The following is a 107,561-nucleotide window of genomic DNA, read 5'->3' as shown; positions in this document are numbered from 1 at the left end:
TATTCACAAGTCTATGACATCTGTTTGTGCACACGCGAGTGACTTCTGTCTGAGCAAGGGTCTACGGAATATTTTTGAGCACGGGTCTACGGATTATTTTTGTGCAAATGGGTATGGAATCTTTTTGAGCATAAGGGTTTTAAATCTGTTTGAGCATAGGGGTATTGAAAATGTTTGTGCATAACTCTATGGAATCTGATGTGCACATGTCTATAACATCTCTTTTTGCGCGAGTCTACGATATTTCTTTGTGCACAAGCCTGTGATTTCCATTTGTACGAAATATTTTTATGCGTAGGTGTACGGAATATTTTTATGCACAATTGTACGGAATATTTTTGTGCACAGGTGTACGAACTGTTTATGTTCACAGGTGTACGAACTGTTTATGTTCACAGGTGTACGAACTGTTTATGTTCACAGGTGTACGAACTGTTTATGTTCACAGGTGTACGGAATATTATAGGTGAAAATGGATTTGGAATATATTTGTGCACAGGTGTACGAACTGTTTTTGCTCACAGGTGTACGGAATATTATAGGTGAAAATGGATTTGGAATATTTTTGTGCACAGGTGTACGAACTGTTTTTGTTCACAGGTGTACGGAATATTATGGTGAAAATGGATTTGGAATATTTTTGTTCACAGGTGTACGGAATATTTTTGTGAAAATGGATACCAAATATTTTTGTGCACAGGTGAACGTGATATTTTTGTGCAAATGGGTAAGGAAAATTTTTGAGCATAGGGCTATGGAATGTTTTTGTGCAGAGGTCAATGGAATATTTTTGTGTACAGGTATATGGAATGTTTTTGTGCAGAAGTCCGTGAAATATTTTTTGTGGACAGGTATATGTCTCATGTTTGTGCACAAATCTATAGAATGTTTTGTACACCGGTCTAGGACATATGATTCTGCACTAGTCTATGGCATCAGTTTGTGCAAAAGTCTGTGGGATGTGTTTTTGCACAAATATTTGACATCTATTTTTGCACAAGTCTATGGTATTTGTGTGTGTACAGGTCTACAAAATATGTTTGTGCACAAGTCTGAAGAATCTTCATGTGCACAAGTCTACGGAATCTCTTGTGCAAATGTCGATGACATCTCTTTTTGAGCAAGTCTATGAAATCAGTTTTTACACAAGCATATGACATCTGTTTGTGCACAAGTTTAAAACATCTGTTTGTGCACAAGTCTAAATCATCTGTTTGTGCACAAGTCTAAATCATCTGTTTGTGAACAAGTCTATAACACCTGTTTGTGATCAATTCTATAACACCTGTGTGTGAACAAGTCTATAACATCTCTTCGTGCACAAGTCTATAACATCTGTTTATTCACAAGTCTATGACATCTGTTTGTGCACAAGTCTCTAACGTCTGTTTATTCACAAGTCTATGACATCTGTTTGTGCACACGCGAGTGACTTCTGTCTGAGCAAGGGTCTACGGAATATTTTTGAGCACGGGTCTACGGATTATTTTTGTGCAAATGGGTATGGAATCTTTTTGAGCATAAGGGTTTTAAATCTGTTTGAGCATAGGGGTATTGAAAATGTTTGTGCATAACTCTATGGAATCTGATGTGCACATGTCTATAACATCTCTTTTTGCGCGAGTCTACGATATTTCTTTGTGCACAAGCCTGTGATTTCCATTTGTACGAAATATTTTTATGCGTAGGTGTACGGAATATTTTTATGCACAATTGTACGGAATATTTTTGTGCACAGGTGTACGAACTGTTTATGTTCACAGGTGTACGAACTGTTTATGTTCACAGGTGTACGGAATATTATAGGTGAAAATGGATTTGGAATATTTTTGTGCACAGGTGTACGAACTGTTTTTGTTCACAGGTGTACGGAATATTATGGTGAAAATGGATTTGGAATATTTTTGTTCACAGGTGTACGGAATATTTTTGTGAAAATGGATACCAAATATTTTTGTGCACAGGTGAACGTGATATTTTTGTGCAAATGGGTAAGGAAAATGTTTGAGCATAGGGCTATGGAATGTTTTTGTGCAGAGGTCAATGGAATGTTTTTGTGCAGAGGTGAAAATGGATTTGGAATATATTTGTGCACAGGTGTACGAACTGTTTTTGCTCACAGGTGTACGGAATATTATAGGTGAAAATGGATTTGGAATATTTTTGTGCACAGGTGTACGAACTGTTTTTGTTCACAGGTGTACGGAATATTATGGTGAAAATGGATTTGGAATATTTTTGTTCACAGGTGTACGGAATATTTTTGTGAAAATGGATACCAAATATTTTTGTGCACAGGTGAACGTGATATTTTTGTGCAAATGGGTAAGGAAAATGTTTAAGCATAGGGCTATGGAATGTTTTTGTGCAGAGGTCAATGGAATGTTTTTGTGCAGAGGTCAATGGAATATTTTTGTGTACAGGTATATGGAATGTTTTTGTGCAGAAGTCCGTGAAATATTTTTTGTGGACAGGTATATGTCTCATGTTTGTGCACAAATCTATAGAATGTTTTGTACACCGGTCTAGGACATATGATTCTGCACTAGTCAATGGCATCAGTTTGTGCAAAAGTCTGTGGGATGTGTTTTTGCACAAATATCTGACATCTATTTTTGCACAAGTCTATGGTATTTGTGTGTGTACAGGTCTACAAAATATGTTTGTGCACAAGTCTGAAGAATCTTCATGTGCACAAGTCTACGGAATCTCTTGTGCAAATGTCGATGACATCTCTTTTTGAGCAAGTCTATGAAATCAGTTTTTACACAAGCATATGACATCTGTTTGTGCACAAGTCTATAACATCGGATTGTGCAAAATCGTGTAACTTCTGTTTGTGTACAAGTCTGTGGAATCTATTTGTGCACGAGTCTACGTAATATATTTGTGCGCAAATCTATGGAATCTGTTTATGCGCTAGTGTACGGCATCTGTTTGTGCACGGGTCTACGGAAAATGTTTGTGCAAATGGTTGTGGAATATTTTTGAGCATATAGGGGTATTGAATGTTTCTGAACAGGTCCAAGGCATGTTTTTGTGCACAGGTCCATGGAATATTTTTGTACACAGGTCTATGTCTCATGTTTATACAAAAGCCAATATAATATTTTGTGCATAGGTCAGTGGAATCTTTTTGTGCACAGTTTTATGAAATATTTTTGTGCGCAGGTCTAGGGAATATTTCTGTGCAAATGGTTATGGAATAGTTTTGTGCTATGGGTATGAAATCTTTATGTACACAGGTCTAAGGAATCTTTATGTGCACAAGCCTATATAATGTTTTGTGCACAGTTCCATGAAATATTTTATGCACATCTCCATGAGATTTTTTGTGGACAGGTCTATGGAAACTTGATGTGCACAAGTCTATAGAATGTTTTTTGTGCACAGGTCTATGACTTATGTTTGTGCACAAAACTATGGAATCTGGTTTGAACATGTCTATGACATCTGTTGTGCACAAGCCTGTGACTTCCACTTGTGTACAAGTCTACGGAATTTGTTTGTGCACATGGCTACGGAATCTGTGCACAAATGTGTATGGAATCGTTTTGTGCAAATGGGTATGGAATTGTTTTGTGCAAATGGGTATGGAATTGTTTTGTGCAAATGGGTATGGAATTGTTTTGTGCAAATGGGTATGGAATTGTTTTGTGCAAATGGGTATGGAATCTATTTGTAAACAGGTCTATGGAATCTTTATGTAAACCAGTCTATGGAATCTTTATGTAAACAGGTCTATGACTTCTGTTTGTAAACAAGTCTAAGACTTCTGTTTGTAAACAAGTCTAAGACTTCTGTTTGTAAACAAGTCTAAGACTTCTGTTTGTAAACAAGTCTAAGACTTCTGTTTGTAAACAAGTCTAAGACTTCTGTTTGTAAACAAGTCTAAGACTTCTGTTTGTAAACAAGTCTAAGACTTCTGTTTGTAAACAAGTCTAAGACTTCTGTTTGTAAACAAGTCTAAGACTTCTGTTTGTAAACAAGTCTAAGACTTCTGTTTGTAAACAAGTCTAAGACTTCTGTTTGTAAACAAGTCTAAGACTTCTGTTTGTAAACAAGTCTAAGACTTCTGTTTGTAAACAAGTCTAAGACTTCTGTTTGTAAACAAGTCTAAGACTTCTGTTTTTGCACTAGTCCATGGAATCTGATGTGCTCATATCCATGACATCTTTTTTTGCGCAAGTCTATGACATCTCTTTGTGCACATCCCTGTGACTTCCGTTTGTGTACAAGTCTCCGGAATCTGTTTGTGCACATGTCTACGGTATCTGTTTGTGCACAGGTCTACGGAATATTTTTGTGCTTAGGTCTACGAAATATTTTTGTGCACAGGCCTACTGAATCGGTTTGTGCAGGGGCCTAAGGAATCTGTTTTGCAAAGGTCACTGCATCTGTTTGTGCACAGGTCTAAAGAACATTTTTCTGCAAATGGATACGGGATATTTTTGTGCAAATGGATATGCAGTATTTTTGTGCACTGAAGTACGAGATATTCTTGAGCATATTTTCGAGCATAGGGGTATGGAATGTTTTTGTGCAGAGGTCCATGGAATCTTTTTGTGTACAGGTATATAATATCTCTTTTTGCACAAGTTTATGGCATCTGTTTGTGCGCAAGTCTATGACATCAGTTTGTGCGCAAGTCTATGACATCAGTTTGTGCGCAAGTCTATGACATCAGTTTGTGCGCAAGTCTATGACATCAGTTTGTGCGCAAGTCTATGACATCAGTTTGTGCGCAAGTCTATGACATCAGTTTGTGCTCAATTCTAAGGGATCTGTTTGTGCACAAGTCTACGGGCTCTGTTTGTACACAATTATATGACATGTGTTCTCACAAGTCTATGGTATCTGTATGTGTACAGCTCTACGAAATATGTTTGTGCACAGGCAGGGTGACCACAACAAAGCCTTGTAATAGTTATAGGAAAATAGGAAATTTACAATTGATTTACAGGAAATTATAGGAGACTAGCTGTTTCCCGCGGCATCGCTTGAGTGTAGTAGGAACTTCCATCAAGTATGGGTACATTTTACTGATTCGACTAATATTTTTGTAGCATCCTAGGAGCGAAGGCACTCAGCGTCGCCCATCAGCTCGTCGGGACATTTTTTTATTATTTACACGCAGACATTCTATAAAGAAGTTTTTTTTTAATATCTGGCCGCCATTTAAAATGATGGCAACAAATCGATCCCGAAAGACCATTCAGCCCGTCTATAGGTTAAAGGAATCCAGTGTACTAAATATTTGTGAAATCGGTTGAAACGCGCGGACTTTCTTACAAAGAGAAGATTTGCTACATTTCTGGGCGCCATTTATTAAGATGGTGGCGGATTGGAAAAATCTTTCTTAGTACGCGCCTACTACTTACGAGTATCGTTACTCCAAATTTTCAGCCTTCTAGGGCCAGCGGTTTGGGCTCGGCGATGATTATCAGTCAGTCTGTCAGTCAGGACTTTGATTTGTATCATGAGTGAATCATATACTAGCTCCCTATAAGTTACTCAGCCACACTGGCCTAATGTGTCCAGCGTTTTCTTCCCGCCAAAAAAGTGTACCTATATGCGACCTACTGTGAGAGAAAATAACACTTCTCCCGGCGCTTACGTATTTCCGGTAAAAAACCGGAAAAGGAGATCAACCAATGAAACTTTGAACTGAAAGGTAGTTAGTATAAGCATACGACGTTTTAGAAATGTTGTGATTGTTTGCGGACGGTTTAGAGTCGTATTTTATCTTTGAAATTATTTTAATGGGTTAGGGTTGGCGCAATAGGAAGTTTTATTTTTTTCGCATTAAAATGGCAGAATTTTGGATATTTTTTGACAAAGCCCAAATGATAGAAACTCATTTAAACTCAGACTTCAGAGCGTTGCCTACGGAATAAAAAATTTTATTCCGTAGGCAACATTCAGAGGCAGGAACTATTTATGGTGAGAGAACCAAACTTTATCAAAAAATAAGAGCTAAACAACAACTTAATAGTCATCTCGAAAACCTTACTAAACTTTTTAATAATGCGTCTAAAGAACTAATAGAAAAACTTAAAGAAAGGCCCAACCCATTTTTAACGAAGCCTGTTGTGAAACCAAAATTATTTTTCAATAAGCAAAAGAATGAATGTGACGCAAAGAAGTCAAACCTCCAAAACCGTTAATACCATTTGGAACTATCGTCACTTTCAAGTTCTCGATATATTAATTTCAAAGCCCTAAGAGAGGGCGCCGTCTACTATAACTTTCACCCGCCTTCCCTCATCTCGACTACTATTGGGAAGAAATTGCTGGATACATTAGGCCAGTGTGACTGAGTAACTTATAGAATGCTAGTATATGATTCACTCATGTTTATATAGATAAACATAAACTTAAAACACGATCGGAATATTTGAATCACAGAAGCGTTAGCCTGTATTGTAAATTCACGGTGGCTGATTGCTAGTAGCTAGTGGAAATCGGCAGGCGCGTAGGAACGTTTCGAATTTATGGGGGTACAGTCTATATGTGGATTTGAGCGCCCCCCCCCCCTCAAGAAAAGAAAAATGTCGAAAAATACAAATGTGAAATGGTCAGGGTTGGCAAGTTTTTGCCAGGGGTGGAAAAAACGCGGTTTTAACCTGGTTAAAACCGGGTGGCAAAAACTAATTTTCCGCGGTTTAAACCAGGTTAAAACCGGTGGCAAAAACTATTTTTTCTGCCGTTTTTTCCACTTTTTAAGGTTTTTTCCTGAATTCTATGCAAAGTATTTGACTAATTATTCGTTAAAAATTCGCGAACAACTTGAAGCTAAATTAATATAAATAAATTCATACCAGTTATCATTATGCCTTTAATTTACTAGTATTGGGTACAAGTGCCACTACTCTATAGCGTTAGAAAAGGTCTGTTTCCACACGCTTCTTACTGGCCATGTAACCAACCAAATATAGTGACATGTTATAGCTCAGCCTCGATAGAATGTTTTCTACTCTCTTTCATTAATGGAAAACTTTGAAATAGGTTAAAGAATGAAACCGCTTCTACTTTTGTTTTCCTGACAAATGTTCATAGAAAAACGCCTGGCAAATTTGAATACTAAAAATTTAATACAGCAATAACCAACTCAAATTTAAAAATTAAAAATACTATTGATATTTTTCTAACATAACATTAATAAACATCACGAAAATGCACTTAAAACTCGCTAGTTTACCACTTTGTAACCATGAATTTAGTTTTTGCTGGTTTTTTCCGGATTTTTCCACGTGTCCCGGCAAAACTAGTTTTGTCCGGGTTTTTGTTAACCCTGGAAATGGTAAATTATTATGATTTTCCAGAAACTGGTGGCCGATAGTTGTTGCTTGTGGATAATTTTCGGCACAAGAATTTTTTATCAATCCTCTCTGGATATGTTTAGATAATCACTAAATGATTTATTCTTATTGAGTAATTTTTTCCCGTATGTCAGGGCACCAACTCTTTTAGAGAATTTTTCAATTGGAAAAAAAGGATTCCCTTCTCAAAATATCGGATTTTATAGGACCAGATTCATAAAACTAAAGGATTATATAGGACTCTTAAATGATAAGACCCATAGTGCGGATAATTTTATTTAGTGAGAATGTAAGATTCCTTTAAGTGCGTTATATCACATCTTGATCTAATCAAATACTCAAGGGCTCACATAGAAGACACATTCAGATTTACTTTTAAAAGTGACTAATGATTAAAAAAAACAATAAGCAAAAAGAGACTTAAAAGTGACTGAAAATTACCAAATAAAGCTATTAAAAGGGTCAGGTAGGAAAAGATAATTTCCAGAGAAACCTAATTTTCAAAATTCTTTTTATAATTAACGATAATTTAAAAGTCGGTGCTCTAATTGAGCTTAATCTGTGAACTTAGACATTTTAGATGAAAGGTCTTAGGCAAAGTTCAATTGGAACGCAGCTCAGAATGCAAAGTAATTGATATACTTTAAATATTATTTAAATTCAATTATGGAAACATTGAAGGGAAAAATGTGACCAAATGAGATCTCGCTAATTCTACGTTTAAAACGTCATGCAACTGGGATTATAAATAAATACTTCGAAATCCCAAAAATATAGGACTTTAAAGGACGATTTGTGAAATTGTAGGATACTTTCTAAAATATAGGATTTTATTGGAATTATAGGATCTCTGGGTGCTGAAGCGTAAGTGGCAGGCACTACAAGAAGCAGACGATTAAGATGCAAAAGACTAGGTTTCGTCCTACATACTTTCTTGCTGCCATTGCCTTTTAAAAAAGGTTTCTCCGTGTCCGCTTTATTTTCACAATAGATCATTTCGGTATTCATCTCTGCGCAGGCACGAACGGTCTTCAGCGCCCCAAATTTGCGAAGCTGTCTTTGATAAGCTGAATAAGCTCTCTACCTTTTTATGCCTTACCGAAGACGGGCTTGGCTTCTACGACGGAAAACGGCGCTGCGCCTAATACCGAAATGGTTTATTCGCCTCTTTTTACTTCAGTATTATTTTGGCGCCCTTTTATTATAAATTTGGCGCCCTTTCTGATCCATTTAGGCGCCCTAGTAAAATTTTAGGGGGGTACAATGTACCCTTGTACCCCCCGTTCCTACGCCACTGGAAATCGGCATACTTTCTGTCAAATTTCTGTTTTGAGTGATATATAACAAAACCAAAAGTGAGAGCGCGCAAAATATCTACAATTTCAAAAAATAGGAAATTATAGGAAAATTATCGAAATTATAGGAACTAATAGGAAGACATCCGAAAATAGGAAAAATTATAAAATTTAGGAAATGTGGTCACCCAGCACAGGTCTATGGAATATGTTTGTGCACAGGTGTATAGATTGTTTTTGTACACAGGTCTGCGTAATAATTTTTTAGCCTTAGTCTTCGGAATCTATTTGTATTATTGCATCCACTGTGCTTTGCACGTGAAAACGACGGGAAGGCAATTTGAGTTGGACTGGGCGTTGAAGCAATCAAGATTAATACTTCGATAATAGATGGTTAGGGCCTTGTTAGTTCAAACGCGGTAACTAATAAACGAGCAACACCACAAAACTTAAATGGAGCGCCTGCTTTTCAGTATAAGTTTTAAAATACTAGTTTATAAACAGTTTTAATTCATATTAAGACTGAAGTGACAGATATTAATAAAAAATGTCTTTGTACACAAAGACGCGAAAAAGTAAGAGAAAAGTGTAGAAAATTAATTGTTTGAAGTAACAGATATTCAAATTTTCATTTTTGAAGACGTGATTATAAAACACCAATTATTTGAAAAACTTTCTTATCTTAGATTTTTTCACAAATTTTTCAGAGAAACTACCTTGATACTACTGTTTATTTTCTAGAAACATTTGCTTCAAGGAAGTTCCAATACTCGGATGTCTGAAAAATAGAGCTAGAAGAATTTATTTTTATATTTTAAAATTGAAAATATTGCGAACCGAAAATGACATTCGCCCTTTGACTGTGATGTAGTTATTTGAGTCAAAAGGATATGTAGCTTGATCGTGATCATTTGAGAGAGATACAATACGTCAATTTTTGAAAACTCGAAAACTTCAAAATTAACGAACACGTTTAGTTAAGTTTTCATGCTTATTTTATTTTGTCTGCTATGAACGATTTTCTCTCCATTTTATTCTCCTTATAGGCCCGAATACTCAAACTATCTCCAAATTTTGAAAAGAAAATAAAATGCATACGTTTTCTATTTTTAAAATGATGCACATGTTTAAGGATAAAATATATTACTTGAGGAATTTTGGTGAAAAAAACTAAGATAAGAAATTTTTTAAAATAATTGATGTTTTATAATCACGTCTTCAAAAATGAAAATTTGAATATCTGTTACTTCAAACAATTAATTTTTTACACTTATCTCTTACTTTTTCGCGTCTTTGTGTACAAAGACATTTTTTATTATAATTGCCATGGAGCTACCAGCTCGACTAAGCCAAATCATCATTCTCATTCTCGCAAAGAACTTGGAAGGAATTCAGCTTCAAACTATCCTCAGCTTCAACTTGCAGGTAAGAAAAACTTTAAACTTTTAACTCTACGCTCTTCAACTTTGTTGAAAAAACTTTTAAATTTGCGAACTAGATTTTAAACTACTAGAATTTGTTTTTTAAATTTTCATTACAAAACGAACTCTTTGGTTTTTTAATAAATTGTTTTATAAAATTATTTGGGAAAAACATTGGAGGTTTAAATTTCTAAAAGAAGCTAAAAACCTAGTTATAATTTGAGAGGAAATTCAAAATGCATTTAGGGATATTTAAATATTCCGTAGTTTCATCGCATTGGCGAATATTGCGGAATAGATTTTTAAAACTAATTCCTTAAATATAATTATAATTAAAGGGAATAACACCGCGTGTCATTTAAATTGATCATTACTTTCTTCAAATTAATTTTGATCTATCTTTTCCTGAACTGAAAAGAAAACTATGTCTCGTGAAATCCTCATTTGTTTCTTATTGGCTTGTTGCGTCATCATATCGATGGCCCAGCAGGGAAGAAGTAAGTTGCCATACAGAGTTTTTTACTTTCAGTTTTCGCAGAAAAAAAAGCAAAGGTTTTTATTTAAAATTTTAAAATTACTACTTTTCCTGAAGAATGTAGGAAGAAAGGTCTGCATTGTGACTGCCGACCTGGATATAGTGACATAAAGGGATTTTGCCAGTCTGATTTAACATGCAACTGCGAAATAAGTAATAAAATTACTACAAATTAGAAAGTTATCTGTTTTTCGTGTTACTCATGATAATACTCTCCCACAATATTATTGATACTCTACCGGTCCATAACACCTTTATTTTATAGACTGCAGCGATGATAATAAAAGAGAAACAAGTTGGGAAAACCAAAATATTACATCTCCGTGTCGAGAAGATTATATAACCTTAAGTATCCAATGAAAACGTCTACCTTTTTGCCCTCATCCTTTCCCGCGCTTTGCGCTTCCGCATTTCATCCTTACTCTCAACATTATCTTCCTCCATTTTACATACAAAAATCAAATACTCACAAAAAGAAGTGGCAAAAACCTGCTGGCTCTTTACAACCACTTAATTTGACTTAATATCCAATTTCCAACAACAATAATAATATACTGGTAGTTTAATTGACAACCTATTAGCATCGAAATTCTCATTAAGAATGGCTCCCGCGGATAAAAAAGGGCAATTTTCAACTAGGTGGGCGATATCTCAATAGATTTGAAAAATATCATTTGTCTTTTTTACCAATGCCTAACCGTTTGGATTTTTTTAAAGCAATCTTAGCACAAAAAAAAATTTTTTGATACAAAATAAATGTCTTATATTCTTATTAAGAATAAAACAAGAGGATAAAAAAGGTCTGTTCTCTCGTAATTTTTTAAGCTTTTATCATGATTACTCTATACAACAGTAACAAGGAGTATAAACCCATTAGTGGAAGCAGTATTTTTTTTCCGAAACAATCACGCTTATGTTTATCCTCTCTAGACTTAGCTAAAAACGTATTACTCCTACGTAAAATATTAATAGACAGGCAAGGATTCATACCATTAAAGAAGGAGCGCAATATTATCCATATTTTCATTTCATATACAGAGAAAAGAAATTATTATGTTTCTGAGAGGAGCTGCTCATTTTTGTTGTTGTTTTGAAAAATATATCGCAATGCACGGGCCTTGATAGATATAGGAGGGAATGAATGAAATATATCACAATGCACGGGCCTTGATAGATATAGGAGGCAATGAATGAAATATATCACAATGCACGGGGCTTGATAGATATAGGAAGCAATGAAGGAAATATATCGCATGCACGGGCCTTGGTAGATGTAGGAGGCATTGATAATCTCTCTCTTTGCACGAGAGGTTTATCTTTAATATTTAAATAAATATAATTATTTTTAATTATTTTAATCTTTAATAATTAACATCAAAAGGAGATGATCCAAAGGACATAGCTTTCCAGCCTAGGAATGAGGGTAATGTGTGTCAGGTTTTCTCTAACGAACGTCTCATCTCGAGTGTTCCTAAAACGTGATATCCCAAGGCTAGGCCGAATGTATTTACTGTAGAGTAAATGGTAGTTGAACACCCAAAGTTTTTCTCTACTAACATTTTTTCTCGGCGCAAACTAACATCAGCCGCGGAAAGCTGGGTCTCCCTAAAAAAATTCCACCCCCCTTAAAAAATGTACGAAACTTCAATTTTTCGATGGGAGGTTGGGTCCGCTTGTGATGAGCTTTTCAGCCAATAGAGAGACGTAGATCCGCTCGCGTAGATCTAAGGCGATCGGAGTTTACGTTATGGCGGAGCAAGTTAGGTGTAAATGTATTAATTTAGAAATGGATAAAAGGCTCTCAAAATAAACTCAGAGTATTTCCGCGCCAGAAAAATATAATTCCGTCGGCTTTCTCCCACACGCCATAAAAAACGCAAACACATTGCACTTGGATGAACCCTCCATGCTTGAACTTACTCGATAAAAAAATTAACCCCGCCTGTTTTACTTCACTCTCCACCGCTGTGGAGCGCTGCTTCAAAAGCTCGTTTTCGGTCGTGGCCGATATTTTAGAAATTTTATCTCTTCATTCACGCGAGCTCCGTTGGAAACTTTAAAAAGCTTAACGTCAGAACTTTCAGACACAGAGGCTACGGCAAAAAATCTTACATAGGAACTTGGTGTAAGATTATTCTACTTGTGTTAACATTAATAATAGTTAAATCGTTTAAAATAAAGTTATACTTATTACCATCTCAAACTTTGCTAATATTGACGTTTAAAGTGAAGGGTACCCCTCTTGCCCGCTTTCTTCAAATTTTGGGGTATATATACGATTCGTTTCCATTATAATAGTAAGGAAAAAGCGCAATTGTGAAAACCTTTGGTGGCCGATCCCACCTTAGGGGGGCTAGACGTTTCTCGTAACCCTAGCTGATCGCCGCGTATATCCTAAAACCAAACGATGATAATGGAGTAGAAGCCAATGATACAGATTGGTGTCTATGTGGAATAGACGGAAGACCAGTGGATGGTGGTGTTAGAAGCCATTGTAAGTGCAGACTGGTGTCAATGTGGGATTGACAAAGAACAGCAGATGGTGGTGTTGGAAGCCAGAAAAGTACCAGACTGGTGTTCATGTGGGATGGACGAAGACCAAACATGGTGGTGTGAGAATTCAAGTATAGAGTAGCCAACGTAGAGAAATACAATTTTCCAAATTTCTGTGAACTGTCAATGCGGTCCGAAAATTGGGAACACGTTTTCTCCGATACGCAAACTGCGAACGCGGTCTCGTGGGTGTAACAACAGACAGACACACAGACAGACAGACAGACACGGCCGTTACAGAACCTCTCCTGGACTACGTCACACGGAGAGGTAAATGTGCCAATGGAAAATACGGTGCGTGCACCAAAGATAACGTATGCTCCTTTTGTGGTTAACGTAGTTAAAACGTTAATGTTTACGTGTAATATTTTCAAGAATAAAGATTAAGTTTGTTGATCTCAATAATTACGTTCAATCAATCTACGTTTGCTTATCACTAATGTTCATTTAACTTGGCCTCATCTTTTCAAAACGACCCCTAAACAAAGTACAGTATCCATAAACATTCGCGTTTTAGGCTTAAAAGTTAGGCCTAATATTATAGCAAAAGAAAATAGAGATTCGAAAAATTAAAGCTCGGGACGTTTCACCTACACATATTTCCTCCCGATTGAGACGCTGGAGTTTCATATGAGAAATACTTTCCAAATTTCCGCTTTAAGCGGGCTTGAGTTTTCCGTCTAAATGTTACTAAATTTTTCCCTTAACACAATAAGACGTAGCTAAAATTAAACTACAGTCGTAAATTCGAAAAAATACGTTTTATTCAGGAACCAAAAAGCACGTCCTTGGTAACATTTTAAGGACCCAAGACGGACTACCCTCTGTCGTCATCCAACTCTCCTTTCTTACCCCGGTGGTCCCCTTCCCAAGATAGTCCGGTCTGGTACACGCTTCTTTATTAACTTTTCTTTTTTTTAAAGAAGTCTCATTCACACGATACACCGGTACGTCGACTAAACTTCGGATAAAACGTAAGGTTTTTTTCCCCTATTCCAGGCTAATGCAAAGACACCTTGTCAAATACCGTAGAAAGTACATTCGAAACCCCGTTTAAGTAGACCAGAAAGCGCGCGCAAAACAAACCCCCGCGTTTTGTTAGGAGTGCATATCATGAATTTACTCGTATAAGAGCATGAATTCAGAATAACAAAACCTCGTCCCAGTCTCTCACTAAAGACTACGCTATATTTCTATATAATATTTGAATCAAAGTTGGATGTACATATTCATGGGTGATTTTGAATGAATTTGTAATAAAGAAGATAGATGACGAGGATTTCAAAATTTTGAACGTTCTCGTTTTTTTTCATATTGTCTTATTGTTTTGAATTTGCGTGCACATTTAATACATATATTCATCAACTGTAATTGCTTCGTCAGCAAAACAGTGAATAAAAGACCATGTTTCTTTTGTCAAATCATCATAAACTCTCCCGGAGAACTCGAAAGTCAGCTCCAAACTCTACGCTCTTCAACTTTGGTAAGAAAACTTTGAATTTTTAACTTTTAAAATTTTTCATTCGACAACGAGCACTTCTTCATAATTTGTTTTTTAAAAATTATTCTTAAAATTATTTGCAATTGGGGACAATATTGGACACTTTAACAAAGTTAAATTAGTCTTTCCTTTATCTAATTTTATGCTTAAAGAAAACCATGTCTCGAGGAAACCTTGTTTGTTTCTTATTGGCTTGTTGCGTCGTCATTTCAATGGCCGAGCATGGAGATAGTAAGTTCTGTTAAAGAGTTTCTGACTTCCAGTTTTAACAGAAAAAAAGCAAATTATTTTCATTTCGATTTTGAAATCACCTCATTTTGTTAAAGAATGCGACAAGAAAGATGATGATTGTTACTGTCGTGATGGTGGATACGCTTCTACTATAATGGGAACTTGCGAACCGGATGGAACATGCAACTGCGAAAACGGTAATTCAATTACTGCAAATTCTGTATTTATAGACAATTCCCTCTTCTTCGCCGAAAATGAGTCACCCAAACTTATCTATTATCCATGGTATTTTCGAAGCCCCTCTCTTAATTAACATTTTTGTTATTTAATATACTGTCTTAACCCTTAAATATCTCAGCAGATGACACTGAGCCACGCCACCTTTTCCTTAAAGTGTTACCTTTATTTTACAGACTGCAAAAAAACTGATAATAGTAATCTCAGTATGCCATATTCTTGTAAATGTCCCGATGGAGCACTTGCTCATTGCTCCCAATCTGGCAGATGCTTATGTTGATTAAAGTGTTTATCTTGATGTTTAATATGTTCAAGAATAAAGATTAAGATTGTTAATCTCAATAATTACGTTCAATCAATCAATCGCTGTATGCTTAAAATAGTCTCTTATCCCTAAAGTTCACTTAACTTCGCCTCGTCTTTTGAAAACTACCCCTAAACAAGAGTACAGTATACATTTACTTTTGCTTTTTAGGCTTAAATGTTAGGCCTAATATTATAGCAAAAAGAAATAGAGGTTTGGGAATTTTCGCCTAAACTTATTACGCAGTTTCCTCCCGGATCGGGGCGCTGGAGTTTCATATGAGATTAACGTTCCACCGTTCCCCTTTTCCAGTCCAATGCAAAGACACCTTGTCAAATACCGTAGAAAAACTATTCGGAACCCCCGTTTAAGTAGACCAGAAAGCGCGCGCAAAAACAAAAGAGCTAGCTCGTTCTACTTCACGAGAGCGCGAACATTCAACAAGTGCCAGATGTTACCGCCATACGTCCCCGGCTTAAACACGCTAACAAGTTAGGTTGACTTTATCAAATCATAGACCTCGTTAATATCAAGTTAAGTTTGGAGCGGGGTAGGAACGGAGGTTTCCTTGTTGAATAGCTTAAAACGCTGGTATGACTGAGTGAGGTTCCTTAGGCCTTGAGAGAGGTTATCCGAGATGGAATCCGATCGATAGTGCCCGTGATTGGCCTATTTAGGTCAATATTACAAGTCTATTTACTAATCTTCCAATCAGATTAGGGAATTCCGTAATATTCGATACCGGATTGAGCAAGGGGGATAAAAGTTGTTAAGCCTAATTTGAAAACTTCATGTCCACAAACTGATTTCATCCTTTGTGCCACAAGGAGATTCCTAAGCCTAACTTGAAAACTTCATGTCCACAAACTGATTTCATCCATTGTGCCACAACGAGATTCCTAAGCCTAACTTGAAAACTTATTTTTAACCATTCATGTCTACAACTGATATCCATCCATTGTGCTTTAAGGAAGGAGATTGCTACTTAAGCCTATTTTGAAAACTTATCTTTAAACGTTCATGTCTCCAACAGATTTAATTTATTGTAGCTTAAAGTGTTAGAGTCACCAAAAATCGCTATTTTTAAAACTAAAAGGTTTTATTCCCATCTGAAAGATCAAATCTTTCTGATTCAGAATATCTATTTATAAAATGTATTATAATTTTTCAAATATTATTAAAACCCCAGCTTTCGGAACCTACTCGCAGAATTTTTCCAAACTATTTTGACAGTTAAATTTCGCGGTACTCCATATACCCCTGGTGACGTCACGATTCGAGCACGCGTGAGCACGCGGCACGCGCGACTCCGCAAGTCCTATTTTTTATTGATAGGTGGCGCTTTCAAAGTGATCGAATTTGACGCGCGCGCGATGTTTAAAACTAGGCTTAGCTCTCCTAATGAAACCTGTCTCGCGCTGGTCAACCTCTTATGACGTCACCAGGGGTATATTTTTAATTCTATGAGAGCGGTAGCTCTCTTAGATAAGACTTCATACTGCTTTTAATGTATAAGGAGGGTTTTTTGTTTGGATGTAATTTTTTTGGTATTGTATTAACTGTTTTGAAAAAATTCCACAGAACTACAATTCGTGCCCTAAATATATGTTTAAAATTTCAAAAAGATCCATCAATTAGTTTATTTTATAAAAAATAAAGTTGCTAAGGGTGGTTTTCATTTCCATAAAATTAATCACAGATTTTGACGAAAAACTGGAAATTTCCCATAGAAATAACATGGGAAATTTTCCAAAGTTACAAATTTTGTCCATACCCTTACAAAAATAACTATACGTCAGATAGATTGGAAAACGGTCTTAATTGAAAGCCCCATAACCATAGTTGGCGCCTATTTTTTTTCATTAAGAAAAAATAAGTTTAAGTACTGTTTTTCATAGTTTTAATTACATGCTCCGACTTACGTGGTTTACCCTGAAACTATGGAACCTGCGACTTTTTAGCATGAGTTATGTAGTGTATGAAGCGAGTTAGGTCGTTTTACCGCGGTTATAGTCAAATTCTTAGAACAAAAATCTAGCTTAATGGACATTTTATCTTTTCTCTGCTTAGGTTAAAGCTATTTAAACTTGATTACCTTGTGGGTGCTTGTAGGTACTTGTGGGTGCTTGTCGGTACTTGTAGGTGCTTGTTGGTGCTTGTGGGTACTTTTAGGTGCTTATGGGTACTTGTGGGTGCTTGTGGGTACTTGTAGGTGCTTGTGGGTGCTTGTAGGTACTTGTGGGTACTTGTGGGTACTTGTGGGTGCTTGTAGGTACTTGTAGGTACTTGTGGGTACTTGTGGGTACTTGTGGGTGCTTGTAGGTACTTGTAGGTACTTGTGGGTACTTGTGGGTTCTTGTGGGTACTTGTGGGTGCTTGTAGGTACTTGTGGGTGCTTGTAGGTACTTGTGGGTGCTTGTAGGTACTTGTGGGTGCTTGTAGGTACTTGTGGGTACTTGTGGGTGCTTGTAGGTACTTGTGGGTGCTTGGCCCGGGTACTTGTGGGTGCTTGCCCCGGGTACTTGTGGGTGCTTGCCCCGAGTACTTGTAGGTACTTGTGGGTGTTTGTTGGTGCTTGTGGGTGTTTGTAGGTAATTTTGGGTGCTTGTAGGTAATTGTGGGTGCTTGTAGGTACTTGTGGGTGCTTGTAGGTACTTGTGGGTGCTTGTAGGTACTTGTGGTTGTTTGTAGGTACTTGTGGGTGTTTTTAAGTACTTGTAGGTACTTGTGGGTACTTGTAGGTACTTGTGGGTACTTGTGAGTGCTTGTAGGTACTTGTGGGTGCTTGCCCCGGGTACTTGTGGGTGCTCGCCCCGGGTACTTGTGGGTGCTTGTAGGTACTTGTGGTTGTTTGTAGGTACTTGTGGTTGTTTGTAGGTACTTGTGGTTGTTTGTAGGTACTTGTAGGTACTTGTAGGTACTTGTGGGTGTTTTTAAGTACTTGTAGGTACTTGTGGGTACTTGTGAGTGCTTGTAGGTACTTGTGGGTGCTTGTAGGTACTTGTGGGTGCTTGCCCCGGGTACTTGTGGGTGCTTGCCCCGGGTACTTGTGGGGGCTTGGCCCGGGTACTTGTGGGTTCTTGCCCCGGGTACTTGTGGGTGCTTGCCCCGGGTACTTGTGGGGGTTTGGCCCGGGTACTTGTGGGTTCTTGCCCCGGGTACTTGTGGGTTCTTGCCCCGGGTACTTGTGGGTGCTTGCCCTGGGTACTTGTGGGGGCTTGGCCCAGGTACTTGTGGGGGCTTGTCCCGGGTACTTGTGGGGGCTTGCCCCGGGTACTTGTGGGTGCTTGCCCCCAGTACTTGTAGGTATACTTGTGGGTGCTTGTAGGTACTTCTGGGTGCTTGTGGGTATTTTGGGTATTTGTAGGTACTTGTGGGTGCTTGTAGTACTTGTGGGTGCTTGTAGGTACTTGTGGGTGCTTGTAGATACTTGTGGGTGCTTGTAGGTACTTGTGGGTACTAGTAGGTACTTGTGGGTGCTTGTGGGTGCTTGTGGGTACTTGTGGGTACTAGTAGGTACTTGTGGGTGCTTGTGGGTGCTTGTGGGTACTTGTGGGTGCTTGTAGGTACTTGTGGGTACTTTTGGGTAGGTGCATTGCCCGGGTGCTTGTAGGTGCTTGTGGGTAGGTGCTTTGCCCGGGTGCGTGTAGGTGCTTGTGGGTACTTGTAGGTGCTTGTGGGTGCTTGTTGGTTCTTGTGGGTACTTGTAGGTGCTTGTGGGTACTTGTGGGTGCTTGTAGGTACTTGTGGGTTCTTGTGGGTGCTTGTGGGTGTTTTTAGGTACTTGTGGGTGCTTGTAGGTACTTGTGGGTGCTTGTAGGTACTTGTGGGTGCTTGTGGGTACTTGTGGGTGCTTGTGGGTGTTTAAAGGTACTTGTGGGTGCTTGTAGGTACTTGTACGTACTAGCCCCGGGTACTTGTAGATACTTTGCCTCCTCCGAAGGATTAACATTACACTAAATTTTGCAAGCTCGTAACTCCGATTATATTAGAGATACGGGGATATCCTTTGACTATGTAATAGTCCAATCGCTCCTTCCCTCCTTCGTTAACATTTGTTCCATAGGATACCCCATATACGGGAAAAACCTGGAAAACTCAGGGAAGTATATGGGGAAAAGCCTGGAAATCTGAGGGAAATTTGTTTTCCAAAAGTTGTATGAACCTTGTTATGGAACATATCATATAAACTTATGGTTTTAGTTATATAAAGCTTTACCAAGAAGCGATATCTAGTTTACTAGGGAGAAGGTATAAGATGCCTAAGTATTCGCGCGCCATAGTCCCAGTCCCACTTTCAAAATACAAGGGGGGACGTAAAAAAAAAGGCTAAGCTATTTCGCCTCTCCTCAGTCGGAAAATACGTAGTTTTTGTCATTCGCGTCGCGTTTACGTGAGTTTTCTGGACCGTGACCAAATAAGGATTTTTTAAACTGGAGATTAGGCCAGCGATTTTCCTGACTTGGAATAAATAAACTGGTCCATGACCATTGACCAGAGCACGTCGTCTGCTAAACTAAAGAAGTGGAGAATTAAAATATTAGAATTTTAATGTGTGGGGTCTGGTTACCCTTGAACTTTGTTAGTAGTCTCGTGGACCACTGACCCCCTCTCCGATTTAATTTTGAACTGGACCAGACAATTTTTAAACTGGTCATTTGCCCTGTGTCACGGCCTTATTTCCCACGCTGGCGCGAGTTGCTTTGCGTTGTCGAGTGCGTGATGGAGTCGGCTATGCCTGGAGTCCCAACCTTGAAGGAGAGAGGAATGGAGTGGAAACCCCCATACCTATAGCGTTGCCTGTGTACCCCCACCTACGGCACCATAGTCCTCCCAGCATCCTCAGCGTACTGGACGAAATTGTAAAGGGCTCTCCCTCTATCTTAAAAATAGAAGCTAGTTCTCATACAAATAAAATGGGGCTACACGGCAGCACTTAGCAATCGCCTACCGAAGAGTAGGGGCGTGCGCGAGGTACATTGGGAGAGATACGGTGCCGCAGGTCGCCCATCATCATTTCCAATCCATCTCAACTCCCTTATCCCTGTCCCAACCCCCGCGACTTCCAACCACTAGCATAGCCCACTCGATCACGCTCTCTTTTCCCCGGCTACATATTTTGAAGATGGCACTTTTTAGGCGCATTAACAATCTTGGATCATCTTTGTGAACTTTTAGGGTAGCCCTGACTATATTTTGTTTAAGATTTTAAGCTTAAAATCAAAAAGACGCTAGTTTATGCTACAAAAAAGTTTGAAATTGACAATCTCGGATCGTCTTTGTGAAGTTTTAAGGATATCCGAATTTCATTTTAGACTTATGACAATTTTGAGCTAAATGTTAAACGGACATAAATCAGCATTTTTAAAAATTTTCTAAAATTGTCAATTTGGTCCTATTTCTGAAATTTTTTAAGGGGGCGCCTCGCGTTTCAATAAATGATTGCAAAAAATGTATTATTCTAATAACAATAAGAATACAAACTTTTAATGATATACGTTTTATTTTTGAAGTATCATTATAAATAAATATCTGATTGAGCTAAAGTTATGGTCCCCTTTATATATGTTTCTGCTTAGTGCAGAATTTGAAAACGTAAAACCGTTTCTTAACATTCTTAATTAAAATGAAGACTGAAGGAACAGATATTAATCAAAAATGTCTTGATTAGAATCAAGACCTAAAAAGTATCGATAAGACTGAGGTTATCACTTGTCTGAATGATCAGATATTAATTTTTCTTTTTAATTGAAACTTAAATGCATGCTTAAGAAAAAACAACGTTCCATTACCGTTTTCCGTTGAAATAAATTATTTTTCTGGTAATCAATTTCAAAAATTTACTTATCTCGGCTTTTCGACCACAATTCCATTCCCCGAAAACATTTTATCATTACATTAATTAGTTTTGAGAGATAACGTGCCAAAATTGTCTATTAAAGAATAAAAAACTGTAATAGCGGTCTGTTAGCCATGATAACAACCTTTTAAAAGTTGCAAGCACTATATAACCCTTTCGAGACTAACTTGACCTGAGCAAACTATAGCTTAACCTGCGACTAGTACGACCAGATAGAATTGATGTAATCTGGAGTTGAAATTTCATCATGTGCGACCTGCGGCCCTGAAACTCTCCCATAGTCCCAATGTGTGTAGAACATAATTTTTTCGCTGTTATCTGCCAAAATCAATCTTTCTAGGTAGTGCCGCCTCCTCACTTGAATTTTTCATGATATAATAAGGTTTGAATGAACAAAATTCAAGATTACTATTTTCACTACTATGTCCCTCTGCTAACTTGAAGCAACCTTTCCACCCTTTCTGCTGCTCATTACCGGTGCCATTCCCTTGACTTTCTGTTCGTCATAACTACTATCATGAGTTTATTTATTTCAAACCAAAATATAAAAAAATGGATTCTTTTTCCTTTTGTGCTACTCAGAATTTTAAAATGTATGTAATGTTGTGCCGTGCCATATCAAATAGTCTCTAACCATTGTTAGAAACTAGAGAGAGAAATTGGGCAGTAACACTGATCATGCCCTGAGCTATGAGAAAGAACAATGCGACGGTTTACTAAAGTACACTTGATATTACATCATTTTGCAAAACCGCGAGTAAAAATCTTACTGTCCCTATTGGATTTGGCGCCATTGGTTTAAGAATAATTAAAATGTTCCACTGCGAAGCGTGCCAGTCACGAATGGGGATGTAACGTCTTTAGGAACCTTTTAAAACGCAAACCCATACACGTACTCTCCCAAATGTAATTAATGTAATGATAAAATGTTTTCGGGGAATGGAATTGTGGTCGAAAAGCCGAGATAAGTAAATTTTTGAAATTGATTACCAGTAAAATAATTTATTTCAACGGAAATGGTAATGGAACGTTGCTTTTTCTTAAGCATGCATTTAAGTTTCAATTAAAAAGAAAAATTAATATCTGATCATTCAGACAAGTGATAACCTCAGTCTTATCGATACTTTTTGGTCTTGATTCTAATCAAGACATTTTTGATTAATTTATTCCGTCTTAATGAGGTATGTGAAATATCAATTTTCTTTTTCATATTACAAAATGAATAAATTTCTATGAGACTTTTTACTTTGGAGCTACTGTTATTATAACCCAATTGATGTTTTAAAACGAAAATTAGCCACTTCAAAAAACGTGGCACTAACACTTTAAGAAGAAGATTGTTAAGCCTAATTCAAACTTTCTAGTAACCTAATTGCTTGTAGCTGGGAGCATCACGTGATTGTAAGGGCGGGAAATTACCTTTTGTGTTTTTGTATTTGGACGGAGTTGTCCGTAACATTGACCGCTACCTACAGAGAAAACGTTCAATTTAATTTGTGGAGACCACAGGGTACTGGTAACATTTGTTTGTTAATTAGTACTAGTTTAGGATGTAATTTGTTTTGCTATAGATCAATACCTAGACTTTCTTATACCTAAAAATAGAAAGATTGTCCTTACAACTCTGTGACGTCTTGTTTGCTTTGTTTTGTATTGTATTTACTATAGATAATTTATGATTATCTTAAATATTTATTTTGATGCTAATTTTAATTCAAGGCGAACTCATATTCAATGTCATTTTATACAAATTCCCAATATCGGTTGACACTATTGATAAAGGTCAAACTCTACCTGTTATTTCACGACTTTTAATGCCAGGAAATAATTTTTAATTGTCATTTCAATAATATATCTTTTTTCTATGTATATAAAGCTCAAATAACTAAATGGAAAATTTAGATTTTGATCTGCATTTTTGGTAGACGGTTCGATTAAGCAGAAATATATCAACTTAAATATGATTGCAGTTAAATTAATATTAATTAATGTTTTAATTGTAATAGTGTCTTCGCAGATTAATCGTGAACTCGTTAATTATCCAATAAGTAAGTAAAATACTTGGTTTTATTAATTAAGAAATATTTTCCGTTGGAACTTAATCTGAACTAACTTATTTATTTACCCATTTATTTCTATTTATTTATTTATTTATTTATTTATTTCTATTTATTTATTTATTTATTTATTTATTTATTTATTTATTTATTTATTTATTTATTTATTTATTTATTTATTTATTTATTTATTTATTTATATTTATTTATTTACCCATTTATTTCTATTTATTTATTTACCCATTTATTTCTATTTATTTATTTATTTATTTATTTATTTACCCATTTATTTCTATTTATTTATTTATTTACCCATTTATTTCTATTTATATATTTATTTACCAATTCATTTCTATTTATATATTTATTTACCCACTTATTTATTTAAATACTAATTAATTTACCCATTTATTTATTTTAGCATGTGATACAAGCCTCCCAATAGATGACCAATGCGTCCCTACTTTCCCTGCATGTGGCGATGGAATGGTCACCTGCACTTCGGCCAATCCAGGGACTTGTTACCCTGAATTGGACACTTGCGGTACATGTCAATGCTCACCTAATACCAATATCGGTTGGAACATGAAATGAACTTTAGAACCGAGTACATTATAACCCTTTACTTTGTTTTCTCTTATAAATAAACAAACAAATAAATAAATAAATACATAAATACAACAGATATCCCTAGCGTTTCAATAAAATTAAATACTATAATAAAAGTCCCTAATAATAATAATAAATTTATTTTAATTTTTATCATAGTAAATATATCGAAATAATACAGATTTTAATAAGAATATTTTCAAATTAAATCTGCATCATTATTTGAACTAGAGGTACAATACTATATTGTACAGGTGATACCAAGCTCTCCTTTCTACCGCTCACAACTACCCTCAGTGTACGCATGCGCCAACCCTAGTAAAACTAGCGCGCTCTCTCAGCTTTGAACAACTGGTAGAAAGATCGGGCTAACAGCAAAAACCTAGTAACTCTAAACCAAAAAGTTAATCTACTTTTGTCCCAAATAAAATGAATTAAGCCTGAAGTATTCTGATTCAATTCAGTCCCAAACCTAATAACAAATGATTGGCAACCCTGAAGCGCGGCTAAACTTAAGAAACGGGGGGAGGATTTCTCTAGCCCCTTTAGAACGCATCTTTCTATATTAAATGAAAATATTTTCAAGAAAAAAATCGTAAAATTGAGGTTTAAATTCCAAAATTTCATTATTGAACATTAAAACTTCACGAGATTTAATATAAAGATAAAAGTTTTCAATATTAACTTTGATTTTTGAAAACTAAAATTTAAATGTGCCGTGCATTTTCGCAATTTTAACCTTAGTTCAATATTAACCTCAAGAACCGATTATTTCATGCCATTTACTGCAAAACTTTTCTGAAATTGAGAATTTTAAAATTGGTTTCGGTTAGGCCTACCATAGCAACTTTATTACTTCTTATAATAAATTCTCCAAATGTATTTTTTTTTATTATAATTTTTTTTTTCAAGAAATATTTTTTACTAAATTAAAGGGACACTTATGGGGTGGGGGTCTAGAAGTTTTTTTTTCCTTTTTTAATTGAAAAAGCGTATAAAATAATAAATATTATCAGAAGTATATAATCCCCTTCTGATATTATCAATTGGAATCATGTTTCTATCTACATTATTAAAGAAGTTACGAGCAATTAAGATGGACACCACGACTTAGGGTTCTCCGTGAAGCACTGACTCTGGAGTACCTCTATTGGATGCGTCGCCTAGGACCACCTGATGTTTTCGTCCAATAGAGATACTCCCCAGTCAGTGCCTCGCGGGAAAGCCTAACGCGTAGTGCCATCCATTACGGATTTAACTTAATTGCTCGTAACTTCTTTAATATTGTAGATAAAAACATGCTTCCAATTACTAATATCAAAAGTAATATAAGAACCTCCCTACGGGAGGAAAGTGTACAAAGGCGAACTTTTGCCGATACATCCTCGTACCGCGAATGTCCCCGCGCACTTATACGGTCGTAAACAAAGTTACAAAAAATGGGGCCGCGGCGCGTAGAGCGTAGGAATACATTCTCTGATCTCGCGATTGCGTCGGCTGCTTAAGTTAGTGAATCTCACAGACTCATTGCAATTTTAAGCATTTCCAAATAAGTAATTCATGCTGCATTTTTAGATTTTGATGATAATCAATCTTTAATATTCAGGGAGTGACTAGATTATAGGATTTTCATAGGTCTTTGCATAAAATTTGAATTAAACCCTTACCTTGCCAAGGTATATGCCTAACACTGTGCATAGATATATCTTCCTTGATTCTTGGCCATTTGTTCCAATTCTTCCATCGCAACCTCCGCTTGCAACCCTTTGAGCTTGAACCCGATGTGATTTATTTTATTTTAACCTAAAGTTTGTTTTCTTAAAGAATTTATACCTGCAAAACTGCTTTTGACACCAGAAAGAGCTTATGCAGTCTTTTGGGATCATCTTCGTTTAATGGGTTAAACTTTAATAATATGGGTTAATTAAAAACAACAATTTATATTCTAATTAGGTATACTTACATTAATTAGTTTTTTGTAGAAACTTTCGGCTAAATCATCATTTATGTCCTGAAGATTGCATTTGTCAATTTCGTTCCAATCAATAGGCGCCATGTGAACAGCACAAGTGCAAAGTTATTGTAGCTAAATAGGGACTTGGCAGTACTACGTCATGTAACGTCAGGCTACCTTCCACTAGTGCTAAAAAACATACCAGGAGGAGGGGCTTATATAGATTTCATTCTGTTAAAAAAACATACCATAATGGCGCTGGGGGCGGAGTTAAGCCTGAATTGCCAAGTCCCTATTTAATATTTTACACGAGAGAATTCGATTGTATTAAGCTCTATGGGGAAATAACATGGGGTGCCACTAGTCTATATTGCGTGTGTTTCTGTTATTTATTTTTAGGTAGTCATGGTCTTCTATTCACAAATTTGTTATTTACCATGTGTACCAATAATAATAGAGGTTATTAAAATACGAACACAATGGAATCCATGTCTCACACAACCACAGGGTTCCACTTCACATTTTGAAATTGGAGTTGAAAAATCCAAGTTGACTTAACACAGGCTCGGACACAAAAAAGGGACTACGAATCGTCGAAGTAACTAGGGGGGCTTCCCCGGATATTGCTGGTGAAATGCTCTTATAGAATTATAAACATACTAAAAACGGAGTGGTCACGTCATCACCTAAATGAACTTAGTCCATTTTATTATATCTTATCTTTTGATTATTGTCTCAACGATTCAATTAGCCTGTTTCAATAGACCTTGGTAAAAGCTGTCTGCTTAGCCACTTCAATGTCGTCGCTCGTCGGTCTGCTACAAACATTTTTGTTTGTTATGTTTCCATAGCAACGAAAGTAACAAAGAGCTGGACATAAGAAATATTACAGCAGTTCTATTGGAGTCTGCTATTTGAATCTGAAATCGCTTGCGTTTTCTTTATTTCGTCATGATCGAACTTCTCAGTTAGATCTTGAAGAGAAATACGCATAATTTCCGGACCGGTTTTAACATTGGTTTTATTCCCGCCAAAGTGTTTATGCTGATTTTGATTTACCAAGCGATCCGTATTCCGTACTGACATACTGATCTATCTTTTAATAGAAATCGGTTCCGAATTTCCGACTCGAGTAAGTCGAGTTCGCATTTCGCAAGCGAACTATGGAAGATGTGATCATGTGATTTGTGAATCCGAGTATAGCCCACTCGATCACGCGTTAAACTGATCGAGTGGGCTATGATCCGAGTTAGAGGTGATCTCGACTTACCTATGAAACAAAAAAAAAAACTTTTCAGGGTACTCCGAGAGCGCGAATCAGTTCCATGGAATTCGCTATTAACGATCTAAAATTAATTGGACGAAAATTTTAAAAAGAAAGTTATACAAATATTTGATTTTTCATTTTTGGGCTGATTTTTTAATCCTTTTGGTTTTTTTTTTTTTTTTGAGTGGCTAAACGACACAGAAATACGCGTGTCGGTGTTCCATTTATAGATCTAGAATAGCTCTTACACATAGACATTATCATTGAGTTCTAATATATTTATTTCTAGAGTTTTTGTTGATTAAATATTGCTCCGATTTACTTTTATATGGAGAAATATTCGTAAAATGTAATCACTCTTTCAGTATTGCCCTAAAAGAAAAAGTCGTCGGAACTTTCTGGGGCAACTTGAAACTCAAGGATGAGGTCAATACTCGAATGTAATGTATTTAACTCGAAGAAATTAAAATTAAATAAAATACGCATTTGAAAACTATGAGCCGTTTTGTTTTCAATAATTAAGGATAATAACTTATTTGGGATACGCTATCAAAAATTTCATAAAAAAAGTATAACGTTGACTATTATTTGAGAAATGTTTTAATTATCTAATTAATGTAAAACAATTAGACTACATCATTTAACTGAATTTAAAAACAAGAATGGGGTTTCGTTTTCGGCTGCGGTGTTAAATAAATTAAGGGAATGTTTGTTCTTTGGGCGATTTTGAGTCGAAAATGTTCCATGACATTTTTCCGTCCGGGCCAAATATTTTTGAAACGTCGTAAGTTGCGTTTCAATTAATATTTTATAAGAAAATTAGAAGTAATTTTACAAAAATTTTAAAACTCCACTATTATGAAATGAATTGTTAGGCTAATAGGTGACAATGGGAAATTCATTCTTAAGATTATCTGAAATTCATATTACATCTAAAATGCCGTATTGTCTAAAATATTTTATCACCTTTTGTGTCGATGAAAAAAAACAACAAGAAAATAAGACTATATTACGTGACATAATGGAGAACAATTGACATGTTAGTAGTCATTAGCTTCAGACGCAGTTTGCTATATACTGACTGAAGTTACCAAACAACTCAACCATTCACCTCTACAGCAAACTCCGACTGTATGTGAAGTTTCAAAAGAGTAATAATCGATTCACGTAAAGTTAAATTTTCAAAAATATTCACGAATATCAACGATAGTAGGCGAGATAAATTTTTCAAAGTTACAACTTCCGATTATTCTACTTCTGTCACAATAATATACACACTCTAACGTAAAACATGGAAATAGTTTATAATTTTTTGGAAAGTTACGAAATTGCGTTTCAATTTGTTTATTTGTGCTTGAAGTTATGGATTGCCGGTAGTTAAAATTTGAAATATAAATTTGTATTTATTTCATTTTTATAGCACTATTGTAAATATATATTTTATCAAGTTTTATGTCGACGAAAAAACATTACCACCTATAAGACAATATTGCGTATTAATTGATCGAGAACAATTTGTACGGCGCATTATTTAGTCATTAGGCGGTCATTATTATCCACAGATAGCTCCGGAAATAAACCACGCATCGTTTCCGGAGTTCCTTTAATCTCAGTTTTTTTCGACAAAACGACAATACAATCATTTAGCCAGTGATCCCTCTTTCTCTACTGATCGCTTGAACGAATATCCGTGTAAGAGCATAGAGATACAAGAGGAACAGTTGAGAGTCATTTTTGTGACGGTTTTAAGGCATTCGCCCCTTCGCATGTGTGATGGGGTGAAAGACTGGTGGCGCCCCCCAGCGACGAGCGAAGGAGTTATTAATAAGGAGTAGTGGCACTCTATGTTAACTCCCTATAGGGCATAATAAGTCAAACGCTCGGAGATGCCATTACTCCATTTTATACGGAAAAAAATTTTCCGCGATTCGCGGAGACGAGCTAAGAGCGGAAAAACGTATTTTATAAATTTTACACCTGTAAAATCTTTTAAAAAACACTTTTAACTTGTATTTCTACTTACTTTCGAGGAAATACCACCGTTTTCTGAAGGTAAGAGTCTTTTTTTTATACATTTATTAGTAATAAAAATATTTAAGGCGAGCTAAGCCTTGGTCATGGCCATAATGTAGAAGTAGATTTGGAAATGGAGTAATGGCATCTCCGAGGGTTTGACTTATTATGCCATATAGGGAGTTAACATAGAGTGCCACTACTCCTTATTAATAACTCCTTCGCTCGTCGATAGGGGGCGCCACCAGTCATTCACCCTATCACACATGCGAAGGAGGAGAAGCGAAAAATCCCTCACAAAAACGTTCAAGGACCGCTTTCCCCAATAGTTTGTCTAGGCCTTAATAGTGTTATAATGTCCATTGAGTTCAGAACATATATCCTTCTAGAGTTCTATTTGGATATCCGCTTTTCGCGCTCGCGCGACCATCGTTTTTGAAATTATGGGACGGACGGATAACTTTATCATTAGGTGGTGGCGCCATCTATTTCACTTAAAAATACATATTTGTTACTATGGCGTCTGCTATAATTTCTTAATATAGATAGGAAATGTTTAGAAACCGCTATGATAATGGAAGTAAATTGCTAGATTCGAGTAAAAACAGAGAAGGAACTGCATTAACCGATAGTATATGTATTTTTGAGCTTTCGTGATAGTCAACTTGACAAAAATTATCAACGCAAATGTTTTTTTTTGGAGTCCATTCAATTCCATTAATGGCCTGACACCATTGTTTTGGTAATTCCGAATTTTTTGTAGGGAATCTTAATGGTACAGTTCAAAAAGGGTTGAACTATCTAAATATTTATTAATTTTCTATACGCGCCGAGGATTGAGAGGTTAACTAACACGCAGCGCCTCTAGCGGACTGAATTGAAAACTCTTGGCGGGAAGTTCGCGAATGGTAGATTGGCAGTTTAAAAATGGCAAGCACTAAAATTATAAAATACGTCGGATTGTTAGCATTAGAAGGTTTCCAAAATTATTTTAGGGATTCTACTAGTCGAAAAGTCTAAAATCAAATTATACAAAAACGTCTTTGTTTGGACCAAGACCGAAAAAACCAACGATATGAGTGAGGTTTATCAATTGACTGAAGTTCAGATATTGAATTTTTTCTTTAAGTATTTTTAGTAGTTTAATCCTTAATCACTATTTAATTCAATCAACTGATCTTGCTGTTAATCGATCTATTCCCTCTAAATTTATTCAAAAAATGCATATCTCCGCTTTTTCAAGAACAATTCCATTTTCCGAAAACATTTTATCATGAAATTAATTATTTTGAAGGGAGTACGTTTAGAGGGATCAATAATTAATATTTGAAATATTCTACTGAATTTCTAAGAAGAGCACCCATACACTGCAAGCACGGATGACTGCAAAATTTTATATCATAACTCGTTTAGAGTGAAGTGATTTATGTATTAATTCCGCTGAGAAATTTTTCTTTTTATGGAATCTTTACACTAACCTTTGGTTATTTTTATGCTTATAAAATATTTTTCCCGTCCATGAAAGGAGAGTTACCTACTAAATGGTACCACATGGGACAAAATTTGTTCCTTTTCCTTTGATAAACAACATTATTTTATTAGTCCGAGCAAAATAAACTACTCTTAATCATATTTTATCGAATATCAGTCTTCTCAACAAATTGTAACAGTTGAAAAAACATTTTGTGGTGCAAACTTGAAAATTTCTCAAGCCACTAACATTTAAAACAATGTCCGTCAAGGTGCTTACAAGTTAAGGAACATCGATACGAAATCCCTTCAAAATAATTAATTTCATGATAAAATGTTTTCGGAAAATGGAATTGTTTTTGAAAAAGCGGAGATATGCATTTTTTGAATAAATTTAGAGGGAATAGATCGATTAACAGCAAGATCAGTTGATTGAATTAAATAGTGATTAAGGATTAAACTACTAAAAATACTTAAAGAAAAAATTCAATATCTGAACTTCAGTCAATTGATAAACCTCACTCATATCGTTGGTTTTTTCGGTCTTGGTCCAAACAAAGACGTTTTTGTATAATATCTGTACCTTCAGTCTTAAGGCAGTAGTCAACTCTTAACAGGCTGTCTTAACTGCCAAGCGAAAACACTTTTTGTCATCTTTTTTTTTTTTTTCCACCTACTAACACTAGTGCTTAGCCGTTAGGCCTTGAGCACCAGGAAGAATTGAGCGGGAGACCCTACGCGGCCCAGCAACAGAGGTCCAAGAATTGAACCCTGTGGAACCCCAGAGAGGACCGGGCGACACTGACTAAATTCGCCACGGTAGATGACACGCTGAGAGCGGTTAGCCAGAAAATCTTGAAGCCAGCAAAGAACCACACCAGATACCCCAGCCTTCTGCAGCTTGAAAATCAATCTCTTGTGGCACACTGAATCGAAAGCTTTTGACCAGTCAAAAGACACAACGTGTATGTCTGGTGGGTTACGTTCATCCAACGTGGAGGCCCAGTTGTGAAAGGATTGCAAAAGTTGTTGCGTGCAAGATCGTCCCTGCCTGAATCCAAACTGGGAAGCAGGAATTAAATTGTTCTCTTCAAGAAAACTGCTCAGTTTCTCCGCTATTATTGCCTCCAAGATCTTCCCAATTACCGATGTAAGAGATATTGGACGATAGTTCGAAATATTATTTCGTTTTCCTGATCCTTTAAAAACCGGAACAACGTTCGCTAGCTTCCAACCCGAAGGAAGAGCCGATAATGAAAGAGATTTATTGTAAAATTGCACCAAGGGGTCGATTATAGCCGGCGCCATCGCCTGGAGAAGTCTAGGAGTGATGCCATCAGGTCCACAAGCAGAACCAGTCTTTAAACGCGCCAAGGCACGAGTGACGTCTAATGAATCAATGGATTCCAAAGTGAAGCATCTGCCAGTAGAGGGCAAAGTTGGTAGCGTCAAATTTTGGTCCGGCGCAATGAAACTTTGGTAAAATGAATGAATTAACGCGCTTAGAGAGAAAAAGTAAGTTTTTAGACTTTATCTTATCTAATCCCAACACCCAAATTAAATGTACAAAACTCCTACAAGATGTATATAAGTACAGTTAACCTCACTTGCAAGTTAATTTAATTAAATTACAATATGAACATATTTAATTAATTTGAACACTTAAATAGATGGTAATATCAAAAACTTGCTTAGTTACAGAAGTTTCCCTGTTACACTATCCAGAGACTACGGTATTAACTTAGTTTGGTTTACAAATACCTCTTATTTTAAAAATGTAAATACCTAATGTGTTTAGTTTTTATTCTACAGGGCCGGTAGGCCCTTGTAGATATGACTTGATACCCGTTTGTAATGCTAAACGAAAAAATCACCTTTTTAGGGTTAGCGTCCCATAGAAAAAGCATTACATTTTACCCGGTTTTTTAGGGAAATTGTCATAGGCGATACGGAAAAACTACAGCGAAGTTAGTTTTCGGAATACTTTCAAATTAACAAGCATTTACTAAATGAGAAACTTACCTGTTTAGTTTTTAAATAAATGAAGTCTAATTTTTGTAATTTAACTAATTAATTATGCCTCGGATTCCCTATTTCATAGCAGACGACAGTAAGAAAGTTTATTTCATAGCAGACGACAGTAAGGCAACGGTAATTAATTTTTTGATATTTCATCGGAGCTTTAACACCTTTATTTGGATTTTCTAATGAACTTTAACGCCCTTAAAAACCAAAATTGTTTTTATCAGGTCCAATTTTCGTCTAAAAAAGTAATTCAGGTAAATAATTACAGTTAATAGAGGTTGTAATATCGTTTGAAGTAATTTTTCGACGTTCGTTTTGGCCAAGGCTTAAGTTGAATTTGGGTAAGTCTGTGTAATATTATACTCTTTATCGCGTCTTTCGTCCTTTAATATTATAAAAAAAGCTGATTTCCAGCTCTGTTTTGGCATTTGATATAGTCTGCTTCGTTTCATGCTAGAAACATATCCTATGTTCATAACCCTAGGTTTTACACTTTAAAATACTTCTGGAAAGATGACAAAAAGCCGGGAGTGTGGCGCACTCCTGTAAGCCAAGCTTCTGGGCGGCAAAGTTTGAGGGAATACGACACATGTCGGCGATCTTACCCTATAGGTGCCGACTGTCCCGTGTCCGCCGGAGGTGACTTACCCCAATTCCACCTTCCGTCACCTCCCAAGTAAACCTCATTTCCTTCCCTGCTTATACACATACGACCTAGCGGCCCCCGTCAGTGCTGGGCCGCGTAGGGTCTCCCGCTCAATTCTTCCTGGTGCTCAAGGCCTAACGGCTAAGCACTAGTGTTAGTAGGTGGAAAAAAAAAAAAAAAAAAAAAAGATGACAAAAAGTGTTTTCGCTTGGCAGTTAAGACAGCCTGTTAAGAGTTGACTACTGCCTTAAGACTGAAGTTACAGATATTATACAAAAACGTCTTTGTTTGGACCAAGACCGAAAAAACCAACGATATGAGTGAGGTTTATCAATTGACTGAAGTTCAGATATTGAATTTTTTCTTTAAGTATTTTTAGTAGTTTAATCCTTAATCACTATTTAATTCAATCAACTGATCTTGCTGTTAATCGATCTATTCCCTCTAAATTTATTCAAAAAATGCATATCTCCGCTTTTTCAAGAACAATTCCATTTTCCGAAAACATTTTATCATGAAATTAATTATTTTGAAGGGATTTCGTATCGATGTTCCTTAACTTGTAAGCACCTTGACGGACATTGTTTTAAATGTTAGTGGCTTGAGAAATTTTCAAGTTTGCACCACAAAATGTTATTTCAACTGTTACAATTTGTTGAGAAGACTGATATTCGATAAAATATGATTAAGAGTAGTTTATTTTGCTCGGACTAATAAAATAATGTTGTTTATCAAAGGAAAAGGAACAAATTTTGTCCCATGTGGTACCATTTAGTAGGTAACTCTCCTTTCATGGACGGGAAAAATATTTTATAAGCATAAAAATAACCAAAGGTTAGTGTAAAGATTCCATAAAAAGAAAAATTTCTCAGCGGAATTAATACATAAATCACTTCACTCTAAACGAGTTATGATATAAAATTTTGCAGTCATCCGTGCTTGCAGTGTATGGGTGCTCTTCTTAGAAATTCAGTAGAATATTTCAAATATTAATTATTGATCCCTCTAAACGTACTCCCTTCAAAATAATTAATTTCATGATAAAATGTTTTCGGAAAATGGAATTGTTCTTGAAAAAGCGGAGATATGCATTTTTTGAATAAATTTAGAGGGAATAGATCGATTAACAGCAAGATCAGTTGATTGAATTAAATAGTGATTAAGGATTAAACTACTAAAAATACTTAAAGAAAAAATTCAATATCTGAACTTCAGTCAATTGATAAACCTCACTCATATCGTTGGTTTTTTCGGTCTTGGTCCAAACAAAGACGTTTTTGTATAATTTGATTTTAGACTTTTCGACGAGTAGAATCCCTAAAATAATTTTGGAAACCTTCTAATGCTAACAATCCGACGTATTTTATAATTTTAGTGCTTGCCATTTTTAAACTGCCAATCTACCATTCGCGAACTTCCCGCCAAGAGTTTTCAATTCAGTCCGCTAGAGGCGCTGCGTGTTAGTTAACCTCTCAATCCTCGGCGCGTATAGAAAATTAATAAATATTTAGATAGTTCAACCCTTTTTGAACTGTACCATTAAGATTCCCTACAAAAAATTCGGAATTACCAAAACAATGGTGTCAGGCCATTAATGGAATTGAATGGACTCCAAAAAAAAACATTTGCGTTGATAATTTTTGTCAAGTTGACTATCACGAAAGCTCAAAAATACATATACTATCGGTTAATGCAGTTCCTTCTCTGTTTTTACTCGAATCTAGCAATTTACTTCCATTATCATAGCGGTTTCTAAACATTTCCTATCTATATTAAGAAATTATAGCAGACGCCATAGTAACAAATATGTATTTTTAAGTGAAATAGATGGCGCCACCACCTAATGATAAAGTTATCCGTCCGTCCCATAATTTCAAAAACGATGGTCGCGCGAGCGCGAAAAGCGGATATCCAAATAGAACTCTAGAAGGATATATGTTCTGAACTCAATGGACATTATAACACTATTAAGGCCTAGACAAACTATTGGGGAAAGCGGTCCTTGAACGTTTTTGTGAGGGATTTTTCGCTTCTCCTCCTTCGCATGTGTGATAGGGTGAATGACTGGTGGCGCCCCCTATCGACGAGCGAAGGAGTTATTAATAAGGAGTAGTGGCACTCTATGTTAACTCCCTATATGGCATAATAAGTCAAACCCTCGGAGATGCCATTACTCCATTTCCAAATCTACTTCTACATTATGGCCATGACCAAGGCTTAGCTCGCCTTAAATATTTTTATTACTAATAAATGTATAAAAAAAGACTCTTACCTTCAGAAAACGGTGGTATTTCCTCGAAAGTAAGTAGAAATACAAGTTAAAAGTGTTTTTTAAAAGATTTTACAGGTGTAAAATTTATAAAATACGTTTTTCCGCTCTTAGCTCGTCTCCGCGAATCGCGGAAAATTTTTTTCCGTATAAAATGGAGTAATGACATCTCCGAGGGTTTGACTTATTATGCCCTATAGGGAGTTAACATAGAGTGCCACTACTCCTTATTAATAACTCCTTCGCTCGTCGCTGGGGGGCGCCATCAGTCTTTCACCCCATCACACATGCGAAGGGGCGAATGCCTTAAAACCGTCACAAAAATGACTCTCAACTGTTCCTCTTGTATCTCTATGCTCTTACACGGATATTCGTTCAAGCGATCAGTAGAGAAAGAGGGATCACTGGCTAAATGATTGTATTGTCGTTTTGTCGAAAAAAACTGAGATTAAAGGAACTCCGGAAACGATGCGTGGTTTATTTCCGGAGCTATCTGTGGATAATAATGACCGCCTAATGACTAAATAATGCGCCGTACTAATTGTTCTCGATCAATTAATACGCAATATTGTCTTATAGGTGGTAATGTTTTTTCGTCGACATAAAACTTGATAAAATATATATTTACAATAGTGCTATAAAAATGAAATAAATACAAATTTATATTTCAAATTTTAACTACCGGCAATCCATAATTTCAAGCACAAATAAACAAATTGAAACGCAATTTCGTAACTTTTCCAAAAAATTATAAACTATTTCCATGTTTTACGTTAGAGTGTGTATATTATTGTGACAGAAGTAGAATAATCAGAAGTTGTAACTGTAGTTAATCATCCTCGCTCTTTGAAAAATTTATCTCGCCTACGATCGTTGATATTCGTGAATATTTTTGAAAATTTAACTTTACGTGAATCGATTATTACTCTTTTGAAACTTCACATACAGTCGGAGTTTGCTGTAGAGGTGAATGGTTGAGTTGTTTGGTAACTTCAGTCAGTATATAGCAAACTGCGTCTGAAGCTAATGACTACTAACATGTCAATTGTTCTCCATTATGTCACGTAATATAGTCTTATTTTCTTGTTGTTTTTTTTCATCGACACAAAAGGTGATAAAATATTTTAGACAATACGGCATTTTGGATGTAATATGAATTTCAGATAATCTTAAGAATGAATTTCCCATTGTCACCTATTAGCCTAACAATTCATTTCATAATAGTGGAGTTTTAAATTTTTTGTAAAATTACTTCTAATTTTCTTATAAAATATTAATTGAAACGCAACTTACGACGTTTCAAAAATATTTGGCCCGGACGGAAAAATGTCATGGAACATTTTCGACTCAAAATCGCCCAAAGAACAAACATTCCCTTAATTTATTTAACACCGCAGCCGAAAACGAAACCCCATTCTTGTTTTTAAATTCAGTTAAATGATGTAGTCTAATTGTTTTACATTAATTAGATAATTAAAACATTTCTCAAATAATAGTCAACGTTATACTTTTTTTATGAAATTTTTGATAGCGTATCCCAAATAAGTTATTATCCTTAATTATTGAAAACAAAACGGCTCATAGTTTTCAAATGCGTATTTTATTTAATTTTAATTTCTTCGAGTTAAATACATTACATTCGAGTATTGACCTCATCCTTGAGTTTCAAGTTGCCCCAGAAAGTTCCGACGACTTTTTCTTTTAGGGCAATACTGAAAGAGTGATTACATTTTACGAATATTTCTCCATATAAAAGTAAATCGGAGCAATATTTAATTACCTCATTCAAGTCTTTGATTACATAGTCTTTATCTTGTTTACCCTGGCCTTTTTCTGGTAGTTGGCGCATTGCTTCGGCAACACAACATGTTAATGGATCGTACTTTTTCACCCCTGCCTATTTACGTGAAAAGTCCACGAAGAAGAAATTCGCGCTATTCATTATTAGTCAACTACAATATGTTTTTGTTGAGTGCTCCAATATTTTAAATAATATTCAACTTGCCTCCGTGATTACAGCGTAATTTGCGCAAAGGCCATGGTAATAGTTAACCACATCCGCATTTCCAAGGCAATTATTTTCTATGTCCTTTTCCACCCATTTCTTTTGAAAAAAATGAATATTTGTAAATGATCATCATATTTGGTTTAATGATACGTAACTGAAACCCAAATCAAGGATCTTATAAGCACTCTAGAGATTAGGATTGTACATCAATGTCATTTGAAATGTCAAAGCACTTTTTAATTACGAAGTTAATGGCTACCGCTCCCTTAGATAAGACTACATAATGGCTTTAATGGATAAGAATGGTTTTTTTGATTGAATGGTAAACTCTGGCCTTGTGGAAGCCAAGAGGTGGGAATCCATAATACGTAGTATTTATACATATCCATGATTTTAGACAGCCCTACTCCACGGCTAACATTACTTACTTCGGTATACACTTTCAATTCCTCAAGGCAGTGGTCTATTATTAAATAGAATGAGAAATAATTAAAAATAATTAATAAGCAATTATCGCCCTTTTGATGGAAGAGACGGGTCAATTTATCCTCGAATGATCCCCCTTATTCCCAAACCCATTTTCTTCGTTTATTTTCCCTTGATGAAACTAATTTAATTTGAAAGTGATTTAAAATCATTTCTAAAATATTGAATAGTAATGGACTTGACACAGAAATTTATCAGTTTTTGCCTAAGGTCTCTTGCTAGCTGCTAACTATAGTTGATCTGAGTATGTTAGTTTTAACTTACTGCCGTATTCGCAAAATAATTCGTACAAGTCCGAGGCTACTTTCATTTCTTCAGTGGAATACGGAGTTCCGTTCGCTGGTTTGCACGGCTGCACTTCTGATTTACTTTGGTGAGTCTCCTCTACCACAGTAAGCACGATGATGGCGAAGAACGTGGCGTAAGTTTTGAAGTTCATGGTGCGCGATCGGCTTGCAGTGCATGAACTAAAGATCTCCATGGGATACAATTGCTTTTAAAGGGGGTTTCAAAAAGTCCAATTTTCATAATGGCCTTATTGTTCATGACGGAATCAAATTACTTTCGATATTAAGTGTAATCTCTTTTCTCTATCCATTTTAAAGGTGATAAAATATTTTAGACAATACCTCGATATAATAAATTTGAATTTTCCCTCATTGAGAATTCTCAATTGCCCATTGCCATTGCGACTCTCCTCATAACGATCACTTTATAATAAAATCGATAGCATCGGTTATAATTGCGGAAATGTTTAAGTTTCTCTAGGATTTGAAAGATTAATTGCGTGTACTAAGAAAACAATACTATATTACTGACGAGTGACAAATTCGCTGATAAATCCTACATATCGTACATCGAGGTGGGAATGTTAATCTCTCAAGTTTCATATCCTATTTGTTAATTGAACCGATATTTGCAATGAATATCGTTACGTTAAAAATTATCTTTAGCGTGAAAATGTTAATAAATACTATCATCATGATCATAATGCGTGGAAATATGGTCATGGTATACACGGAAAAACGGGGGAGGGGGTTCATCTATAATTTTGCGTCTACACAATTTGATTATCTAATAGCTGCAAATCAACTTTGGAAAACATTCGTTAAGATTGGCCTATAGCCACGGTAACACGAGTGATACGAAGCCAATAATGATTTCAAGTAAATCAAACTGATCTATCTTAATCATTTCTGCAATTATCGGGGATGATATCGATTTTATTATAAAATGATCGTTATGAGGCGAGTAACTATGACAATGGGCTATTGAGAATTCTCAATGATGGAAAATTCAAATTGCTTTTATCGAGGTATTGTCTAAAATATTTTATCACCTTTAAAATGGATATACACATTACACTTAATATCGAAAGTAGTTTGATAAAGTAATTTTATTCCGCCAAGAACAATAAGGCTTGCACTTTATGAAATATCGTCAGCGTTAAAACCCCCTTTAAAAAAGCAATTGTATCCCATGGAGATCTTTAGTTCATGCACTGCAAGCCGATCGCGCACCATGAACTTCAAAACTTACGCCACGTTTTTCGCCAATAAATAAAACGCGAATCGTATCTAATGGAGAAAACCTATTATCGGACAGCTTTCAAACACGTTTTAAAGACAAATATTTAACGTAGGCTTACAATAAGAGAGGGATTGTAAATATTTAATGCTTAAAGCGGTTAGTGATGTTCAGAATGGGTCCAGAAGTGTCAGAGAAGTAACAATTTTCACGGGTCTTTTATTGTTAAAAAAATTGGTGTCCCAATTGAGGAACCATTGTCCGATGCAGATCCCAATGTCCGATAACGAAGACCCACTGTCCGATTCTGGGATCCCAGTGTCCGATAGCGAAGACCCACTGTCCGATTCTGAGATCCCAGTGTCTGATAACGAAGACCCACTGTCCGATTCTGAGATCCCAGTGTCCGAGTTGGATGTATAGGCGTCCGATAAATGGAACATGGGTGTCCGAATCAACATCCAAATAGCCGATAATAGGGTACTGTACAATACTTGCCGAATAAAATCCATGATTGGGACAATATTAGATCGTTCTTTTGGAATTATTTCTATACCATTAGGTGCAGAAACGTTCAAAATATATATTTCATAAACTTTTCAAAGGTTTTCTGCGATTTCCTTACATTTAACCATAATTTTTTAAAATGTGTCCGATAATAGGGGGACTAACCTAGTAACATCATCATATTTGGAATTAAACATACCTTGTATCGTAGTAAGTATTTCATTTTCTCCAGACTATTCAGTTCGAGGCTCAACAACTCTTTTTTGACAGCTTCATTTTCTTTTCTTAGATCACTTTCTGATGCAGCGGAAACTTCAAGTCTCCTCGATAAAAAATTTACTCTACAAACAAGCTGTGAATCTTTCAACGCAGCTTCAGCCAAGGCTTTTTTCATTTCATCTTCATCTTTTTCAAGTGTTAATATAAGATTCTGTCAATTGTAATTCAGATAAGAATATTAGGGGACCTTTAATTGCCCTCATAAAGAACTTAGTTCATACTGAAACAATTTTCAAAATTTCAATTAATCGAACTATGCCGAAACAATATTCAATTAATCGAACTATGCCGAAACAATATTCAATTAATCGAACTATACCGAAAAAATATTCAATTAATCGAACTATACCGAAACAATTCTCAATTAATCGAACTATACCGAAACAATTCTCAATTAATCGAACTATACCGAAACAATTCTCAATTAATCGAACTATGCCGAAACAATATTCAATTAATCGAACTATGCCGAAACAATATTCAATTAATCGAACTATACCGAAACAATATTCACTTAATCGAACTATACTGAAAAACTGTTTGCTTGATCAAAAATTATAATGAAAATCTGCTTAATTAATTAAACCGTATTGAAATATGATTTGATTAACCGTATGTGGGCAACCCAATGAGTAAAGCTTATCTTTCCCACTAGAGCAAACAGAACTTGAAATGTTTAAAAGAGTATTAAAAACGCTATTTCCATACCTCAAAGGCCTCCAATCTCGTTTTCAAAGTATCGCGGACTTGCATTTCTCTCTCACATTCTTCAGTCCAAGTTCGCTTTTCACTGTGAAATTTCTCCCATTCAGACAGGATGTTTTTATAAAGTAATGGCACACTAGCAGTGTTGTGCGACTGGTGAGTTGGGCTTGTCATTACTTCACCTTCACTCATGTCTACATCAGATCTGTTGCTTATTTCCTGCAATAAATACACTGTTCACAATGTGTTAATTAAGCAACTAATTTGCTTGTAAACTGTGGCCCGAACAGCCAAATGTCATAGAACATTTTTGACTCAAAATGGCCCATAGAACTCACTGTACTTTGGTCCTACCACCCTATTTAAAACACTTGTAAAAGTAAAAAACAACTTCTTACCGATTCAGATCTAATTGGAGAAGATGGCAATCTATCACTAGCTTTGGAAACACTAATTTTATCAGATTTCACGTCAGCCTGAATTTCAGATGCATCAGATAATCTACTGTTGGTTGGACTAAACGGGCTATTACCCATTGTTCGTAACTGTAAAATTAAAATAGCTTTAATAGAATTAAACCACCTTTAAAGGGAATGCGAATTCACAATTTCATATTATATTTGACCACGAAAGTGGTATTATGTTACACTTTCAAGTCTCTACTTTCAAAATACCAAGTTTTTAATATAATTGAATCAAAGTTTCTATTTTTAAAATCCATTGAAAAATCAAGAAGACTCAGTTTCGATATATCAATAATTTTGTCTTGTCGAGCTTGTTCGCCCTTTTGATGACATCACTATGACGTGAGGTAAAAAAGCGCGGGAATTCTATAGGCGTCTCTCAAGCTTCTCGCCAGTCTAAACTCTAGGTCTGATAGCGGAGAGTGGCACCATCTCGCGTGAAAAATATATCTGTGACGTCAGCCTACGGGAATCGTTTTAGCCTTTCATAAAAAGTGGATTTCAAATAATATCATATGAAGCATTTTCAAATGCATATTGGCAAATAACCAGAAATCGGAGAATTAAAAGCTTGATATTTTTGAATTCACAGAAATTAATCCTATCTTTTGTTCAGAGGTTTTTAAAACGAAGCTTCTCATTCCCTTTAAATAGTTAAAATTCCGCCCTCTGCCTAACTTGACCATCGAGTAGCTTTTTTAGTACTCACCTTGTCTTCGGCCTTATTTAGCTTATTCATTGAACTAATGGCTTGTTGCCGAATAATTTTCAGTTCACCACGTAAGGCCTCATTCTGACCTTGAAGTTGGTCAACCTGACATTTTAAGATCCAAATTGGATCGTAACAACCCGCGATTTCCCTAACTTCAATCGCGGCAACCAGCTGCTCGAGGGTTGGACATTTTAATACGACATCAGCTTTGCCTAATTGGGTTGAAAGTCACCGACTTGAAAGACTTAAAAACAACAGAAAAATCAAAGTTAATTACCATCTTCTTCCTTCAAGGCCTCTAAAATTTTTTTCATGCCCATGAAAAGGCTTTTATTTTCTCTTTCGAAATTTATAAGTTGGATTCTCAGATCTCCATTTTCTAGACGAACTTTCTCGATGGTTTCTAAAATACTGTCAAGTTCATCCCTCTAACAATATTGAATAAAAAGAATATAAGTTTCACAATTGTTCCCAAGGAGGAGTAGAAAAGGAGACATATTGTGGGAGCCCTCCATTACTAAAATATTGAATGATAAATATTTGATGAATTCTAAGTGATTGTTGCCAAGTACACGTCGTTATTAGGTGAAACCATGAATTTATTTATTAACATGAATATATATGTGTATCATTAGCCTTTCTATATATAATATATATAATAAAAAGGCTTTTATTGGATCAACCTTTAAGAAAAATTCTTATTTACAAAGGAGTCCGTGGAGTATATTTTAGTTTAAATTAATTTAAAATGTTTTTAATAGCAGTTTTAAACAGTTTTGTAGGTTCAATTGACTTTATAGAGGCGTCCAGGTCGTTCCAGGCCTTGATACCTCTGTATTTAGTGCTCTTTGGACGGAATTTTGAGTTGAAAGATTCGACATAGAAGTTATTTCTATAGTTCCTGGTAGAGCTAGATTGCCTAGGATCAGGGAACCAATCAAGCATATATTGTGGGACATTTCTGTTTTTGATGTTATGCATCAAGACTAAGAGGTTATAGTTGTAATTTGTTTTGAGCGAAGTTATTTGCGCTAGTTCTAAGGCCTTAGTGGCAGAGGAATACTTTGTCATGTTATTCAGGGATGGGAGGGGCCTTTCTATTACATACGCGTTTAACGTCATCGCGGTAGCCAATCAAAATCGAGACACCTGGAAGTTCGAACAGCAGACGACCAGTTTAACAAAATTGTATGAAGGATACAATTTTCGGTTAGGTTCACCAAACTGCGTCAACTGAATATTAAAAATGATCGCCGATACGTGAATAAATATCTCAACACGATGTCCGAAAGTGATATTGATCTTTTAAAGGAAATTATAAAAAGTGCCTGCAATGTTTTTCCTAATCTGAAACTGAAAACTGTTGGTAAAGTGCTAAGCCTTGGCCATTATGAAAATGAATGTAACGGTTGAAAGTAAACTACTAACATTTTAAATCGTGAATTCTCACGATTTAAAATGTTGATGCTGGTTTTTCCCTGCTGTTGGAGTTAAATTAATGCGGTGGTTGATCAATTTACAAGCATAATTAACCTTCCGCGTGACAAGAGCTTTAGCTTTAAAAACAAACCGCCGGAAATTCTCTGACGTCACTCAAACTAAGCCCCTCCCATCCCTGAATATGTAGTTTAACTAGTCAATGCAGATATATATTCATGTTAATAAATAAATTCATGGTGAAACCACGTGTCAATGATTATCACGTGTATTTGAGAGGTATTTCATTTGTGAATATCGGCTCTCTAAAGTGTCACGTTATATAGAGAGCTTTCAGTTGGAGGAGGAGCTGAGTCTTGTGACATAATTTACGCTGCCATATTGGTGGCTTTAAAGCAGGAATGAAGCTGAGACCACCCAATATGGCTACCCGAACAGCCGTAAGACTTGGAAGGGTGTAACGTACTACTATCCCATCTGAAAGCTCTCTATTGCTTTTCCTACTTCGTGGGAGAAACTAGCATCACTAATATAAATGGCACCCCATGTTATTTCCCCATAGAGCTTAATACAGTCTTAAGGCAGAAGGCTGCCATTACCCTATATGCCTATGGATATGTGGTACGTGATGAAATGAGTGTTCCTGATAGCAATATTAGGTGAATCACGTCAGGGACCAGTCTATACTATTTTTAATAGCTCAGTAGTAACGCAAAAACTGCTATGCACGTGTGTTGGTTTGTTTACAGCAAATTTTGGCTCTTGTGGCGTCCTTAACATCCTGGCTAACCTTCTATACACCAATTTCGCCTTGCCAAAGGCAGGAACCAATCAAAATTCGTCCACAAGGGCAGAGCTAAAACTAGTCTTTGCTCAGCTTAAACTACAACCCTCTACTATGGGACAGTGGTATTTGTTTAAACTAAACCACTGCCGAAACTAATTGCTTTACCCACTGGCCTTATGGCCAAGCCAGTAACAGAGATTCTTAATCAAATCATAATTGTTGTAAAGTTAACATGGAAAAATACGGTATATTGGCCGCCTAGGCATTAGGCTGTTCAAGATTTTTACACGACCTATATATGCAGCATAATACAATTTTAATTAAACTAATTTTAAAGCATAGCGCGGCTCCAGTGGTTCCCCTACAAGGGGACTTTCCTCCTAAACTCTGGGTATTACTTGGCATAGGCTAGTGGGCGGGACTTATACATGCACGTATAAATCCCGCCCACAAATACCTCTAGCTTTGCCAAGCCAAAACTGGAGTTCGTAAGGAAAGTCAACCGTAGGGGAGCCTCATACGTATTGATTATAAATATTCTCACAAGGGGGCAGTTCAAAGTGCACGTTCGCCATGTGATAACTTCTACCCTAGTCCTTCCCTCATTTCTCCCGTTGTGGATGTAAGAATTACTGTTGCCACTCTGAGGAGTGCGTACAACATGTCCCCCTTTATCCCTCCCAGATAGATTGCAAATAAACAGTTAAAATAAAAAGCTTTTCAAGGAGTCAATAAATTAATTTTGAAACGAAAATAGACCAAGTTTTTCTATACTAAAATACAATAATAGCAACAAAATGCATATAATGCTTGATAATTAAATTTAGCGAAATAAGCCAAACTTACATCATAAGAAGCTTCAATTTCATTGTTATTATCGGACACTTCTTGACTCTTAGATTTTTTAGTTTTGTTGGTATCTTCAGATACAGTTAAACTTCTATTTAATAAATTAATATCAAAATATAATTAAAAATTTGAAAACAAAACGTCCCATAAACGAAGAAATGAAATTAGTAAATCACCTTTTGGCTGAATTGCGCTTCATTTTGTGAAGTTCGGTTCGAAGATCAACATTCTCTCCTTCCAGAGCGTCAACCTTAACAAAAAAAGAAGCTAATGTTATTTGACACTAGATAAACTACACGGTGTTGCCCGAGTGGTTAAAGGGAGCGGAAATTGGGAAGAGTTTTCCGTCTATTTAGACTCTAAAGATCCCTATATGTTTCAATACAACAATTAATGCTTAGTTAGGAATTATTCATGAACCGCTAAAATGATACGGGTGTAGAATAGGACCTTCATAACTAGGCTAGGCGTTTAGGACCCAAACTTAAGGAACTTTATCAAACCTAATCTAAGTATTAGTTTTTCATCAGGTAAATTACCAATTCAAATTTTGCAGAGGATAAAATTACAATTCTGTTGGTAATTTATTTTTTATTTTCACGTGTATATAGTCTATTAAACCACGTTGAATTGTGATCACTTTATGACTAGTTTAGGTGCTTTAAACAGCGCTATCTAGTGGGAAATTGAGGGAAAACTATAAAAATAGGGAGTTTTAATAATATCTGGCAGTTTAGCACACTTAGTTTTACCAGTGATAGATTTAATTTTAGAAGCAGGAATGGAGAACATTTAGTTTTTGCTTCAGTCCGACTCATAGCCCAGTATACCGTAACACGTAACGAAAAGTTTAAATTATCTTATTGGCTGACTTAAACTACGTTTTGATGACGTTGCTGACGGGAATACGTAATTTTTTTTACCTCTGTCGCTATGACCCGCCTCTTATTTCATACCCCTCCGTCCCGTGGAAGGGGGTCCGGGACTTTAACGCGCGCCCAGATTACTCTGTTCTCCATTCCTACTTCGAAAATTAAATCTATCACTGGTTTTACTCGGAAGGGTTTTGAGTCTGGGCACCAACATTTGGAAATTTTTTGTTAAATTACCATTGTATATGGTATGACGTAAATCGGTAATTTACGGCGTTATTTGGTAAAGTACCAGTTAATTGCAGCTTCTGATAAAAATTTACCTTTTCCTGCAGTGTCTGAGCAACTGTTTGTATTTTCTGAGAACCGGACTTCCTAAAACTCTTCGAGTCATATTTTCTCGGACTGATATTTAATTTTTCTCTCAAGTGAACATTTTCTTCGACTACTTCACCCAACTTGAAATCCGAATCATTAATTTGTTGAGTCAGTTCTTCAATCTGTCTGCAAAATTAGTTACAAAAGATTTAAGTCAATACAACGTATGATAAAACCATAACCATAACTAAATATGCTACAAGGCGACACCACCATCATGACGTCATCACCCTGTCAAACAGTAGGATGTGCGCTTATTTCATTTTCCATTTTCAAAAACTATTTTCTATTTTGAAATAAAAAACTAACAGATGGCGTTGCAAGTGAGTTCAAAAATATATCAATAAAATGAATAGGGCGAAATAAATCCCACATATGTGATTCGTCCATTGCGCATGCGCATTTAAAGAGAAAACTAATATCATAACATGCGTATAAGCAAAAACGTATTAACGTAATAAGAGACTTGGATCGTAGCTTTAGGCTCTGGTACCATCATCGCATACTTCATAGAGAAAATTTGTGTGTTTATATTTTGGCTCCACCCACAGACTTTGTATATGGCGACTTCTAATGGTCAAAAATGTCATTATCTTCATTTTGTTGGTTAAAAATTCGTTCAGAAATTGCGCCAGTGGCAAAAAAAACAAAGCGGACAACAATGTGATACAACTCCCGATTTAGTGGATTTAAGTTTTAAAGTTAATAATATATTAAATTGTAGTTTCTAGCTTTGTACTAAAATTATTACTTTAGTACAATTATAACTTATTATTATTTATTTGCCATAGAGTATCCATCTTTAAAGCCCAAAATATAAGAGAATAAGGCCGATAGATGGCGAGCGCGAGTTTTGAAATTATAATCAAAACATTCGAAGTAGTCGGGAATTTGCTAGAGTCAAAAGTTCTTACTACATTAATCGGTTTTTGGTATAAGTGATATTTATTTAAGTGGCTTCTTTTGCGTCAAAATTGGCTTTGAAAAACTGGCTCTTTCAATAGTGTTTTTCAAGTTATTCAACAGGAATTTAACAAAATTTCATACTTATTTCTTATTCTGATCTGATTTTTGCACTCCTTAATTTCCATAACTGCTTCCGACAAACCGTATTCCCCCTATAAAGTGTTATAACATAATCAAAGCAATTATCAGTTTCAACTATCAAAATTGTTAACCTAAGATACAGTGTGCCCCAAAAAGGGTGGTAGGACTGAAGTACAGTGTCGTGTATCATAAGTTCATAAGATATGTTCCATAAGTATGACACTTCCTATACTTCGTAATGGTACAGACTTACAGTGAGATAGTTCGAGAACGACAAGCGAGAATTGACTACACTCGGTTAATTTTGCAGAAATTGCAGTCCATCTTCCCATTTAGTCTGCACCAATTAAGCCTTTGACAGCGCCTCAACAGGCGAGAATCTATGACGTACGTCACTTCATGACAAGCTCTTAGTAACCAGTGACAAACTTATTGAACATATCTTATATGGATGATTTGGGTCAAAAAAGTTGGATGACATTTTGCCACAAGTCATGATTAGAATGTCTTAAAGATAAACCCTTAAATTTAAGTGTGAAAATGAAAGAATGCTACTTTAATGCAATTGCTAAGTTTTGAATTGTAAACGTTGGCCCTTAAGCCAAAAATCCCAAAATGTCACCCAACATTTTTGACCCAAAATCGCCCATAGAATCCACTGTACTTCGGTCCTACCACAGTTCTTGTAACACCCTGTATAAACGGTTGACTGTACCATTTCGTATAGTCTCATCCTGCCTAAGGTATCACTGAGATCTTGATCCTTCCTTTTCCATTCCTCTTCAACAACTTTGAGTTTATTCCTTAATTTCTCCAATGCCACATTTTTCTCCCGAATTTCATTTTGACTCTCGATCATGGCACCGAGTCGGCTTCCGGGACTAAGCGGAGCCGATTCTTCATTCTTGTTAAGCCTTAACTCTTCCAGGAGTTTGCTATTTTCTTCCAGATCTCGCGTAGCCAATTGCAATTGCTCTTTCAAAACTTCTATCTGCGCCTCACGATCTTCGACAACCTGATGACACGTTTTGAGCCAATGAAGGATTAATTTTAAATGCATACGTCACGCGGGAATAGAAACGTACCTTTTTCAATGCCTGTGATTCTGAAACATTCATACCACTGAGATTGAATTCCGACTGAAGTTTGGAAATTAACTGTTGCTGCCTTAAAATTTCTTCTTCTTTGTTCATTAGTACACTCTGCAAAACAATGAAGGATAAGAATGCTTAAATGTGCTAACAGTCTTGAACGAAACTGTGCCCAGCAACATTTTTTTTTAACATCAGCTGATTTGCTAATAAGCTTTCATGACAAATTATTTCCATGAGAACCATTTCAGTAATACGGTGTTCAGAATGGCACATCCAAGAAAATTGATTGTACCTAAGACCATTAAACGTAGATGGACTGGAATGGAGATGCGGCGCGTGATTTTTTTAGGGGAGCGCCACGCCGCGACCAATATTGGAACTTTTTCGACTCAAACCATAGCCATAACATGATCTGAGTCGAAAGGTTTCGGGAATCTCCCGCTAGGGGCGACGACAGACGAAGCCATTGGAAGAACAGGGGGTTTAGCTAATAATTTCCGCCCATCATGGTCTTAAATTGTACCTTCATTCCTTTTCAATAAGACCCCCCCCCCCTTTCCCTGATAGGCCCTTCCGAAAAGGTTTCTAGGCTCGGGGCAACTTGCTTGGAAGGTCCCGTCACGCGCATACTAAGTTGATAAACGCGAGGTTATTGGTGTGATATTCTGCGCTAACGACTTTGGTAGGGTCGGCTACAGCAAAGAATTGCATTGCAGAGACTTGAGGAAAACTGCCATTGGATCTTTTTAATATACCCAGGATTGCTTTAGGTTTTTACTTTGAACAAAGGTCTATACAGCTAAAAAACTAATTGTTTTGAATTCCATAACAGTTATTTGCGTTGTGTCTCGTGCATTATGTATAGGAGGTGTTCTCAGTCATTAACTGGCTAAATAAGTGACGTAAAAATTAACGTTCAACGGCACTAAACATGAGAAGTAGAGCACGTGAAGTTACTAACCAAGGAAGCTAGAAGCCGTACAGGATCTACTATACCCCATAGACGTCGCGCCATCGCGCACACTCAATTCCATCCCATTTTACTAAGCACCTCGAAGCAGCCAATTCCCGATACATTTTCCCGTCTATTCTGGAAGCATCATTAAATATTACCAGGGATAAATTTAATTTTAGAAGTAGGAATGGAGAACGGTTTGTATTTACTTCAGTCCGACTCATAGCCCAGTATAGAGCCCCTCCCTTCAACAAGCAATTTTAAATTATCTTATTGGCTCACTTAAACTACGTTTTGATGACGTTGTTGACGGCGGCGGCGAAATACACGTAATTCCTTTTTACCTCTGTCGCTATGACACGCCTCTTCTTTCATACCCCCCTCCATCCCGTGGAAGGGGGTCCGGGACTTTGACGCGCGCCCACATTGTCATTACTCTGTTCTCGCCATTCCTACTTCTAAAATTAAATCTATCCCTGATATTACATAAATTTAGTTTACCTTCCATTCTTCGATTACGATCTTGAAGGTAATAAAGATGGTGCTTGCATCAGGGTCGTAAGCCTAAATTTTGAAAAACGCCATAATCCGCTATTGGTGTATAAATGAAAAAAAAAACATCGATAATGCCGCCACAGTTGCAGTTCAGCAATATGAGTTGCGCGTTTATAGGCATTTTTCATGCTTTACAATGATTTCAAATAATTAAAGGGAGTGTGAAAAGTTAAATCAGGTTGTTCTACCAGAAGTAGGATATGGGACTAGAAGTATCGTGGTAACTAAATTCTTCAGTTGGCGAAAGTGAATATTCTTGATAACACACCCAACAGTTTCTGGGTAGCGGTTTCTGAATTTTCTCCTCGAAAACGTGAGACGCTCGTGGCGGTAGACGGCCGAACTAGATTCAAGCACCCGCGTCCGTGTTCCGCGGCTTTAGTTTGAGGGGAAGGGGGTAGGAAATTGTTTTGGAACTCGACCATTTTTTTCTCTCTAGTTGTGGCCCGATGGAAGCGGCATAAAATCCTCAAATTTGTTCGCTAGTGCTAGCACTTCACTTCTAGTCCCTTATCTTACTTCCGGTTCTATTGCTTATAATACCCTAAAATAATTTTGAGATTTAATAGATAATTTGAAATTAGCACCTCCGACCAATACCCTGCCTTCTTGATAACAAAATTTACCTGACACACTCTATAACTCGCGCATGATTGTCACATCGAAGGCAATTTTATCAAATCTCGTGCTAACAATTCTAAAATCATTCGGGGATATTTTCTGGATGTTGCACTATGCAGATAGGTCTTATAGTTAGTAGAAGAATCGATTAAAACACTTGATTTTCCTTTTCCCCCTCCCTTTAAAGGAAAAATAAAGGGCTGCAAAATGGTGGGGTCGCATGCATAACGTCAGATGAAATAACGTTATAAGAAATAATACGGACAATTTTAGCGACAAAAAACTCAATGCAAACTTCTCTAACCGCTTGAAATCACCATTAATGAAACAATTACAAAAGGTTAGTTTCTTTACCTGATCTCGCAGTGTTTTGTTCGACTTCTCAAGTGATTCCACTTCATGTTCTTTCTCTTTCAGCTTACTTTTGAAACGCTCAGTAGTTTGTTGCCACTTTTTACTCTCTTCCCAACGAATAAGTTCTTCCCTTGACTACAAAACAAGAATGATGAATTTGCTACACTGCTTATTTGGATTTATGGGAAGACACTGTTGATGGGGTACAGAGGTACTGTAATAGTTATGCATTACAGTACTTATGCATGGGGTCGAAAACCGTGGACTGGCCCACTTCAAACCTTGTGTAAGTCTCCTTGACTACAGAACAAGAATGATGGATTTTCTACACTGCATATTTGGATTGATAATAGGATATCTTTGTTGGGGTACAGAGGCAACTGTTCTATAATAGTTACGCATTACAGTACGCATGCAGTCAGGGCCGTCGAGAGAAGGGGGCAATTCGGTCCATTTTCCCGGGGCCCGTACCTTTCGGGGGCCCGGCCGGTCCTCGATCTTTGCTAATTCTAGTGGATAATGGTTGTGAAAATTTAAATATAATACTTCAATGTTATCTTCAACTAGAGCCTAAACAGCAAAAGACAAAAAAGAGATAGAAGAGTGGTAGTTTCATAACTTGAGCCTTCTCTTAAAATGCTCTCAGTCCCTAATTCTCCCCTTTTCTTACTAAGTATGAATCCCTGAAAGTAAATTATAAACGAAGGTAAAAGTTTTATTTCTCACGGTAATCACCCTATAGGTTACGGAAAAGCTACACCTTTTTACAGCTCTCTGTGAATAATCGGGTAGGCATAAATTTTAATAAATAGATCATAAGCCAGCAAGTTAAATGTCAAAGCTTTCTAATTTCAAAGCTGATGGTTATGGGTTTAGGCAAAGTAGTCTAATAATTTAACAACACAACAAGTATTACAGACAGCGTCTTGCAGTTCCTCATAAATGGGTTGCTTAGTTGTAACTTGATATTCTTTGAGTAAAATTAGAGAAGGCTAAAGAGTATCATAATAATAAGTTCTTCTAAACTAATTATCCGTACTAAAACAATAACATGTAAGAATATGACCAGCTTCGCTTTGCATCAGCTACACCGTAAAATGTTCTAAGATCCCATTATAGCCAAGTTTTATATACAATTTGACTGTGTAACTATATGTTTTATATTAAGTGCATAAATTAAAAATATTTATATGAAACTTGGCTGTCCATGGGATGTCAGAACTTACACGGTGAAGCATTTTCAAAACGAACCTTTGCGTTTTTTTGCACGTCGGTGTTTTTGTTAGGATCTCTCTTCTTTTTAAAGGTAGTTTTTAAAGTGAGATATAAAAAACCATTTGAAGAAATTTCGGTATTTTTAAATTTTTCCTTACTTTATATATTAAATACTTAATAAATCCCAAATTTTAGGTTTCTTACTCTTCTCGAATTGCCTTAGATTTTTCATGATCGATCAGTGAAGGAAATAATGAAAATTTGACTTTAGGTATTTTTTAAAGTATATTAGGTACAAACTTGTTATTTGGCGATAGAGGTAGGAACAGTAAGTACTATCAGTTTATGAAATTTCAGACTTTTACCTTTAACCAAAACGAACATACCGGCGCTTTAAAAAGCATAAGTTGCTACGAGAAGAGAGTGTTTGGAGTGCTTTTGGCAAGAGCACGGAGTGCTTTATTTGGCAGACGCACCACTGCACACACAGATATTTACCCTCCCAATGCGTTGGTGCGGAGCCTCCGAGATATCTAGGCCCGTGCCTATCGCGAAGCGAGAATAATTTTTTATCTAATCTAGTTCGCCGAGTTTTCTCACTTGGGGGCGCTTTAAGTATCGTAATAAGTTCAACCTCGTGACCCCGTCGACTGCTACAATATTAGGGCAAGGCATAGGTCGCAGATAGTAAAAAAAACGTTTTAGAAAATTTCCGAAGACCTTTATTAAACAATCATGCCAAAGAAGTAAAGGATAAAAAAGCTTAGGTTAAAAAAATGAAAGGTTACGAAGGAGTAAAAAAATCCTCTTATGGTATAATAAAACTGTGAATTAGCAACTTGAAGAAGTTTTGTTTTACTAAAAAAAAAACAATGTTAAAATCGCATAATTAATTTTGTTGTCCACACAATCTAACCAAAAGATTCAATAAAAAATAAATAGCCCCTAAAACAATTACGTTAATTTAAGAGTGAAACCTTTCTCTTTCATAAAATTTTTATAATTGGCCCCTAAAATATCAACGACAATTTATTGAAGGCCCCTTCGCAACTGCAATAAAAGCGCCATCTAGTACACATATAGGGTGAAAATATTTCCTCTATGAAACCGGATATTTCCCCACTAAAAAATGAACACGCACGGGCCTAGATATCTCTGAGGCTCCAGTTGGTGATTTTTTCTATCCCCCCCCCCATAACCTTTCCCGGGGCCCGCAAAGTCTCTCGACGGTCCTGCATGCAGTGGAACTGACCCACTTCAAATCCTGGGCAAGTCTACTACGCAAGTATTAACAAATATACTAATTACTTTTTGCGCTTTCTCATCCTCAACATAAGGCTTTTCCGGTGGTTCATGACGACGTATTAGTTCCTCTAAAAATCGAATCTGTTCCTTCAGCTCCGAAACTTCTTCAACACCATTCTCTTCAACCGGAGCCTAAAATGCGTGTATTTCTTAACACTATCAACAACTAATGACCTCAGGAGTGAATCAAGCATTTAACGTCAATGATACTACAAAATTTACCCCTCTAATGGGCTGTTCACTCCTGATGCCAACTGATTTATAAGAACGCAGTTTCAACGTACATTTGAAGTCGGTGGTCGAGCTCTTTCCAGTCGCCTTTTCATATCTTCATTTTCTTTAAGGGTTTTCTCCAAAAAGTCGTCATTTTGATCTAAAAGAAACACAATTTGCATTTCTTTATAAGTCACTGACACATTTTAAAGCAATTGCTGGCTCCTGTAGCGCCCCTAACATCCCGGCTAATCTATATCTATATAAATCAAAGTCCTGACAGACTGACTGATAATCAACGCCCAGCCCAAACCGCTTGCCCTAGAAGGCTGAAAATTTGCGGGAACGTTACTCATAAGTAGTAGGCGCGTACTAAGAAAGATTTTTCCAATCCGCCGCCATCTTAATAAATGGCGCCCAGAAATGTAAAAATATTTCTCTATGCAACAAAGTCCGCGCGTTTCAACCGATTTCGCAAATATTTAGTACACTGGGTTCCCTTTAACCTATAGACGGACTGAATGGTCTTTCGGGTTCAATTTGTTGCCATCTTTTTAAATGGCGGCCAAAAACTTAAAACCCTTCTTTATAGAATAATGTCCGCGTGAAAAGTAATAAAAAATGTCCCGACGGGCTGACGGGCAACGCCGAGTGCCTTCGCTCCTAGGGTGCTACAAAAATATTAGTCCTCAGTAAAATCTACCCATTCTTTATATCATTTTGGTGGAAGTTCTTATTACACGCGAGCGACGCCGCGGCTAACAGCTAGTCTTTAATAAACCAAATTTATCCTGCCAAAAGCAGTAACCAATAGGGACTTGGCATTACTACGTCATGAAACGTCAGGCTACCTTCCACTAGTGCTAAAAATCATACCAGGAGGAGGGGCTTATATAGCTTTCATTCTGTAAAAAAAATATCATAATGGCGCTGGGGGCGGAGTTAAGCCCTAATTGCCAAGTCCATATTAGTATGAACCTAAAATTAACCTTTGCCAGGCTTAGCGGGCCTGTCAACTAGCAAAGGGCTTTGACACTGCCGGGACTATTTTCAATCGCGTATTCGCCGTTGAACTTCGTCGATTAAAAATATTACTAACCCGAGTTCATCCGTAATGCATCCAGTTCAACAGCAAGTTCACTTATCCTTTCATCCCTTGAATTTATCTGCTTTTTCAAATTTTCTCGCACTTTTTCCAAATTGTGGATTTTATCCTGAAGTTAAAAGTGATCATTATAGCCACTCCGTAAGTTTATGAGATATGTTCCATAAGTATGACACTTCCTATACAGCCCTAATTCAGCTAGTTCTAGAACGACTTGATGATTGACTACACGCGGTGTGTTTTGTAGTCCATCTAATCCTATTTAGTCCCTACTAAGCCTTTGACAGCGTCTTACCAGGCGCTGCTTTATGAGAATCTATGTCGTTTCACCTACGACAAGCTCTCAGCAACCAGTGTCAAACTTAAGTTACAACGAGTACACTTATATTTAATAAATTTAACTTTAACCTGATACTCTTTATATTTTAAATCAGTTGAAGTTTGAGTTTCTTTATCTTTTGTCTCAATTTTAGCGACAGTTTCCGGCTTGTCAAATTGCACTTGATTGATAGATTGTATTGATCTATCAGGCTGACTTGGAGATTCGTGAGTATCCGCCTGTTTAATTGATGTCCTTCTCATATACTGCATTTCAGATCTCAATTTCCCAATTGCGTTGATTAGTTCCTGGGATATGAAACAAAATCAAAAGCACTTTTGTATTTATGATTTTGATTTAACTATCGTCTTGATATACGTGACACTTTGAAATCCGTCACTCGAATTAACCTTCGAGGGATTGATCATTCTGAGCAGAGCCTACATAGCGCAGGCATGGATTAACTAACGCTAGGGATTGTTCACTAACTGGGTTTCCCATGTAATTCTATCGCCAACTACATGTTCCGAATTATTCCTTGATTCCCCTCTTCATTCCCCCAATTCATTGGACCAAAACGGATGTTAATATAGCGCCATCTCTAGGCAACATAAATCATTTTTGCGGATTTTAAAGATGGCGGCGCCCAATTTTAGGCAACATTTTAATTTTGACGTCATAGGACACGTGATATTTGGTCCAATTTTCTTGTAACTTCCGGTTAGGGATAGTAGCTGCTGTTAGGGGGCGTTTGGAACATGTATACTTTATCATTTAGGGGGAACGAACAATCTCTAGCGTTAGTTAATCCATAGCGTAGGCTCCGTTCTGTACAATTGCTGTACACGTTGCTTGAATATTGAATTACCTTACGGTAATCTCACCCTATTCTCGTCGTAATCTCGGAATAATCGCGCCACAATCTTGGCGTTATCTCGAAATAATCGCGCCATAATCTCGCCTTATTCCCAACGTAATCTCGCCAATGAGATAGAAGGTATGTTTAAAACCTTGAGTCACAACATGGGATCTCGAGATCGACGTTTCGCGATACACTTTTTGTCGAGCATGAATTTTTATCAAATACGGGTGGCGCCACCTTTTAATCACTCGAAGAACCTTATTATTACCGTCTGCTGCTATAATCTGTGTAACAAGCTGAAATAAAAATCATAACGATGTTCCTGATTGCAAATAAGCAACTAGTAAAAGTTGTAATTAGTTCCGCTAGAGGCTCACAGGTGGCGCTGTCGTGTTTTGATAAACGTGATTGATAAAAGCAATGTGTTTCGCGGTTAGCCGATTTGAATTGTAACTCTAGATTTAATACATATATTCTATCTCATTGAATCTCGCCTTATTCTCGGCGTACTCTGGACATAATCATGCCTTAATCTTGGCGTTATATCGCTTTTATTCCCAAATTAAGTAGTCGGTGTACAGCGGCCACCATTTCAAGTCTGGAAAGTCATAGAGACCGACCTCATAAAGGTCACCTTTCATTAAGAGTACAAACCCAAGTCGTTTAAATGAAGTGTATGACTACTGTACATTATAAAACCAAATATTAAAAGCACTAGCTTACATTCAATTGTTTTTCCTTGCCATAAATCTGATTTTTAAGGTCTTTCAGTATGAGTTTCAGTTGAATAACTTGAGCAGGCTGATTGCCGATTTGTTCCTCGAAATTTCGATTCAGAACTTGTACCATCTGTTGGTGCCTCTTTACTTCTTCCACACCTTGCAGCCTTAAATACAGCTCTTGCTTAGTTCTAAAATGCATAAAGAGTGCATATAAGATTCTGAAAGAATATTAAAATCAAGACATACCTCTCCTGTTCTTCTTCAAGTTTTTCCGTTAAATTGTTAGCTTTGATTTTCCACTCAACTGTTTCTTGTTGAGCTACGTTTAATTGTTTCATGAGACCCCATAGTTTTGTCTGATTGATATCCATTGATTCCTCAAGCTCTGTTACTTTCGAAAGCTAAATAAGATAGAAGATGGAACGGATCTCATTAATTTATGCTAGTGTCATATACAGGGTTCATACAACTTTTGGAAAACAAATGTCCCTGAGATTTCCTGGTTTTTCCCCACATACTTCCCTGAATGTTCCAGGTTTTTCCCCACATACTTCCCTGAATGTTCCAGGTTTTTCCCCACATACTTCCCTGAATGTTCCAGGTTTTTCCCCACATACTTCCCTGAATGTTCCAGGTTTTTCCCCACATACTTCCCTGAATGTTCCAGGTTTTTCCCCACATACTTCCCTGAATGTTCCAGTTTTTTCCTGTATATGGAATATCCTATTGAGCAAATATTAACGAAGGAGGGGAGGGCAAATAGGACTATTACATAATCAAAGGACATCCCCGTATCTCATATATAACCAGAGTTATGAGCCTCCAAAGTATAGAGAGCTTTCAAATGAGATAGTAGTACGTCAAACCCTCCCAAGCCTTACCATTCTGTTCTGGTAGCCATATTGGGTGGTCTCAACTTCATTCCTGCTTTAAACCCACCAATATGGCAGCGTAAATTATGTCACGAGACTCAGCTCCTCCAACTGTAATGTTGTAGTGTAATGTTAATCCTATGGAGAGTATGTTTATGAACATTTTGCTTAATTACTCGGCCCCTGTTTGACGAAAGCCCAAGTTTATAGTATTGTTGGAGGGGGGCAGATAAGACTATAACATTCTCGAAGGACATCCCCTTATCTCTAGTAGAACTAGAGTTATGAGCCTCCAAAGTTTTGTGTAATGTTAATCCTATGGATGGTATGTTTATGTACATTTTGCTTAATTACTCGGCCCCTGTTTGACGCAAAGTTCCCTGATTTCCCTGAATTTTACTAAAAATTCGAATTTTCCCTAAGGTTTTTGTCAACTATTTATTTCCCTGATTTTTCCAGGTTTTCCCGGTTTTCCAAGTTTGTATGAACCCTGATCATATTGCGTAAAAAAACGCAAGAAAATTAATCACTAGACTAGAGTTTAGTTCCTGCATCAGCAACTTTTTATCATCAGCATCCGAGGCACTTTTGGTTTTGGAAAGAACGTAATCTCTCTGCGCACTTTGAAGTTTACTCTGCAGTTCCAACAATTCTCGTTCATAATGCAGCTTTTGCGATACCGTATCATCTTTCAGTTTATTGAGAAGTTCTTGATAACGCGTAATACTTTCCTCTTTTTGGTTCAAGCGAGCCTGTAAACAATCTATGGTAGTTTGGGCGACACTCAGATTCTGTTTCGCTTCGAAATAGTCCACCAGTTGAACTTCGGGGCTCTGCGATGTTTGCAATGAAGGCGCTGTGTTCAGACTAGTTGGCATTCGGGCTATTAAGTCATTTAAGGCTTCTTCCCTCGATTTCAATGCATCTTCGGCTTCTTTAAGACGTCTTTCTAGATTAGATACAGTCTGCGCAAACAAACAGACAATTAGAAATTACACATAAAAAAGAGAAATAAGATTAAAGGCAAGTTCAGGTAACATAACATTATACCTTTTTTAAAGATAAAAGAAAAATAAAACCAAATAATCTCTTATTACAAAATAAATAGCATTTAATTAGTCTTAAAAACTGCGCCCGGTCTGCCGCCATTGGATTAGTCGCGTCTGCTAAATCGAACCACTTACACCAGAAGTGAGATGAGACCATAGAGAAAGAAAGGTGTTACTGGAGTGGCCGATACAATGCCTACAACAGGCGTATGTTGTCCGATGTGTAGCACAGAATCCACCAGAGGCGCTACATGTTAGGGTTGGTGCGTACGACTATAGCGTCTTCTATGGCGAAAATAATTTAAAAATATTCAAAGAAACTTTGAAATATTTTAGTACAAATTTTAGTACACAGATGGCAGCACTATATTACGCACCAACCCAAACTTAGGCTACTCATGGAGCGTCCACTCGGCCACTCCAGTAACACCTTTCTTTCTCTATGATGAGACTAGATGTACTGAGCTAACCGAATTCTTCACTTGGCGAAAGTGAATATTCTTGATAACACGCCAACGGTTGGCCCTCTGGTAGCAGTTTCTGAATTTCCCCTCCAAAACGTGAGACGCTCGAGGCGGTAGACGGCCGAACTAGATTCAAGCACCAGCGTCCGTGTTCCGCGGCTTTAGGTTGAGGGGAAGGGGGTTGGAAATATTTTTGGAACTCGACCAATTTTTTTCTCTCTAGTGTAGGCGCGTGGGAAGCGGCATAAAATCCTCAAATTTGTTTACTAGTGCCAGGATCTATTACCAATGCTAAAGGTCTTTACTTCTAGTCCCCTTATCTTACTTCTGATTCAACCAATCCCGTAGTGGTAAGGGGTTCTGGCTAGCAGAAAGCACTAAAACAATGGCGGCATGCGCAGTAGTCCTCGTTTTAAGACTAATTAAATTCCAATTATTTTGTAATAAGACATCATTTCTTCTTTTTAATCCTTTTCCTTTAATATTTAGAAAAAGGCCGTTCTTTTAAGTTTCGATTTAGCAGACGCCACTAAACCAATGGCGGCATGCGCAGTAGTCCTCGTTTTTAAGTCGACTAGTTAAATGCTAATTATTTATAATAAGGGATCATTTATTTTTTCAGGGGTGTGAGGGTACCCGACTCCCGAGTCCCAATTTTAAGCCTTTGCCAATACCCGCCGAGTCTGACAAAATCCCCACGGGTCAGCTCATGACGTTACCGAGCATGTTTCAATACTTCTGCCTTTTATGATTAAATGATTTAATTAATAACAAGTTATTAATTAATATTGTGGAATGAATTACACTATAATTATATAATGGCTCAGCTTTGAAATCTAGCTTTTAATTGGACTGTAAGGAAAAAAACGAACCCGAAAGCAAATGTTTTGGGGAGACAAATACGGAAATTCCATACTCATAAAACCAACTACTAGGGGCAAGCGCCAGCGGGATAAAAATTTCACAGCAGATGACGCTAACAACTAATAATAAAAATAATCTAATAAGTAATTAAAGTACAAAAACAAATATTGAGCCCCGAAACGGTCAAATATCAAATATATAAAAAAATAATCAAAAACTTAATTAAAATATGATATATGGCTATGAATAGATGGCGCTGCCTGTTATCAAAAGTTGTTTCCATCCATTTTGTCGTCTGCTACACCTGGTTTATGGCTGGAGCCTTGTGCTTGTTATTTAAATCAATTATTTAAGTCAACTTTTACGGTCCTCACTCTCCTCAGTTATGAATTTAAACGCGTCTGTTAATGGCGGTCTGATATTTCCAATCTCGGGATATCAAAAAAATATTGCGGATGTCCCCCTAAATACGAAACACGAAATTAAAGACTTTTACAAATCTAAGTCAAAAACGTATCAACACTACAATAGAAGTTACAAATTTCTAATAGAAGAGTATGTATTGTCAGATACGCTAATGAGCAAATCAGAAAAGTAAGTAAAATACTTGTTTGAACTTTTGTTCATCGTAATAATTAAAAAAAACTTTTTAGGGACCACGACAGAGTATTTGTAAAGGCCTCTTGTTTCAAAAGTCAAAAAAAGAATGAAAATCCTTACACAATTTGTGCTGCGCTTAAAATATCTAGCCCTGTAATTTTAGATGTTTATTGTGGATGCCCAGCTGGAGTTTTGGGAACTTGCAATCATGGTATAGCGCTATTGAGACTACTTGCACAGTTGCGTAGTAAAAATATAGATAATCCGCCCAAAGAATTGTCATGCACTGACAAGCCCCAACAGTGGAATCGCCCTAGGGGTAAAAAAATATCACCGTTGTCTGTGATAGACATAAATTTTCAAGCTCCCAGAGAAGATGGACACAATAAACCACTTCTTTCAAAAATGTACAATGCTACATCAACTAGTCTTGATCAAAATGAAGTGTCATCGGCTTCTAGAGAGTTGATTAGTAATCTTAATGCTGGTGGGGTTGATGATGGCTGGGCGAGAATTTTACCTCAACCAGAAGAATTTGTTTGGGTAAAAACCAGGATGGGATATGCTCCGGAAGGTTCTCCTTTAAGCTTACAGCTATCGCTTATTGAAGATGGATTCGAAGTAATTCACAATCTCGACAGCTTTCAAAGCCCGATGTTAGTTGCTTTTGAACATGTTCCAAGAGATAGATTTGAAATCCCCACGCATTCAAATTCTATTGGTTGTACTCCTTGGAATTTCAAGAATTCGTCCAAAAAGTTTACTTCTACAGAGTCAGTTTTATTGAAGGTATAGAACTTTTTTAATTTTTCTTTTCTTTTTAGTTAAATTTTTCCATTTCATTTTTTAGCGTAACCAAGTTACTATTCAGGGAGCTAAGGAGCTTGAAATAAAAACAAGAGATCAATCTGATTCCCAAGAATGGAAGGAGGCACGATCTAGCAGATTGAATTCTTCAAATTTTGGATCTATTTGCAAAAGGAAAAACCAAGTTTGGACCAAAGTTGGCGTCAAAAATATTATAAAACCAAAAGATATTGGGCATCTCAACGCAATAAAATATGGAAAACGATGCGAAATTGTGGCCAAAAAAAGTATCAAGAAACAATGCATAGATTGGGACACGATGTCACGGTCCACTCTTCGGGGTATATTGTAAACCCTGGTAAACCATGGCTGGGAACGTCTCCCGATGGTCTTGTTGAAGACCCTGCAGAAGTGGAGCCTTACGGGCTCATTGAAATTAAATGCCCCTGGTCAATTAGGGATAAAAACCCCACTGAAGTTTTAAGTGGCGATTTTAGGATTAAAACGATTAATGGAAAACTTGTGTTGAAAGACGATCATTTTCATCAGATTATGGGGCAGATGGCGTTATCGGGATTACCATGGTGCGACTACGTAACATATTTTCCTACAGGATTGATAATTGTAAGAGTACGTTTCGACCAAGAAAAATGGAAAAAGATGGAACCGATCTTGAAGAATTTTTATTTTGCTCACGCGCTGCCAACCTTATCAAAGGAATAAGTATTTAAGTGATAAAAATGGGTTAAATGCCTAGCTAAAGTTCCTAAATATCTGTGATATTTTAGTTCCTAAATATCTGTGATATTTTAGTTCCTAAATATCTGTGATATTTTAGTTCCTAAATATCTGTGATATTTTAGTTCCTAAATATCTGTGATATTTTAGTTCCCTAGAAAAAAACAAAAACAAAAAAAAATAGGAAAACTATTCAAAATAAAATTGATTGTTGAAACATACACCATTAAATTTCGATACTTATACGTACATTTTTAAAATTTTTACAGCTAGTATTCTCTTAAATATATAAATCCATATTTTCAAGATCATTATCATCTGAATTAAAATCGTTCCCGTATGGTTAGTCATTTACAACGGACATATTTTCTGGTTCGAAAAATTCTTCACAATCATCCGGCTCATCGTCAGTAGTACGGCTTGCATTACCCGGCTCCAAAATTTCTTCGTCAAATTCCTCCAGCTCATCATCAATAGTAGCGCTTGAATTACCCGGCTCCAAAATTTCTTCATAAAATTCATCATTTTCCAAGGAGCTGTTGTTTAAATTTTGTTCATTTTCTATATTGACAATGAGAGGGCTTTGGAAGTTAGATATAATCGCTATAATAGTCCACAGCTGATTAATGACAGGCGCAAGAGTTAATGGAATTGGACGATCAAAGATATGGAACCCTCTAATCCTAGCAATTCGCCGCTCAACATGGATGCGAAGGGCTGCAATCTTTTGGGACTTTTCGAGTTCCTCCTTCGAAAACTGGCCTTTTTCACCAAGGAATGGTGGTATATTTAATTTAATGCCTTTTGGGTCTAGCAACTTTTGAATCAAAAAACCTTTATCCGCCATCACACTGTCATTTTGGTTGAAGTTCAGTTTTAAAAAACCACTTCGCCGGGTTATTTCTTGGTCGGAGATGCTGCCTGTGAACAAATGAGAGACGAAGGTGACGTAGCCATTAGGGCTTATTCCAAGAAGTCCTTTGTAAGTTGTGGTGGATTTGTAGTTTGAATATGAAGCAGACTGCAATACCAAAGACTTTGAGGCTTGGCATTTAAGTTCTGTAGCATCAATTATGACGCGAGTGCTAGGATAATCTCTTTTGAAACTTTCTGGCATAGTTGCATCAACTTGTTCTCTTGTAGGCCATAGATTTATTTGTCCTAAGCGAAAGTACATGAAATTTATCCAAGTAACGCAATAATTGGACGCTGTGCTTGGTGAAATACCGAAGCGGTCTGCTAAATCTTTTAAAAAAAGGCCGAGTCGCAGACGCATCAAAACTAGAAGAAACTGATCTTTCACATTCAATTTCTTGTTTCGACCTACAGGTGACATTTTTGGTTTAACCCTCCCACCATTCCAAAAGTTGATGTTTTCTGCATTGGGGCCTGGATTAAGCCGATTATATAAGGCCATAAGTTTATCATAACAAGGCAGGCCAGTGTAAAATAATATATCCTTGTTGTTATCCTTTATTCTGTCTATACTAGGTTTAAGCTCATTATAGCTCTGCTCAGCAATTTTGGCCCTATGCTTTGCATCAAGTGAATCCTTTTCTACTTTTTTGAGTTGATAATTTTTGATAGATACTTTCAAGTTCAGTTCAGCGATGCACGCTTCTAATTCTTTCTCTTTTGCTTCCAACTCTTTCGCTCTCGCTTCCATCTCTATCACTTGCGCTTCCAACTCTTTCACTTTCTTCGAACATTCACAATTACAATAAATGGCTACGGATGACATGTACTCCTCTGTTGAAGTGACAACCGTGATCATATCTGATACCATATCTTTAACAACAGATTCATGATCTTCAGTATTATTTAAACTTTCAGCCACCGTGTCTGTAGAGTCAACTATTTTGGTACCAGTGGTAAAATCCCACGTAAATACCGAAGGAACCGTCCCTTTCTTCAGTATATTCTTGCCATTTCCACGTCCAGGGTCATAATCAGACCTTTTAAAATGTTTTGAACACACATAAATGTACTTTATTGGTTTATAAATGAAGTCTCGGCGGCGGATTTTCTTAAGCCAAAGCAATCTCAAGGATTTGTTTTCTAACGAAGGTAAACTATGGTAGGAAATCTGAAATAAAATTGACAATTATTGGGAGTAATTTAAACTCACTTAACTATACTTACAGATTTAGAATTTCCTTTTTGGGTACAGTTCAAAACAGAACAAATCTTGCCTGGGGGGCAGCTGGGACTCATTTTGGCTAAGGCTTAGCACTCCAGCAATGAAAATGCTTTATTTACAATGATTTAAACTATATTTTTATGATTATCAAGTAGCATACGTTACTAATATTTAAAATTAATGATAATTATTTCATTAAAATAACAGATCTTTTAACTAAATGACTAAAAATACCTCAACCATCAAAATTTTGGAGCCATATTTCATTTTTTAACTTTTTTTTAAACTACGGTAGCGCCGCCTTTTAAGAGATCCGCGCATAACGATCTTATCCCCGCCCCTGGAAGTTCGTCTTCATTTCCGAATTTGTCTATGGTGGAAACTGGTCAAGTGGTTCTAGCTGACTTTGAGGAATTAATTAACCAAAAAACCCAAACTTTATTTAGAATGTTTAAAAGATTTGAGCTATAAACTGTCTATAGACCATTAAATATCAAACTTCATTTAAAGAAAAAAGTAATTATCTAGAAAAATTTAGTGAGCAGATAAACACTTACTCATCAGAAATTACAAACTAAAATGAAGAGTACACAAGATTTTCAAGTTTTTATTTGACATTTAGTTTGGAATCCCGTACAAATTTTGTTTGTAGTAATTTGAAAGTGCTGCTAAATTTGTATTACAAATAAATTATGATATTTGAGACTAGGCTACTAGTTTAGTAACGGACGGAGTTGACACACGTGCAGGTGTCTTGACACACCAAGTCAGATGACTAGACTATAGATGCCATCATAAGTTTATAAGATATGTTCCATAAGCATGACACTACCTATACTTCGTAGTATTAGAGACTTACTAGGAGCTAGTTAGAGTCTGCATTACTAAGCCTTTGACAGCGCCTCACCAGGCGTCGCTTTACGAGAATCTATGACGTTTCATCTACGTCACTTCATGACAAGCTCTCAGTAAACAGTGACAAACTTATGGAAAATATTTTAATAACTTAAGATACAGTTGATATTTTGGCAATATGAAAATGAAAATAGTTTTTCGAGAGAATTATCTGACTGACTAGTCAAGTAGGAGATCAGGTATCTTCTTTTAATTCGTTTATTCTTATTTGCACTCTCATTTCAGCATTTTCTCTTAATAGTGTCTCGTATATTGTGTCTCTTTCTTTAGTCTAAAAAAGATAAATATTTAAGTTACAATAATATTAACTATGACGTAAATTAGAAAGTTTGCACAGATGCCCATGGCCTAGTGGGGCGAAGTATCAAATTACTTTCATTTAAGAGCAGCTTAAAGTCTGGGCTGTGGTTTAATTTAAACTAGGGATGAACCAGCACAGATACTGGGGTTTCCCGATAGTATCGGATCGGTTGGTTTAATATGATATTAAACCGATATTCGTTTAAAATGCGCGTTAGATGGCGCTACATGACATTTTTAGGTCTTTCAGTAATGTATTGACGGGGTCATACATTTTTATGAATGTCAATAAGCCGTGATATTATTTTGAAAGTACCTCTAAACATTGTACTTGGTAGTATAATTCATGAAACTACTATATAATTATTTTCTAGTATTTTTATTGCATATGTAAATATAAAAATATCGGTATCGGTTGAAGTATCGGGTTTTGGATCATAGTGAGTAAATATCGGTATCGGTTCATGTCAGCACCGGTATCGATCGATATCGGGTTAAGCCTGGTATCGGGCATCTCTAATTTAAACAAATGGCACTATATGCTCCTATAATCAAGTGGTAGAGTTGACGCCCACTAAGCTTAGCAAAGGCTAGTTATAACTCCGCCCTCCCAGACGAGTTCTGATTGGTTCCAGACTTTGGAAAGGTAAAATTGGTGTATAGAGCACGGCACTTCCTTTAAACGGCGCCACCGGACTAAGAGAGCATCTAGTGGCAAACTAAATCACAACCTTAAAGTTATGGTTGCATTTACCGCATTGGGCGATAGGATATGTTTACAAAAGTCGACCAAAGCAGGAAACCAATCAGAATTCATCTACAAGAGCGAAACTAACACTAGCCTTATTTGCTAAGCTCAGCGGACTAGTCAACTTCCCCTAGACTATGGGAGCATCTAGTGGCAAATTAACCACACCATAAAGTTATGCTTGCATTTACAATGTTGGCCGGGCCATTGGATATTTTAACAAAACTCGACGAAAATCCTAGAACCCTATTGGTCAAATGATTTAATGAATACCTTTATCAATTCCGGTTCATGATGTAAAAGCCTTCCAAGAAGTTCTTGATTTTCATTTTCCAATTCCACATTTTTTTCTTTTAGGGCTTTAATGGCGTCTTCAGGATCCACCATTGAAAATTTTTCAAGAGATTCAATCTTAACGAAAAATATTGCACATTGCAGTTAAAGACTATGAATTCCAGGGGGATGCTAAATTTCACACAAGGCGCAAGCGTGGCGCTAAAGAGTTTGTAATTTGAACATGTGATAAAACCAAACCACTATCTACATGTTTGTGTATATGCTAAAATAAAATGTAGAACCCACTTAGCTTATGGAAAATGAAATCAAAAAGACGAAACCTGGAACAAATTAGGGAAAAAAAATGTGTATTTTTGTAGGATGATAGTGTAGAACTAGTTAAACCAAATCCCAAACTCTCCATCTTTCCGAGTGCCGCTTGCCCTTTAACGCAAATGTTGGGAAAATCGACTTAATGCTGTAATTCCGGAATGAGATGAGATATATAAGAGTCAATAAGCATTCCAATCAAATGTTATGATGAGCTATATTTTATTACATTACGTGGAATCTGTAGCTAGATAACGGAAATGTTTTGGTACGTTATATTAATGATTTTGATGATATTTTATCAATGTAAATTGATTCAGCTTTTTCATAATTTTTTCAAAGTTCAATCCTATTTCCTTGGGCTAGTACTTGGCCATTTAAGCCTTTCTGAACACTAAACTGTAAAATGGAGTCTGGTGTTAGACCACCTTGTCTTCTTGGGGTGAAGGGGGGGGTCAAACTCTTGGTTAGCATATTGCTTACCCGCCCACCGCGACGGTGGCGCCATTTCTTATGGCCAAAGAGCTGGGTGTTTTCCCCTGAACTAAGGGCGGACTTCACCCCAACAGCGCCGGTTAGCCCCTTTAAGATGGAACATCTGGTACCGAGCGGGTTTTACTGAACCACTACATTCCTAAACATGGGATGGCATTTATAGTCATTCTCAAGTTTCACGGTGGTAGTAGCAATTTTTTTAAACATGTATGTATTAATCGAGCCAGCTCGGCTCGGCTCGATCATTTTCGAGCCGAGCTGAGCTAGAGCCGAGCCAAGACCCAGCTCGGCTGGAGTCGAGCCGAGCCGCCGTTTTTTTGACTCGAGCCGAGCCGAGCTTTTAAAAAGCTCGCTCAGCTCGGCTCATGAACAGTCCTACTTCTTTATTTCACGATTTCATCAAAGATTTCGAAATTTCATCTTTGATTTCGTAATTTCGTGATTTTGTCTGAAAGATTTCGCGATTTTGCGAGAAGCGTACGGGATTTCGTGTAAATGTCGGACCCCACGGGTTTTCTTCTTTCTTTTTTTTTTTTTTCAATTATAAATCCAGGTTGAATTCCGTACCATCCCTGAAAATCAATGCGATTAATTGTCAGGATTGAAGTGGTTCAGATGAGAGAAATTCACTCGAAACGACTCGCTGAAAGATATTCCAGTCAAAGTGATACTTTAAAAGAGCTTGTGAATCGATTGGAAGCAAAAATCGTTCGATTGGAAGAACGAAACCTGAGACTTGAGTCTCAACTTAGAGAGCAAGAATTGGAAATTGATGCTAGGAACTTGGACTTTTTAGGAGGGCTCTCTTCAAATAGGCTTCAAAGTGTTTCTACTCGAAGTGAAGCTAGAGAACCTCAAGAAGAATTAGTTCAAATTGAAGAAAGCCTCAATGGAGATTCAATTCACGAGCAAGAAGCTTTGAATGATCTGCCTTTAGAAGAAGACTCTGTTTTAAGTGAAGCGTTAGAATCGTCAGTCTCTGCGAGTGAAGTTCGAGCACTTAGAGCGGTATGCTTATTTAAGCAACTAAGCCTTGGCTGTGGTTTAGTTCAAACAAATGCCACTAGGTGCTCTCCCATTGTCGAGGGGTGGAGTTTACTATCCTGTTAAGTTTTTGATTGGTTCCTACCTTAAGCAAGGTTAAATTATTGTTAGGGGCGCCACAGGAGCTTTCATTTATAAAGGAAAAGCTCAGGTAACATAACATTGTAACCGATTTGCTTAAAAAGCTAGGTTACAGAGTGAAACAATGAGCTCAAAACCAATAAAAGTATATGTTTGAACTCTTTTATTCAGGTTCAATGGGGTTAGTAATTGTTACAATAATATAATTAAAGGAAGAAATAAATAAATGATAATGGCTAATTACAATGCATGTGATAGGATGGGAAGTGAGAGCGCCAGACTAGGGGTGTGCCTTTCGGAGGTAGCTAATTAAAGCAACACTTACTAGGGTTGAAGTAGAGTCATTTGTGTCCCATAGTAGGTCTATATACTGAAGTTATGGCACGAACCGAGAGAGTTAACGCGCGAAGACTAGTCATTACGGACTTAATCACTAGATTGCCTCGTAGAAGGTACCCTACAACTAAACAGGTCTTAGCTTAGAAGGTGAATACGGCCTAGGGCCTACCGCACTAGCTAACTAACTCTCAACTAACACCAACAACTATCCATGATAAACTGCCACTCTATCAGGATACTATCATGATGACTAATGGGACAGACTGCTTAACAGACTGCAACAAGATGAAACTGTACACTGACTCTAATACACAGCTGACCTGACTTTATATAGCCCTAGCAATAGGCCTGGCTCAATATTGGGGGCGCTCACCAAAGGTGCAATATGAGACGCCACCTATCCCACTCATGTTCAACTAATCTATTATAAGGTTAAAAAAGTCTAAATATAAAAAACTTAAGATTAGAGAGCAAAGGGAGCCGGACATAAGCTTAGCTATGTGTGATAATGAAGGCTCAGTGGCGCATCCGCTACAACACTATCCCTTAAAGAACTGAATTTTGGCTAAATATAAAAGGGAACATATTAAAAAAAATCAGGACTGTGCGGGTCCAGATTTTTGAGTGTCGGGTAAACTTCGGGTAATAGGAAATTTTACCCGCGGGTTTCGGGTCCAATTTCCAATTACCCGGCGGGTCCTCCAAAATCCCCAAAATTTACTTTCGGGTCCAATTCGGGTCTCTGTTTTTCCTTACAGTCCAATTAAAAGCTAGATTTCAAAGCTGAGCCATTATATAATTATAGTGTAATTCATTAAACAATATTAATCAATAACTTGTTACTAATTAAATTATTTAATTATGAAAGGCAGAAGTATTGAAACATGCTCAGTATTAACGTCATAAAGTGGACACGTGGGGATTTTGACAGATTCGGCGGGTATTGGCAAAGGCTTAAAATTGGGACTCTGGTACCCGCACACCCCTGAAAAAATAAATGATCCCTTATTATAAAATAATTAGCATTTGATTTGTCTTAAAACGAGGACTACTGCGCATGCCGCCATTGGTTTAGTGGTGTCTGCTAGCCAGAACCCCTTACCACTACGGGGGGAATGCATTGGTAGTAGATCCTGGCACTAGTGAACAAATTTGAGGATTTTATGCCGCTTCCATCGCTCCTACACTAGAGAGAAAAAAATTGGTCAAGTTCCAAAAAATTTCTTATCCCCTTCCCCTCAACCTAAAGCCGCGGAACACGGACGCGGGTGCTTGAATCTAGTTCGGCCGTCTAACACCGCGAGCGTCTCACGTTTTGGATGGGTAATTCTGAAACCGCCACCAGAGGGCCAACCGTTGGTGTGTTATCAAGAATATTCACTTGGGTCAAGTGAAGAATTTGGTTAGCTCAATACTTCTAGTCCACTTATCTTACTTCTTGTTGAATTCACATAGGCTGAGAGGGGTAAGTGGTTCGCTTTAGCAGACGCGACTAATCCAATGGCGGCAGACCGGGCGCAGTTTTTAAGACTAATTAAATGCTATTTATTTTGTAATAAGAGATTATTTGGTTTTATTTTTCCCTTATCTTTAGAAAAAGGCCCATCTTTTAAAGGGAGGGTGAAGTGGAAAATCAAGTGATTTTTTTATCGCGAGATTTGATAAAATTTGCGCGCGATGTGACAATCGTGGCGCGAGACACGAGAATTTTATTAATAAAAAGGCAGGACGTTACGCGATTGGTCGGAGGGGGATACTTCAAATTATTCTTAAAATCGGAACCTAATTTGAATTTTAAAATCATTCGGAGGTTTTTTCTGAATGTTTCACTATGCAAACTGGTCTTATAATTAGAAGAAGAATCGATAAAAAATCACTTAATTTTCCTTTATGTTACCTGAACTTGCCTTTAATCTTATTTCTCTTTTTTATGTGTAATTTCTAATTGTCTGTTTGTTTGCGCAGACTGTATCTAATCTAGAAAGACGTCTTAAAGAAGCCGAAGATGCATTGAAATCGAGGGAAGAAGCCTTAAATGACTTAATAGCCCGAATGCCAACTAGTCTGAACACAGCGCCTTCATTGCAAACATCGCAGAGCCCCGAAGTTCAACTGGTGGACTATTTCGAAGCGAAACAGAATCTGAGTGTCGCCCAAACTACCATAGATTGTTTACAGGCTCGCTTGAACCAAAAAGAGGAAAGTATTACGCGTTATCAAGAACTTCTCAATAAACTGAAAGATGATACGGTATCGCAAAAGCTGCATTATGAACGAGAATTGTTGGAACTGCAGAGTAAACTTCAAAGTGCGCAGAGAGATTACGTTCTTTCCAAAACCAAAAGTGCCTCGGATGCTGATGATAAAAAGTTGCTGATGCAGGAACTAAACTCTAGTCTAGTGATTAATTTTCTTGCGTTTTTTTACGCAATATGATCAGGGTTCATACAAACTTGGAAAACCGGGAAAACCTGGAAAAATCAGGGAAATAAATAGTTGACAAAAACCTTAGGGAAAATTCGAATTTTTAGTAAAATTCAGGGAAATCAGGGAACTTTGCGTCAAACAGGGGCCGAGTAATTAAGCAAAATGTACATAAACATACCATCCATAGGATTAACATTACACAAAACTTTGGAGGCTCATAACTCTAGTTCTACTAGAGATAAGGGGATGTCCTTCGAGAATGTTATAGTCTTATCTGCCCCCCTCCAACAATACTATAAACTTGGGCTTTCGTCAAACAGGGGCCGAGTAATTAAGCAAAATGTTCATAAACATACTCTCCATAGGATTAACATTACACTACAACATTACAGTTGGAGGAGCTGAGTCTCGTGACATAATTTACGCTGCCATATTGGTGGGTTTAAAGCAGGAATGAAGTTGAGACCACCCAATATGGCTACCAGAACAGAATGGTAAGGCTTGGGAGGGTTTGACGTACTACTATCTCATTTGAAAGCTCTCTATACTTTGGAGGCTCATAACTCTGGTTATATATGAGATACGGGGATGTCCTTTGATTATGTAATAGTCCTATTTGCCCTCCCCTCCTTCGTTAATATTTGCTCAATAGGATATTCCATATACAGGAAAAAACTGGAACATTCAGGGAAGTATGTGGGGAAAAACCTGGAACATTCAGGGAAGTATGTGGGGAAAAACCTGGAACATTCAGGGAAGTATGTGGGGAAAAACCTGGAACATTCAGGGAAGTATGTGGGGAAAAACCTGGAACATTCAGGGAAGTATGTGGGGAAAAACCTGGAACATTCAGGGAAGTATGTGGGGAAAAACCAGGAAATCTCAGGGACATTTGTTTTCCAAAAGTTGTATGAACCCTGTATATGACACTAGCATAAATTAATGAGATCCGTTCCATCTTCTATCTTATTTAGCTTTCGAAAGTAACAGAGCTTGAGGAATCAATGGATATCAATCAGACAAAACTATGGGGTCTCATGAAACAATTAAACGTAGCTCAACAAGAAACAGTTGAGTGGAAAATCAAAGCTAACAATTTAACGGAAAAACTTGAAGAAGAACAGGAGAGGTATGTCTTGATTTTAATATTCTTTCAGAATCTTATATGCACTCTTTATGCATTTTAGAACTAAGCAAGAGCTGTATTTAAGGCTGCAAGGTGTGGAAGAAGTAAAGAGGCACCAACAGATGGTACAAGTTCTGAATCGAAATTTCGAGGAACAAATCGGCAATCAGCCTGCTCAAGTTATTCAACTGAAACTCATACTGAAAGACCTTAAAAATCAGATTTATGGCAAGGAAAAACAATTGAATGTAAGCTAGTGCTTTTAATATTTGGTTTTATAATGTACAGTAGTCATACACTTCATTTAAACGACTTGGGTTTGTACTCTTAATGAAAGGTGACCTTTATGAGGTCGGTCTCTATGACTTTCCAGACTTGAAATGGTGGCCGCTGTACACCGACTACTTAATTTGGGAATAAAAGCGATATAACGCCAAGATTAAGGCATGATTATGTCCAGAGTACGCCGAGAATAAGGCGAGATTCAATGAGATAGAATATATGTATTAAATCTAGAGTTACAATTCAAATCGGCTAACCGCGAAACACATTGCTTTTATCAATCACGTTTATCAAAACACGACAGCGCCACCTGTGAGCCTCTAGCGGAACTAATTACAACTTTTACTAGTTGCTTATTTGCAATCAGGAACATCGTTATGATTTTTATTTCAGCTTGTTACACAGATTATAGCAGCAGACGGTAATAATAAGGTTCTTCGAGTGATTAAAAGGTGGCGCCACCCGTATTTGATAAAAATTCATGCTCGACAAAAAGTGTATCGCGAAACGTCGATCTCGAGATCCCATGTTGTGACTCAAGGTTTTAAACATACCTTCTATCTCATTGGCGAGATTACGTTGGGAATAAGGCGAGATTATGGCGCGATTATTTCGAGATAACGCCAAGATTGTGGCGCGATTATTCCGAGATTACGACGAGAATAGGGTGAGATTACCGTAAGGTAATTCAATATTCAAGCAACGTGTACAGCAATTGTACAGAACGGAGCCTACGCTATGGATTAACTAACGCTAGAGATTGTTCGTTCCCCCTAAATGATAAAGTATACATGTTCCAAACGCCCCCTAACAGCAGCTACTATCCCTAACCGGAAGTTACAAGAAAATTGGACCAAATATCACGTGTCCTATGACGTCAAAATTAAAATGTTGCCTAAAATTGGGCGCCGCCATCTTTAAAATCCGCAAAAATGATTTATGTTGCCTAGAGATGGCGCTATATTAACATCCGTTTTGGTCCAATGAATTGGGGGAATGAAGAGGGGAATCAAGGAATAATTCGGAACATGTAGTTGGCGATAGAATTACATGGGAAACCCAGTTAGTGAACAATCCCTAGCGTTAGTTAATCCATGCCTGCGCTATGTAGGCTCTGCTCAGAATGATCAATCCCTCGAAGGTTAATTCGAGTGACGGATTTCAAAGTGTCACGTATATCAAGACGATAGTTAAATCAAAATCATAAATACAAAAGTGCTTTTGATTTTGCTTCATATCCCAGGAACTAATCAACGCAATTGGGAAATTGAGATCTGAAATGCAGTATATGAGAAGGACATCAATTAAACAGGCGGATACACACGAATCTCCAAGTCAGCCTGATAGATCAATACAATCTATCAATCAAGTGCAATTTGACAAGCCGGAAACTGTCGCTAAAATTGAGACAAAAGATAAAGAAACTCAAACTTCAACTGATTTAAAATATAAAGAGTATCAGGTTAAAGTTAAATTTATTAAATATAAGTGTACTCGTTGTAACTTAAGTTTGACACTGGTTGCTGAGAGCTTGTCGTAGGTGAAACGACATAGATTCTCATAAAGCAGCGCCTGGTAAGACGCTGTCAAAGGCTTAGTAGGGACTAAATAGGATTAGATGGACTACAAAACACACCGCGTGTAGTCAATCATCAAGTCGTTCTAGAACTAGCTGAATTAGGGCTGTATAGGAAGTGTCATACTTATGGAACATATCTCATAAACTTACGGAGTGGCTATAATGATCACTTTTAACTTCAGGATAAAATCCACAATTTGGAAAAAGTGCGAGAAAATTTGAAAAAGCAGATAAATTCAAGGGATGAAAGGATAAGTGAACTTGCTGTTGAACTGGATGCATTACGGATGAACTCGGGTTAGTAATATTTTTAATCGACGAAGTTCAACGGCGAATACGCGATTGAAAATAGTCCCGGCAGTGTCAAAGCCCTTTGCTAGTTGACAGGCCCGCTAAGCCTGGCAAAGGTTAATTTTAGGTTCATACTAATATGGACTTGGCAATTAGGGCTTAACTCCGCCCCCAGCGCCATTATGATATTTTTTTTACAGAATGAAAGCTATATAAGCCCCTCCTCCTGGTATGATTTTTAGCACTAGTGGAAGGTAGCCTGACGTTTCATGACGTAGTAATGCCAAGTCCCTATTGGTTACTGCTTTTGGCAGGATAAATTTGGTTTATTAAAGACTAGCTGTTAGCCGCGGCGTCGCTCGCGTGTAATAAGAACTTCCACCAAAATGATATAAAGAATGGGTAGATTTTACTGAGGACTAATATTTTTGTAGCACCCTAGGAGCGAAGGCACTCGGCGTTGCCCGTCAGCCCGTCGGGACATTTTTTATTACTTTTCACGCGGACATTATTCTATAAAGAAGGGTTTTAAGTTTTTGGCCGCCATTTAAAAAGATGGCAACAAATTGAACCCGAAAGACCATTCAGTCCGTCTATAGGTTAAAGGGAACCCAGTGTACTAAATATTTGCGAAATCGGTTGAAACGCGCGGACTTTGTTGCATAGAGAAATATTTTTACATTTCTGGGCGCCATTTATTAAGATGGCGGCGGATTGGAAAAATCTTTCTTAGTACGCGCCTACTACTTATGAGTAACGTTCCCGCAAATTTTCAGCCTTCTAGGGCAAGCGGTTTGGGCTGGGCGTTGATTATCAGTCAGTCTGTCAGGACTTTGATTTATATAGATATAGATTAGCCGGGATGTTAGGGGCGCTACAGGAGCCAGCAATTGCTTTAAAATGTGTCAGTGACTTATAAAGAAATGCAAATTGTGTTTCTTTTAGATCAAAATGACGACTTTTTGGAGAAAACCCTTAAAGAAAATGAAGATATGAAAAGGCGACTGGAAAGAGCTCGACCACCGACTTCAAATGTACGTTGAAACTGCGTTCTTATAAATCAGTTGGCATCAGGAGTGAACAGCCCATTAGAGGGGTAAATTTTGTAGTATCATTGACGTTAAATGCTTGATTCACTCCTGAGGTCATTAGTTGTTGATAGTGTTAAGAAATACACGCATTTTAGGCTCCGGTTGAAGAGAATGGTGTTGAAGAAGTTTCGGAGCTGAAGGAACAGATTCGATTTTTAGAGGAACTAATACGTCGTCATGAACCACCGGAAAAGCCTTATGTTGAGGATGAGAAAGCGCAAAAAGTAATTAGTATATTTGTTAATACTTGCGTAGTAGACTTGCCCAGGATTTGAAGTGGGTCAGTTCCACTGCATGCAGGACCGTCGAGAGACTTTGCGGGCCCCGGGAAAGGTTATGGGGGGGGGATAGAAAAAATCACCAACTGGAGCCTCAGAGATATCTAGGCCCGTGCGTGTTCATTTTTTAGTGGGGAAATATCCGGTTTCATAGAGGAAATATTTTCACCCTATATGTGTACTAGATGGCGCTTTTATTGCAGTTGCGAAGGGGCCTTCAATAAATTGTCGTTGATATTTTAGGGGCCAATTATAAAAATTTTATGAAAGAGAAAGGTTTCACTCTTAAATTAACGTAATTGTTTTAGGGGCTATTTATTTTTTATTGAATCTTTTGGTTAGATTGTGTGGACAACAAAATTAATTATGCGATTTTAACATTGTTTTTTTTTTAGTAAAACAAAACTTCTTCAAGTTGCTAATTCACAGTTTTATTATACCATAAGAGGATTTTTTTACTCCTTCGTAACCTTTCATTTTTTTAACCTAAGCTTTTTTATCCTTTACTTCTTTGGCATGATTGTTTAATAAAGGTCTTCGGAAATTTTCTAAAACGTTTTTTTTACTATCTGCGACCTATGCCTTGCCCTAATATTGTAGCAGTCGACGGGGTCACGAGGTTGAACTTATTACGATACTTAAAGCGCCCCCAAGTGAGAAAACTCGGCGAACTAGATTAGATAAAAAATTATTCTCGCTTCGCGATAGGCACGGGCCTAGATATCTCGGAGGCTCCGCACCAACGCATTGGGAGGGTAAATATCTGTGTGTGCAGTGGTGCGTCTGCCAAATAAAGCACTCCGTGCTCTTGCCAAAAGCACTCCAAACACTCTCTTCTCGTAGCAACTTATGCTTTTTAAAGCGCCGGTATGTTCGTTTTGGTTAAAGGTAAAAGTCTGAAATTTCATAAACTGATAGTACTTACTGTTCCTACCTCTATCGCCAAATAACAAGTTTGTACCTAATATACTTTAAAAAATACCTAAAGTCAAATTTTCATTATTTCCTTCACTGATCGATCATGAAAAATCTAAGGCAATTCGAGAAGAGTAAGAAACCTAAAATTTGGGATTTATTAAGTATTTAATATATAAAGTAAGGAAAAATTTAAAAATACCGAAATTTCTTCAAATGGTTTTTTATATCTCACTTTAAAAACTACCTTTAAAAAGAAGAGAGATCCTAACAAAAACACCGACGTGCAAAAAAACGCAAAGGTTCGTTTTGAAAATGCTTCACCGTGTAAGTTCTGACATCCCATGGACAGCCAAGTTTCATATAAATATTTTTAATTTATGCACTTAATATAAAACATATAGTTACACAGTCAAATTGTATATAAAACTTGGCTATAATGGGATCTTAGAACATTTTACGGTGTAGCTGATGCAAAGCGAAGCTGGTCATATTCTTACATGTTATTGTTTTAGTACGGATAATTAGTTTAGAAGAACTTATTATTATGATACTCTTTAGCCTTCTCTAATTTTACTCAAAGAATATCAAGTTACAACTAAGCAACCCATTTATGAGGAACTGCAAGACGCTGTCTGTAATACTTGTTGTGTTGTTAAATTATTAGACTACTTTGCCTAAACCCATAACCATCAGCTTTGAAATTAGAAAGCTTTGACATTTAACTTGCTGGCTTATGATCTATTTATTAAAATTTATGCCTACCCGATTATTCACAGAGAGCTGTAAAAAGGTGTAGCTTTTCCGTAACCTATAGGGTGATTACCGTGAGAAATAAAACTTTTACCTTCGTTTATAATTTACTTTCAGGGATTCATACTTAGTAAGAAAAGGGGAGAATTAGGGACTGAGAGCATTTTAAGAGAAGGCTCAAGTTATGAAACTACCACTCTTCTATCTCTTTTTTGTCTTTTGCTGTTTAGGCTCTAGTTGAAGATAACATTGAAGTATTATATTTAAATTTTCACAACCATTATCCACTAGAATTAGCAAAGATCGAGGACCGGCCGGGCCCCCGAAAGGTACGGGCCCCGGGAAAATGGACCGAATTGCCCCCTTCTCTCGACGGCCCTGACTGCATGCGTACTGTAATGCGTAACTATTATAGAACAGTTGCCTCTGTACCCCAACAAAGATATCCTATTATCAATCCAAATATGCAGTGTAGAAAATCCATCATTCTTGTTCTGTAGTCAAGGAGACTTACACAAGGTTTGAAGTGGGCCAGTCCACGGTTTTCGACCCCATGCATAAGTACTGTAATGCATAACTATTACAGTACCTCTGTACCCCATCAACAGTGTCTTCCCATAAATCCAAATAAGCAGTGTAGCAAATTCATCATTCTTGTTTTGTAGTCAAGGGAAGAACTTATTCGTTGGGAAGAGAGTAAAAAGTGGCAACAAACTACTGAGCGTTTCAAAAGTAAGCTGAAAGAGAAAGAACATGAAGTGGAATCACTTGAGAAGTCGAACAAAACACTGCGAGATCAGGTAAAGAAACTAACCTTTTGTAATTGTTTCATTAATGGTGATTTCAAGCGGTTAGAGAAGTTTGCATTGAGTTTTTTGTCGCTAAAATTGTCCGTATTATTTCTTATAACGTTATTTCATCTGACGTTATGCATGCGACCCCACCATTTTGCAGCCCTTTATTTTTCCTTTAAAGGGAGGGGGAAAAGGAAAATCAAGTGTTTTAATCGATTCTTCTACTAACTATAAGACCTATCTGCATAGTGCAACATCCAGAAAATATCCCCGAATGATTTTAGAATTGTTAGCACGAGATTTGATAAAATTGCCTTCGATGTGACAATCATGCGCGAGTTATAGAGTGTGTCAGGTAAATTTTGTTATCAAGAAGGCAGGGTATTGGTCGGAGGTGCTAATTTCAAATTATCTATTAAATCTCAAAATTATTTTAGGGTATTATAAGCAATAGAACCGGAAGTAAGATAAGGGACTAGAAGTGAAGTGCTAGCACTAGCGAACAAATTTGAGGATTTTATGCCGCTTCCATCGGGCCACAACTAGAGAGAAAAAAATGGTCGAGTTCCAAAACAATTTCCTACCCCCTTCCCCTCAAACTAAAGCCGCGGAACACGGACGCGGGTGCTTGAATCTAGTTCGGCCGTCTACCGCCACGAGCGTCTCACGTTTTCGAGGAGAAAATTCAGAAACCGCTACCCAGAAACTGTTGGGTGTGTTATCAAGAATATTCACTTTCGCCAACTGAAGAATTTAGTTACCACGATACTTCTAGTCCCATATCCTACTTCTGGTAGAACAACCTGATTTAACTTTTCACACTCCCTTTAATTATTTGAAATCATTGTAAAGCATGAAAAATGCCTATAAACGCGCAACTCATATTGCTGAACTGCAACTGTGGCGGCATTATCGATGTTTTTTTTTTCATTTATACACCAATAGCGGATTATGGCGTTTTTCAAAATTTAGGCTTACGACCCTGATGCAAGCACCATCTTTATTACCTTCAAGATCGTAATCGAAGAATGGAAGGTAAACTAAATTTATGTAATATCAGGGATAGATTTAATTTTAGAAGTAGGAATGGCGAGAACAGAGTAATGACAATGTGGGCGCGCGTCAAAGTCCCGGACCCCCTTCCACGGGATGGAGGGGGGTATGAAAGAAGAGGCGTGTCATAGCGACAGAGGTAAAAAGGAATTACGTGTATTTCGCCGCCGCCGTCAACAACGTCATCAAAACGTAGTTTAAGTGAGCCAATAAGATAATTTAAAATTGCTTGTTGAAGGGAGGGGCTCTATACTGGGCTATGAGTCGGACTGAAGTAAATACAAACCGTTCTCCATTCCTACTTCTAAAATTAAATTTATCCCTGGTAATATTTAATGATGCTTCCAGAATAGACGGGAAAATGTATCGGGAATTGGCTGCTTCGAGGTGCTTAGTAAAATGGGATGGAATTGAGTGTGCGCGATGGCGCGACGTCTATGGGGTATAGTAGATCCTGTACGGCTTCTAGCTTCCTTGGTTAGTAACTTCACGTGCTCTACTTCTCATGTTTAGTGCCGTTGAACGTTAATTTTTACGTCACTTATTTAGCCAGTTAATGACTGAGAACACCTCCTATACATAATGCACGAGACACAACGCAAATAACTGTTATGGAATTCAAAACAATTAGTTTTTTAGCTGTATAGACCTTTGTTCAAAGTAAAAACCTAAAGCAATCCTGGGTATATTAAAAAGATCCAATGGCAGTTTTCCTCAAGTCTCTGCAATGCAATTCTTTGCTGTAGCCGACCCTACCAAAGTCGTTAGCGCAGAATATCACACCAATAACCTCGCGTTTATCAACTTAGTATGCGCGTGACGGGACCTTCCAAGCAAGTTGCCCCGAGCCTAGAAACCTTTTCGGAAGGGCCTATCAGGGAAAGGGGGGGGGGGTCTTATTGAAAAGGAATGAAGGTACAATTTAAGACCATGATGGGCGGAAATTATTAGCTAAACCCCCTGTTCTTCCAATGGCTTCGTCTGTCGTCGCCCCTAGCGGGAGATTCCCGAAACCTTTCGACTCAGATCATGTTATGGCTATGGTTTGAGTCGAAAAAGTTCCAATATTGGTCGCGGCGTGGCGCTCCCCTAAAAAAATCACGCGCCGCATCTCCATTCCAGTCCATCTACGTTTAATGGTCTTAGGTACAATCAATTTTCTTGGATGTGCCATTCTGAACACCGTATTACTGAAATGGTTCTCATGGAAATAATTTGTCATGAAAGCTTATTAGCAAATCAGCTGATGTTAAAAAAAAATGTTGCTGGGCACAGTTTTGTTCAAGACTGTTAGCACATTTAAGCATTCTTATCCTTCATTGTTTTGCAGAGTGTACTAATGAACAAAGAAGAAGAAATTTTAAGGCAGCAACAGTTAATTTCCAAACTTCAGTCGGAATTCAATCTCAGTGGTATGAATGTTTCAGAATCACAGGCATTGAAAAAGGTACGTTTCTATTCCCGCGTGACGTATGCATTTAAAATTAATCCTTCATTGGCTCAAAACGTGTCATCAGGTTGTCGAAGATCGTGAGGCGCAGATAGAAGTTTTGAAAGAGCAATTGCAATTGGCTACGCGAGATCTGGAAGAAAATAGCAAACTCCTGGAAGAGTTAAGGCTTAACAAGAATGAAGAATCGGCTCCGCTTAGTCCCGGAAGCCGACTCGGTGCCATGATCGAGAGTCAAAATGAAATTCGGGAGAAAAATGTGGCATTGGAGAAATTAAGGAATAAACTCAAAGTTGTTGAAGAGGAATGGAAAAGGAAGGATCAAGATCTCAGTGATACCTTAGGCAGGATGAGACTATACGAAATGGTACAGTCAACCGTTTATACAGGGTGTTACAAGAACTGTGGTAGGACCGAAGTACAGTGGATTCTATGGGCGATTTTGGGTCAAAAATGTTGGGTGACATTTTGGGATTTTTGGCTTAAGGGCCAACGTTTACAATTCAAAACTTAGCAATTGCATTAAAGTAGCATTCTTTCATTTTCACACTTAAATTTAAGGGTTTATCTTTAAGACATTCTAATCATGACTTGTGGCAAAATGTCATCCAACTTTTTTGACCCAAATCATCCATATAAGATATGTTCAATAAGTTTGTCACTGGTTACTAAGAGCTTGTCATGAAGTGACGTACGTCATAGATTCTCGCCTGTTGAGGCGCTGTCAAAGGCTTAATTGGTGCAGACTAAATGGGAAGATGGACTGCAATTTCTGCAAAATTAACCGAGTGTAGTCAATTCTCGCTTGTCGTTCTCGAACTATCTCACTGTAAGTCTGTACCATTACGAAGTATAGGAAGTGTCATACTTATGGAACATATCTTATGAACTTATGATACACGACACTGTACTTCAGTCCTACCACCCTTTTTGGGGCACACTGTATCTTAGGTTAACAATTTTGATAGTTGAAACTGATAATTGCTTTGATTATGTTATAACACTTTATAGGGGGAATACGGTTTGTCGGAAGCAGTTATGGAAATTAAGGAGTGCAAAAATCAGATCAGAATAAGAAATAAGTATGAAATTTTGTTAAATTCCTGTTGAATAACTTGAAAAACACTATTGAAAGAGCCAGTTTTTCAAAGCCAATTTTGACGCAAAAGAAGCCACTTAAATAAATATCACTTATACCAAAAACCGATTAATGTAGTAAGAACTTTTGACTCTAGCAAATTCCCGACTACTTCGAATGTTTTGATTATAATTTCAAAACTCGCGCTCGCCATCTATCGGCCTTATTCTCTTATATTTTGGGCTTTAAAGATGGATACTCTATGGCAAATAAATAATAATAAGTTATAATTGTACTAAAGTAATAATTTTAGTACAAAGCTAGAAACTACAATTTAATATATTATTAACTTTAAAACTTAAATCCACTAAATCGGGAGTTGTATCACATTGTTGTCCGCTTTGTTTTTTTTGCCACTGGCGCAATTTCTGAACGAATTTTTAACCAACAAAATGAAGATAATGACATTTTTGACCATTAGAAGTCGCCATATACAAAGTCTGTGGGTGGAGCCAAAATATAAACACACAAATTTTCTCTATGAAGTATGCGATGATGGTACCAGAGCCTAAAGCTACGATCCAAGTCTCTTATTACGTTAATACGTTTTTGCTTATACGCATGTTATGATATTAGTTTTCTCTTTAAATGCGCATGCGCAATGGACGAATCACATATGTGGGATTTATTTCGCCCTATTCATTTTATTGATATATTTTTGAACTCACTTGCAACGCCATCTGTTAGTTTTTTATTTCAAAATAGAAAATAGTTTTTGAAAATGGAAAATGAAATAAGCGCACATCCTACTGTTTGACAGGGTGATGACGTCATGATGGTGGTGTCGCCTTGTAGCATATTTAGTTATGGTTATGGTTTTATCATACGTTGTATTGACTTAAATCTTTTGTAACTAATTTTGCAGACAGATTGAAGAACTGACTCAACAAATTAATGATTCGGATTTCAAGTTGGGTGAAGTAGTCGAAGAAAATGTTCACTTGAGAGAAAAATTAAATATCAGTCCGAGAAAATATGACTCGAAGAGTTTTAGGAAGTCCGGTTCTCAGAAAATACAAACAGTTGCTCAGACACTGCAGGAAAAGGTAAATTTTTATCAGAAGCTGCAATTAACTGGTACTTTACCAAATAACGCCGTAAATTACCGATTTACGTCATACCATATACAATGGTAATTTAACAAAAAATTTCCAAATGTTGGTGCCCAGACTCAAAACCCTTCCGAGTAAAACCAGTGATAGATTTAATTTTCGAAGTAGGAATGGAGAACAGAGTAATCTGGGCGCGCGTTAAAGTCCCGGACCCCCTTCCACGGGACGGAGGGGTATGAAATAAGAGGCGGGTCATAGCGACAGAGGTAAAAAAAATTACGTATTCCCGTCAGCAACGTCATCAAAACGTAGTTTAAGTCAGCCAATAAGATAATTTAAACTTTTCGTTACGTGTTACGGTATACTGGGCTATGAGTCGGACTGAAGCAAAAACTAAATGTTCTCCATTCCTGCTTCTAAAATTAAATCTATCACTGGTAAAACTAAGTGTGCTAAACTGCCAGATATTATTAAAACTCCCTATTTTTATAGTTTTCCCTCAATTTCCCACTAGATAGCGCTGTTTAAAGCACCTAAACTAGTCATAAAGTGATCACAATTCAACGTGGTTTAATAGACTATATACACGTGAAAATAAAAAATAAATTACCAACAGAATTGTAATTTTATCCTCTGCAAAATTTGAATTGGTAATTTACCTGATGAAAAACTAATACTTAGATTAGGTTTGATAAAGTTCCTTAAGTTTGGGTCCTAAACGCCTAGCCTAGTTATGAAGGTCCTATTCTACACCCGTATCATTTTAGCGGTTCATGAATAATTCCTAACTAAGCATTAATTGTTGTATTGAAACATATAGGGATCTTTAGAGTCTAAATAGACGGAAAACTCTTCCCAATTTCCGCTCCCTTTAACCACTCGGGCAACACCGTGTAGTTTATCTAGTGTCAAATAACATTAGCTTCTTTTTTTGTTAAGGTTGACGCTCTGGAAGGAGAGAATGTTGATCTTCGAACCGAACTTCACAAAATGAAGCGCAATTCAGCCAAAAGGTGATTTACTAATTTCATTTCTTCGTTTATGGGACGTTTTGTTTTCAAATTTTTAATTATATTTTGATATTAATTTATTAAATAGAAGTTTAACTGTATCTGAAGATACCAACAAAACTAAAAAATCTAAGAGTCAAGAAGTGTCCGATAATAACAATGAAATTGAAGCTTCTTATGATGTAAGTTTGGCTTATTTCGCTAAATTTAATTATCAAGCATTATATGCATTTTGTTGCTATTATTGTATTTTAGTATAGAAAAACTTGGTCTATTTTCGTTTCAAAATTAATTTATTGACTCCTTGAAAAGCTTTTTATTTTAACTGTTTATTTGCAATCTATCTGGGAGGGATAAAGGGGGACATGTTGTACGCACTCCTCAGAGTGGCAACAGTAATTCTTACATCCACAACGGGAGAAATGAGGGAAGGACTAGGGTAGAAGTTATCACATGGCGAACGTGCACTTTGAACTGCCCCCTTGTGAGAATATTTATAATCAATACGTATGAGGCTCCCCTACGGTTGACTTTCCTTACGAACTCCAGTTTTGGCTTGGCAAAGCTAGAGGTATTTGTGGGCGGGATTTATACGTGCATGTATAAGTCCCGCCCACTAGCCTATGCCAAGTAATACCCAGAGTTTAGGAGGAAAGTCCCCTTGTAGGGGAACCACTGGAGCCGCGCTATGCTTTAAAATTAGTTTAATTAAAATTGTATTATGCTGCATATATAGGTCGTGTAAAAATCTTGAACAGCCTAATGCCTAGGCGGCCAATATACCGTATTTTTCCATGTTAACTTTACAACAATTATGATTTGATTAAGAATCTCTGTTACTGGCTTGGCCATAAGGCCAGTGGGTAAAGCAATTAGTTTCGGCAGTGGTTTAGTTTAAACAAATACCACTGTCCCATAGTAGAGGGTTGTAGTTTAAGCTGAGCAAAGACTAGTTTTAGCTCTGCCCTTGTGGACGAATTTTGATTGGTTCCTGCCTTTGGCAAGGCGAAATTGGTGTATAGAAGGTTAGCCAGGATGTTAAGGACGCCACAAGAGCCAAAATTTGCTGTAAACAAACCAACACACGTGCATAGCAGTTTTTGCGTTACTACTGAGCTATTAAAAATAGTATAGACTGGTCCCTGACGTGATTCACCTAATATTGCTATCAGGAACACTCATTTCATCACGTACCACATATCCATAGGCATATAGGGTAATGGCAGCCTTCTGCCTTAAGACTGTATTAAGCTCTATGGGGAAATAACATGGGGTGCCATTTATATTAGTGATGCTAGTTTCTCCCACGAAGTAGGAAAAGCAATAGAGAGCTTTCAGATGGGATAGTAGTACGTTACACCCTTCCAAGTCTTACGGCTGTTCGGGTAGCCATATTGGGTGGTCTCAGCTTCATTCCTGCTTTAAAGCCACCAATATGGCAGCGTAAATTATGTCACAAGACTCAGCTCCTCCTCCAACTGAAAGCTCTCTATATAACGTGACACTTTAGAGAGCCGATATTCACAAATGAAATACCTCTCAAATACACGTGATAATCATTGACACGTGGTTTCACCATGAATTTATTTATTAACATGAATATATATCTGCATTGACTAGTTAAACTATGCTGCATATATAGGTCGTGTAAAAATCTTGAACAGCCTAATGCCTAGGCGGCCAATATACCGTATTTTTCCATGTTAACTTTACAACAATTATGATTTGATTAAGAATCTCTGTTACTGGCTTGGCCATAAGGCCAGTGGGTAAAGCAATTAGTTTCGGCAGTGGTTTAGTTTAAACAAATACCACTGTCCCATAGTAGAGGGTTGTAGTTTAAGCTGAGCAAAGACTAGTTTTAGCTCTGCCCTTGTGGACGAATTTTGATTGGTTCCTGCCTTTGGCAAGGCGAAATTGGTGTATAGAAGGTTAGCCAGGATGTTAAGGACGCCACAAGAGCCAAAATTTGCTGTAAACAAACCAACACACGTGCATAGCAGTTTTTGCGTTACTACTGAGCTATTAAAAATAGTATAGACTGGTCCCTGACGTGATTCACCTAATATTGCTATCAGGAACACTCATTTCATCACGTACCACATATCCATAGGCATATAGGGTAATGGCAGCCTTCTGCCTTAAGACTGTATTAAGCTCTATGGGGAAATAACATGGGGTGCCATTTATATTAGTGATGCTAGTTTCTCCCACGAAGTAGGAAAAGCAATAGAGAGCTTTCAGATGGGATAGTAGTACGTTACACCCTTCCAAGTCTTACGGCTGTTCGGGTAGCCATATTGGGTGGTCTCAGCTTCATTCCTGCTTTAAAGCCACCAATATGGCAGCGTAAATTATGTCACAAGACTCAGCTCCTCCTCCAACTGAAAGCTCTCTATATAACGTGACACTTTAGAGAGCCGATATTCACAAATGAAATACCTCTCAAATACACGTGATAATCATTGACACGTGGTTTCACCATGAATTTATTTATTAACATGAATATATATCTGCATTGACTAGTTAAACTACATATTCAGGGATGGGAGGGGCTTAGTTTGAGTGACGTCAGAGAATTTCCGGCGGTTTGTTTTTAAAGCTAAAGCTCTTGTCACGCGGAAGGTTAATTATGCTTGTAAATTGATCAACCACCGCATTAATTTAACTCCAACAGCAGGGAAAAACCAGCATCAACATTTTAAATCGTGAGAATTCACGATTTAAAATGTTAGTAGTTTACTTTCAACCGTTACATTCATTTTCATAATGGCCAAGGCTTAGCACTTTACCAACAGTTTTCAGTTTCAGATTAGGAAAAACATTGCAGGCACTTTTTACCTCTCCGTGTGACGTAGTCCAGGAGAGGTTCTGTAACGGCCGTGTCTGTCTGTGTGTGTGTGTGTCTGTCTGTGTGTCTGTCTGTCCGTTGTTACACCCACGTGACCGCGTTCGCAGTTTGCGTATCGGAGCAAACGTGTTCCCAATTTCCGGACCGCATTGACAGTTCACAGAAATTTGGAAAATTGTATTTCTCTCCTTTGGCTATTCTATACTTGAGTTCTCACACCACCATGTTTGGTCTTCGTCCATCCCATATGAACACCGGTCTGGTACTTTTCTGGCTTCCACCACCACCATCTTCTATTCTTTGTCAATCCCACATTGACACCAGTCTGCACTTACACTGGCTTCTAACACCACCATCCACAAAGTCTATTCCACATAGACACCAATCTATATCATTGGCTTCTACTCCATTATCATCGTTTGGTTTTAGGATATACGCGGCGATCAGCTAGGGTTACGAGAAACGTCTAGCCTCCCTAAGGTGGGATCTCCACCAAAGGTTTTCGCAATTGCGCTTTTTCCTTACTATTATAATGGAAACGAATCGTATATATACCCCAAATTTGAAAAAAGCGGGCAAGAGGGGTACCCTTCACTTTAAACGTCAATATTAGCAAAGTTTGAGATGATAATAGGTATAACTTTATTTTAAACGATTTAACTATTATTAATGTTAATTATTGAAGATTAAAATAATTAAAAATAATTATATTTATTTAAATATTAAAGATAAACCTCTCGTGCAAAGAGAGAGATTATCATTGCCTCCTACATCTACCAAGGCCCGTGCATGCGATATATTTCCTTCATTGCCTCCTATATCTATTAAGGCCCGTGCATTGCGATATATTTTTCAAAACAACAACAAAAATGGGAAGCTCCTCTCAGAAACATAATAATTTCTTTTCTCTGTATATGAAATGAAAATATGGATAATATTGCTCTCCTTCTTTAATGGTATGAATCCTTGCCTGTCTATTAATATTTTACGTAAGAGAAATACGTATTTAGCGAAGCCTAGAGAGGATAAACATAAGCGAGATTGTTTCGGAAAAAAAATACTGCTTCCACTAATGGGTTTATACTCCTTGTTACTGTTGTATAGAGTAATCTTGATAAAAGCTTAAAAAATTACGAGAGGACAGATCTTTTTTATCCTCTTGTTTTATTCTTAATAAGAATATAAAACATTTATTTTGTATCAAAAAATATTTTTTGGTGCCGAGATTGCTTTAGAAAAATCCAAACGGTTAGGCATTGGTAAAAAAGACATGTGTAAGCTATTTGCAGAGATGATAATTGTTTTACATGTTTTAAATAAAACTGAAGCTTCCATTATTGTGTTTATGCTCCTTGTTTGTTTCACTGAAAACCATCTAGGTGTAGATAACAGTTAGACCAAAAATTTAAAAAAAACCTAGTTGAAAATAGACCTTTTAAATTTGCGGGAGCCATTCTTGAGAATTTTTCTTTGCTTGTAGGTTGTCAATTTATCTACCAGTAAATATTTGTGTTTGGAAGTTGGATATTAAGTCAAATTAAGTGGTTGTAAAGAGCCAGCAGGTTTTTGCCGCTTCTTTTTGTGAGTATTCGATTTTTGTATGTAAAATGGAGGAAGATAATGTTGAGAGTAAGGATGAAATGCGGAAGCGCAAAGCGCGGGAAAAGATGAGGGCAAAAAGGTCGACGTTTTCATTGGTTACTTAAGTTTATATAATCTTCTCGACACGGAGAGGTAATATTTTGGTTTTCCCGACTTGTTATAATTTCCTTTAAAAGATCAATATCACTTTCGGACATCGTGTTGAGATATTTATTCACGTATCGGCGATCATTTTTAATATTCAGTTGACGCAGTTTGGTGAACCTAACCGAAAATTGTATCCTTCATACAATTTTGTTAAACTGGTCGTCTGCTGTTCGAACTTCCAGGTGTCTCGATTTTGATTGGCTACCGCGATGACGTTAAACGCGTATGTAATAGAAAGGCCCCTCCCATCCCTGAATAACATGACAAAGTATTCCTCTGCCACTAAGGCCTTAGAACTAGCGCAAATAACTTCGCTCAAAACAAATTACAACTATAACCTCTTAGTCTTGATGCATAACATCAAAAACAGAAATGTCCCACAATATATGCTTGATTGGTTCCCTGATCCTAGGCAATCTAGCTCTACCAGGAACTATAGAAATAACTTCTATGTCGAATCTTTCAACTCAAAATTCCGTCCAAAGAGCACTAAATACAGAGGTATCAAGGCCTGGAACGACCTGGACGCCTCTATAAAGTCAATTGAACCTACAAAACTGTTTAAAACTGCTATTAAAAACATTTTAAATTAATTTAAACTAAAATATACTCCACGGACTCCTTTGTAAATAAGAATTTTTCTTAAAGGTTGATCCAATAAAAGCCTTTTTATTATATATATTATATATAGAAAGGCTAATGATACACATATATATTCATGTTAATAAATAAATTCATGGTTTCACCTAATAACGACGTGTACTTGGCAACAATCACTTAGAATTCATCAAATATTTATCATTCAATATTTTAGTAATGGAGGGCTCCCACAATATGTCTCCTTTTCTACTCCTCCTTGGGAACAATTGTGAAACTTATATTCTTTTTATTCAATATTGTTAGAGGGATGAACTTGACAGTATTTTAGAAACCATCGAGAAAGTTCGTCTAGAAAATGGAGATCTGAGAATCCAACTTATAAATTTCGAAAGAGAAAATAAAAGCCTTTTCATGGGCATGAAAAAAATTTTAGAGGCCTTGAAGGAAGAAGATGGTAATTAACTTTGATTTTTCTGTTGTTTTTAAGTCTTTCAAGTCGGTGACTTTCAACCCAATTAGGCAAAGCTGATGTCGTATTAAAATGTCCAACCCTCGAGCAGCTGGTTGCCGCGATTGAAGTTAGGGAAATCGCGGGTTGTTACGATCCAATTTGGATCTTAAAATGTCAGGTTGACCAACTTCAAGGTCAGAATGAGGCCTTACGTGGTGAACTGAAAATTATTCGGCAACAAGCCATTAGTTCAATGAATAAGCTAAATAAGGCCGAAGACAAGGTGAGTACTAAAAAAGCTACTCGATGGTCAAGTTAGGCAGAGGGCGGAATTTTAACTATTTAAAGGGAATGAGAAGCTTCGTTTTAAAAACCTCTGAACAAAAGATAGGATTAATTTCTGTGAATTCAAAAATATCAAGCTTTTAATTCTCCGATTTCTGGTTATTTGCCAATATGCATTTGAAAATGCTTCATATGATATTATTTGAAATCCACTTTTTATGAAAGGCTAAAACGATTCCCGTAGGCTGACGTCACAGATATATTTTTCACGCGAGATGGTGCCACTCTCCGCTATCAGACCTAGAGTTTAGACTGGCGAGAAGCTTGAGAGACGCCTATAGAATTCCCGCGCTTTTTTACCTCACGTCATAGTGATGTCATCAAAAGGGCGAACAAGCTCGACAAGACAAAATTATTGATATATCGAAACTGAGTCTTCTTGATTTTTCAATGGATTTTAAAAATAGAAACTTTGATTCAATTATATTAAAAACTTGGTATTTTGAAAGTAGAGACTTGAAAGTGTAACATAATACCACTTTCGTGGTCAAATATAATATGAAATTGTGAATTCGCATTCCCTTTAAAGGTGGTTTAATTCTATTAAAGCTATTTTAATTTTACAGTTACGAACAATGGGTAATAGCCCGTTTAGTCCAACCAACAGTAGATTATCTGATGCATCTGAAATTCAGGCTGACGTGAAATCTGATAAAATTAGTGTTTCCAAAGCTAGTGATAGATTGCCATCTTCTCCAATTAGATCTGAATCGGTAAGAAGTTGTTTTTTACTTTTACAAGTGTTTTAAATAGGGTGGTAGGACCAAAGTACAGTGAGTTCTATGGGCCATTTTGAGTCAAAAATGTTCTATGACATTTGGCTGTTCGGGCCACAGTTTACAAGCAAATTAGTTGCTTAATTAACACATTGTGAACAGTGTATTTATTGCAGGAAATAAGCAACAGATCTGATGTAGACATGAGTGAAGGTGAAGTAATGACAAGCCCAACTCACCAGTCGCACAACACTGCTAGTGTGCCATTACTTTATAAAAACATCCTGTCTGAATGGGAGAAATTTCACAGTGAAAAGCGAACTTGGACTGAAGAATGTGAGAGAGAAATGCAAGTCCGCGATACTTTGAAAACGAGATTGGAGGCCTTTGAGGTATGGAAATAGCGTTTTTAATACTCTTTTAAACATTTCAAGTTCTGTTTGCTCTAGTGGGAAAGATAAGCTTTACTCATTGGGTTGCCCACATACGGTTAATCAAATCATATTTCAATACGGTTTAATTAATTAAGCAGATTTTCATTATAATTTTTGATCAAGCAAACAGTTTTTCAGTATAGTTCGATTAAGTGAATATTGTTTCGGTATAGTTCGATTAATTGAATATTGTTTCGGCATAGTTCGATTAATTGAATATTGTTTCGGCATAGTTCGATTAATTGAGAATTGTTTCGGTATAGTTCGATTAATTGAGAATTGTTTCGGTATAGTTCGATTAATTGAGAATTGTTTCGGTATAGTTCGATTAATTGAATATTTTTTCGGTATAGTTCGATTAATTGAATATTGTTTCGGCATAGTTCGATTAATTGAATATTGTTTCGGCATAGTTCGATTAATTGAAATTTTGAAAATTGTTTCAGTATGAACTAAGTTCTTTATGAGGGCAATTAAAGGTCCCCTAATATTCTTATCTGAATTACAATTGACAGAATCTTATATTAACACTTGAAAAAGATGAAGATGAAATGAAAAAAGCCTTGGCTGAAGCTGCGTTGAAAGATTCACAGCTTGTTTGTAGAGTAAATTTTTTATCGAGGAGACTTGAAGTTTCCGCTGCATCAGAAAGTGATCTAAGAAAAGAAAATGAAGCTGTCAAAAAAGAGTTGTTGAGCCTCGAACTGAATAGTCTGGAGAAAATGAAATACTTACTACGATACAAGGTATGTTTAATTCCAAATATGATGATGTTACTAGGTTAGTCCCCCTATTATCGGACACATTTTAAAAAATTATGGTTAAATGTAAGGAAATCGCAGAAAACCTTTGAAAAGTTTATGAAATATATATTTTGAACGTTTCTGCACCTAATGGTATAGAAATAATTCCAAAAGAACGATCTAATATTGTCCCAATCATGGATTTTATTCGGCAAGTATTGTACAGTACCCTATTATCGGCTATTTGGATGTTGATTCGGACACCCATGTTCCATTTATCGGACGCCTATACATCCAACTCGGACACTGGGATCTCAGAATCGGACAGTGGGTCTTCGTTATCGGACACTGGGATCTCAGAATCGGACAGTGGGTCTTCGCTATCGGACACTGGGATCCCAGAATCGGACAGTGGGTCTTCGTTATCGGACATTGGGATCTGCATCGGACAATGGTTCCTCAATTGGGACACCAATTTTTTTAACAATAAAAGACCCGTGAAAATTGTTACTTCTCTGACACTTCTGGACCCATTCTGAACATCACTAACCGCTTTAAGCATTAAATATTTACAATCCCTCTCTTATTGTAAGCCTACGTTAAATATTTGTCTTTAAAACGTGTTTGAAAGCTGTCCGATAATAGGTTTTCTCCATTAGATACGATTCGCGTTTTATTTATTGGCGAAAAACGTGGCGTAAGTTTTGAAGTTCATGGTGCGCGATCGGCTTGCAGTGCATGAACTAAAGATCTCCATGGGATACAATTGCTTTTTTAAAGGGGGTTTTAACGCTGACGATATTTCATAAAGTGCAAGCCTTATTGTTCTTGGCGGAATAAAATTACTTTATCAAACTACTTTCGATATTAAGTGTAATGTGTATATCCATTTTAAAGGTGATAAAATATTTTAGACAATACCTCGATAAAAGCAATTTGAATTTTCCATCATTGAGAATTCTCAATAGCCCATTGTCATAGTTACTCGCCTCATAACGATCATTTTATAATAAAATCGATATCATCCCCGATAATTGCAGAAATGATTAAGATAGATCAGTTTGATTTACTTGAAATCATTATTGGCTTCGTATCACTCGTGTTACCGTGGCTATAGGCCAATCTTAACGAATGTTTTCCAAAGTTGATTTGCAGCTATTAGATAATCAAATTGTGTAGACGCAAAATTATAGATGAACCCCCTCCCCCGTTTTTCCGTGTATACCATGACCATATTTCCACGCATTATGATCATGATGATAGTATTTATTAACATTTTCACGCTAAAGATAATTTTTAACGTAACGATATTCATTGCAAATATCGGTTCAATTAACAAATAGGATATGAAACTTGAGAGATTAACATTCCCACCTCGATGTACGATATGTAGGATTTATCAGCGAATTTGTCACTCGTCAGTAATATAGTATTGTTTTCTTAGTACACGCAATTAATGTTTCAAATCCTAGAGAAACTTAAACATTTCCGCAATTATAACCGATGCTATCGATTTTATTATAAAGTGATCGTTATGAGGAGAGTCGCAATGGCAATGGGCAATTGAGAATTCTCAATGAGGGAAAATTCAAATTTATTATATCGAGGTATTGTCTAAAATATTTTATCACCTTTAAAATGGATAGAGAAAAGAGATTACACTTAATATCGAAAGTAATTTGATTCCGTCATGAACAATAAGGCCATTATGAAAATTGGACTTTTTGAAACCCCCTTTAAAAGCAATTGTATCCCATGGAGATCTTTAGTTCATGCACTGCAAGCCGATCGCGCACCATGAACTTCAAAACTTACGCCACGTTCTTCGCCATCATCGTGCTTACTGTGGTAGAGGAGACTCACCAAAGTAAATCAGAAGTGCAGCCGTGCAAACCAGCGAACGGAACTCCGTATTCCACTGAAGAAATGAAAGTAGCCTCGGACTTGTACGAATTATTTTGCGAATACGGCAGTAAGTTAAAACTAACATACTCAGATCAACTATAGTTAGCAGCTAGCAAGAGACCTTAGGCAAAAACTGATAAATTTCTGTGTCAAGTCCATTACTATTCAATATTTTAGAAATGATTTTAAATCACTTTCAAATTAAATTAGTTTCATCAAGGGAAAATAAACGAAGAAAATGGGTTTGGGAATAAGGGGGATCATTCGAGGATAAATTGACCCGTCTCTTCCATCAAAAGGGCGATAATTGCTTATTAATTATTTTTAATTATTTCTCATTCTATTTAATAATAGACCACTGCCTTGAGGAATTGAAAGTGTATACCGAAGTAAGTAATGTTAGCCGTGGAGTAGGGCTGTCTAAAATCATGGATATGTATAAATACTACGTATTATGGATTCCCACCTCTTGGCTTCCACAAGGCCAGAGTTTACCATTCAATCAAAAAAACCATTCTTATCCATTAAAGCCATTATGTAGTCTTATCTAAGGGAGCGGTAGCCATTAACTTCGTAATTAAAAAGTGCTTTGACATTTCAAATGACATTGATGTACAATCCTAATCTCTAGAGTGCTTATAAGATCCTTGATTTGGGTTTCAGTTACGTATCATTAAACCAAATATGATGATCATTTACAAATATTCATTTTTTTCAAAAGAAATGGGTGGAAAAGGACATAGAAAATAATTGCCTTGGAAATGCGGATGTGGTTAACTATTACCATGGCCTTTGCGCAAATTACGCTGTAATCACGGAGGCAAGTTGAATATTATTTAAAATATTGGAGCACTCAACAAAAACATATTGTAGTTGACTAATAATGAATAGCGCGAATTTCTTCTTCGTGGACTTTTCACGTAAATAGGCAGGGGTGAAAAAGTACGATCCATTAACATGTTGTGTTGCCGAAGCAATGCGCCAACTACCAGAAAAAGGCCAGGGTAAACAAGATAAAGACTATGTAATCAAAGACTTGAATGAGGTAATTAAATATTGCTCCGATTTACTTTTATATGGAGAAATATTCGTAAAATGTAATCACTCTTTCAGTATTGCCCTAAAAGAAAAAGTCGTCGGAACTTTCTGGGGCAACTTGAAACTCAAGGATGAGGTCAATACTCGAATGTAATGTATTTAACTCGAAGAAATTAAAATTAAATAAAATACGCATTTGAAAACTATGAGCCGTTTTGTTTTCAATAATTAAGGATAATAACTTATTTGGGATACGCTATCAAAAATTTCATAAAAAAAGTATAACGTTGACTATTATTTGAGAAATGTTTTAATTATCTAATTAATGTAAAACAATTAGACTACATCATTTAACTGAATTTAAAAACAAGAATGGGGTTTCGTTTTCGGCTGCGGTGTTAAATAAATTAAGGGAATGTTTGTTCTTTGGGCGATTTTGAGTCGAAAATGTTCCATGACATTTTTCCGTCCGGGCCAAATATTTTTGAAACGTCGTAAGTTGCGTTTCAATTAATATTTTATAAGAAAATTAGAAGTAATTTTACAAAAAATTTAAAACTCCACTATTATGAAATGAATTGTTAGGCTAATAGGTGACAATGGGAAATTCATTCTTAAGATTATCTGAAATTCATATTACATCCAAAATGCCGTATTGTCTAAAATATTTTATCACCTTTTGTGTCGATGAAAAAAAACAACAAGAAAATAAGACTATATTACGTGACATAATGGAGAACAATTGACATGTTAGTAGTCATTAGCTTCAGACGCAGTTTGCTATATACTGACTGAAGTTACCAAACAACTCAACCATTCACCTCTACAGCAAACTCCGACTGTATGTGAAGTTTCAAAAGAGTAATAATCGATTCACGTAAAGTTAAATTTTCAAAAATATTCACGAATATCAACGATCGTAGGCGAGATAAATTTTTCAAAGAGCGAGGATGATTAACTACAGTTACAACTTCTGATTATTCTACTTCTGTCACAATAATATACACACTCTAACGTAAAACATGAAAATAGTTTATAATTTTTTGGAAAAGTTACGAAATTGCGTTTCAATTTGTTTATTTGTGCTTGAAATTATGGATTGCCGGTAGTTAAAATTTGAAATATAAATTTGTATTTATTTCATTTTTATAGCACTATTGTAAATATATATTTTATCAAGTTTTATGTCGACGAAAAAACATTACCACCTATAAGACAATATTGCGTATTAATTGATCGAGAACAATTAGTACGGCGCATTATTTAGTCATTAGGCGGTCATTATTATCCACAGATAGCTCCGGAAATAAACCACGCATCGTTTCCGGAGTTCCTTTAATCTCAGTTTTTTTCGACAAAACGACAATACAATCATTTAGCCAGTGATCCCTCTTTCTCTACTGATCGCTTGAACGAATATCCGTGTAAGAGCATAGAGATACAAGAGGAACAGTTGAGAGTCATTTTTGTGACGGTTTTAAGGCATTCGCCCCTTCGCATGTGTGATGGGGTGAAAGACTGATGGCGCCCCCCAGCGACGAGCGAAGGAGTTATTAATAAGGAGTAGTGGCACTCTATGTTAACTCCCTATAGGGCATAATAAGTCAAACCCTCGGAGATGTCATTACTCCATTTTATACGGAAAAAAATTTTCCGCGATTCGCGGAGACGAGCTAAGAGCGGAAAAACGTATTTTATAAATTTTACACCTGTAAAATCTTTTAAAAAACACTTTTAACTTGTATTTCTACTTACTTTCGAGGAAATACCACCGTTTTCTGAAGGTAAGAGTCTTTTTTTATACATTTATTAGTAATAAAAATATTTAAGGCGAGCTAAGCCTTGGTCATGGCCATAATGTAGAAGTAGATTTGGAAATGGAGTAATGGCATCTCCGAGGGTTTGACTTATTATGCCATATAGGGAGTTAACATAGAGTGCCACTACTCCTTATTAATAACTCCTTCGCTCGTCGATAGGGGGCGCCACCAGTCATTCACCCTATCACACATGCGAAGGAGGAGAAGCGAAAAATCCCTCACAAAAACGTTCAAGGACCGCTTTCCCCAATAGTTTGTCTAGGCCTTAATAGTGTTATAATGTCCATTGAGTTCAGAACATATATCCTTCTAGAGTTCTATTTGGATATCCGCTTTTCGCGCTCGCGCGACCATCGTTTTTGAAATTATGGGACGGACGGATAACTTTATCATTAGGTGGTGGCGCCATCTATTTCACTTAAAAATACATATTTGTTACTATGGCGTCTGCTATAATTTCTTAATATAGATAGGAAATGTTTAGAAACCGCTATGATAATGGAAGTAAATTGCTAGATTCGAGTAAAAACAGAGAAGGAACTGCATTAACCGATAGTATATGTATTTTTGAGCTTTCGTGATAGTCAACTTGACAAAAATTATCAACGCAAATGTTTTTTTTTGGAGTCCATTCAATTCCATTAATGGCCTGACACCATTGTTTTGGTAATTCCGAATTTTTTGTAGGGAATCTTAATGGTACAGTTCAAAAAGGGTTGAACTATCTAAATATTTATTAATTTTCTATACGCGCCGAGGATTGAGAGGTTAACTAACACGCAGCGCCTCTAGCGGACTGAATTGAAAACTCTTGGCGGGAAGTTCGCGAATGGTAGATTGGCAGTTTAAAAATGGCAAGCACTAAAATTATAAAATACGTCGGATTGTTAGCATTAGAAGGTTTCCAAAATTATTTTAGGGATTCTACTCGTCGAAAAGTCTAAAATCAAATTATACAAAAACGTCTTTGTTTGGACCAAGACCGAAAAAACCAACGATATGAGTGAGGTTTATCAATTGACTGAAGTTCAGATATTGAATTTTTTCTTTAAGTATTTTTAGTAGTTTAATCCTTAATCACTATTTAATTCAATCAACTGATCTTGCTGTTAATCGATCTATTCCCTCTAAATTTATTCAAAAAATGCATATCTCCGCTTTTTCAAGAACAATTCCATTTTCCGAAAACATTTTATCATGAAATTAATTATTTTGAAGGGAGTACGTTTAGAGGGATCAATAATTAATATTTGAAATATTCTACTGAATTTCTAAGAAGAGCACCCATACACTGCAAGCACGGATGACTGCAAAATTTTATATCATAACTCGTTTAGAGTGAAGTGATTTATGTATTAATTCCGCTGAGAAATTTTTCTTTTTATGGAATCTTTACACTAACCTTTGGTTATTTTTATGCTTATAAAATATTTTTCCCGTCCATGAAAGGAGAGTTACCTACTAAATGGTACCACATGGGACAAAATTTGTTCCTTTTCCTTTGATAAACAACATTATTTTATTAGTCCGAGCAAAATAAACTACTCTTAATCATATTTTATCGAATATCAGTCTTCTCAACAAATTGTAACAGTTGAAATAACATTTTGTGGTGCAAACTTGAAAATTTCTCAAGCCACTAACATTTAAAACAATGTCCGTCAAGGTGCTTACAAGTTAAGGAACATCGATACGAAATCCCTTCAAAATAATTAATTTCATGATAAAATGTTTTCGGAAAATGGAATTGTTCTTGAAAAAGCGGAGATATGCATTTTTTGAATAAATTTAGAGGGAATAGATCGATTAACAGCAAGATCAGTTGATTGAATTAAATAGTGATTAAGGATTAAACTACTAAAAATACTTAAAGAAAAAATTCAATATCTGAACTTCAGTCAATTGATAAACCTCACTCATATCGTTGGTTTTTTCGGTCTTGGTCCAAACAAAGACGTTTTTGTATAATATCTGTAACTTCAGTCTTAAGGCAGTAGTCAACTCTTAACAGGCTGTCTTAACTGCCAAGCGAAAACACTTTTTGTCATCTTTTTTTTTTTTTTTTTTTTTCCACCTACTAACACTAGTGCTTAGCCGTTAGGCCTTGAGCACCAGGAAGAATTGAGCGGGAGACCCTACGCGGCCCAGCACTGACGGGGGCCGCTAGGTCGTATGTGTATAAGCAGGGAAGGAAATGAGGTTTACTTGGGAGGTGACGGAAGGTGGAATTGGGGTAAGTCACCTCCGGCGGACACGGGACAGTCGGCACCTATAGGGTAAGATCGCCGACATGTGTCGTATTCCCTCAAACTTTGCCGCCCAGAAGCTTGGCTTACAGGAGTGCGCCACACTCCCGGCTTTTTGTCATCTTTCCAGAAGTATTTTAAAGTGTAAAACCTAGGGTTATGAACATGGATATGTTTCTAGCATGAAACGAAGCAGACTATATCAAATGCCAAAACAGAGCTGGAAATCAGCTTTTTTTATAATATTAAAGGACGAAAGACGCGATAAAGAGTATAATATTACACAGACTTACCCAAATTCAACTTAAGCCTTGGCCAAAACGAACGTCGAAAAATTACTTCAAACGATATTACAACCTCTATTAACTGTAATTATTTACCTGAATTACTTTTTTAGACGAAAATTGGACCTGATAAAAACAATTTTGGTTTTTAAGGGCGTTAAAGTTCATTAGAAAATCCAAATAAAGGTGTTAAAGCTCCGATGAAATATCAAAAAATTAATTACCGTTGCCTTACTGTCGTCTGCTATGAAATAAACTTTCTTACTGTCGTCTGCTATGAAATAGGGAATCCGAGGCATAATTAATTAGTTAAATTACAAAAATTAGACTTCATTTATTTAAAAACTAAACAGGTAAGTTTCTCATTTAGTAAATGCTTGTTAATTTGAAAGTATTCCGAAAACTAACTTCGCTGTAGTTTTTCCGTATCGCCTATGACAATTTCCCTAAAAAACCGGGTAAAATGTAATGCTTTTTCTATGGGACGCTAACCCTAAAAAGGTGATTTTTTCGTTTAGCATTACAAACGGGTATCAAGTCATATCTACAAGGGCCTACCGGCCCTGTAGAATAAAAACTAAACACATTAGGTATTTACATTTTTAAAATAAGAGGTATTTGTAAACCAAACTAAGTTAATACCGTAGTCTCTGGATAGTGTAACAGGGAAACTTCTGTAACTAAGCAAGTTTTTGATATTACCATCTATTTAAGTGTTCAAATTAATTAAATATGTTCATATTGTAATTTAATTAAATTAACTTGCAAGTGAGGTTAACTGTACTTATATACATCTTGTAGGAGTTTTGTACATTTAATTTGGGTGTTGGGATTAGATAAGATAAAGTCTAAAAACTTACTTTTTCTCTCTAAGCGCGTTAATTCATTCATTTTACCAAAGTTTCATTGCGCCGGACCAAAATTTGACGCTACCAACTTTGCCCTCTACTGGCAGATGCTTCACTTTGGAATCCATTGATTCATTAGACGTCACTCGTGCCTTGGCGCGTTTAAAGACTGGTTCTGCTTGTGGACCTGATGGCATCACTCCTAGACTTCTCCAGGCGATGGCGCCGGCTATAATCGACCCCTTGGTGCAATTTTACAATAAATCTCTTTCATTATCGGCTCTTCCTTCGGGTTGGAAGCTAGCGAACGTTGTTCCGGTTTTTAAAGGATCAGGAAAACGAAATAATATTTCGAACTATCGTCCAATATCTCTTACATCGGTAATTGGGAAGATCTTGGAGGCAATAATAGCGGAGAAACTGAGCAGTTTTCTTGAAGAGAACAATTTAATTCCTGCTTCCCAGTTTGGATTCAGGCAGGGACGATCTTGCACGCAACAACTTTTGCAATCCTTTCACAACTGGGCCTCCACGTTGGATGAACGTAACCCACCAGACATACACGTTGTGTCTTTTGACTGGTCAAAAGCTTTCGATTCAGTGTGCCACAAGAGATTGATTTTCAAGCTGCAGAAGGCTGGGGTATCTGGTGTGGTTCTTTGCTGGCTTCAAGATTTTCTGGCTAACCGCTCTCAGCGTGTCATCTACCGTGGCGAATTTAGTCAGTGTCGCCCGGTCCTCTCTGGGGTTCCACAGGGTTCAATTCTTGGACCTCTGTTGCTGGGCCGCGTAGGGTCTCCCGCTCAATTCTTCCTGGTGCTCAAGGCCTAACGGCTAAGCACTAGTGTTAGTAGGTGGAAAAAAAAAAAAAAAGATGACAAAAAGTGTTTTCGCTTGGCAGTTAAGACAGCCTGTTAAGAGTTGACTACTGCCTTAAGACTGAAGGTACAGATATTATACAAAAACGTCTTTGTTTGGACCAAGACCGAAAAAACCAACGATATGAGTGAGGTTTATCAATTGACTGAAGTTCAGATATTGAATTTTTTCTTTAAGTATTTTTAGTAGTTTAATCCTTAATCACTATTTAATTCAATCAACTGATCTTGCTGTTAATCGATCTATTCCCTCTAAATTTATTCAAAAAATGCATATCTCCGCTTTTTCAAAAACAATTCCATTTTCCGAAAACATTTTATCATGAAATTAATTATTTTGAAGGGATTTCGTATCGATGTTCCTTAACTTGTAAGCACCTTGACGGACATTGTTTTAAATGTTAGTGGCTTGAGAAATTTTCAAGTTTGCACCACAAAATGTTTTTTCAACTGTTACAATTTGTTGAGAAGACTGATATTCGATAAAATATGATTAAGAGTAGTTTATTTTGCTCGGACTAATAAAATAATGTTGTTTATCAAAGGAAAAGGAACAAATTTTGTCCCATGTGGTACCATTTAGTAGGTAACTCTCCTTTCATGGACGGGAAAAATATTTTATAAGCATAAAAATAACCAAAGGTTAGTGTAAAGATTCCATAAAAAGAAAAATTTCTCAGCGGAATTAATACATAAATCACTTCACTCTAAACGAGTTATGATATAAAATTTTGCAGTCATCCGTGCTTGCAGTGTATGGGTGCTCTTCTTAGAAATTCAGTAGAATATTTCAAATATTAATTATTGATCCCTCTAAACGTACTCCCTTCAAAATAATTAATTTCATGATAAAATGTTTTCGGAAAATGGAATTGTTCTTGAAAAAGCGGAGATATGCATTTTTTGAATAAATTTAGAGGGAATAGATCGATTAACAGCAAGATCAGTTGATTGAATTAAATAGTGATTAAGGATTAAACGCTTATATCCCATTGGATAGAATCCGTTGGGCAGAATTTCATTCGACAGAAATCCCATTCGGCCGAAAATCCCATTCGACAGAAATCCCATTCGACAGAAAATCCCATTCGACAGAACTCCCATTCGACAGAAATCCCATTCGACAGAAATCCCATTCGGTCGGAAATCCCATTCGACAGAAATCCCATTCGGTCGAAAGTCCCATTCGACAGAAATCCCATTCGGTCGGAAATCCCATTCGACAGAATGGTCATGTGAATGAATTCATTAAGTACAAGAAGAGAATCCAACCGTACATGGGGCAAGCAGCCATTCTCGTTCTGCCAAGAGCCAACGCTAGAGGTAAAGAACGATGACTGGCGTCGCTTTTTGGCCCAAGCTTGAAGCTGCTGTTAACGACAATTCCGGCTTATTTATGGAATAAATGAATTCGTCTATATCCGATTCCACACACCGAACCTAACCAAACCAAACCTAACCAAACCTAACCAAACCAAACCTAACCAAACCAAGCCAAACCAAACCAAACCTAACCTAACCAAACCTAACCAAACATAACCTAACCTAACCTAACCTAACCTAACCAAACCTAACCAAACATAACCTAACCAAACGCAACCTAACCTAACCAAACCTAACCTAACCTAACCTAACCAAACATAACCTAACCTAACGTAACCTAACCTAACCTAACCTAACCAAACCTAACCTAACGTAACCTAACCTAACGTAACCTAACCTAACCTAACCTAACCTAACCAAACCAAACCTAACCTAACCAAACCTAACCTAACCTAACCTAGCCTAGCCTAACCTAACCTAACTAAACCTAACCTAACCTAGCCTAGCCTAACCTAACCTAACCAAACCTAACCTAACCTAACCTAACCTAACCTAACATAACCAAACATAACCAAACATAACCAAACCTAACCAAACCTAACCTAACCTAACCTAACCTAACGTAACCTAACCTAACGTAACGTAACGTAACCTAACCTAACGTAACGTAACCTAACCTAAACAAACCTAACCAAACCTAACCTAACGTAACCTAACCTAACTTAACGTAACCTAACCTAACCTAACCAAACCAAACCTAACCAAACCTAACCTAACCCTAGGCCAACCTAGAAAATAAGAATATTTTGGAAAAGGCCCATGTTTATTTTTCAACGACCTTAATAAATATAGCATTATAAAATGCGAAATCGCACCAATGGGAAATTCGCTCCAACGAGACTTCTGTCCAACAGGAATGGGAAGTCTGCTCAATGGGAATACGATAAAATGCGAAATCGCGCCAATGGGAAATTCGCTCCAACGAGACTTCTGTCCAACAGGAATGGGAAGTCTGCTCAATGGGAATTAGGTCCATTGGGAACAGCCGACTAGCTTCGATCAATTAGAACAACTTATTTTTTATTTCGGTCCAATGGAATTTCGTTCCAATGGAATTCTGTTCAATGGTTATATACCGATTAAACTACTAAAAATACTTAAAGAAAAAATTCAATATCTGAACTTCAGTCAATTGATAAACCTCACTCATATCGTTGGTTTTTTCGGTCTTGGTCCAAACAAAGACGTTTTTGTATAATTTGATTTTAGACTTTTCGACTAGTAGAATCCCTAAAATAATTTTGGAAACCTTCTAATGCTAACAATCCGACGTATTTTATAATTTTAGTGCTTGCCATTTTTAAACTGCCAATCTACCATTCGCGAACTTCCCGCCAAGAGTTTTCAATTCAGTCCGCTAGAGGCGCTGCGTGTTAGTTAACCTCTCAATCCTCGGCGCGTATAGAAAATTAATAAATATTTAGATAGTTCAACCCTTTTTGAACTGTACCATTAAGATTCCCTACAAAAAATTCGGAATTACCAAAACAATGGTGTCAGGCCATTAATGGAATTGAATGGACTCCAAAAAAAAACATTTGCGTTGATAATTTTTGTCAAGTTGACTATCACGAAAGCTCAAAAATACATATACTATCGGTTAATGCAGTTCCTTCTCTGTTTTTACTCGAATCTAGCAATTTACTTCCATTATCATAGCGGTTTCTAAACATTTCCTATCTATATTAAGAAATTATAGCAGACGCCATAGTAACAAATATGTATTTTTAAGTGAAATAGATGGCGCCACCACCTAATGATAAAGTTATCCGTCCGTCCCATAATTTCAAAAACGATGGTCGCGCGAGCGCGAAAAGCGGATATCCAAATAGAACTCTAGAAGGATATATGTTCTGAACTCAATGGACATTATAACACTATTAAGGCCTAGACAAACTATTGGGGAAAGCGGTCCTTGAACGTTTTTGTGAGGGATTTTTCGCTTCTCCTCCTTCGCATGTGTGATAGGGTGAATGACTGGTGGCGCCCCCTATCGACGAGCGAAGGAGTTATTAATAAGGAGTAGTGGCACTCTATGTTAACTCCCTATATGGCATAATAAGTCAAACCCTCGGAGATGCCATTACTCCATTTCCAAATCTACTTCTACATTATGGCCATGACCAAGGCTTAGCTCGCCTTAAATATTTTTATTACTAATAAATGTATAAAAAAAAGACTCTTACCTTCAGAAAACGGTGGTATTTCCTCGAAAGTAAGTAGAAATACAAGTTAAAAGTGTTTTTTAAAAGATTTTACAGGTGTAAAATTTATAAAATACGTTTTTCCGCTCTTAGCTCGTCTCCGCGAATCGCGGAAAATTTTTTTCCGTATAAAATGGAGTAATGGCATCTCCGAGCGTTTGACTTATTATGCCCTATAGGGAGTTAACATAGAGTGCCACTACTCCTTATTAATAACTCCTTCGCTCGTCGCTGGGGGGCGCCACCAGTCTTTCACCCCATCACACATGCGAAGGGGCGAATGCCTTAAAACCGTCACAAAAATGACTCTCAACTGTTCCTCTTGTATCTCTATGCTCTTACACGGATATTCGTTCAAGCGATCAGTAGAGAAAGAGGGATCACTGGCTAAATGATTGTATTGTCGTTTTGTCGAAAAAAACTGAGATTAAAGGAACTCCGGAAACGATGCGTGGTTTATTTCCGGAGCTATCTGTGGATAATAATGACCGCCTAATGACTAAATAATGCGCCGTACAAATTGTTCTCGATCAATTAATACGCAATATTGTCTTATAGGTGGTAATGTTTTTTCGTCGACATAAAACTTGATAAAATATATATTTACAATAGTGCTATAAAAATGAAATAAATACAAATTTATATTTCAAATTTTAACTACCGGCAATCCATAACTTCAAGCACAAATAAACAAATTGAAACGCAATTTCGTAACTTTCCAAAAAATTATAAACTATTTCCATGTTTTACGTTAGAGTGTGTATATTATTGTGACAGAAGTAGAATAATCGGAAGTTGTAACTTTGAAAAATTTATCTCGCCTACTATCGTTGATATTCGTGAATATTTTTGAAAATTTAACTTTACGTGAATCGATTATTACTCTTTTGAAACTTCACATACAGTCGGAGTTTGCTGTAGAGGTGAATGGTTGAGTTGTTTGGTAACTTCAGTCAGTATATAGCAAACTGCGTCTGAAGCTAATGACTACTAACATGTCAATTGTTCTCCATTATGTCACGTAATATAGTCTTATTTTCTTGTTGTTTTTTTTCATCGACACAAAAGGTGATAAAATATTTTAGACAATACGGCATTTTAGATGTAATATGAATTTCAGATAATCTTAAGAATGAATTTCCCATTGTCACCTATTAGCCTAACAATTCATTTCATAATAGTGGAGTTTTAAAATTTTTGTAAAATTACTTCTAATTTTCTTATAAAATATTAATTGAAACGCAACTTACGACGTTTCAAAAATATTTGGCCCGGACGGAAAAATGTCATGGAACATTTTCGACTCAAAATCGCCCAAAGAACAAACATTCCCTTAATTTATTTAACACCGCAGCCGAAAACGAAACCCCATTCTTGTTTTTAAATTCAGTTAAATGATGTAGTCTAATTGTTTTACATTAATTAGATAATTAAAACATTTCTCAAATAATAGTCAACGTTATACTTTTTTTATGAAATTTTTGATAGCGTATCCCAAATAAGTTATTATCCTTAATTATTGAAAACAAAACGGCTCATAGTTTTCAAATGCGTATTTTATTTAATTTTAATTTCTTCGAGTTAAATACATTACATTCGAGTATTGACCTCATCCTTGAGTTTCAAGTTGCCCCAGAAAGTTCCGACGACTTTTTCTTTTAGGGCAATACTGAAAGAGTGATTACATTTTACGAATATTTCTCCATATAAAAGTAAATCGGAGCAATATTTAATCAACAAAAACTCTAGAAATAAATATATTAGAACTCAATGATAATGTCTATGTGTAAGAGCTATTCTAGATCTATAAATGGAACACCGACACGCGTATTTCTGTGTCGTTTAGCCACTCAAAAAAAAAAAAAAAACCAAAAGGATTAAAAAATCAGCCCAAAAATGAAAAATCAAATATTTGTATAACTTTCTTTTTAAAATTTTCGTCCAATTAATTTTAGATCGTTAATAGCGAATTCCATGGAACTGATTCGCGCTCTCGGAGTACCCTGAAAAGTTTTTTTTTTTGTTTCATAGGTAAGTCGAGATCACCTCTAACTCGGATCATAGCCCACTCGATCAGTTTAACGCGTGATCGAGTGGGCTATACTCGGATTCACAAATCACATGATCACATCTTCCATAGTTCGCTTGCGAAATGCGAACTCGACTTACTCGAGTCGGAAATTCGGAACCGATTTCTATTAAAAGATAGATCAGTATGTCAGTACGGAATACGGATCGCTTGGTAAATCAAAATCAGCATAAACACTTTGGCGGGAATAAAACCAATGTTAAAACCGGTCCGGAAATTATGCGTATTTCTCTTCAAGATCTAACTGAGAAGTTCGATCATGACGAAATAAAGAAAACGCAAGCGATTTCAGATTCAAATAGCAGACTCCAATAGAACTGCTGTAATATTTCTTATGTCCAGCTCTTTGTTACTTTCGTTGCTATGGAAACATAACAAACAAAAATGTTTGTAGCAGACCGACGAGCGACGACATTGAAGTGGCTAAGCAGACAGCTTTTACCAAGGTCTATTGAAACAGGCTAATTGAATCGTTGAGACAATAATCAAAAGATAAGATATAATAAAATGGACTAAGTTCATTTAGGTGATGACGTGACCACTCCGTTTTTAGTATGTTTATAATTCTATAAGAGCATTTCACCAGCAATATCCGGGGAAGCCCCCCTAGTTACTTCGACGATTCGTAGTCCCTTTTTTGTGTCCGAGCCTGTGTTAAGTCAACTTGGATTTTTCAACTCCAATTTCAAAATGTGAAGTGGAACCCTGTGGTTGTGTGAGACATGGATT

General features: G+C 36.7%; 6 protein-coding genes, 3 long non-coding RNA genes and 1 pseudogene across 18 annotated transcripts; 5 read left to right on the top strand and 5 right to left on the bottom strand.

The window, feature by feature from the left end:
* The first annotated feature begins 14,492 nt into the window (after positions 1-14,492).
* On the top strand, positions 14,493-24,190 carry LOC149616706 (uncharacterized). The gene is made up of 4 exons (XM_089856775.1): positions 14,493-14,609; positions 14,780-14,858; positions 14,954-15,055; positions 23,738-24,190. Exons 2-4 carry the CDS (start codon positions 14,786-14,788, stop codon positions 23,908-23,910), a joined length of 348 nt encoding a protein of 115 aa, XP_089712901.1. The 5' UTR covers positions 14,493-14,609; positions 14,780-14,785; the 3' UTR covers positions 23,911-24,190.
* Positions 24,190-27,241, bottom strand: LOC149616705 (uncharacterized). Of its 3 annotated transcripts, none has more exons than XR_016375937.1 (5): positions 26,128-27,241; positions 25,889-26,068; positions 25,759-25,830; positions 25,593-25,696; positions 24,190-25,518 (listed from the first exon to the last, which is right to left on the bottom strand). It is a non-coding gene; the product is annotated as an uncharacterized LOC149616705 (long non-coding RNA). The 3 variants fall into 3 exon arrangements; XR_016375939.1 differs by having other exon boundaries at positions 26,316-27,241; XR_016375938.1 differs by having other exon boundaries at positions 26,356-27,241.
* Positions 27,242-37,146: 9,905 nt separating this feature from the next.
* LOC149616704 (uncharacterized) lies at positions 37,147-39,932 on the bottom strand. 2 transcript variants are annotated; one of them, XM_089857153.1, is made up of 6 exons: positions 39,712-39,932; positions 38,328-39,640; positions 38,006-38,040; positions 37,571-37,673; positions 37,350-37,462; positions 37,147-37,281 (listed from the first exon to the last, which is right to left on the bottom strand). In XM_089857153.1, the coding sequence occupies exons 2-6, from the start codon at positions 38,542-38,544 to the stop codon at positions 37,222-37,224; spliced, it is 528 nt and encodes a 175-aa protein (XP_089713279.1). In that variant the 5' UTR covers positions 38,545-39,640; positions 39,712-39,932; the 3' UTR covers positions 37,147-37,221. The 2 variants fall into 2 exon arrangements, with proteins under 2 accessions (XP_089713279.1, XP_089713278.1); XM_089857152.1 differs by having other exon boundaries at positions 38,328-39,932.
* A 28-nt stretch (positions 39,933-39,960) lies between these two features.
* Positions 39,961-58,973, bottom strand: LOC149616702 (centrosomal protein of 290 kDa-like). 3 transcript variants are annotated; one of them, XM_089857149.1, is made up of 13 exons: positions 49,683-49,751; positions 48,713-48,829; positions 48,343-48,642; positions 47,628-47,698; positions 46,526-46,706; positions 45,507-45,580; positions 45,328-45,421; positions 42,535-42,685; positions 42,255-42,469; positions 41,480-41,626; positions 41,085-41,300; positions 40,297-40,527; positions 39,961-40,083 (listed from the first exon to the last, which is right to left on the bottom strand). In XM_089857149.1, the coding sequence occupies exons 1-13, from the start codon at positions 49,734-49,736 to the stop codon at positions 40,045-40,047; spliced, it is 1,890 nt and encodes a 629-aa protein (XP_089713275.1). In that variant the 5' UTR covers positions 49,737-49,751; the 3' UTR covers positions 39,961-40,044. The 3 variants fall into 3 exon arrangements, 2 of the variants coding, with proteins under 2 accessions (XP_089713275.1, XP_089713276.1); XM_089857150.1 differs by having other exon boundaries at positions 40,078-40,210; XR_016376017.1 differs by lacking the exons at positions 39,961-40,083; positions 40,297-40,527; positions 41,085-41,300; ... (7 more) ...; positions 48,343-48,642; positions 49,683-49,751 and adding exons at positions 50,178-50,267; positions 51,207-51,341; positions 53,730-53,858; ... (5 more) ...; positions 58,350-58,784; positions 58,870-58,973 and having other exon boundaries at positions 48,717-48,829.
* Positions 40,196-41,090, top strand: LOC149616703 (uncharacterized). Its single transcript, XR_016376018.1, has 2 exons — positions 40,196-40,307; positions 40,387-41,090. It is a non-coding gene; the product is annotated as an uncharacterized LOC149616703 (long non-coding RNA).
* A 1,329-nt stretch (positions 58,974-60,302) lies between the features above and the next one.
* On the top strand, positions 60,303-62,326 carry LOC149616701 (uncharacterized; annotated as a pseudogene). Its single transcript, XR_016375751.1, has 3 exons — positions 60,303-60,790; positions 60,850-61,585; positions 61,647-62,326. The product of XR_016375751.1 is annotated as an uncharacterized LOC149616701 (transcript).
* On the bottom strand, positions 61,936-64,815 carry LOC149616700 (uncharacterized). Its single transcript, XM_089856979.1, has 2 exons — positions 64,484-64,815; positions 61,936-64,427 (listed from the first exon to the last, which is right to left on the bottom strand). The coding sequence occupies exons 1-2, from the start codon at positions 64,553-64,555 to the stop codon at positions 62,685-62,687; spliced, it is 1,815 nt and encodes a 604-aa protein (XP_089713105.1). The 5' UTR covers positions 64,556-64,815; the 3' UTR covers positions 61,936-62,684.
* A 246-nt stretch (positions 64,816-65,061) lies between these two features.
* LOC149616699 (uncharacterized) lies at positions 65,062-66,854 on the bottom strand. Its single transcript, XR_016375978.1, has 2 exons — positions 66,718-66,854; positions 65,062-65,667 (listed from the first exon to the last, which is right to left on the bottom strand). It is a non-coding gene; the product is annotated as an uncharacterized LOC149616699 (long non-coding RNA).
* A 1,045-nt stretch (positions 66,855-67,899) lies between these two features.
* Positions 67,900-93,578, top strand: LOC149616698 (centrosomal protein of 290 kDa-like). Of its 4 annotated transcripts, XR_016375977.1 has the most exons (14): positions 80,007-80,075; positions 80,929-81,045; positions 81,116-81,415; positions 82,060-82,130; positions 83,052-83,232; positions 84,178-84,251; positions 84,337-84,430; positions 89,752-89,902; positions 89,968-90,182; positions 90,811-90,957; positions 91,137-91,352; positions 91,910-92,140; positions 92,354-92,725; positions 92,797-93,578. XR_016375977.1 is itself a non-coding variant. In XM_089856977.1 (13 exons), the coding sequence occupies exons 1-13, from the start codon at positions 80,022-80,024 to the stop codon at positions 92,390-92,392; spliced, it is 1,890 nt and encodes a 629-aa protein (XP_089713103.1). In that variant the 5' UTR covers positions 80,007-80,021; the 3' UTR covers positions 92,393-93,578. The 4 variants fall into 4 exon arrangements, 2 of the variants coding, with proteins under 2 accessions (XP_089713103.1, XP_089713104.1); XM_089856977.1 differs by having other exon boundaries at positions 92,354-93,578; XM_089856978.1 differs by having other exon boundaries at positions 92,227-93,578.
* A 182-nt stretch (positions 93,579-93,760) lies between these two features.
* Positions 93,761-95,290, top strand: LOC149616697 (uncharacterized). The gene is made up of 5 exons (XM_089856981.1): positions 93,761-94,109; positions 94,397-94,431; positions 94,764-94,866; positions 94,975-95,087; positions 95,156-95,290. The coding sequence occupies exons 1-5, from the start codon at positions 93,893-93,895 to the stop codon at positions 95,213-95,215; spliced, it is 528 nt and encodes a 175-aa protein (XP_089713107.1). The 5' UTR covers positions 93,761-93,892; the 3' UTR covers positions 95,216-95,290.
* Positions 95,291-107,561: the final 12,271 nt, after the last annotated feature.

Source organism: Phalangium opilio, unplaced genomic scaffold (genome assembly GCF_054372755.1).
Source record: "Phalangium opilio isolate 3A_F unplaced genomic scaffold, DU_Popi_V2 ptg000217l_1, whole genome shotgun sequence".
Lineage (NCBI taxonomy): Eukaryota > Metazoa > Arthropoda > Arachnida > Opiliones > Phalangiidae > Phalangium > Phalangium opilio.
Note: the sequence above shows the minus strand (reverse complement) of the source record. Positions and strands in the feature narration are given on the sequence as shown.

Bases quoted from the DNA above. Each gene is read 5' to 3' on its own strand.
- LOC149616698 (XM_089856977.1), top strand. From the start codon at position 80,022: ATGGCGCGACGTCTATGGGGTATAGTAGATCCTGTACGGCTTCTAGCT. The intron at 81,416-82,059 runs GTACAGTCAACC...AACACTTTATAG, and splicing joins GGATGAGACTATACGAAATG to GGGGAATACGGTTTGTCGGA. The intron at 84,252-84,336 runs GTGATTTACTAA...TTTATTAAATAG, and splicing joins AAGCGCAATTCAGCCAAAAG to AAGTTTAACTGTATCTGAAG.
- LOC149616702 (XM_089857149.1), bottom strand. From the start codon at position 49,736: ATGGCGCGACGTCTATGGGGTATAGTAGATCCTGTACGGCTTCTAGCT. The intron at 42,686-45,327 runs GTAAGTTTGGCT...CAATATTGTTAG, and splicing joins AAATTGAAGCTTCTTATGAT to AGGGATGAACTTGACAGTAT. The intron at 41,301-41,479 runs GTAAGAAGTTGT...TATTTATTGCAG, and splicing joins CTCCAATTAGATCTGAATCG to GAAATAAGCAACAGATCTGA.
- LOC149616704 (XM_089857152.1), bottom strand. From the start codon at position 38,544: ATGGAGATCTTTAGTTCATGCACTGCAAGCCGATCGCGCACCATGAAC. The intron at 37,463-37,570 runs GTTGAATATTAT...GTAAATAGGCAG, and splicing joins CGCTGTAATCACGGAGGCAA to GGGTGAAAAAGTACGATCCA. The intron at 37,282-37,349 runs GTAATTAAATAT...TCACTCTTTCAG, and splicing joins TAATCAAAGACTTGAATGAG to TATTGCCCTAAAAGAAAAAG.
- LOC149616700 (XM_089856979.1), bottom strand. From the start codon at position 64,555: ATGAGTCCCAGCTGCCCCCCAGGCAAGATTTGTTCTGTTTTGAACTGT. The intron at 64,428-64,483 runs GTAAGTATAGTT...ATTTTATTTCAG, and splicing joins AAAAAGGAAATTCTAAATCT to ATTTCCTACCATAGTTTACC.
- LOC149616697 (XM_089856981.1), top strand. From the start codon at position 93,893: ATGGAGATCTTTAGTTCATGCACTGCAAGCCGATCGCGCACCATGAAC. The intron at 94,432-94,763 runs GTAAGTAATGTT...TTTTTTCAAAAG, and splicing joins AATTGAAAGTGTATACCGAA to AAATGGGTGGAAAAGGACAT. The intron at 95,088-95,155 runs GTAATTAAATAT...TCACTCTTTCAG, and splicing joins TAATCAAAGACTTGAATGAG to TATTGCCCTAAAAGAAAAAG.
- LOC149616706 (XM_089856775.1), top strand. From the start codon at position 14,786: ATGTCTCGAGGAAACCTTGTTTGTTTCTTATTGGCTTGTTGCGTCGTC. The intron at 14,859-14,953 runs GTAAGTTCTGTT...ATTTTGTTAAAG, and splicing joins AATGGCCGAGCATGGAGATA to AATGCGACAAGAAAGATGAT. The intron at 15,056-23,737 runs GTAATTCAATTA...TATTTATTTTAG, and splicing joins AACATGCAACTGCGAAAACG to CATGTGATACAAGCCTCCCA.